The sequence below is a fragment of the Musca domestica genome, unplaced genomic scaffold (genome assembly GCF_030504385.1).
Source record: "Musca domestica strain aabys unplaced genomic scaffold, Musca_domestica.polishedcontigs.V.1.1 1, whole genome shotgun sequence".
In the NCBI taxonomy this organism is placed as follows: domain Eukaryota; kingdom Metazoa; phylum Arthropoda; class Insecta; order Diptera; family Muscidae; genus Musca; species Musca domestica.
Window position 1 is genome coordinate 79585 of NW_026712114.1, and position 144179 is coordinate 223763.

The 144179-nt window shown below is 35.9% G+C and overlaps 6 protein-coding genes across 7 annotated transcripts in view; 3 read left to right on the forward strand and 3 right to left on the reverse strand.

Annotated features, from left to right (window-relative positions):
* Positions 1-49783: 49783 nt before the first annotated feature.
* On the reverse strand, positions 49784-54943 carry LOC131806211 (opsin Rh2-like). The gene is made up of 3 exons (XM_059130204.1): positions 54620-54943; positions 50616-51106; positions 49784-50551 (listed from the first exon to the last, which is right to left on the reverse strand). The coding sequence occupies exons 1-3, from the start codon at positions 54695-54697 to the stop codon at positions 50005-50007; spliced, it is 1116 nt and encodes a 371-aa protein (XP_058986187.1). The 5' UTR covers positions 54698-54943; the 3' UTR covers positions 49784-50004.
* A 20653-nt stretch (positions 54944-75596) lies between these two features.
* LOC105261523 (uncharacterized) lies at positions 75597-78194 on the forward strand. The gene is made up of 2 exons (XM_011292349.3): positions 75597-75790; positions 77792-78194. The coding sequence occupies exons 1-2, from the start codon at positions 75752-75754 to the stop codon at positions 78140-78142; spliced, it is 390 nt and encodes a 129-aa protein (XP_011290651.2). The 5' UTR covers positions 75597-75751; the 3' UTR covers positions 78143-78194.
* A 7749-nt stretch (positions 78195-85943) lies between these two features.
* Positions 85944-91552, reverse strand: LOC131803097 (uncharacterized). Its single transcript, XM_059124114.1, has 2 exons — positions 88776-91552; positions 85944-88683 (listed from the first exon to the last, which is right to left on the reverse strand). The coding sequence occupies exons 1-2, from the start codon at positions 91550-91552 to the stop codon at positions 85944-85946; spliced, it is 5517 nt and encodes a 1838-aa protein (XP_058980097.1).
* Positions 91553-97090: 5538 nt separating this feature from the next.
* Positions 97091-97855, reverse strand: LOC131800838 (uncharacterized). Its single transcript, XM_059118632.1, has 2 exons — positions 97698-97855; positions 97091-97641 (listed from the first exon to the last, which is right to left on the reverse strand). The coding sequence occupies exons 1-2, from the start codon at positions 97746-97748 to the stop codon at positions 97267-97269; spliced, it is 426 nt and encodes a 141-aa protein (XP_058974615.1). The 5' UTR covers positions 97749-97855; the 3' UTR covers positions 97091-97266.
* Positions 97856-104186: 6331 nt separating this feature from the next.
* LOC131806283 (endophilin-A) lies at positions 104187-113456 on the forward strand. Its single transcript, XM_059130270.1, has 2 exons — positions 104187-106145; positions 112878-113456. The coding sequence occupies exon 1, from the start codon at positions 104748-104750 to the stop codon at positions 105861-105863; it is 1116 nt and encodes a 371-aa protein (XP_058986253.1). The 5' UTR covers positions 104187-104747; the 3' UTR covers positions 105864-106145; positions 112878-113456.
* A 9828-nt stretch (positions 113457-123284) lies between these two features.
* Positions 123285-144179, forward strand: part of LOC131806321 (EH domain-containing protein 3-like) — a 48064-nt gene continuing 27169 nt past the window's right edge. The window contains exon 1 of one of the 2 annotated variants that reach the window (XM_059130357.1): positions 123285-125021. In XM_059130357.1, the coding sequence (XP_058986340.1) occupies positions 123797-125021 (1225 nt within the window). In that variant the 5' untranslated portion in view covers positions 123285-123796. The remainder of the gene's footprint in view (positions 125022-144179) is intronic. The other variant, XM_059130305.1, reaches the window with a different exon arrangement.

Genomic DNA, 144179 nt, shown 5'->3' on the forward strand with positions numbered 1-144179 from the left:
AACAACAACAACAACGATGACAACAACACCAAAGAGCCATCAGAATTTAATACTGACAACTGATTTATGTCATTCATTTGATCGCCTGTAAATTGATTTCCTGTTCGGACAAAGTTAAGCCATGTGAATGTTGGATGAGGGCAAATATTTGAGGAAATTGTGTTCATAGTAATATAACATATATGTATGTGTGGAGGGTGTTATAGTTGGTCGAAAAGCTTGCCGAAAAGATAATCCGAATTAAAATCTTTAAAACAAATCTATTTTCTCCAAAAAATTGTCGATTTCGACATCTCGGTTCGCCAAGATACAAAAAAAATCGAGCGTAATTCTAAAACTGATATATTGCATCAAGCTAAGTTCAAAATGATAATTTCACATAACATACTCAAAGTTTAGCGATTTTTAAGACACACAGATTAACTCCAATGTAGCTAACCTGTATTAGTAAGGCAATGGCAACTTTTTAATTATTCAAAAAAAAAACTTACTTTTTTTTCGCAAAAACACATGACGCCCTGCCATCACTGGCATCCACATCGCTCTCTTAAGTGCAATACAAACGAAAAACTGCTGATTATTCCAACAAACCTAAGTGAAAAGTGAAGAAAAATCATTAGAGAAAAAGAAAAACAAAAATAATTGCAAATATCCAATACCGCCAGTCAACCAGCCAGCCAATACAAAAACCCTCCTACTGTCAGTCAGCCAGAGAGCCTTTCACGCAAACAAAACAACCAATTAGTTGATGAGCCATGAAAACAGGATATGCCTTTAAGTGAGTTTCCTTGTACAGACATTCGTGCAACAACGCAACAAATTATCATTTCATTGTTTCCTTCCAAGATGAGGGGGAGAGGAGAGGGGAAAGAGAGGAAGACGGAAGAAACAAAAATCATTCAAATAGATGTTTGGTATTGGAGGAAAATCAACATTGGAAGGATACCTCTCAATACACAGAGGTATCTTCTATAGACACAAGACTTGTACAGGTCTTCTATAGACACAAGTCCTTCCTCAGGTATTCTACACCCAGAAGACCTTCTACAAGTCTTCCGTATACTAAAGACCTTCAACAGGTCTTGTATGGTTAGAAGACCTCCTTCAGACCCCCTATTCTCACAAGGACTTCCACAGATTTTCCACTGACATAAGACCTTCCTCAGGCCTTCTATAGACAGAAGACCTTTTACAGGTCTTCTATATATGAAGGCATAGACCAGATGGAAAGAAGACCTTCTACTGGACTTCTATAGACAGAAAACCTTTTACAGGTCTTTTTTAGACAGAAGACTGGTCTTCTATATACGTAAGACCTTCTGCCGGTCTTCTATAGACAGAAGACCTTCTGCTGGTCTTCTATACATAGAAATCCTGCTGCAGATCTTCTACGGAGGGAAGACCTTCGGCTGATCTTCTATAGACAGAAGACCTTCAGCAGGTCCTTTATAGACAGGAAAGCTTCCACAGATGTTCTATAGACAGAAGACCTTCCACAGGTCTTCTATATACAGAAGACCTTCTGCAGGCCTTCTGTAGTCAGAAGGCCCATAAGAACTGCTCCATACATAGGAGACCTTCTTCAGGTCTTCTATAGACAGAAGACCTTCTACAGGTCGACCATAGAAAGACAACCTTCCACAGGTTTTCTATTGATCGAAGACTTCTTACAGATCTTTTCTTTAGAGATCTTTTAGATCTTCTATGGCTTTTTTATAAAACAAAGACCTTCTACAGGTCTTCTATAGACAGAAAACCCTCCATAGGTCCTCGATAAACAGCAGACCTTCAAAAGGTTTTCTATAAACAGCAGATATTTAAAAGGTCTTCTATAGATAGAAGACTTTCTGCAAGTCTTCTTCAGGTCTTCTATATACAGAAGACCTTCTACAGGTATTCCATAGAAAGACGACCTTCCACAGGTTTTCTATTGATCGAAGACTTTTTATAGATCGTTTCTTTAGTAATCTTTTAGATCTTCTATGGCTTTTCTAAAAAAGAAGGCCTTCTACAGGTCTTCTATACCCTCCATAGGTCTTCGATAAACAGCAGACCTTCAAAAGGTCTTCTATAAACAGCAGATCTTTAAAAGATCTTCTATAGGCAGCAATCTTCAACAGAAGATTCTCTACAAGTCTTCTGTAGACAGAAGACCTTCTGCCTTTCTTCTATAGAGAGAAGACCTTATGCCGATTTTCTATAGAGAGAAGACCTTATGCCGATTTTCTATAGAGAGAAGACCTTCTACAGGTCTTCCATAGAAAGACGACCTTCCACAGGTTTTCTATTGATCGAAGACTTTTTACAGATCGTTTCTTTAGAGATCTTTTAGATCTTCTATGGCTTTTCTATAAAAAGAAGACCTTCCACATGTCTATAGACAGCAGATCCTCTTTAGACAGTAGACCTTCTATGAGTACCTACAAAAAGAAGACCTTTACAGGTCTTCTATAGACAGAAACCCCTCCATAAGTCATCTATAAACAGTAGAACTTCGAAAGGCCTTCTACGGAGAGCAGACCTTCAAAAGGCCTTTTATAGACCGAAGACCTTTTACAGGTCTTAAAAAGACAGAAAACCTTCGACAGGTCTTTTATGGATAAAAAAACCTTTAACAGGTGTTCCGTACATAGAAGAAATTCCACAGGTCTCCTATATACAGAATATTTTCAAAAGACCTTTTACAGACAGAAGACTTCTACAACTCTCCTATAGACAGAAGACCTTCTACAGGTCTCCTACACACAGGAGACCTTCTACAGATTTTCTGTAACCAGAAGACCTTCCACAGGTCTTCTATACGCATCAGATCTTCAAAAGACCTTTTACAGACAGAAGACTTTCTACAGCTCTCATATAGACAGAAGATTTTCTACAACTCTCCTATAGACAGAAGACCTTCTACAGATTTTCTGTAGCCAGAAGACCTTCCACTGGTCTTCTGTAGAGAGAAAACCTTCCATAGGTTTCTTAAAGACAGAAGACTGATTTTAGCGGGAGATCTCCTGAAGAAAAAAGGCCTTATAGTCAGAAGATCTTCAGCAGATTTTCAATAGACAGAAGACTTTCAACAGGTCTTCTAGGGGTACTTTATATACCATAGCTCCTTTACAGCTTTTATTTATTCGTTTTCATACCACTGTCCATGTAACCTCTCCCAACACTCACTCCGTAGCACAATTTACTATTTCTATTCAGATCATACATCATTTGAGTGGAATACACAACAACAACAACAAAGCTTCAAAAACATCACATTTGTACAACAAAACAAATACAACGTGAATTGTAAATAAAAGAAAAGAAACAAAAAAAACAACTAGACATTCACTAAACATTGGAGAGGTCATAAAGTGAGCACAAGCTGACACGCAATGTACGCACTCTGCTCCCCAAGGTTAATGTACATATTTGCTCAACGAAATAGTAAATCGGAACGGAAAGGAAATGGAAATGGCAAAGGAAACAATTGTTTGTGAAAAGTGAAATCTGTCTTCGAGTATCGACATTGTGCCAACGAATGCGAATGCGAATGCAATTAAAATGGAATAAAAAAAACAACATTTCGTTTTTCTACGCTCTTACACACAAAAAAGAGGGAATTTAATGAGCTTTTGTCAGTCGAACGGATGCAATGCGTTTTTTCTATTGTTTCGGGTTTTACTATTCTTGTTTTGTTGGACACAGATATGGCGCCAATGCTTTATGTGAAGAATGGAAAAAATATATTATTTCAATTTGTTTCCATCATAACAAAGATGCTGCAAAACATTTGGTAAGTAAAGGAGGATTTCAAAACAAATATCAAAAAAATCATTCGGTCAATAATGAAACGATAATTTGGACCCTTTGTAGCAACGGTACCACAGGAACTGGACCGTTATATCTGTACCTGATTTAAGTCTAATTAAAGTATTTTAACGTATTTCCAAGTGGTTTGGACTAATTTATCACATCTTAATTTGGTCGAAATATTGGTAAAAATATAAATATTAGAAGTAACGAACCAATATTTCTCATTATCGCTCCTGATATCACCTTGTGCCTCGTTTGGACTTAGCTTTATATTTTCGCACTTAATTTAATATAAGTTAGTAATATAAATATAAAAAAGTTGGACACTTATTCCACTCCTTGGTGGGCATAGGTCTTCTATAGACAAAAGTCCTTCCACAGATCTTCTACACACAAAGGACCTTCTATAGGACCTCCATAGACAGATGACCTTTTACAAGTCTACTCTAGAAGGCCAATATTTTTCTCATATGCAATTCGCCAGTATGCAGGTTATGTTCGTAAATGGACCATGCAGGTCCACGTTTTCGTATAGCTGATACAGGTCTTTTATAGACAGAATACCTTTTACAAGTCTTCTTTAGACAGAAGACCTTTTACAGATCTTCTTTAGACAGAAGACCTTTTACAGGACTTCTATAGACAGATGACCTTTTAGAGGACTTCTATAGACAGAAGACCTTTTACAGGTTTCTTTAGACAGAAGACCTTTACAGGTCTTCCATATACCGGTATCTCCCAATATTCGGAATTTTCATGATTCTAGCTACATTATTCACCAAAATTTTTTCAAATTCATATTTGAAGTTCGAAATCGGTAGAACAGCCTATGTCAAAAAATTACTTACCCAGGACTACGTCTTTGTATAGCCCCCATATTACGGTTTTCATTAGCGCTGCATTTTTCTACGGATTTTTTATACCCTACACCATAGTATGGAGGGTATATTATGTTTCTCATTCCTTTCTTCTTGATCAGCTTACGACTCCATGTCGATTTAGTGGAAATCACTCTATCTTTCGAACGAAATGAAGTAGGTTTATAACATTTTACTCAAATGTAAATAATGTCTGCAGGACTTTTGATATTGAAAATGGACCATGTAGGTCCACGTTTTGGTATAGTCATCATAAAACTGTAGCTCCTGATATTCGGTATTTTGATTATTTTAGCGACATTATTCACCGAAAATGTTTCACATTTAAGATTTGAAGTTCGTAATGGATACTACAGTCTATGACAGAAAATGGTCTGTGCAGGTCTACGCCTTCGTATAGTCGCTATATAACGGCACCTCCCGATATTCGTTATTTTGATGATTTTAGCGACATTATTTACCGGAAATGTTTCAAACTTGGTATTTAAAGTTTGTAATGGATACTATAGCCTATGACAGAAAATTGTCTAAGTGGTTCCTGCCTTCGTATAGCCCCCATATAACGGCAGCTCTCGATATTCGGTATTTTAATGATTTTAGCGACATTATTCACCGAATTTTTTTTTTCAAGTTTCGCATTTGAATATTGTAATGAGTTATGACAATTTTTTTTTTTTTTGAAAATTGCCAAATTCGTTGCATATGGTGGAGAGGTCCGTTAAGATAAATTCCGAATTTAACTAGAGCCACGAATTTAACAGAGAAAATATCATAGCTATGTTAACTTAACAGAGCTACATAAAAACTGTTTTTCCTTAATATTTTTGATTTTTAATTACTTATCGTATAAAAACGCTAAAAAAATAAATTATAAAATCATAATTAAATTATATTCCAAAGATTGTAAGGCAACTTACACCCATTAACTCGTAGCACAATACTATGTGCCAAGACAAGTTTACACCAAACTGGTATCTACGGAAAGCTTATGAAGTCTACTATCCATTGGCATTAACAAAATTATAGGAAGGTCCGGTCAGTTCCGAGGTATATGGTCATTTCTGGAGGTATCCTTGGAACAGGATAACTCCATTGGTCAATATGCCTTCCAGGACAATTCTGCCGGCCCAATATGGGTACCTACGGAAAGCTTATGAAGTTTACTATCCATTGGCATTAACAAAATTATAGGAAGGTCCGGCCAGTTCCGAGGTATATGGTCATTTCTGGAGATATCCTTGGAACAGGATAACTCCATTGGCCAATATGCCTTCCAGGACAATTCTGCCGGCCCAATATGGGTACCTACGGAAAGCTTAGGGAGTCTACTATCCATTGGCATTAACAAAATTATAGTGAGGTTACTCCGAAACGTTGGCCCTTAAAAATAATTTTTGTACCCCACACCACACTGCGGTAAAGGTATTATGTCTCTGTGCATTTGTTTGTAAAATAGAGAAGGAAGCAATTTAGACCCTTTGTAGTACAGGTCGCATTTATTGCCCGTTTGATTGGCCAAAAATTATGTAACACCTCGAAATATTGGTTTCCTACATAGGAATGCATATATGGATCTTCCTATCTCGCAGAGCTGAGTCGATCCAGCTATGTATGTTCGTCTGTTCGTCCGTCTGTCCATGTTAATTTGTAATCACTATACAGGTCGCAATTATTGTCCGATCTTCACGAAATTTATAATGGAGGAGGGGCCAGAATAGATACCTATTGTTTTTGGAGATGATCGCATAATATTTAGGGGTTGAATTTGACCAAAAACTGAAAAATTTTGCAGTTGCTCTACAGGTCGCAGTTATAGACCAATCAAAGCGGAAGTTAGAATGAGGCTAGAGCTTAGTGCTGGGCAGAAGCCTTCCAATTTTGATGGTCATCGGGTAATATTTAGTGGGTGAAATAGACCATAACATTTATGTTAAATAAAAGTCAAATTTTCTATTAAACCGCGAATATTTTTAATCCCGGCGAAATCACAAATAGACGTACAGGTCATTTCTAACCATTACGTACATTCCGATAGTAAATATATCGGATATATGTAGCGAAATATATACAATGTATGTATCCTTCCTTTGTATACATACATTGTATATATGGATGTTAGCTTGAATGCTTATATCTCAAGAATGGCTGAACGGATTTTGAAAAAGTTTGTCAATTCAGAATCCCCTTTTGGCGTAAAAGTATAAAATCTAAAAAAAAATCGCATAAAAATATGCCAATAATGATGTTAATATTCATATTTTCATATTTTTTTTATCGCATGCGATTTTTTCAATTTGACATATAATATTTTGTAATATTTTTTCACCTTACAACACAGGTTGGGGTTATTATATAAGGATTGCAAATATCGTCCGATCCTCATGAAAATTTTCACAAGGGTAGGGTTGGGCTCAGAAGGGCTAGTCCTATTGTTTTAAAATATGTCCGCAATATATTTAGGGGTTGAAATGGACCAACAACTAAAAATTTTCCTGATTTTGCAGCCGTTATAAAGGTCACAAATAGAAACCAAAGGACACGAAATCTCGCATAAAGTTAAAGTTTAGGACAGCGGGCACAATGCACCGCTAATTTTGTGTAAAAAAAATACCAGCTTTACTTACAGGCGATATCCGAAATACACAAAAGGCAAACTTCTGGCTATTTTATGCTGATTTCGTTGACGAAAATAGCCAAATATCGTAGACATGCAAATCATATAGATGAGTCTAAATTTGGAGATACAGAGGGGCTTCTTGCTTTTGGAGATGATTGCAAAATATTTAGGGGTTCAAATTAACCAAAAACAAAAAAAAATTGTTTTCCGATCACACAATTGAAGCCAATCGATGCGCCTGTGAGAAGAGTTAAGGACAGGAAAGAATTCAAACGTTTTGGATGACTATTGGATTATATTTAGCTGTTAAATCGACTACAACAACTAACAGCACGACGGAGTACATAAATATTGGGCAAATGACTAGAGACATTCCAAATCCTAATTTCAAAAATTGTCTAATTTCAACAGCGAAATCTTCCAATATGGGTTTGAACATAAGGAAGCTTCTAACATACTGTAGTGTTGTATGGTATAACATACTCGGCCCCGCACGACTATAGCCTTTACTTACTAGTTTTTTTTTTTTTTTTTTTTTTTTTGTTTTTGGAAAATCGTTTTTCATATTTTCGAACTGACCCGATATTCGTATATTATCATTATTAGTCTAAGCTTTTGGAAATGTTTAATCGGACCACTTGATGTATTTCCCATTGCATCTGCTTCATATCTTTGCTAATTTTTTGAATTGCAGTTTCGTTACTTTCCAACTTTCTATACGTAGAATAATTTCGACCTTTGTGTACTCACTTTTATTCCTCCTCATACTGATGAAAATGTGTACATCCCCCCGTTATTCATTTTATTTATATTTTTATTGGTTTGAAATATTTGCGGCTAAAAGGTCCTTTTCTTGCATGTATTAGTATTGTTCTTAGCAAACCGTAGAATTCTGTTCTGCATATTGGTTGAAACAACAACAACAAAGATCTAAACAAAACTTAAAACGATAATCAAACAAAATGCACAACAAGTTTTTAAAAATGATGTATGTATGTGTGTACTCAAACCGACAGGACGAAGAAATCAAGCACAACTTTACAATTACTATCAAGGATCGCAACACTTTGCTTGAAAGCTAATAAAGTTGTTTCATCCTTCGATGCATGTTGGTTCTTCAGCAGTGGCACTGGAGAAAGTTTGAAGTGGTTTTCAAGTTATTCGCTTCAATGTTAGTGTAGTTCGAAGTGGTCTTGAGTTGGAAAGGACTGCATGATAATGGTTATCTTGCCTTTAGCTAACATTAAACCGAAATATTTTTGGCATTTGAAGTTTTTGGTTGCGGGGAAACCATCCGTCACAAACTTCCACGTATTCTCAATTTAAAAACTAATATTTCCACCATAGTATAGAGGGTATATTAAGTTTGTAATTCCGTTTGCAACACCTCGAAATATACATTTTAGACCCCACAAAGTATATATATCCTTGATCAGCATAAGATTCTATGTCGATTAATCAATATCCGTCTGTCTGTCCGTCTGTGGAAATCACTCTAGCTTCCGAACGAAATGAAGTAGGTTGATAAAATTTTACTCAAATGTGTATTATGTCTGCAAGACTTTTGGTATTGAAAATGGACCATGTAGGTCCAGGTCTTCCTATAGCCCCCATATAACGGTACCTCCCGATATTCGGTATTTAGATGATTTTAGCGACATTATTTTCCGGAATTGTTTCAAATTTTGTATTTGAAGTTCGTAATAGATACTACAGCATAAAACAGAAAATGGGCTCTGTAGATCCACGTCTTCGTATAGCCCCCACCTAACGGTACCCCGATATTGAATATTCTGATGATTTTAGAGACATTATTTACCGGAACTGTTCTAAATTTTGTATTTGAAGTTCGTAATGAATACTACAGCCTTTAACAGAAAATTGTCTGTGCAGGTTCACATGTTCGTACAGCCCCCATATAACGGTACCTCCCGATATTCAGTATTCTGATGATTTTAGCGACATTATTTTCCGGAATTGTTTCAATTTTGGTACTTGAAGTTCGTAATGGATACTACAGCCTATGCCAGAAAATTGTCTGTGCAGGTCCACGTTTTTTAACCCCCATGGTACCTCCCTATATTCGGTATTTTAATGATTTTAGCTACATTATTTACCGGAACTGTTCCAAATTTTGTATTTAAAGTTCGTAATGAATACTACAGCCTATGAAAGAAAATTGTTTGTGCAGGTTCACGGCTTCGTAAACCCCCCATATAAAGGTACCGCCCGATATTCGGTATTTTGATGATTTTGGCAACATTATTTACCGGAATTGTTTCAATTTTGGTACTTGAAGTTCGTAATGGATACTACAGCCTATGACAGAAAATTGTCTGTGCAGGTCCACGTTTTTTAACCCCCATGGTACCTCCCTATATTCGGTATTTTAATGATGATATGAAACAGATTTTTTTTTTCAAGTTTCGCATTTGAGTATTTTAATCGAATGTGGCAAAAGTTGTCTATGCAGGTCCACGTCGTCGTATGGACCCTAATATACGGCTACATTCATATTTTTACGATTTTAACAGATTTTTAAACGGATTTTATTTCTTAACGGATTTTATTGTTTAACGGATTTTATTATTTTTTTGAAAATTGTTAAATTTGTACCAAATGGTGGAGGGTATTCAAAGTTCCCTATTGGCAAAAAACATTCCAAGAAATATTCTATGTTCCTTTTTTGTTAGATTTGTTAAATTCTGTTATTCCCTAATTTTATGCTCCCCTTACTTGTCATTAATTTACTTTTTTTTGAAATTCCACAAACCAGCTAATTCCAAAAGTATTTTATTGTATTTGTTTTCCCCTGCTGTTGATACGGCTGCCAGTATTTAATTTTCAAACTAATTTTGCATTCTTCGTATTTCTTTGCCGGATCTTCGTCGCAGTCATTTCTTTTATTTATTTGTGAAATCGTTTAGAGGGGAAGACAAAAAACTTTTTAATTTAACTGGCATTAAAAATTCTTTAAATGACTTTTCACTTGTTACGCCTATTTGTATATTTAGCTCACAATCAGGAGGGGGGGTGATGGGGAGTGGTAGAGAAAACTCTTATTTGCCTCATACGTTTTCCATGCATTTACTTGCAAACTTTTTAATACACTTTCTGATCTCAAGGAAGCAAACAATGAGCTTATTTCGAAAATATGAAGTTGGAGGGAGCGATGGAACGTCTTTGGGGATTTTATTAAAATTATTTTCTCTCAATTTTTCCCCTCACAATTTACAGTTAAAAATTTCACCAAAAAAAAAGGTTAAATGAAAATGTATGAAAATAATTATTTTTGTGTAGACATAACTGTTACGAAAAGGCAATGAAAGGACAATGTAATGAATATTTGAGAACATTTACTAAAGTTTTGTAAGAAAATACACGTTTGAGTGAATATGTGAATCATTGTTTGTGGGAGCAAATATTTTGTAAAATTTACATTGCTAAAAAATATAATGTTTCTATTTAATGAAATTTGATATTTTTAATAAAACATTAGGAGAATTTTTCTGACCAAGAATGAGTTACTGATTTCTTGTAATTATAAGAATTAAAATCATGAAATTCAGGGAAAATTTGCGAATTTTCACAGTAGTAAACAGTTTCGTATTTATACCCTACACCACAAGGTGGTCAGTGTATTATGTCTTTGTGCATTTGTTTGTAACATGGAGAAGGAAGCGAGACAGACCCATAGTTACTTTTGAGTATCTCCATAGAATCACTTTCTCAGTTGATTTATGTATGTCAGTCAGTCCGTCTGTCCATGTATTCTTGTGAACAAAATGCAGGTCGCATTTATTATCCGATTGAGATGAAATTTTCCAAACAACATTTATTTGGCCCAAGGACGAACCCTATTGAAATTGAAGATAATCGGTCAAAATTTAGATATAGCTCCCAGATATATCTTCGTCCGATTTGCCTTTTATTGTGCACCAAACGTGCAATATCAGCCCGAATAGTATGGAATTTGCACATACAACCAATTAGGCCTGAAAATAAGTATGCCAAATTGGATCGAAATCGCCTCAGATATAGCTATAGCTCCCATATATATTGTTCATACGATTTGTTATTTTTGTTCTCCGCAGCCGTAATACGCACTCTGTAAGAACAATATTTGGGGAAATATATCAAATACAGCTCAGAAATATTTTTGCCAAATTTTATCGAGATCGGTTCTAATTTGGATATATCTTCCACAAATAACTTCGTCCGATTTACTTTTTATTGTGCACCAAACGTCTAATATTTGCCCAAATGGGATGAAATTTTGCACTTACGATCGAATTGAGTCTAGAAGCTAGTATGTCAAATTTGGTGAAGATCGGTTCAGATATAGCTAAAGCTCCAATATATATTGTTCATCCGATTTGTTATTTTTGTCTTCCGCAGCCGTAATATGAACTCTGTAACAAGAAAATTTGGGGAAATATATCAAATACAGCTCATAAATGCCTTTGCTAAATTTTATCGGGATCGGTTCGGATTTGGATATATCTTCATCCGATTTACCATTTATTGTGCACCAAATGTCTAATATTTGCTCAAATGGGATGAAATTTGGCACTTACGACCGAATTGGGTCCAGAAACTAGTGTGCCAAATTTAGTGAAGATCGGTTTAGATATACCTATAGCTCCCGTATATATTGTTCATCCGATTTGTTACCTACAGTCGTAATATGCACTCCGTACAACGATATTCAGGGAAATATATGAAATACAGCTCAGAAATATCTTTGCAAAATTTTATCAAGATCGATTCAGATTTGGATATAGCTCCCATATATATTTCAAATGGGCAATACAAGTCCGAATTTAAAAGATGCAAATGCTTCGGCATATTTAGTCTTTTGAACTTTAAATTATAATTGTATGATTGAATTCTCCCATAAAAACTTTTAATTGTTATGTGAAGCTCTACTAAATATGCAAAGTGGTGTAGGGTATCATAAAGTCGGCCCCGCCCGAAGTTTCTATACTGGTTTGAAAATAATTCATACTAATTCCATAATTTGTATATCCTTTTGGCCACTTGTGTCACATTTATCACTTTTATGTCACAGTGTAATCTGGCCCAATGTCGTACTTAATATGGTTCCCGCAGTGTCAAAAAATAAGATTCTAACCTTATTGATAAATATAGATGCCTCATCGAATTAGCAAATTTAATATAATTACGCTTAGTACTTCGTAAACATTTGTCAAGGGCTACCTGAATGGATGGGATATATAAAAAGTTTTTTTTTTTTTTTTAATTACCCTCATAAAAATCCTGGCACAATTTTCAAGCAAACGTAGTAGATTTTTGAGAATATGTTTAAAATTTCTTGAAAATTTTTGTAAATCTTCTCAAGAACTTTTTGACAAAATATTACTTGTGATTTTTTGAAAATGTTTATCAGCATAGTCCCTTTCCGAACTTGCCCTATTTTTTATAAAATAAGTAAAAAAGGTGGAAGTTCAGCCGGACCGAACTTTTAATACACTCCACCATATGGAACGAATTTGGCAATTTTCAAAAAAAAAAAAAATAATAAAATCCGTTAAAAATTCTGTTAAAATCATAAAAACGCCGAATGTAGCCATCATTCTATGCAACGACGTGGACCAGCATAGGCAATTTTTATTATAAGCTATTACAATATTCAAATGCGAAACTTGAAATCTGTTTATAATGGAGCTAATATCATCAAAAATCCGAATATATGGAGGAACCATGGGAATTGTAAAACGTGGACCTGCACAGACAATTTTTTATCATAGGCTGTAGTATCCATTTCGAACTTCAAATGCGAAATTTGAAACAATTCCGGTAAATAATGTCGCTAAAATCATCAGAATACTGAATATCGGGGGGTACCGTTATATGGGGGCTATACGAAGAAGCGGACCTACATGGCCCATTTTCTGTTTTATGCTGTAGTATCTATTAGGAACTGCAAATACCAAATTGGTTACAATTACGGTGAATAATGTCGCTAAAATCATCAAAATGTTGAATATCGGGAGGTAACGTTATATGGGGTCTATACCAAAACGTGGACCTACATTGCCAATTTCAATACCAAAAGTCAAAATATACATTGAGTAAAATTTTATCAATCTACTTTATTTTGTTCCGAAGCTAGAGTGATTTCCACAGACGGACAGACAGATAGAGGGACAGGCGACTTGTATGCTGATCAAGGGTATAGGGTATAAAAAATAAGAATTGACAGTTATCGAGAGCAAATAAGCATGCAGACGACCTGGAATAGATGGTCTCCGATAGATTGTCATTTCATGATTTTGGTCTTTGATGTATGCATGCATCGTATCCTTTTATAGGCATTAGACTAAAATTATATGGGGCAATACCTAAACGCAGTCCGTTACCTAAAAGTGACTATTAATAACAGTGACTAATAAAACATCCTGTAAAATTGCAAACTCTATCTGAAATAGTTTGAGACCTCTCGTGATTTCAATAGAGAAACAGACAGGTCTGTTAAGTTCGTTCGGTTCCAATTATTTACGCCCTCCACTATTTGGAAAGTAACTCATATAAACACTTACAGACAATGCCGAAATTTCAGTATTCAAGCGGTTTGCGCCACTTCTGCCATTAGGAATATATATTCCAAACATCAGACAGTCTTGCTGAAATTATCAAAATATCGAACACCGGGAGAGTAGGGGCTCTGAGGGGAGGGTAGAAATTGCTCTGCTACAGGAGAAGAACTCTTTACGAAATCGAAATACTGACTTTATGTAATTCCGTTAGAAAATGTGGCTAAAATTTTCAAAACCCCAAGTATGGGTAGGCATGGTTTTGTGAGGGCTATAGAAAAACGTAAACTTATATGGGCAATATTCTGAAACAGAAGTTCGAATTTCAAATTTTAAATTAGAAAATGTAGCTAAAATTAAAATACAAACTATCGGGAGATGAACATATATGACGCTATACGAAAGAGTAGACCTGTAGAGACCATGTTCTGTCACAGGAAATAGAACTCTTAATATTCGATTTTAAGCTGTTCGGTTAAAAGCGTTGGTTAAATTCATTAAAGTATCGAATATAAGGAGATACTTTTATGCAGGTGATATAGGAGGGGACCTATATAGACAAAATTCTGCCTCAATAGGTTGAACCGGTTATGAACTCTAAATGCCGAACTTTAATTGCAGACAAAAGGTAACTCCATGCCAAAGTTTTAGCTTCTTCTTCTTCTTATGACATTTGAACTCTAACGTTATTAAATAGATAGACGACGTGCGGACATGGCTAAAATGTCAAAATAAGAAATCAACCCAAAAAAGAGGCCGGGAAAAATTAATTTAAACAAGTAAAAACAAGTAAGCAAAGGCTATAGTCGTGCGGGGCCGACCATGTGATACCCTACAACACTATAATATGTTGGAAGCCCCCTTATGTCCAAATTCATTTTGGAAGATTTCGATATTGAAATAATGTCGGAGAGGCCTGCCTAAATGTTACCCTTATTTACGCATTCCGCCGTGTTATGTATTCGAAAAAAAATGTATATAGAAATGTATATAAAATGTAGTATAATGGTCATCCAATATGCTCGACTTCTTCCATCTTTCAGGCAAATATTTTTTTGGGCCATTTAGACCTCTGAATTTAAATCTCCATAACAGTAGGCTTTAATTCTCACCCTATCGCAATTTCGTGTCACATAGTGTTAGGGGGTGTAGAAAAACTTTCAAAATATTCAATTCAAAATTGTAAGTCAAATTGAAAAAATCGAAATGCGATAAAAAATATGACAAAAATTGAAAAATGTAAAAAAAATATTCACTTTTTTATTAGCAGATTTTTACGCGATTTTCTTTGATTTTATCCTTTTCTGGCAAGAGACCATCCCGAATTGACGAGAATTGTAAAAACAGTCCAGCGGTTCTTGCATTCCCTAGCATTCCCTTCTTTGATATATGAGATTGTATATATTTTGCTATATATGCGAGATTTTGGATATGAGCATCAATGTAACAATCAGAGATGACATTTTCGTGTATTTGTGATTTCGCCAGGATTAAAAATATTCGCGGTTTTGTGGAAAATATCGTATTTTTTATAAAAAAAAGTTATGGTCTATTTTACACTCTAAATGTGGGGGCTATACGAAAACGTGGACATATGTACATTTGGCCCGAAACCAAAGAATTGATTTCAACGAATTTCCCCATCCCTTTTTGTAACAATTTTTAGATATCACGAAATTTAATTTACACATCTAAATTTTTGTCTCATATTTTTTCCACATCCATCCTCAAAAACTGTGTCTGCTTCATTCTAACTTTCAAGTATAAATCCATTCGAAGTACATTTGTGGTTTAACAATCAATTCGAATGTGTCATATCCCCAATAAAGTCAGGCGACAATTGTACGATTTCGATTTCTTCTATCCTTTCACTTGGAGTCTTTTTGGATAGAAAGGACAATCTGGAAAACCAACCAGCTTTTACCTCCTTCTTCTTTGCCTAGTTTTATTGGTCACTTGTTATGCAGACTAAATATTGTTGCTGCTACTGTAACTACTGATTGGCAGCATTCCATACATTCTTACAAAGTTGAATGGAATATGTCCTTACATATGCATGAGTATCAAATGGATTCCTAAGGAATGGATATCCAAGGAATAACTATGGAAAATTGGGAAAAGGGCGTGGGGCTACGTCAAAAGTTAGGCATCAAGATCTATCGCCATATCTGGAGAAAAAAAATGTAATCGTATATTTTCCTAAATTTTGGTGAGGCATTGAAAATATCTAAAAAAACCTGCGGTCAATTTAAAATATAATCATTTAGCACGTTTTGATTTCTAATGCCAATGTTTTCCCAGGGGTTTCTAATGATAAATATTCCGAAAAAATTCGAAAATTGGATATTAGGTTATAACTGTTTATAAATCTGTCTCCTCAATAAGTCAGCATTGCCTTCAACTAAAGAATCCAGTATCTGTTCCTCAGTTGTTTAGCTCTTTTGTTTGTCAAGCAATCTAACATCTCATTGAACTCCCAAAATGTCATCTAACAATTCCTACTGTCATTGCACTCCTTTCATTCGCTTTACGGACAATATCTATGACAATGTAAAATGTGGGTGCAAATCCGACTACTTGCATAACATTGCCCCCCTAAATTCCTACCAACACCTACAGTTGAAATAACCAAAAAAAAAAGGGTTTATTCTGTGTTTCTTTCTTGATTCGGTTCGGTATTTCAAGAAAATTACATTTGCATATTTTTTTCAAATTTTGGTCTTTTTACGGAAATCTTTTCGAAGTTCCGTTGTTATGCACTGACTGCCTCCTAGCCGGCAGCCTGAACTTGTCTTTTATGCCATCATAAAGTGAACGAAAACTAGAAGTTAGTTTAACTTCAATCTACGAATATGCAACTGCATTAAATGTCACAAGTGAAGGAATAGGGGGAGGCAGGGGAATTGGAAAAGAGGGCCTCAAAAAAGATGATGATGCACTTATGTTTGAGTATGCACTTATAAAAATATCAAAAAAAAAATGGGGTTAAAAAGGATCTTGCGGGAACGATTTCGCTTTGGAAATAATTAAAACCCCAAAAATAAATTTTCGTCACAAGTCAAGCTTGCGGATTGTAGATTGTTAGCTTCATTGTCAACTTAAGTTGAATGTTCGGCAAACATTGACGCAAGTACTTCGGTTCACAGTTTCAACAGGAGACACGTTTTGTCGCTGTCCCGATTATAATATTCGTATCATGTTAAAAGGTAGAGTTGTGTCAATCTAGTTCGATCGAACAAACTAGTTCCATATCTAGTTACATGGAGTCTCATCGTTTGTATGAAAACTCTGCGTATGAGCGATATGAAAGGTTATGAAATATTTATTAAATCACTCATACGTTGAGGAATTGGTGTGCTGAACTCTGAACTAGTTTGACACAACTTTGTTTAGACTCTCTCTAGACGCTATTTAGATAAAAACACGAGTATTATTTTGATCGAAAATTCTAATCCTCAAGGTAGCCAACAAAGGGGTTTTTTGGTCCTTTTTTAGAAATATGACTAAAACTCCCTCTAAACAGGATCGTAGTAAGACAAAATATACTACAAAATTGTTTGTCATATAACTCAGCTATAGGTCCAAGAAATGTCAAAAGTCTAAATCTTACGCAAGCCCCAGAAATTCATAATAACCCAATAATGGAATATATCGGTCCACTCCTTCTGGTACCTCCACACTAAAGCTCGAAATTATCAAAATAAAAAATATCCACAGAAAGAGAATCAATAATCCGATTTTGATCCAACTTTGAAAATCCTAATATTTACGTCAGTTCTAAGTCAGGTGCAAACATGGATAATATCGGTCCACTCCTCGCCCACAAAGGGTCAATATTTTCAATAATTACAACTCTTACAAAATTTTATTTAAGAGTCCGATTGTCTTCAAATTTCATACATCACAATCTTTTTATAAACCCATGATCTGGTGCGATGGTGGAATATATTGGTCCACTCCTTCCTTCACAAAAGGTTGAAATTCTGAATATCCATTATGCTCATAAAACGCGAAATGAACATCCGATTCTATTTAGACTTGGCACATCTGAATATTTCTATCAACACATGATCTATTATAAAAACAGTAGAGATCGGACCATACCTTCGGGTACCTCCCCCACAAAGGGACAAAGTTTTGAATAACCGAAACGTTTATAAAATCCGAAATAAGCATCAGGTTCTTCTTATATTTCACGGATCCCATTATTTATACTAACACAAGATCTGTTGTGAAGATGGGATATATCGGTTTACTCCTTCTGGTACCTCCCTCACAAAGTATTTATTCAGGCCCGATACGAAATGGACAATATTGGCCAATTACTTCAGAACCCACTCCATAGATGGTCAACAATTTGAATAACCATAACAGAAGTCTAAACATACTTAAAAAATCGAACATTGACTGAGGGTATACGTCTGTCGGTAGAACCGATTGATATTTTTTAACTTGTTTCACTGTTAATTTAACACTTTTCCAATCCAAGTAAAGAAACTCCCTTTATCCTTCATTTTTTGGGGAAAGCGTTAAAATAAGAACTATTCTAGTTCAAATTTCTTGTCTTCGAAACATGCACTAATTTCTGTCTATTTATGAAAAACTAGAAAATGCACGCTACCTCATCGGCGCAAAGTACACCTTCAAATTTTAGATTCAAACAGTGCATAATTTGTTCAGTTGTAACACAAATTTTCAAAACAATTTCAATATCTCAACCTCAGACTTTAATATCAAACCTTAGGATTTCAAGTCTTTAATTCTTCCCATTACCAAATTTAGACGAATATCCAAAACCAGCTCCATATCTTAACCACAGACACCAACAATTTGATGTATATCCAATTTCAGCTATATTCCATCACCCAATAACAAATTTAGTACTATTTAGTACTTCTCGAACAATTATAGTACACATTTCCAGACAGTGACATCTGTATCAAATTTCAAGATTTCAACTCTATTCCTTCACCTAATACCAAATTTAATATTATTTAGAACTTTTCATACAAATATAGCACGCTTCTCCAAACCAATAAACGCAGATACCATCAGTAATCTAAATATCAAATTTCAGAGTTGTATCTTTATTCCTTCACCTAATTCCAAATATAGTACCATTGAGTTCTTTTTATTCAATTATAGTACACATTTCCGAAACCACTTCCATTTGTGGAGGCTACACATGAACAGCGACTCAAATACCAAATTTCAAACATCAAGCACTATCTATTCACCCAACACCATATATAGTACTATATTCAAAATTCCATCTACATCCGTACAACCTAACCCTGAACTGTTCCAAATTTAGTACCATTTTTAGTTGGCACAATTAATGCACATTTCCAAAACCACCTTCATATCTCAAACTTACTATCCAACCATCATTTTCATATCAAAATTCAAGTTTTTAGCTTTATCTGTTATATAATACCATATGGTACAATTTTAGAAATTTAGTATTATTTTAGAACTTACCGTAACTTTTAAGTTCGAATTTCCAAAAACCCACCTCCATATGTCAAGGCAACACATTAACATCTACCTTACTGCCAAATTTAAGATTTCATGCAATATATGTTCACCCAACACCAAATTGTACCAAATATAGTCCTATTTTGTACTTTTCGTGCACTTGAAGCACATATTTCCGAAACCACCTCTTTATCACAAAACTACCACCAAAAGGGACTCCGATACATATTTTCTAAACTCCAGCTTCATCCTTTCACCCTAAACCTGAACTGTTCAAAATTTCGTACAATTTAGTACAATTCGCACACTTTTACTTTCCAGCCATGATCCTAATACCAAGTTTCAAATTCTTAGTTCACATAACACCAAATTGTACCGTTTTAGAAGTTTATTACCATTTCAGAACTCTTCGTAATCCTCATTCCAAATTTAAATTCTAACTCTTTCGTTATCTCTATCCTTTCACCCAATACCAAATATAGTACCATTATATACTTTTCGTACAATATTCGTACTTGCAAATGCTATATTTCCATTCAATACCAAATTGTACTAAATATAGTACTATTTAGTACTTTTCCTTTACTTTTAGTACACATTTCCAAAATCACCTCTTGAGGTTCATCCGTTCACACCGAACCAAAATGTTCCAAATTTAGCATCATTTAGTACCGTCCGCACATTTAGTACATATTTACAAAACTTTTTAGTACGAATTTACAAAAAACCCAGCCCTGTCACACACCTACCAAGACTACCCTCGGTCTCTCATTCCAAATGTCAAACTCAGACTTCAATGACTTCAGATTACTAGCCCATTCCGCTTGTCCAATATAAAGTATTCAATTTTAGTAAATGTTGGTACTTTTTGTACATTTTCAGTATGAATTTAAAAAACCCAGCCCTGTCACACGTCTACGCACCAAAACTGACCCTCGGTCTCTCATTCCAAATTTCAGAATTTCGTTTCGTCTGTGCGATGATTCTCACCCAATCAAATATTCAACCACTGACTATGGAAAACCTGGTCAAGGCTTACCCAACCCCAGTCCTTTTTATACCCTCCACCATAGTATGGAGGGTATATTAAGTTTGTCATTCCGTTTGTAGCACCTCGAAATATACATTTTAGACCCCACAAACTATTTATATTCTTGGCCAGCATAAAATTCTATGTCGATTTAGCGATGTCCGTCCGTCTGTGAAAATTACTCTAGCTTTCGAACGAATTGAAGTCGATTGATAAAATTTTACTCAAATGCATATTATGTCTGCAGGACTTTTGGTATTGATAATGGACCATATAGATCCACATTTTGGTATAGCCCCTCGAGACATTCGGTACTTTGTTGATTTTAGCGACATTATACACCGGAATTCTTTCAAATTTGGTATTTTATGTTCGTAGTGGATACTACAGCCTCTAACAGAAAATTGTCTGTTCAGATACACGTCTTCGTATAGCCCCCATATAACGGTACCTCCAGATATTCGGTATTTTGATGATTTTAGCTACATTATTCAGCGATTTTTTTATACCCTACACCACATAGTGGTAAGGGTATTATGCCTTTGTGCATTTATTTGTAACATGGCGATAGACCCATGGCTACTTTTGAGGATCTCCATAGAATCACTTTCTGAGTTGATTTATGCATGTCAGTCCGTTTGTCCGTTCGTCGTCCGTCCATGTATTCTTGTGAACAAAATGCAGGTCGCAGGGCAAAATTTAGAATTTAGATATAGCTCGCATATGACCAAATTAGGTCTAAAAATAAGTATGCCAAATTTGATTGAAATCGGTTCAGATATAGCTATGGCTCCCATATATATTGTCCATTCGATTTGTTATTTTTGTCCTCCGCAGCCGTAATATGCACTCTGTACCAACAATATTTGGGGAAATACAGCTCAGAAATACATTTGCTACATTTTATCGAGATTGGTTCAGATTTGGATATAGCTCCCATCTATAACTTCGTCCGATTTTCCTTTTATTGTGCACCAAACGTCTAATATTTGTCCCAATGGGATGAAATTTGTCACTTACGCCCGAATTGATTCTAGAAGCTAGTATGTCAAATTTGGTGAAGATCGGTTCAGATATAGCTATAGCTCCCATATATACTGTTCATCCGATTTGTCATATTTGTTACCCACAGCCGTAATATGCATTCGTAACAACGATATTCAGGGAAATATATGAAATACAGCTCAGAAATATCTTTGCCAAGTTTTATCGAGATCGTTTCCGATTTGGATATAGCTCCGATATATAGCTTTATCCGATTTCAAATTAATTGTGCACCAAATAGGCAATACAATTCCGAATTTAAAAGTCCTTTGAACTTTAAATTATAATTATAACCATAGCGTGTATGATTGAATTCTCCCATAAAAACTTTGAATTGTTATGCGGAGCTCTACTAGATTAGCTAAGTGGTGTAGGGTATCATAAAATCGGCACCGCTCGACTTTAAGACATTCTTTATTGGTTAAATTTATATCCGTTTGCTTAATACATTGTCGAAATCTTTTGACCAAGGGCCCCCAAATACCCTCCCTACACCTCATCCGAAGCTCACTTAACCGAACGGTTACAAATGAACTCAAGTTTGTGGCATCAAAAATGTGTTTGTCGTTCATTTTGTATTCGGCATGTGCTTTTGCTACCAACACCCCCCATACCTATATATGGAGGTCAACACTCACACACATACATACACATACAATGTGTTGTATGCACATGCACACAAATATGCAAAAGCGGCTTTCAATTTGAAGTGTGTTGAATAAATGTTTATTTAGTATGCGTAAGCAACTGTGTGTTGCAATGCAACTGAGTGTGTGTGTGAATGCGTTTGTATGTTGTATACAACTGTGGCAAACAGAAACGGAAATGTAATTATTTGTTTGGTGTAATGCTGCGTGCAGCAAAACGAAAGGCAGATAACTAAATTTGTCCTACCCACTTCGTAGATCTGCATATCTGCCATGGAGATGAGCAAAAGCGAGAGAAAAAAGAAGAAAACTCATGGAGAAATGGAAAAGTATGACTTCCTTTGATATACTCCGTCTCTCTCTGTGTGTGTACGTGAGTATGTCTGTGTGTTTTTGTTATGCTTGCGGTTATTTAAATGTTAGTTTACATCATTGCGGAATAGTTTAAATATGCATAAGTAATTTAATTCACCTCATTAAGTGGTAACTTTTTAACCCCTCCCTCCCTTTGGGTGAACAATTTTAATCTAGCCATCTGCTGGATGGAAACTTTATTTACCAGAGCGAGATAGTGAGGGGGGAAAGGAAAGTATCACTGCAAGATGCAAGTTAAATCATTTGCAATGAATCATATCCTGTGACAGGATAGAAAGCCAAGAATACGCTCCATTACCGTTTGCCAAAGATTTTTGGTAAACATCAGCGATTCATTTTTGTTGGCTTTGGAAGAAAATTGTGACATTATGGGAAATTTAATTAGAAAATAATTTATTTGTGCGAAGAAAGGATGAGGGTGTTTTTTATGAAGGGTTTTGGTAACCAGGAACGAGGGATATGTAGACGACAAAAAATCGACTTTAAGAAAATACAGATTTTGCCTAGACCACATAAGGTATAAATACATATATTCTTGACCAGCATAAAATCATATGTCGATTTTGCGATATCTGTCGGTCTGTCTTTCCATCTGTGGAAATCACCCTAGCTCCCGAGTGAAATGAAGTCGGTTGATAAAATTTCGCTCAGATGTGTGTTAGGACCTTTTGTATTGAAAATGATTTGTGTTATACTTTTCATCAGAATGTTAAGAATTTCTGTAAGTTCCTAATGAATACTACAGTCTGTGACTATGTACAGGCCTCCTATAGCGGCACCTCCCTATATTCGGAATTTTGATGGTCTTAGCGACATCATCCAACGGAATTTTATCAAATTTTGTATTTGAAGTATTGGGTACTAAAGCCTATGATAGAAAATTAAATATGGTTCAGGTATAGACGGTAACCTCCTATATTCGGTATTTTTTTGGTTTTGAGCAGTATTTTTCAACGTCTTTTTTATACCCTCCACCATAGTATGAAGGGTATATTAAGTTTGTCATTCCGTTTGTAACACCTCGAAAAATACATTTTAGACCCCACAAAGTATATATATTCTTGGTCAGCATAAAATTCTATGTCGAGTTATCAATATCCGTCTATCCGTCTGTGGAAATCATTAGATGATTAATTGATGACTTTAGCGACATTATTTACCAGAATTGTTTCAAATTTGGTATTTGAAGTTCGTAATAGGAACTACAGTCTGTGACAGAAAAATGTCTATGCAGGTCCAGGTCTTCGTATAGGCCCCATATATCAGTACCTCCCTATATTCGGTATTTTGAAGAGTTTAGGAACAAAACCCACCGAAATTGTTTGAGATGTCGTATTTGAAGTTCGTAATGGATGCTACAGCCTGTGACAGAAAATTGTCTATGCAGGTCCAGGTCTTCCCACAGCTCCGATATAACGGTTCCTCCCGATATGCGGTATTGTTTCAAAATTAATATTTAAAGTTCGAATAGATACGACGGCTTAGGATAGAAAATGGGCCTTGAAGGTCCACGTCTTCGTATAGCCCCCATATAACGGTACCTTCTGATATTGGGTATTTTTAAGGTTTTAGAGACATTATTCACCGGAATTGTTTCAAATTTGGTATTTGAAGTTCGAAATAGATACTACAGCCTAAGACAGAAAATTATTTGTGCAGGTCCACGTCTTCGTATAGCCCCCATATAACAGTACCTCCCGACATGCGGTATTTTGATGATTTAAGAGACATTATTCACCGGAATTGTTTCAAATTTCGTATTTGAAGTTCGTAATGGATGCTACAGCCTGTGACTGAAAATTGTCTATGCAGGTCCACGTCTTCCTACAGCCCCCATATAACAGTACTTCCCGATATTCGATATTTTGATGATTATAGCGACATTATTCCCCGGAATTGTTTCAAAATGGATACTTCAGCCTAAGATAGGAAATTATCTGTGCAGGTCCACGTCTTCGTATAACCCCCATATAACGGTACCCCCGATATTCGGTATTTTGATGATTTTAGCGACATTATTCACCGGAATTGTTTCAAATTTGATATTTGAAGTTCGAAATTGATGCTACAGGCTATGACAGAAAATTGTCTGTGCAGGTCCACGTCTTCCTATAGCCCCCATATAACGGTACCTCCCGATATTCGGTATTTTGATGATTATAGCGACATTATTTACCGGAACTATTTCAAATTTTGTATTTGAAGTTCGTAATGGATGCTACAGCCTATGCCAGAAAATTGTCTGTGTAGGTCCACGCTTTATAACCCCCATGGTACCTCCGTATTTTCGGTATTTTGATGACTTTAGCTACATTATAAACAGATTTTCTTTCTTTGCATTCGAATATTGTAATAGCTTGTGCCTATGCAGGTCCACGTCGCCGTATGGATCCTAATATATGGCTACATTCGGTATTTTTAAGATTTTAAAAGAATTTTTAACGGATTTTATTTTTTTGAAAATTACCAAATTTGTACCAAATGTTGGAGGGTAGTCAAAGATCGCCCGGCCGAACTTACAGTTTTTTTTTTACTTGTTTTTATCTAACTCTGTATAATTATGTTTTTTCCAAATACGATCTAATAGAGTGTGCTTTTGTTTTTTTTTTTTTAATTCTTGTATTAAAGGGGTAACAGACGACGAACCAGATTTTTAATAATATTACCCCCTTCTTACCTCTCTTAAGATTCAATTTTGCACGTTACTTCTTATTTACTACCTTATTCCCTCAAATATTGCACTTTGTTTCCCAAGACTATACCTCCTTTGTCAATCTTCATCAACCGAGTGAGAGTGCATAACAATGCCACCAAACGACAACAGGTTGTGTGGCTGATGCAAGGGTTGTTACCAGTTTTTAATTAAATTTTTGTTGCCACAAAAACACAACAAATAAAACCAAACAAATACGACTATATATCAGAATCAGAAAAAGGTAACGACAAAAATAATTTCAAAATAATAGCGGTATTGTTTTCTTAATTAAAAAGCCTTCACATATAAATTCATCTGAAAATAGATGAATAAATTAATAATGTGCAATTTGTGTGTATAAATGTGTGTGTGTGAATGAACTACTGCCGTCTGTCTGTTCAACGAAAAGGGCTGGCTGAACACGGCAGTTCAACAGAAAACAAAATTGCATAGACACCACAATTTTTGCATATAAATACTAAACACACAAAAAACTAAACATATATGCACATAGATCTCCAGGGAAATATATGTAAGTCGATTTTTAAAATATATAAATATTTTTGTGGCGAAAAGTGGTATATCAAATGGTCATTCACATTGAAAGTAGCCTAATTGAAATCTATATTAATAAAACCCATGGGTTTTTGCAAATTCGCACTAGAACGGTAAAAAAGTACTGAAAGGTACTAAATATGATACTATTTGTATTTGAGCATAGACCAAATGCGGTTCAGTTAAATACGGCTACACTGCTTAATATCCCCCTGGAAAGATTCTAGTTTTTGAATATTTATACAATCGCGTAGCCAAGTGTTCGTTTTATACCCTACAATACTTTGTGTAAATTATGTAACACCTCGAAATATTGGTTTACCACATAGAAAAGTATATATGGATCTTCCTATCTCGCCGTCCGTCCGTCTGTCCATATTTATTTGTAATCACTCTACAGGTCGCAATTATTGCCCGCTCATCACGAAATTGAAAACAAAGGTGAGGATAGGGTCAGAATAGAACCCTATTGTTTTTGGAGATGATCGCATAATATTAAGAGATCGAAATAGACCAAAAACTGAAAAATTTCCTGATTTTGCAGTTGCTCTACGGATCGCAATTATAGACCAATCGACGCGGAAGTTACGATGTGGCTAGAGCTTAGGGTTGGGTAGAAGTTTTCCAATGTTGATGGTCATCGGGTAATATTTAGTGGGCCATAACATTTGTGTTAAATAAAAAGTCAAATTTCTCATTAAAATGCGAATATTTTTAATCCTGGCGAAATCACAAATAGGCAAACAGGTCAATTTTGACCGCTACGTAGATGCCGACAGTAAATATGTCGGATATATATAGCTAAATATATACAATGTGTATATACAAAGACAGGGGATGTTAGATAGAATGCTTATATCTCAAAAATGGCTGGGCCGATTTTGAAAAATTTTGTCAATTCAGAATGCCCCCTTGAGATTAAAGAATAAAATCTATAAAAATCGCATAAAAAATACTAATAACGATGTTAATTAAGATTTTGCAGTATTTTGCGACATATTTTTATTTTCTTTTTATTTTTTATCGCATGCGATTTTTTTCAATTTGACTTATAGTATTAAAGTATACAGGGTTGTCCATATTCGACGGACCCATGTTTTGTTATGCGACTTGTGTGCGGTGGAGCGCCGCCTTGTTGAAACCAGAACTGCCTCATACGCTTTCGACGAATAATTGGCATCACAAAACTGATCTTAATGTCGCGATAACGCTCCTGATTGATGGTAACAGCATGGCCATTTTCATTTTGGAAGAAAAACGGCCCAATGACCGTTTTCGCACTATCGCCGCACCAAACTGTGACTTTTTCGTCATGAAGAGGCACTTCTTGAATCTCCTGAGGCGTAAAAACGGCAATTTTGCTTGTTTACGGTCCCTTAGAAGGTGCACTTCTCACATTTTTTAATGTTTTAAAAGCACGTTGAGTTTTCACAATTGACTTCTTCTGTTGAATGTAAATTTCAACTATTTCAGAGCGCTCGCGTGGCTTTTATTGGTTCATGGTAAAAAATTTTCTTGGACTGACGCTTCAAACGCGGTATGTCATTAAGCGATGTGACATTTCTGTCAAAAGTTATGGCGTTACCAGAAGGGTCCGTCGAATATGGGCAACCCTGTACATTTTGTAATATTTTTTCACCTTACAACACTGGTTGGGGTTATTATATACGTATTGCAATTCTCGTCCGATCCTCACAAAAATTCTCATTAGGGTAGGATTAGGCTCAGAAGGGCTAGGCCTATTGTTTTTAAAGACGTCCGCAATATATTTAGAGGTTGAAATGGACCAATATCTAAAAATGTTCCTGATTTTGCAGCCGTTACAAAGGTCACAAATAGAAACTAAAGGACAAAACATTTTGCATGAAATTGGAGTTTAGAACAACGGGTAGTATGTACAACTACTTTTGTGTGAAAATTCTATTGAAACGCTGAAAATAACTTGCAGGCGAAATCTAAAATATACAAAAGGCTAACTTCTGGCTTTTTATACTGATTTAGTTGACGAATATAGCCAAACATCGTAGACATGCAAATCATATAGATGAATCTAAATTTGGAGATCATCGTAACATATTTAGGGGGTCAAATGAACTAAAAACAGAAAAATGTTCCCGATTATACAATTGAAACCAATCGACGCGGAATTTTGCCTGAGAAGAAGTTTAAGGAAAGGGAAGAAGTGTAGCATTTCGGATGACCATTGAGCGTAAATATTTGGCAATTTAGATTATATTTATCTCAAAAATGTATCACAACTTTAGTGTGAAATTGTTTTGCATACCTAACAACACGGAGCACATAAAAATTGGGCAAATGCCCCCCGACAACAAGCTAAGGGTAACATCTGGGAAGGGCTCTGTGACATCATTTCAATAACGAAATCTTCCAGAGCTGATTTGGACCTATGATTCCAATATATTGTAGCGTTGTAGGGTCGGCCCCGCACGGCTATAGCCTTTGCTTACTTGTTTTTTTTTTTCTTCATGGGCTACACTTTATCTTTTTGACTTAATCACTTTCAAAAATTACGGAGCCAACAACGAAAATAGACTTTCAGCTGTTGAATAGTATAATAATAATGGAAAACTGAAAGAACTCACCCATTCACTTTAAAATTGTTTTTTTTTTCAATGTTTTAGAAATTTAGTCTGTAGGCTTTAAAACTTTCTTAAATTTATTTTTTATTTAAGTTACTGATACAAAAATTTATGGTTTCACTTAAAAACTGATAGTATTGTTTTTGAATAAAAGTTTTGATTTTAGTCAATTGGAAAACCTTAGTTTCGGATATAAACTTTTGGAAAAAAATGAAGATAAAACGAATAGTAGAAAAATATAAATCATTTGAAACACATAAGATTACAAGCAATTGTGAAGGAAAAATATTGATGTGAAAAAGTGGAGAGATATCGTCCGTCTTTGCTTTATTCAACACATACCGCTATATAGGGCTATACAAAAACGTGGATCTATACATACAATATTTCGCCAACGGAGCTAGAATCTATTAGACCAACAAATACCAATTTTTTGACAAATCCATGAAAAAATGCAGCAAAAACCATCCAAATACCGAATATCGGGAGGTACCGTCATATGGGGGCTATACCAAAGCGTGAACCTATACATGCAAAGTTTCGCCACCGGAGCTAGGACCCATTATGACCTACAAATCCCAAGTTTCAGACAAATCCGTGAAAAAGTGTGACGTTATACGGGGACTATACCAAAACGTGGACCGATATATCTCACTTTCAATACCAAACATCCTAGACAAAATACAAATTATTCTGATTATGAATATATATACATTATAGGGTCTCCGACGAATATTTAGGGATGTTACAAACGGAATGACAAAGTTAGTATACCCTCCTTTCCAAGGTGGAGGTATAAAAAAAAATTATTCTGTTTTCCTCCATTAATTGATTTATATCGAAAAAAACCCGTATTAAATATCATACAAATTACCTCCAACTGTATGCAACCCCCTGCAAAATCTAGTTAATAAAAAATTTAATTCCACATAAATATGTTTAGTGTAACTAACCTACGGCCAGAGTGGAACTATTCTCCAGAATTCAATGTTGATAGAATTCATAAATGCATATGTTCGAATCAATGGATCTGCGAACTCTGCATCACATGTATATGGTATTGAATATCCATTATGCTTCCGGCCAACTTTGTTCGATGCGAAAAAAATCGCTGTATGTTTTTTGTAAATGACACTGGCGTTCTTATTTTGGCATGATCGAATTTTGTTACATTTTACAACATCAATAGTTCTATCTGCTTACCTTAAACTGGATAAAAATTTTAAAACAACAGGTAAAAAGCAGTAAGTTCGGAATACCCTCCACCATTTGGGACAAATTAAGAAAAAAATCGATTAAAATTTCTGTTAAAATCTTAAAAATACCGAATTTCAGAAAGTGCCGATATATGAGGTGTATACGATATTATGGACCTATAAAGACAATTCTCTCACAAAGAACTCCTTGTGTACAATTTTAGACAATTCCATTGAAAAATGTGGCTAAAATCATCAAAATGCCGAAAAATTCCTGTGAGGCCCTTTGACTCACTGATCATCTTCATCAGTGATATTTGTGACTAAAAATTATATATATGGGCACTCATATAAGAGTACTTCCCAATATCGGGGGGTACCGTTATATGGGGGCTATATGATATCTTGGACCGATATAGCCCATCTTCCAATCTGACTTGTTTGCAGACAAAAGACAGATCTGTGCAAAATTTTAGCTTCCTATCTTAATTCGATTTGACTGTAGCGTGATTAGAACAGACGGATGGACGGGCAGGGCTAAATCGTCTTAGAATCTTACGCTAATCAAGAATATATATACTATTTTGGGTCTAAAATCATTATTTCGATAAACAAGTAAGCAAAGACTACAGTCGAGCGGGGCCGACCATTGAATACCCTACAACACTATAATAAACGATACAGTTTATAAAGGCGAGATACTCGAAAGAATTCCACAAGATATTGTGACAAATAATAAAAGAAAACCATCAGGTTTCGTTCTCTAATTTTCGAATATAGGCAACTTAAACTAATTTGCCCATTTCCAATTTATTGGTAGATGTTGCACGTAAATGGTATTCCTAGATCTGGAACCAATATTTCCCAAAGACCTATAATCTCTCAGAAGTGGCAAAAGATTAACATTTATTATGGGTTTTTGACTGAAACGCATCTATATGAGATACAGACATTTGACAATATTCTTCAACGAAATCAGTGTTAAAAAAATAGTCAGAAGTGCGTCTTTCCTGTATTTGTGAATTCTCCAAAAAGTCACTGGAATGGACATGTTCGTATTTTGTCTACAAAAGTTGTCAAACTCCTTTACACATTGAATATTTTTGGATGGCCATCCAAAACTACTTGGCTTTTGCAATGTTCGGTAACCCCTACCGACAATTGTGCAGTTTTTTGGTTCATTTCAACCCCTAAATATATGGCGATCATCTCCAAAAAGAGTAGGCTTCTATTCTGACCCTCATCTTATCCCCATGCAAAATTTCGTAAGGATCGGGCCATAAATGCAATCTGTATATGATATCCTGATATCCTAACTACTTACTTTTGTTAGCTGTAGAAATATTACCAAATGTTTAATTCAAAATTAAAATATGCCAAAAATATGACAAAATTTAAAAAATATGAGAAAATGTTAGAAAATTAATATTTTCAACTTTAGAGAGATATTTTTATGCGATTTTTTAGACGTTTTTTCTTTTCTGCCAAGAGGCCATTCTGAAATAATGAGAACTGTTGAAATCAGTTCAGCCGTTCTCGACATATAAGAGATATTTCAAGCATATCTTCTTTGATAGACATATATATCGCACATATTTTGCTATATATCCGATTTGTTGGATGTTAACATCAATATAAAGGTCAGAAGTAACCTTGTGATGGCTTTGTGATTTCGCCTGGATTTAAAATATTCACGGTTTAATGAAAAATTTTGAATTTTTTCAACACAAAAGATATGGTCTATTTTACCCGCTAAATATTATCCAATGACCACCCAAATTGGTAGGCTTCCACCCCGCCCTAAACTCTAGCTACATGCGAAACTCCGTGTCGATTGGTCTATAATTGCGACCTGTATAGCTACTGCAAAATCCGACATTTTTTCAGTATTTGGTCCATTTCAACCCCTAAACATTTGGCGATCATCTCCAAAAGAAATAGGGTTCTATTCTGACCCTAACCCCACCTTCGTGCAAAATTTCGTAAGGATCGGACCATAATTGCGACCTGTAGCTTGATTACAAATTAACATGAACAGACGGACAGACGGACGGACATACATAGCTAGATCGACTTAGCTCGGCGAGCTAGAAAGATCCATATATACTTTCCTATGTGGGAAATCAATATTTCGTGGTGTTACATAATTTTTGGCCCAATCAAACTTATAATACCCCCAACACATAGTGTTGTAGGGTATAATTACAAACTGAATGACGAACTCCATTCTATGTATAGTGGAGGGTATAAAAATTCTACAATGGATAGCGATTTAAGAATGAAATTTTGAAAGTTGTTTTACTGAGAGTTAGCAATTTCTTGAGGACAAATTTCATTTTTCTAGTGGAATCGCCCAAGGTGCGAGAGTGAATATATTGGCTCACTCATTTTCGTACCCCCACAAAAGGTTAATATTTTAGTTAAAGAAAAATAAAGGGTAAAATCAGTGTCCGATATTCTTCACACATGGTCTCAATTCAAATCAACTGCGGAAATGGAAATAACTGACAAACAGATTAAGAATCAGACGTAACGGCTAAGCTAAAATTTTTGAAATTTTACACAGAAGTATTGATGCGAGTGATAAGGCTGGCTTTGTGGAAATTCGTACTATAAGGGACGAAAATTTTGTAAATTGTAAAATTTTGGAAAATCGAACTTTGAGGATACGAAAAGTTCTTAAATGGTATAATTTGGTATTGATATTTGAAGGGGGGTTTGGAAAATTTGGAAGAGTTTGGTTTAGTGTGAACGGATGGTAGATTTGTGGTTTGGTGGTAGATTTGTGATAAAGAGGTGGCTTTGGAAATGTGTACTAAAAGTGCGAGAAAAGTGCTAAGTAATACTATATTACAATTTGGTATTGGGTGGACAGATTAAAATCTGATATTTCGTATTAGCGTCTATGTTTATGTATGGCCTGGATATATGGATGTGGTTTCGGAAAAGTGTACTATAATTGCACGAATGGTACCAAATATGGTATTAGGAGAAGGGAGATAAAGAGATAAAGTTATGCAATTTGATATTTTGAATACTGATGGTATTAGTGTTTGAAATTTGGTGGTGGTTTTGGAAATGCGTCCTATATATTTGTACAACTCGTACTAAATCATACCAAAATTGTTATTGGGTGCAAGGATAGGACTGAAATACTCAAATTTGATATAAAGGTCTTGGTTGGTATCTAGAAATGATACATAGAGGTGGTTTTGAAAATGTGCGCTATTATTGTAAGAAATGTACTTAGTAGTACTTAATTTAGTAATGTTTGAAAATGTCGGAAACAGCATCAAATTTTAGAATAAGGTTAGATTTGTTCGAATTGATCACCTTTGGCACGAATAATGGCCTTCAAAGGGCCAATGAAATCGTCACACGCTGCCCGAATGTTGCTCTGAGACATTTTGGACCATTCCCAGCGAAGCGTTTGCTTGAGGTAATCGACACTTTGGTATTTTTTACTGCCAACCTTGCTTTCCAAAATACTCGAGACACAATAGTCCAACGGATTGGTATCCGGAGATTTTGGTGGCCATTGTGGGCTGGAAATGAAGCGAGTAACCTCATTTTGTAACCATTCTTGGGTGGCGCGTGCTGACTGCGATGGTGCTGAGTCCTGTTGGAATGTATGTACAAGGTATGCGGTTATGTATTAGTGCCCAAGGTTTTAATACATACTTCAGAATATTTTCGCGATAATATTTGGCATTTTTTCTGATGTCATGGTCGATTAAAACGAGCGGAGATCGACTGTTATGGCGGCCCACCCCATCGCCATGGCCGTCGTTTGAATTCTGGTGGCCAACCGAAGGTGCACATTTTCAGCTGACCTCTTTGGCAAGTAAACTCGATCATTTTGTTTGTTTACAAACTGCTGGACAACGAATGTTTTCTCATCGACAAAAACCAAATTCGGCAGTTTACCACTTTCGGCCAAGCGAAGCAACTCTTTAGCTCTATTGAGTCTATTTTCTTTCAATTGCGTTGTAAGTTCTTGCAATTTTTGGAAATTTAATGGCTTTACCCCGAGCTTATTTTTTAAAATTTGCCGAAAGGAATATTGCGATATGTTCGGCTCATTTTTCGGCCACTGCGACGCACACATTTGAATGCTGGAGTGAATAATATCCACTTATGGTTTTCCAACCAAATATAAAAAAATCACACTATCACGCTTGAATTCCATTACGAATAATTTTTTTCTGGAAAATTCGCACCAAAATGATGTCACTGGAACAATTTTAACAGCTATCGGACGAGTGGCTTAAAAATTACGGCAGTCTAAAGTTGGTTGCTATTTTTTCATCTCACCCTGTATTCAACACTTAAGCAATTTTCAATAAATTTAACGGAGGCTTTTGTACCTTGAGTGCCAAATAAAATTGCTAAATAGAGCATGATATAACTTCGATTAGGATTATATTAAACATATTTATTGGAGCAATAGATATACCGAACCGAGTTTCTCCAAATGAAAAAAGTCGGTAGAATAAAAATAACTGGGCTAATATTACATGAAGATGTATATCGGAGCTATATCTGAACTTATCTCGATAAAATTTGGCAGAGATATATCTATCTGATGGTCCAGTATCAAATATCATTGTTGTTGGGTACATATTGCGCATGTGATAAAACAAATTGGGAGCTATAGCTATATCTGAACCGATTTTCACCAAAATTTGAAATACTTCCTTTTAGGCTGATATCCGTCGGAAAGGCCAACATTTAGTCTATTTGGGCTGATATTAGCCACTTGGTGCACAATAAACCAGAAATCAGAAAATGATATATATGAGAGCTGTATCCTTATCTAAACCAGCCTCAATACAATTTGGCGGATTTGGCAGTATTGTTGAGCTCCACAAGTTATCTGGTACCAAATATCATTCTTGTGAAGTGCATATTACGCATGTGAGGGATTTATATGGAAGCTATGGATATACCTGAACCGAATTTGAAGTACTTGTTTCTAGGATGAATTCGGACAGATGTGATGAAACACATCCTTTTTGGACGAAATTTACACATTTGGTGCACAATAAAATTGAAATCGGACGAAGGCATATATGTGAGCTATATCTACATTTTAACCAATTTTCTCCAATAAATAGGGTTCGTCCTTGGGCCAAACAAATAATTATTGCAAAATTTCATCTCAATCGGGCAAAAAAAATACAGAGACAGACGGACGGACATACATAAATCCTAAATACACCCTGGCCATAGTGCGGTATAATAAGTAGAATTTTGAAGCACTCATGTCTCACAGATTTTAAAATGATTGAAAAGTGCTTGGATATAGGAACACACACACAAAGTTAAAAAAAAATATTTCCAGTTCTTAAAAATCACCACCACATTTTACTTTAAAACCCATCATTCCCCCACAAGATAGCACCTCCATTTAGACCATTCGAATAGCGATCCATACAAATAGAAAATTCACAACAGGACATATGTAAACACATCCTTGTGGCGGCACACGGATTTCGTTGTAAATTCTCCATGTTGTTGTCGTTTAAATATGAAAAACTGTTACATTTGTAGCTGCGGCACCCCTCCCCTGCCCCACCAAAAGACTGTAGATATTTTTTCGTTTTTACAGACAAGCAGAAAAAATGACAATCGGTGTTGTGGAAATCCATTTCCATTGCGGTTGCGAGATATCCCTGCCTAGCAGTGGCAGCAGCAGCACCAGCAATGAAATATTATCAACAACACAACATATGGATATGAAATATTAATATTCAATTTGGCTCAAAGGCAAATTCTCAAATTGATTTCATTATTGCAAAAACTATTACCAACTAACTGTTTGTTGGATGGATATATTCGATATTCGATGTAATCCGCTCTGAGAACAGGAAAGGAAAAAGAAGAAGGGTGGGGTCATGTTTTTAATTGCAGTGGTATTTAAACAACAACTAATATTTGTTAAGCATTTAATCTGAGGGGGGAAGCGTGGGGGGGGGAATTAATGACAAAAAGTTGTATGTGATAAGATATACATTCGGAATACTATGCATAGATATTGTTCCATAGCAAAGGAAAGGAAATTAAGAGATGTATGAGTGGGTTTTATAGGTATTGCCTTGTATGAAGGAAGATATAGGTAGACTAGAAGATATAGGTAAGTAGCGGGTGTATGAGAGTTTTCAATCAGTGATGCTGTACAGGGTTGCCCATATTCGACGGACCCATCTGGCAACGCCAACGCGTTTGAAGCGTCAGTCCAAGCAGATTTTTACCATGAACCAATACACGCCACGCGAGCGTTCTGAAATAGTTGAAATTTACAAGAAGTCAATTGTGAAAACTCAACGTGCTTTTAAAACATTAAAAAATGTGAGAATTGCCCTTCTAAGAACACCATTAAGCGTTTATACGAAAAATTTTCTACTGGTAAAGCTCTTTCTAATCCGAAGAGGCCATATAAAAGTCGACCAAGGCGATCGGCCGAGAATATCGCTACCGTACGAGCCAATGTTGAGAGGTCCCCAAGAACATCCCAAAAACGCCGTTCCCAGCAGTTGGGAATGGCTCGGTCCAATTTACAACGGATTATTCGCATTGATTTGCATTTGTTCCCGTACAAAATTCAATTGACGCAAAGAATGTTGCCTGCGGACAAGCCTCGTCGATTGGAATGGGCCCAAAGGTCCGTCGAATATGGGCAACCCAGTATGTGAAGGACAGGAGGTCGAACTTAGCACCAAGTGGGCATATGAAGGATATATTATTAAACCCTCAGAAATATGGCTGAAGAGGGTATGTTTAATTTGATACGGCCAAAACGTGCCTCATCGAAATAACGGTTTTAGACTCTAGGTCTATTTGGACCAAATCCATTTCAGCACATTTGGAGTCGATCTATCGATGTCCGACCGTCCGTCTGTCTGTCTGGCTGTTGTGAACGATAACTCTCGAAGGGAGTATCCGATTTGGTGAAACTTGGTACATTGTAATATTAATATCAAACATAGATCGAGTTCGGAGATAAACAATATGGGTCCACTCCTTCCGGTACCACCCCCACAAAAAGTCGAAATCTAAAAAAAAAAATGACTGCACAGAAAGAGAACATATAGTTCAATTTTGCTCTAACTTTGCGAATCCTAATATTTGCATCAGTGCTAGGTACGAAAATGGACAATATCGGTGCACTTCATCAAGTACCTCTTCCCTCAAAGGGTCAAAATTTTGAATAAAATTAAGCTTTATAAAATGTGATATAAGAATCCGGTTGTCTTCAAATTACACATCACAATATTTTTTTTTAACGCAAGGTCTGGTGTGAAGATGGAATATATCGGTGCCCTTTTTCTGGCACGTCCCCCATAAAGGGTTAAAATTCTGAATATGAATAAAGCTCATAAAACGCGAAATTAAAATCTGATTCCATTCAAACTCGGCACATATCAATATATCCATCAACACATGATCTGTTATAAAGATGATAGATATCGGACCATTCCTTCTGGTACCTCCCCCACAAAGGGTTAAAGTTTTGAATAACCAAAACCATTATAAAATTCGAAATTAGCTTCCGATTCTCTTCATGTTTCACACATCCCATTATTTTTTCTAATATAAGATCTGCTGTGAAGATGGAATATATCTATCCACTCCTTCTAGGTACCTTCCCCACAACGGATCACAATTTTGAATATCCAGACTTGGTACATCTCAATATATTCATCTATACAAGATCTGTTATAAAGATGGCGGAGATCGGACCATTTCTTCTGATACCTCCCCCACAAAGGTTCAAAGTTTTGAATAACCAAAACGATCATGAAAACCGAAATAAGCATCCAGTTCTTTTCATTTTTTACTCATCCCATTCTTTTTTCTAACATAAAATCGCTGTGAAGATGGAGCATACCGGTTTGCTTCTCTTATCTTATTATCTCCCCCACAGAGGGTCAAATTTTTGAATATTCATTAAGCTCATAAAACGCGAAATGAACATCCGATTTCATTCAGATTTGACAAATCACAATGTTTATATAAACACAAGATTTGTTACAAAGATGGTAAAGATCGGATAATTCCTTCTGGTACCTCGCCACAAGGGGTCAAAGTTTTAAATAACCAAGACGATCATGAAATCCGAAATAAGCATCAGTGGCTCTTCATATTTCACACATCCCATTATTTCTTCTAATATAAGATCTGCTGTGAAGATGGAATATATCGATCCCCTCCTTCTAGGTACCTTCTCCACAACGGATCACAATTTTGAATATCCATGAAGCTCATAAAACGCGAAATTAACATCCGATTCCATTCAGACTTGGTACATCTCAATATTTCTATCTACACAAGATCTGTTATAAAGATGGCAGAGATCGGACCATTCCTTCTGGTACCTCGCCCACAAAGGGTCAATGTTTTGAAAAACCAAAACGATTATGAAATCCGAAACACGAGACTTTTTATAAAGATGGGAGGTATCGGACAACTCCTTATAGTACCTCCCCCACAAAGAGTCAACATTTTAAATAACCAAAACGATCATAAAATCCGAAATCAGCATCCGATTCTCCTCAAATATCACACATCTCATTATTTTCCCTAGCACAAGATATAATGTAAAGTTGTAATATATCGGTCCACTCCTTCTGGTACCTCTCCCACAGAGGTCAAAATTTTGAATTTCCATGAAGCTCATAAAATGCGAATTTTATATCCGATTCCTTTCATACTTGGCACATCTCAATATTCCTATCAACACAAGATCTGGAAAACCACAAGTGGCTATCGCTAGAGCACTCCAGCATTAAAATGTGAATACATCTTTCGTGTCTCGTACCATTGCCCTAGACCGTGATACTGGTAGCCAGACGTCAAGGAAGTGGACGGAAGAAAACAGCAACATCAGCAGAAATGGTTCGAAAAGTAAATAAGCGTCTTGATCGAAACCCACGTCGCTGTGGCCGAAAAATGGCTCGAGAGCTGAACATATCGCAGTATTCCATTCGGCAAATATTGAAAAATGAGCTCAGGGTAAAGCCATTGAAATTCCAAAAAGTGCAAGAACTTACACCGCAACAGAAAGAAAATAGACTCAAAAGAGCTAAAGAGACACTTCGCTTGGCTGAAAGTGGTAATCTACTTTTCTCCGATGAGAAAACATTCGTTGTCCAGCAGTTTGTTAACGAACAAAATTACCGCGCTACAACCAGAACTCAAGCGCCGGCCATGGTGATGGTATGGGCCGCTACAACCAGAACTCAAGCGCCGGCCATGGTGATGGTATGGGCCGCCATAACAGCCGATGGTTGCTCTCCGCTTGTATTAATCGACCGTGGCATCAGAATAAATGCCGAATATCATCGCGAAAATATTCTGAAGGATGTATTAAAGCCTTGGGCACGCAAACATTTTGGCAGCAGACCTTGGACATTCCAATAGAACTCAGCACCATCGCACTCAGTACGCGCCACCCAAACATGGTTAAAAAATGAGGTTCCTCGCTTCATTTCCAGCGCACGATGGCCACCAAAATCTCCGGATAACAATCCGTTGGACTTTTGTGTCTGGAGTTTTTTGGAAAGCAAGGTTGGCACTTAAAAATACCAAAGTGTCGATCACCTCAAGCAAGCGCTTCGCCGGGAATGGGCCGAAATACCGCAGAGCACCATTCAGGTAGCGTGTGAGGGTTTCATTGGCCTTTTGAAGGCCGTAAATCGTTCCAAAGGTGAACAATTCGAACAAATCTGAACTTATTCTAAAATTTGATGTTGTTTCCGACATTTTTTTTTTTCAAAAAAAAAAAAAAATTAAAAAAATGTAAAAATTATGACGTTTGACTTTGTTGCAGTTTTTTTTTTATCTCACCCTGTATTTCGTTTTTTATTCTATTTTCGCCAAACAAAGTTAAATGCTACAGCCTCTAAATTTTATGAAATCTTTAAGGTTAGTTTACATTTCCTCTTCCCTTCAAATATTTCATTACATTTTTTTGCCGTTTTCATGAAAGCTAACCACTTAAGACTCACACACACTCACACAACTCTAGATAAGAAGCTGCTGTAATGGCACACATGTGACCGAACTATTTACTGTTGTGTTCCATCATTTTTATTTTATTGTTGTTGCTGTTTTTGTATTATTACCCTTGCATTCCGGCCCCCCCCTTTGGGAAAAAGTGCTACTAAAGTAAAAACCCACATGAGAGACAGCGAATGCCGATGACAAGGTAAAGTTTTTCCTCCTCCTCCTCATCCCAAACGACAGGAATGGGAATAAAATTGTTGGATATTTTACTTAAGTAGTTTCTGGGATAAACTTTTACATTGCTCTGGCACTCAAATTGCTTTGCTGTGGTTGTTGGCATGCCAGCTAGCCATCATAATGCTCCGTAAATTAAGAACAGTTTAAAGATAACATGAGAAACGAAAGAAACATAGAAGTGCATGTAAACAACCATTCGAAAAACCAAAAAAAATATTGAAAAAGGAATTCTTCTAAATAAAGAATATAGAAGACCTTAAAACGGCCTTCTTTTTATAGAAGAAGCTTTGTAGAAAGTCCCTTATCATTAAAAGGTCTTTCATTTATTAATACAATTTCTACAAACCTATATAAGGTCGTCTTCCTATTAAAGGTCTGCAAATGGTAAATCAATGGTATGCGAATAGTACTTAAACCATTTGGGGGAAATACCAGAAGAGGTGGGCCGATATCTATTATCTTTACACCAGATCTTTATTAATAGAAATATTGGAATGTGTGAAATTTAACAAGTTAAAAAGTAGTAAATTCGGCCGGGCCAAACTTTGAATACCCTCCACCAGTTGGAACCAATTTGGAAATTTTAAAAAAATAAAATCCTTAAAAAATTCTCTTAACTTTTAAAAATACCGAATATAGCCGTTATATTGGGGTCTATACCACGTGGACCTACATAGGCATTGTTTGCCATTAGGCATTACTATATTCAAATTCGAAACTTGAAATAAACGGTGAATAATGTAGCTAAAATCAAACAAATATCGTATATAGGGAGGTACCGTTATATCATAGATGTGCGAAGTATCCATTACGAACTTTAAACACCAAATTTAAAACAATTTCGGTGAATAATGTCGCTAAAATCATCAAAATACCGAATATAGGGAGGCACCATTATATAGGGGCTTTATGAAGACGTGGACCTACAAATCGACTTAGAATTTTACGCTGATCAAGAATATATATACTTTGCTGGGTCTGACATGAGTATTTCGAGGAGTTACAAACGGAATGATAAAGTTAATGTACCCTCCATAGTATGGTGGAGGGTATAAAAAGAATCGGATGCTTTTGTCGCATTTTATGGAAGATATAATTACTTAAAATTCTAACCCGTTGTGAAGGAGGTATCAGAATATCAGAGAGGTCCGATATATTCCAATTCACACAAGATCTTGTATTAATAGTAGTATCGGGATGTGCTGATGTTCAATAACCCTTGTGGTCAAAATTTTGACCGCTTGTGGGGGAGGTACCATAATATATCCCCCATACAATAATTATTTCCAAGTTAGAATGTATCAGTCGACAGATGTAAACCCTCAGCCAATGTTCGATTATTTAGATATATATTTTGACTTCTTTTAAAATTATGCAATTGTTTGATCCTTTATGGAGTAGGTTCCGCAGAAATGGGTATTATCCATTTCGTATCGAACCTAGATAAATATGATATAAATATTGTGACGTGCCAGTTTGGACTATATCGACTACTTCTTTCACTTTATATGAAATATATGATAGTTTCTAAAGAACGTTGAAATGTGCGTGAGGTATTAGATGTAGTCGACCGAAGTATTCCATTTTCAAACTTCGTCTAATAAAGACAAAAATATTTATATGAGCAAAATTAAAAAAAAATTGAGCATTTATATCCAATTTTATGCGAAATCATAAATTCGTCTCAGGTTTATGTTTGTGAGTTGTAAAGAACCGCTTGCTTGTTTCACAAGTTATGACAGGTAAAAGTATTGAAAATTGTGACCCATTTGGGAAAAGGTAGCATAAGGGGTTCGTTAGCAAAAACATTTAAACAGAATTGGATGCTTATTACGATTTCTTTAAGCGTTTTGTTGTTCAAAAACCGTAAACCCTTTGTGGGTGATGTACCAGAAGGAGTGGACCGATATATCCCATTTTTACACCAGACCTTGAGTTATTTAAAATATTGTGATGTGTGTAGTTTGAAGAGAATATAATGCTAACTTCGGATTTTATGATCGTTTTTGATATTCAAAACTTCGATCCTTTGTGGGGGAGGTACCAGAAGGAATCTCTACCATCTTTACAACGCATTCTGTGTTAATAGAAATATTCAGATGCGCCAAGAAGCTCATAAAATGCGAAATTAACATCCGATTCTCATCAGACTAAGTACATCTCAATATTTCCATCAACACAAGATCTCTTATAAAGATGGTAGACATCGGACCACACATAGGGTCAAAGTTTTGAATAACCAAAATGATCATAAAATCCGAAATGAACATGCGGTTCTCTTCAAATTACACACATCACAATATTTTTATGAACCCAAGGTCAGGTGAGAAGTCTGGATATATGGGATATATCCGTCCACTTCTTCTGGAACCTCCTCCACAAAGAGACAAAATTTTAAATATTCATAATAAGCGAAATTAACATCCGATTCCATTCAGACTTGGTGCATCTCAATGTTTCCATCAACACAAGACTGTTACAACTGTTGTCCATTTCGAAATTGATATAAATGTGCCAGATTTGGACTTGACTTCTTCATTCGCCTTTATATGAGATATGTAATAATTTTGGAAAAAGTAGAAATATGAGTGAGTTGCCAGATAAAGTGAACTGAAATATTGAGGTGAGCAAAATTTTAAGAAAATCTAACATTTATTTTCAAGTTTATGCGAATAGTACTTAAACCATTTGGGGGAGATACCAGAAGAGGTGGGCCGATATCTATTATCTTTACACCAGATCTTTTTAATAGAAATATTGGAATGTGTGAAATTCAACAAGTTAAAAAGCAATAAATTCGGCCGGGCCGAACTTTGAATGCCCTCTACCAGTTGGAACCAATTTGGAAATTAAAAAAAAATAAAATCCTTAAAAAATTCTGTTAACTTTTAAAAATACCGAATATTGCCATTATATTGGGGTCTATACGACGTGGACCTACATAGGCATTGTTTGCCATTAGGCATTACTTTTTTTTCATTTTTTTTACATTTTTCTGTCACAGACTGTAGTTCCCATTACGAACTCTAAATACGTAATTTGAAACAATTCCGGAGAAAAATGGCGCTAAAATCATCAAAATACGGAATTTTGGGAGGTACCGTTATACAATGTATATATACAAAGGAAGGGATGTTAGATAGAATGCTTATATCTCAAGAATGGCTGGACCGATTTTAACAAATTTTGTCAATTCAGAATGCCCTCTTGGCATAAAAAAATAAAATCTAAAAGAAAGTCATATAAAAAGATGCCAATAATGATGTTAATATAGATTTTGTTGTGTTTTGTGAAACTTTTTTATTTTTTTTTTTTTTTTATCGCGTGCGATTTTTTCACCTTACAACACAGGGTGGCGTTATTGTATACATATTGCAATTATCGTCCGATCCTCACGAAAATTTTCACAAGGGTAGGGTTCGGCTCAGAAGAGCTATGCCTATTGTTTTCAAAGATGTCCGCAATATATTTAGGGGTTGAAATGAACCGAAAACAGAAAAAATTTCCAGATCACACAATTGAAGCCAATCGATACGCCTGAGAAGACCATTGGATTATATTACGCTATAAACTGGACCACAACAACTAACAGCACGACGGAGTGCGTAAATATTGGATAAATATCCCTGGTCTAAATGCAAAGGGTAATATCTGGGCAGCGCTCTATAACCTAATTTCAAAAGCGAAATCTTCCAAAATGGATTTAGACATAAGGGTGCTTCTAACATATTGTAGTGTTGTAGGGTATCACATGGTCGACCCCGCACGACTGTAGCCTTTGCTTACTTGTTTAATTTTACCATTGAGAAAAAAATGAATATACCCCGACAAACCATGATAGATGATATCACATAATGTCGAACATTCCTGGGAGGATAAACTACATTAACATATCCCTAATTGAACCAAATGAACACGTATTCATACGAAACCAACTTCTATAATTGATATCGAAAATCATTCGATTAATTTCAGCCACCAAAAATACTTTACACATATAATTTATTTCGATTACTATCCCAAAAATTATTTTTCAGGCCTAATCTAATTTTCCACAAATGTATAGTCCGACTTACCGCTAATAGTACCAACAACAATTATTATCTATATTTTCCTCCTACATTTTCACAACAACCGTAATGAATGGCCATTGTATTAATTTGGCTAATAAAAATGGTTCCGAAACAATGTTTTTGCTGCTGTTGTTGTTATTATTGCCTTCTTTGACAAAACTTTTGACGTAAAAAAAAACAAGGAAAAACTTTAAATGATGCCAAAACATTTCGTCTCAATTTTCCTAGCATTTCAATTAACCAAATTATTTAGACCAACCATTGTCTTTGGACTCTAGCCATTTGGCCCCCATGGTGTTGAGATAGATCTCTCCTCGCTCACAAGCTCCTGTTTTGTTCATTGCGTAGGTATGCCGAGCAAAAACTTTTTCACACTTTCCCAGCCATTTCCCCTGAAATATTTCATGTCCAAAAAGAGTTCTAATTGAGCTAATTTCAACTCCCACACCCCCTGCGCCCCCCATGGAAAGAACAAAGTTCACCAAAGTTCTTCTTCTACGAGTACACACTGACGTAAGGGTAGGGGGTGTGGGTGTGGGCGGTAAGAACGAACATGTTTAATTATTGCCAAGCCATAAGAATACAATTTGAAAAGTTTAGTTATGCCGGAGTTATGAAAAAATATTGTTTTATAAATGTTCATTAAACTGTTATTATCTGGGGTAATAAAATTACAAGTTTTTTTCTCTGTTTTTTTTTTTTTGGAAGAATGATCACCGGGGGTTGATGGAAATACAATTGTGAATAACTAGCATTGTTTTTATTACACGAAACGAGATACTTGGTAGGTTAAATCAAAGTGAAGGAATGTAATGGAATATTAAGTTTTGGAAGGCTATAAAAATATCAAAGATGTGGAAAAAGTATAACTGGGAGAAAAGTGAAAATTAAGATTTCATTATTGATACAGAATGTGAATTAATGAAGCGGAAAAAATTAGTTTTTTTAGAAGAACCAAGTAAAAAAGCTGTAAGTTCGGCCGTGCCGTTTGGTACAAATTCGGCAATTTTCAAAAAAAAAAAAAAAAAATTAAATCCGTTAAAAATTCTGTTAACATCTTAGAAATACCGAATGCAGCCGTTATATTAGGGTCAATACGACGACATTGACCTGCATAGGTAATTTTTTTCATAAGCCATTTCAATATTCAAATGCGAAACTTAGAAAAAATCGGTGAATAATGTCGCTAAAATCATCAAAATACCGAATATCGGGAGGTACCGTTATAGGGGGGGCTATACGAAGACGTGAACCTGCACAGACAATTTTCTGTCTTAGGCTGTAGTATCCATTACGAACTTCAAATGCCAAATTTGAAACAATTCCGGTGAATAATGTCGCTAAAGCCATCAACATACCGAATATCGGAAGGTACCTTTATATGGGGGCTATATGAAAACGTGGACCTACGTGGCCCATTTATGAACTTAACCTGCCTACTGGCAAAATATACATGTGAGCAAATTTGAGCCTCAATTCGTTCGAAAGATGATTACAACCGACAGGCAGACAGACGGACATGGCTAAATCGTCTTAGAATTTTACGCTGATCAGGAATATGTGTACTTTGTTGGGTCTGACATGAGTATTTCGAGGAGTTACAAACGGAATGACAAAATTAAACAGCGTTAAGTTCGACAGGGCCGAACTTTTTTTAAGGAAACCCTTTTAAAAAATATTTTTTTTTTTTTTGAAAACTTTATGCACAAAAAATCATGGCTTGGGCAGGAAATCTATCCCCGAAAAATTAGTAAATTTTAATAAACATTTTCTAAAATTTTTTGGCGAAAACAAATGCAAATGGGTTAGGAAGCCTTATTTGTCCTTATAGATGAAGCTATTGACATGTGGGATTTTCATAATTTACATTTCTCAAGCCGATTTATTGAGATTGAAATCCAATAATAGTGAAATTTTAAGGAATATTCTTTCAAGAACCAATAATCGTGGATTTTTAAAGAATATTTTTTCAAGGATCTTCAGATGAATAATCGTGGATTTTTTAAGAATATGTTTTCAAAGACCCTCAGACAAATAATCTTGGTTTTTTAAAGAATATTTCTTTAAGGACTTACACACAAGGATCTTCAATTGTGGATTTTTAAAGAGTATTTTTTCAAGGACCCTCAGACCAATAATCGGTGATTCTCAAAGAATATTTTTCAAGGACAATGATCGTTGATTTTGAAGGAATATTTTTTCAAAGACTCTCAGACCAAAAAACGTGGACTTTTAAAGAATATGTTTTCAAAGACCCTCAGACCAACAATCGTGGATTTTAAAAGAATGGGTTTTCAAGGACCCTCAGACCAACAATCGTGAATTTTTAAAGAAAATGTTTTCAAGGACCCTCAGACCAAAAAACGTGGACTTTTAGAGAACATTTTTTAAGGACCTTCAGACACACAATCGAGGATTTTTAAAGATTATTTCTTCAAGGATACACAGGGCAATAATCGCAGATTTTTAAAAAATATTTTTGAAAGGACCCTCAGACCATTAATCGTGGATTGAAGATTGGTTCAGATATAAGTATAGTTCCCATATATATTGTTCATCCGATTTGTTATATTTGTTACCCACAGCCGTAATATTTTTTTTTTTATAATTGTGTCTTTATTTGCGATCTATTTACAATACAAAAATAATAAGCAAATAAGTTAACTATCATCAAAAACCATCACATTATCGGTTAAGCTCCATTAAACTTAACACACAAATACAATATTTCAAAAGAATGACTTTTTCTACTTAACTAATATACAATTTAATCATGTTAAGAATGGCAAGTCAAGGACATTAAGTCTTTTCAGTCGTTTTAATTCATTTGTGTCATCAAGAAGAGTTATGGCTAGAATATTTGAGTGACTACTAAGTCTGTTGAGGTAGTTTGTGCTATACTTCCTTATTTCGTCGCGAACAATTTCTACTTTAAGGTCCTTATGAATATTTTTGTTGCTCATATACCAGGGCGCATTTGTGATCAGTCTCAATGTTTTTGATTGATACCTCTGCAAAATCTCAATATTGGAGTTGCTTGATGTACCCCAAAGCTCAATTCCAAATGTCCAGATTGGTTTTAGCATAGTTTTATATAGCAGAAGTTTATTTTCTAATGTCATTTGTGATCTTGAGCCCAAGAGCCAAAACATCCGTTTTGTTTGTTTTTCAAGCTGTTGCCTCTTCAATTGTATATGTTTCTTCCAAGTTAACCGTCTATCAATGTTTAAGCCTAAGTATTTTACGTAATTAGATGATGGTATAACTTCACCATTTAAATATACTTCTGGGCAGTCACCCCTATTAAGGCTAAAAGTTACATGGGTTGATTTGTCAGCATTTACTTTTATGTTCCATTTCATGAGCCATTTTTCAATGAGGTTTAAATGTTCTTGAAGTATTTCTGAGGCATCAACAGAGGACTTATTTACAGCTAACACCGCTGTGTCATCTGCATATGTGGCTACTGTTATTTTGTCATCAGTGGGAAGATCATATGTAAATATCGTATATAAAATTGGCCCCAAAACACTGCCTTGGGGAACTCCAAGGTAAGAAATAATTGTATATGTTTATTTGGTGAAGATCGGTTCAGATATAGCTTTAGCTCCCATATATTGTTCATCCGATTTGTTATATTTATTACCCACAGCCGTAATATGCACTCCGTAACAACGATATTCAGGGAAATGTATCAAATACAGCTCAGAAATATATTTGCCAAATTTTATCGAGATCGGTTCAGATTTGGATGTAGCTCCCAGATATATCTTTATCTGATTTCAAATTAATTGTGCACCAAACGTCTAATATTTGGCCAAATGGAATGGAATTTGGCACATGCGATCGAATTGAGTCTAGAAGGTTGTATGCCAAATTTGGTGAAGATCGATTCAGATATAGCTATAGCTCTCATATATACTGTTCATCCGATTTGTTATATTTGTTACCCACAGCCGTAATATGCACTCCGTAACAACGATATTCAGGGAAATATATGAAAAACAGCTCAGAAATATCTTTGCAAATTTTATCGAGGGTATGGATTTTTAAGGAATATTAAGGAATATTATTTAAGGACTAATAATTGTGTAGTATATTTTTCAAGGACCCTTAGAACAATAATCGTGGATTTTTAAAGAATACTTATTCAAGGACTTACAGACCTACAATCGTGGATTTCTAAAGAGTATTTTTTCAACGACTCTCAGACCAAAAAACGTGGGTTTTTAAAGAATATGTTTTCAAAGACCCTCAGACCAATAATCTTGGATTTTTTATAAAATATTTCTTCAAGGTCTTACAGATCTTCAATTGTGGATTTTTAAAGAATATTTTTTCAAGGACCATCAGATCAATAATCGTGGATTTTTAGAGAATATTTTTCTCAAGGATCCTTAGACCATTAATCGGTGATTCTTAAAGAATATTTTTCAAGGACCCTTAGAACAATAATCGTGGATTTTTAAAGAATACTTATTCAAGGACTTACAGATCTACAATCGTGGATTTTTAAAGGGTATTTTTTCAAGGACTCTCCGACCAAAAAACGTGCACTTTTAAAGAATATGTTTTCAAAGACCCTCAGACCAATAATCTTGGATTTTTATAGAATATTTCTTCAAGGACTTACAGATCTTCAATTGTGGATTTTTAAAGAATATTTTTTCAAGGACCATCAGACCAATAATCGTGGATTTTTAGAGAATATTTTTCTCAAGGATCCTTAGACCAATAATCGATGATTCTTAAAGAATATTTTTCAAGGACCCTTAGACCAATGATCGTGGATTTTGAAGGAATATTTTTTCAGAGACCCTCAGACCAATATTTCTTCAAGGACTTACAGATCTTCAATTGTGGATTTTTAAAGAATATTTTTTCAAGGACCATCAGACCAATAATCGTGGATTTTTAGAGAATATTTTTCTCAAGGATCCTTAGACCATTAATCGGTGATTCTTAAATAATAATTTTCAAGGACCCTTAGACCAATGATCGTGGATTTTTAAAGAATATTTTTTCAAAGACCATCAGACCATTAATCGTGGATTTTTAGAGAATTTTTTTCTCAAGGATCCTCAGACCAAAAAACGTGGACTTTAAGAGAATATTTTTTGAAGGACCCTCAGACACATAATCGAGAATTTTTAAAGAGTAATTCTTGAAGGATACACAGGCCAATAATCGTATATTTTTAATTTTTTTTTTTTTGCATGGACCCTCAGACACATAATCGAGGATTTTTAAAGAGTAATTCTTCAAGGATACACAGGCCAATAATCGTATATTTTTAATTTTTTTTTGCATGGACCCTCAGACCAATAATCGTGGATTTTTAAAGAATATTTTTTCAGGAATCCTCAAGCCAACAATCGTGGATTTTCATAGATTATTTTCTCAAGGACTCACAGACTAATAATCGTGCATTTTTAAAGAATATTTTTTCAAGGACCCTTAGACCAATAATTGTGGATTTTTAAAGAATATTTTTTCAGTGATCCTCAAGCCAACAATCGTGGATTTTCATAGATTATTTTCTCAAGGACTCTCAGACTAATAATCGTGGACTTTTAAAGAAAATTTTTTCAAGGAACCTCAGACCAAATAACTTGGACTTTTAGAGAATATTTTTTGAAAGTCCCTCAGACACATAATCGAGGATTTTTAAAAAATATTTTTTAAAGGACCAATAATCGTGACTTTTTTAGAGGATATTTTTTCAATTATTAAAATCACCACCAGACACCAAACGAGACCTTAATATCAAATTTTGGGATTACAGTTCTATTCCTTCACGCAATTTAGTACCGCTAACTACTTTTTGTACAAACCACCGCCACATCTCAAGCACAGATATCATCAGTAATGTAAATATCACATTTCAGGATTTCATAATTTAATTATCGCCTTATATAAGTATGGGCGAACATAATGAATTTGTATTCGTTTCAAGGGATATACACTCACTACGATAAATAAAATAGATTTTTTTTAATTTTTCTTGTATGCCATAACATTAATTTTTATTAAAATACAATACCTTTCGTTTTATTTTTTTTTTTCGTCACTTTTTACATATTTTCTAAATTTTTTCTATTCCACGTTTTTTTTTTTTTTAATTTTTGGCCATTTTTATTGGCGTTGCATTTTTATCATTTCTCTTTATTCTTTGTTTTGTTTTGTTCGTAAGCATAGTTCATCACATTTTTGGTTTGTCTAAGCCTGGGATTCTGCCTGTGAGGTGGTCTGGGTATCACTGTCCGGTTTGGGTTCCTCTGTCGAGCCAAAAACACACATCGGACATTTCTCCTTGAGAACGAGACGATATTTGGGATGACTCAACCCATAGACAATGGGATTGTAGACAGCACTGGTTTTGGCAAATGTTGCACCCAAAATGGTTGTTGTTGGTGTTAGACCATCGATTTTAAATAGTCCATGATAACAGATAATTAAATACGGAGTCCATGCCAAAAACCATAGCGATATCGTTGTCAATGCCACTTTGGCCAATTTAGCTTCGGCACTTTTTTCACAATCTTCGGAGGAGCGTAGCGATTTTACATTCATTTTCTTGGCTTGTTCACGCATGGCCTTTTCATGGGCAGAGACTGCAGCAATGATAAACCAATAGGAGTAGCAAATCAGGAATAGGGGTGTGTAGTAGACCAGCAAGGAGTATGAGATCAAGTAGGAACGTGGATTCCAGTCTCGTGTCATGTAATCAATGCTGCAGGCTGTTAAATTCCCTTCGGGGACGTACCTGCAAACCAAAAAGAAAAATATATAATTTGCATAAAATTTTTATCTTCCTCCCGCCTACTTACGCACTCCACCCCAGCAGCGGCATGAGGGTCCAAAATGTTGCAAACATCCAAATAAAGGTTATTTTTACCAAGGCCAATTTCACCGTCATCGGCCGCCCCGAGACTCCCTTCACAATCACATTGTAACGATCCAGGGCTATCATACACATCGACCATATCGAGACACAACCAAACATCGAACCACATATGGCATAGATGTCACACCACAGCGGACCCAAAATCCATGTTTCGAAATAGAAATTAATGATCATAACCGGTGACTGGGAGAGCATCATACAAAAATCGGAAAAGGCCAAATTGAGGACAAGTAAGTTGGCTGGGGTACGCAGGGATTTGGTGCCACCGAAAATGTAGACCACCACACCATTGCCACAACATGACACAACCATAATTGCAGCGGTAAAAATGCCAAAGAGTTGACTCGTTGCCGAGGGCATGGGTGGAAAACGTCCCCAATAGGGATTCACCAAATGGGCCATGTCCGGGGTGACCTGTAATGGAATGGAAGAGGATTTTTAGCAACGATTAAAAGTTGTCATATATTAACATTGTGCTATACAAGTTTGAAAGTTTACATCGCAAACTAACCAAAGAAGAGGGGACAAGTCCCCCTTTTCCACACTTTTGGAAATTTTCGGATTGAGATTCCTTGGGATACGTTGATTTTAGGTATATAGTACCTTCGGCAATAATGCCGACGAAAACACAAGGATTAACTTTTAACCCTCATGCGAGTCAAAAAAGGAGATATTTTTGGTCCTTTTTCAAAAAAAATGGCTAAAATCTCCATTTAAACGAGATCTTAGCAAATCAAATATTCTGCAAATTATTTACTATTAAATTCAACAACAAAGTCAAACGCCATAATTTTTATATATATTTTTTTTAAATTTTATTGAGTGAAAGCAAAATATGTCGGAAATAGCATCAATGTTTAGAATAATTTTAGATTGGTTCGAATTGGTCATCTTTGGCACGAATTATGCCCTTCAAATTGCCAATGAAACCATCACACGCTGCCCGAATGCTGCTCTGCGGTATTTTGGCCCATCCCGGCGAAGCGCTTGCTTGAGGTGATCGACACATTGGTATTTTTTAGTGCCAGCCTTACTTTCCACAATACTCCCGACACAACAGTCCAACGAATTGGTATCCGGAGATTTTGTTGTGCGCTGGAAATGAAACGAGGAACCTGATTTTGTAACCATTCTTGGGTGGCGTGTGCTGAGTCCTGTTGGAGTGTCCAAGGTCTGCGGCTTCCCCCCAAAATATTTTCGCGATAATATTCGGCATTTATTCTGATGCCACGGTCGATTAATGCGAGCGGAGACCGACCATCGGCCGTTATAGCGGCCCACACCATCACCATGGACGGCGCTTGAGTTCTGGTGGCCAATCGAATGTGCACATTTTCAACTGACCTCTTTGGCAAGTAAACACGATCATTATGTTTGTTTACAAATTGCTGGACAACGAATCTTTTCTCATCGAAAATTCAAATTCGTCAAATTCGTCAGAGTTCACCACTTTCGGCCAAGCAAAGCAACTCTTTAGCTCTTTTGAGTATATTTTCTTTTTGTTACGGTGTAAGTTCTTGCACTTTTTATATCCTCCACCATAGTATGGAGGGCATATTAAGTTTGTCATTCCGTTTGTAACACCTCGAAATATACCTTTTTGACCCCACCAAGTAAATATATTCCTGATCAGCATAAAATTCTATGTCGATTTAGCAATGTCCGTCCGTCTGTCCGTCTATCCATCTGCGGAAATCCCTCTAGCCTCCAAACGAAATAAAGTAGGTTTATAAAATTTTACTCAAATGTGTATGATGTCTGCAAGACTTTTGGTATTGAAAATGGGTTATGTAGGTCCACGTCTTCGTAAAGCCCCCATATAACGGTACCTCCCTATATGCGGTATTTTGCTGATTTTAGCGACATTATTTACCGGAATTGTTTCAAATGTGGTATTTGAAGTTCGTAATAGATACTACAACTTAGGACAGAAAATGAGCCATGTAGGCCCTCGTCTTCGTATATCTTCCATTTTAGCGACATTATTTACCGGAACTATTTCAAATTTGGTATTTGAAGATCGTAATACATACTACAGACTATGCCAGAAAATGGTCTGTGCAGGTTCACTTCTTCTATATCCCCCATTTAACGGTACCCCCCGATACTCGGCATTTTAATGATTTTAGCGACAGTTTCGCATTTGAATATTTTAATAGCTTATGATAAAATTTGCCTTTGCAGGTCCACGTCGTCGTATAGACCCTAATATACGACTATATTCGGTATTTTTAATATTTAACAAATTTTCTAACGGATTTTATTTTATTTTATTTATTTATTTATTTATTTATTTTATTTGAAAATTGCCAAATTTGTACCAAATGGTGGAGGATATTCAAAGTTCGTCCCGGCCGAACTTACAGCTTTTTTACTTGTTGGAATTTCAACGGCTTTACCCCGACCTCATATTTTCAATATTTGCCGAATGGAATATTGCGATATGTTCAGCTAACGAGCCATTTTTCGGCCACTGCGACGCACGGGTTCGATCAAGTCACATCTTTACTTTTCAAACCATTTCTGCTGATGTTGCTGTTTTCTTCCGTCCACTTCCTTGACGTCGGGCTACGCTACCAGTATCACGGTAACGAGCGATGCTACGAGACACACAAGATTTATTCACATTTAAATGCTGAATTGCTCTAACGACAGCCGCTTGTGGTTTTCCAGCCAAATATAAATAAATCACACTATCACGCTTGAATTCCATCACGAATAACTATTTTCTGGAAAATTCTCACCAAAATGCTTTTGTACGCTTATAAACAATATAATAAGCTGTCATTGGAATAATTTTAGCAGCTGTCGGACGAGTGGCTTAGAAATGACAGCAGTCTGAAGTTGGTTGCAGTTTTTTCATCTCACAACTCATGCTCTTCTGCTTTTTTCCAAAGTTCTTCTTCAACAGCTTCTATATTAATGACAGCCAATGTCGTATTCCATGATTCCTAGCTTGAACTTTTCCCAAGCGGTCAATGGTAATGGCACAATAATTAACACCTTTAATTGATATTCTTGCCCTCTCCCAATCCTTTTGAGTATTATTTTCATTATCGATGCGAAGCCATCGACAAAAACTGTGAGATATTCTCATTTTAATAATGAAAATATTAATCATTTTTATACCCTCCACCTTGAAAAGGAGGGTATATTAAATTTGTCATTCAGTTTGTAACATCCCTAAATATTCGTCGTAGACTCCATCAGCATAAAATTCTAGGCCGATTTAACGATGTTCGTATGTCTGTCTGTTGAAATCACGATATAGGCCACATTATTTTAGCGTCAAAATTTAGTAGAATAATTTGTATTGTATCTAGGATGGTTGGTATTGAAAATGAGATATATCGGTCCACATTTTGGTATAATCCCCATATAAAGGTACCTCCCGATATTCGGTATTTTGATTATTTTTGCCACATTTTTTCACGGATTTGTCTGAAAATTGGCATTTAAGGGTCATTTCGTGTGGCGAAACATTGCATGTGTAGTTTCACGCTTTGGTATTTCCCCCATATAACGGTATCTCACGATATTCGGTATTTTGATGATTTTTGCCACATTTTCCCACGAATATGTCTAAAATTTGGTATTAGTGGGTCATAATTGGTTCTAATGTTTCCATTACCCTAAGGTAAAAAAAGTTCGGCCCGGCCGAACTTAATGTTTTCTTACTTGTTTCCTGCTTTGAAAACTGATGCTGCTTTGAAAGCTGATATACTTTACATAGATTTTTTCATGTATAATTTTTTATTAATTTGTTGAGTATTTAACTGCCTAACTCTCGAAAGTATGTCAAGAATCTCTTCAATTGGTCTTGGTTACAGGATATCATATAATAACCTTTTTTCCTAATTTATTATTATTATTTTTTTATTTATCACTTCAAAAAATAATAATGAAATAAAATTTCAAACTACTTACTCTATCCAATACAGAGCCATTGCCCATTTGAGCTTCAAAACGGGGTGATTTGAAGTATTCCGCCATGTCATCTCTCATGGCGCGATGGTTTGGAATACTTCCAACACCCTTTGCGTTGGGAATTGTGAGCTGTGGCTTGAGAAGGACTTCACTTCACTAAATTAATTTGCATTTAAATGATTACAATTTCCAATTACATTTCACAGCAACAACAAAAAACACACGCACACACACTCCAACAACAACAACAACTGGAATGCCAACTATTTATTCAATTTCGCTGAACTATCGAACTATGTTGTTATTCCAAAAAACTGATTTGATTTTATCAAAGGGCCTTCATGCCAACGACAGGCTTTTTATACCACAAAACGATTTTCAAGCATTTTGTGGCAAATTGTGATTGTTGTTGCTGTTCAGTTAATTCGATTAGTATTTGCATTTGATATGTGTCTGCAAACACAACAACAAAAGCAACCACAAGGAGTGGACATCAAATCCATGCAACAACTGCTGAACCAAAAAAAAATCTCATTTAATATGCTATGCACTTGGCCTGGCCGACAGCAATCCAAAAAAACAACAACAAAAGGAATGACCCAACAAAAATCAGACATAAATCCGCACGCAATCAAAATTCACTTGCATTGTGGTCGCCATTAATTACTTGGCGAGAAGTAGCAAAAATATTTGCAAGCTTGTAGTTAGCTGGCTCTTTTTCGATTCCCTTGCATAGTCTCAATTGCTATACGAGGAGAAAAACAAAATGCCACATGCTGGAATTTAGTTGGTGATACAGTGTTTATGAAGGAGATGTTGGCATGGACTACCCTGCGTAGGTCCAATATCTACCGTGCGTACAGAGTAAGATAAAAAATCTGCAACTAACGTCAAACTACTGTCATTTCTAAGCCACTCTTCCGACAGCTGTTAAAATTATTCCAGTGACAGCTCATTATATTGTTTACAAGCGTACAAGAGCATTTTGGTGAGAATTTTCCAGAATAGTGTTCTTCGTGATGGAATTCAAGCGAGATAGTGTGATTTCTTTATATTTGGCTGGAAAACCACAAGTGGCTATCGGTAGAGCACTCCAGCATTTAAATGTGAATAAATCTTTTGTGTTTCGTACCATCACTCCTTACCGTGATACTGGTAGCGTAGCCCGACGTCAAGTAAGTGGACGAAAAAAAAAACAGCAACATCAGCAGAAATGGTTCGAAAAGTAAAGAAGCGATCGAAATCCGCGTCGCAGTGGCCGGAAATTGGTTCGTGACCTTAACATATCGCAATATTCCATTAGGCAAATATTGAAAAATGAGCTCGGGGTAAAGTCATTGAAATTCCAAAATGTGTAAGAACTTACACCGCAACAGAAAGAAAATAGAGCTAAATACTTGCCTCGCTTGACCTAAGGTTGTGAACTGCCGAATTTGAGTTTCTCCAATGAAAAAACATTCGTTGTCCAGCAGTTTGTAAACAAACAAAATGACCGTGCCAAAGAGGTCAGCTGAAAATGTGCATCTTCGGTTGCCCACCACAACTCAAGCGCCGGCCATGGTAATGGTGTGGGCCGCCATAAAAGGCGATGGTCGCTCTCCGCTCGTATTAATCGACCGTGGCCTCAGAATAAATGCCGAATATTATCGCGAAAATATTCTGGAGGGTTATTAAAACCTCAGCACCATCGCACTCAGCACGCGCTAACCCAGAATGGTTACAAAATGAGATTCCTCGTTTCATTTCCAAAGCAAGATACCAAAGTGTCGATCACCTGAAGCAACCGCTTCGCCGGGAATGGTCCAAAACATCGCAGAGCAACAATTGGGCAGCGTGCGGTTTCATCGGCCGTTTGAAGGCCATAATTCGTGCCAAAGGTGACCAATTTGAACAAATCTAAACCTTTTCTAAAATTTGATACTATTTCCGTCATGCTTTGCTTTCATTCAATAAAATTACATAAAAGTGTAAAATGGCGTTTGACTTTGTTGCAGTTTTTATACCCTACACCACAAAATGGTCAGGGTATTATGTCTTTGTGCATATGTTTGTAACAGGCAAAAGGAAACGAGATAGACCCATAGTTCCTTTTGATGATCTGCATAGAATCACATTCTGAGTCGATTTATGCCAGTCCGTCCGTCCGTCCGTCCGTCTGTCTGTCCGTCTGTCCATGTATTTTTGTAAACAAAGTACAGTTCGCATTTATTGCTCTATCCAGATGAAAGTTTTCACAGATCATTTGTTTGGCCCAAGGACGAACTCTATTGAAATTAGAGATAATCGGTCAAAATTTAGATATAGCTCCCATAAATATCTTCGTCCGATTTGCCTTTTATTGTGCACTAAACCTGTAATATCAGCCCGCCTGAAAATAAGTATGCCAAATTTGGTCGGTTCAGATATAGCTATAGCTCCCATATATATTGTTTATTCGATGTATTATTTTTGTCCTCCGCAGCCGTAATATGCACTCTGTAACAACAATATTTGGGGAAATATAGCAAATACAGCTCAGAAATACATTTGCTAAATTTTATCGAGATCGGTTCAGATTTGGTTATAGCTCCCATATATAACTTCGCTCGATTTACCTTTAATTGTGCATCAAACGTCAAATATTCGTGTCTAAAAGCTAGTATGTCAAATTTGGTGAAGATCGGTTCAGATATAGCTATAGCTCCCATATATATTGTTCATCCGATTTGTTATATATGTTACCCACTATCGTAATATGCACTCCGTAACATAGATATTCAGGGAAATATATCAAATACATCTCAGAAATATCTTTGCCAAATTTTATCGAGATCGATTCAGATTTGGATATAGCTCCCACATATATATTTATCCGATTTCAAATTAATGGTGCACCAAATGGCAATACAAGTCCAAATTTAAAAGATAAAAATGCTTAGGCATGTTTAGTCATTTGAACTTTAAATTATAATAATAATCATAGCGTGTATGATTGAACTCTCCCATAAAAACTTTCAATTGTTATGTGGAGCTCTACTAAATTAGCAAAGTGGTGTAGGGTATCATAAAGTCGGTCCCGCCCGACTTTGAGACTTTCTTTACTGGTTTTTTATTTCACCCTGTATTTCCAAGCACTCTTTAGTACTTCTCTCAGGTCATCAGTGACCTTCATCCGAATTTAAGAGTACTAGCTCTACTGCTTTCTCAAGTACAAAGGGTATTATATTTAGCACATTTAAATACTTTTCGTACCGTTCTTGTACGACTTTCCAAAAATCCAGCCTTATCTGAACCCTTCGGACCAAGAGCAACTCTCACCCAAAATTTAAAGATTCTAGTTTCATCCGTTTTGTCTGGGCGTTGATGAATTAAATCAATTCAACTGAAGTCAGTCAGTCAGTCAGTCAATTACTTTACTCTTTTATTAATATAGTTACTAGAGGCTACATATCATAAACTTATATAATAAAAAAAGTTTTCAGAGCATTAGTAGCCAACCTCCGCTTGGCTGTTTGGTCAGCAATGTTGATTTTTTTTAATTTATAAAAATAAAAATTGTAATTTCCCTTTTTCTTGTCACACTGTGCCATTTTCTAAGAGCCCCAAACAATATGGCCAACAAACTTGACAGTTTGTCATGTCACACATGCAGTGTCATCATACAGCGAGTGTCTACAAAGTTGATTTCACATTTGCTGCGGGGGCTATGGGTTTAATGTCATTTTTTTTGATTGAGTTCTTATCACAAGCGCCAAGCCAATTTTAAAACAAAGGCATGTCAAGCGACCTACGCCCTGGCGTATGCTTTACAAAAATCTAAAACATGCAATTGCTCATACGTTCCAGGGGTCAAGACAATGTCGTCGTTGCTGTGCTTTTCGCTGTAACTAAGACTGATGATGAGCAGCCTAGCAATGATTTCTGTTGTTTATCGTCGCTGTAACAAATAAGTAAGAACAATTGCGTGTCGTTAAATACCAACAACATAATCAGTATTTTGTTCAACAAAAAAAGTTAATAAAAAACATTTCTCATTAACAAGTCAACCTCAAAAAAAAATGGTAAGCGGTCTTTAAATGCGGGGAAAGTAGCTTGTGATTCGTGTGTGAGCTTCAATACTCAAGTGTTGATGTGATAAATTTTGTAGACAAATTGGAAATCACGTTTTTCGTAAAAAGTTGTGAAACAAATTTAGTTTTTTTTTTATACCCTCCACCATAGTATGGAGGCTATATTAAGTTTGCCATTCCGTTTGTAACACCATATATACATTTTAGTCCCCACAAAGTATATATATTCTTAATCAGCATAAAATTCTATGTCGATTTAGCGATTTCCGCCCGTTGTCCGTCTGTGGAAATCACTCTAGCTTCCGAACGAATTGAAATAGATTGAAAAAAATTTACTCAAATGTATATTATGTCTGCAGGACTTGGTATTGGTATTGAAAATAGGCCATATACGACCACGTTTTGGTATAGCCCCCATATAGCGGTACCTCCCGATATTCGGTATTTTGATGATTTTAGCGACATTATTCACCGGAATTGTTTCAAATTTAGTATTTGAATTTTGTAATGGATACTACAGCCTATGACAGAAAATTGTAGGTGTAGGTCCACGTCTTCGTATAGCCGCCATATAACTGTACCTCCCTATATTCGGTATTTTGTTGATTTTAGCGACATTATTTACCGGAATTCTTTAAAATTTGGTATTTAATGTTCGCAGCGGATACTACGAGCTACGACTAGCTTAGCTACGTTATTCACCGATTTTTTTTTTTTTTTTTGGTAAGTTTCGCATTTGAGTATTGTAATGGTTTATGACCATCTGCAGGTCCATGTCGTCGTATAGACCCTAATGTTACAGATTAAGATTTTAACAGAATTTTTAACGGATTTCATTGTTTTTGAAAATTTCCAAATTCGTTCCATTTTTTTTTTTTTTTTTTTTGTTATTTCAATATTTTTAATCTTTGGACTTTATGAGTACTGTAAATAATAATGTTGCACAGCTCATCTTTTTCTAAGGTAAAATACCTACCAAGGTGCGATCTCATATTACGGTTACAATCAGTTTTTAATAGCATATAACTATCAATATACGTCTATATACTAATAATATGCAATCAAAGCGTATGGTTTGTAATATTTACCAAAGCCATTAAAATTCTTTAAAAGTCCAGGGTTTATTCCCACAAATGTGTTGAAAAATATTTTTAATAAGAAATTCAAATTTTGTTACGAAGTTCTTGAATAAAAGCATTTCTACAAATCTTGCCATTTGTGAGCATATAAAAATGCATTGGTTGATATTTTACAAGGAAATCTTAAAGTAATTCACTGCACTTAATTGATTAGGTCTGGAGTATTTATTGACTTAACTTCATATAACTTTCTATTAGATAGAGCAATGTTTATCAATACGAAATTGACAGCTTTCCAATATTCGCTGACTTCACCCCAGTTTTCCGATATTTCGACTTGGACGAAACGTTGAACAAAATTCTTGAAAATGTTTTAACATTCCTGGAAATCTTAAATAAATTCTTAAATCCAAATTTTTTCCGGATAATTTCATTTTTTTAAATTCTGCAGGCATGTCTAAGGAATCCTCAAAATGTTCATTGAAAAATTCGAGTTCTTTATCTGAGAAAAAATATTCATAAAAATTCATGATTTTTATTAGGTCAAAAAAAAATGAAAAATTTCTATAGAACTCCATGCTGTTTGAAGTGTCATTCAAAGAAAAATTGTAATTTCTGAGAACAATTATCTGTTGTTGGCATGCCTATATACATACAGGTTGAGATGAAAAAACTGCAACCAACATCTGACTGCTGTCATTTCTAAGTCACTCGTCCGACAGCTGTTAAAATTATTCCAGTGACAGCTCATTATACTGTTTACAAGCGTATAACAGCATTTTGGTGAGAATTTTCCCGAAAAAAAGTTCGTGATGGAATTCAGGCGTGATAGTGTTATTTCTTTATACTTGGCTGGAAAATCACAAGTGGCTATCGTTGGAGCACTCCAGCATTTAAACGTGAATAAATCTTTTGGGTCTCGTACCATCGCTCGTTACCGTGAATGTGCTAGCGTAGCCCGACGCCAAGGAAGTGGACGGAAGAAAACAGCAACATCAGCAGAAATGGTTCGAAAAGCAAAGAAGCGTCTTGATCGAAACCCGCGTCGTAGTGGCCGAAAAATGGCTCGTGAGCTTAACATATCGCAATATTTCATTCGGCAAATATTGAAAAGTGAGCTCGGGGTAAAGCCATTGAAATTCCAAAGAGTGCAAGAACTTACACCGCAACAGAAAGAAAATAGACTCAAAAGAGCTAAAGAGTTGCTTCGCTTGGCCGAAAGTGGTGAATTGCCGAAATTGGTTTTCTCCGATGAGAAAACATTCGTTGTCCAGCAGTTTGTAAACAAACAAAATTGTCGTGTTTACTAGCCAAAGAGGTCAGCTTAAAATTTGCACCTGCGGTTGGCCACCAGAACTCAAACGCCGGCGATGGTGATGGTGTGGGCCGCCATAACAGCTCTCGGCTCGTATTAATCAATCGTGGCATCACAATAAATCCGGAATATTATCGCGAAAATATTTTGAAGGGTGTATAAAGGGCACACAAACATTTTGGCCAAAGGCCTTGGACATTCCAACAAGACTCAGCACCATCGCACTCAGCACGCACTCACCCAAGAATGGTTACAAAATGAGGTTCCTCGCTTCATTTCAAACGCACTATGGCCACCAAAATCTCCGGATACCAATCCGTTGGGCTATTGTGTCTGGACTATTTTGGGAATGGGCCAAAATACCGCAGAGCAACATTCGAGCAGCGTATCATGGTTTCATTGGCCGTTTGAAGGCCATAATTCGTGCCAAAGGTGACCAATTCGAACAAATCTAATATTTTTGCTTTCATTCATTAAAATTAAAAAAAAAAATGTAAAAGTTATGGTGTTTAACTTTGTTGTAGTTTTTTTGTAGGGATGCTTACTTCAAATCAATCTTTTGCACCAAAAGCTTGAGTTGCTGGACCAATTTCTGTATTGCGGTCCTCGAAGGTACTTCACAAATTGTATCGTACTTTCTAATTGCCAAATGCCAGTGGCTGTCTTTTTCATCTCGAACACAGGTTATTAAAAAAACTCAGGTTAATTTAATTTAAGGTTAATTTAAAGCAATTAAAAAAACATTAAATTCGGTCGGGCCGAACTTTTAATATCCTTCACTGAAAACCTCGTTAAAAAATTTCAAATTTTTAGCTCTTAAGAATCGCTTAATAACAATGGAGTATTATTTTCACCCTTATGGTGCGTATTTCGAAAACCCCGCCTAACATGTCCTGTCTTTACATCATCAGTACAAAAGTTCAAGGTTTAGGCGTTTAGTCTAGGCGTTGGCGAGTCACCAGATATAAAGATCAATTTTTTTACATTTTCCATTAATCTCCGGCATTGTTTAATAACATTCCATGCATTATTAACTCTGCCTTGTCTTGTCATTTACAACCAATAAATGGAATTATGTGTTCTCGCCAATTGGTGAGATCACAACATTTTCTCTCCCTTCATTTGACAACGGAACAACCAGAGAACATGTCTCTCCCTCTATCTATGTACGTGCGTACGTATATGGGTTTGTCGGTGTGGGTGTGTGTGTGTTTGCAATGTTGTCATGGATTATGATGACAATGTCATCTGTAGCCCAAAGTGAAAGAGGAAAAAGGATGTAGCATTGCAGGCATACACACACACATACACTTACAGTTCTCTCTACAAGTGACAAGTGGAATGAATGCACTCCGGCGGGTAAGGAATGAAAAGGGGGGAATGGAAAAGCGTGGCAAACTGAGTGAGAAAATATTCATGTGACACAATTTGTTGCTTTTTCTCTTTTTTTTGCTCGTCTTGTTGCTCTGCTTCTGCCTCTTCTTCTTCTTCTTCTTTTTCTGTAAGTACATAAATGCCTTCATTATTCACTCGGATAAGATTGCAAAATTAATATTTAAATGAGCCTCAATCCAAAGGATGGACATTCATTCATTCTTTCAGTCGTGCGTGGAGTTGGATTTTTTGTCTTCTGTCGCTCGATTTCTTTCCTTCTCGTTTTTTTTTTTTATTTTTTGTTTTTATTGCATTCTGCCAGATTAATGAATTGTGTTTTCTTTAAATTTTCCTTTTTTTCACTTTGTCATTCCTTTCATTTGCGTTATTATTTTATGTTTTCATTCATTTCGTTTGTGTAAATAAATTTCGTATATTTAAATATAATTTATTCTGTCTTACAGCAAACTGATATTGTGAGAAAAAAAAACTAAAAAAAAAAAAAAAAGGAAGAGCAACAAAAAGCGAAATGAAATCATCTTCTTATGATTATCAAAGAATAAGGGAAAAATATGCTACACACACACTCACACTTGTACACAGCCATAATCAACCACATACCGTAATTAATTGCAAATGAACAGCAAGTGGATAGCAGGAGGTAAGGGGAAATGCTCATACGGATAATAAAATCAAGTTTTTTTCTTTTTCCTTGTGAAAATGCCAAATGTATTGAAAATTGCAATTTTCCGATGAATAAATGCATCATCGCTATCATCATCATCTCAAACAACATTTTATTAAAAAATTGTGATTTTCAAGCGCACTCATACATATGTATGTGTATTTCTTGGAAATGCAAAGAGAAAAGTGCAAAAATTATTATTATTAAATGAAAGAAAATTTCCACAGTAATATAAGGTAATGTGTTTGAGGCATTGAAGTTCCAAATAGGGCAGGTGGGAGTTTTTCTTTGGTGTGATTAACACCTGATAAGTAGGGTAGAACGATGAGCATACCCTACTGTTCTTGAAGATTTTTATACCCTTCACCATACATACTATGGAGGGAATATTAACTTTGTCATTCCGTTTGTCACTCCTCGAACTACTCATGTCATAATTTTTACACTTTTTTTGGAACAATGTTGGCTTGTTTTTTCGGGATACCATAGTATTTTGTTGTTGCAAAATGGTCAGACTTTATCCCTTTATTGTTGTTTTTATAAAAAAAAAACGTTTGTTTATTAGTGGAGAACAATGCTAATGTTTACCAGGCGGTACGGAAGGGAATACCTAGGTTTCGGAAGGAGCCACCAATTCTCATCAGTTCTCTTGTTTTTTGTCTGGGATATTTTCCCCAAAAAACTTTTTTTTACCCAAGTGACGAGATCGTAAGCTCAATAGAAGAATTGAATAAAACTAAAATTCTTTTGGAAAATCTTCTAAATCTTAAACCGCACTTTTAAACATTTAGATCTCTCTCCACTTGTTAATTGGTTGTCTGTTACAAAAAAACCCCTTCGTCGACCGTGCCTTGTCTATTTTTCTTTTTTAAATTTTATTGAATGAAAGCAAAAAATGTCGGAAAAAGCATCAAATTATAGAATAAGTTTAGAATTGTTTTAATTGGTCATCTTTGGCACGAATTATGACGTTCAAACGGTCAATTAAACCAACACACGCTGCCCGAATGTTGCTTTGCGTTTTTTTTTTTGCACATTCCCGGCGAAGCGCTTGCTTGCATTGGTATTTTTAGTGCCAACCTTGCTTTCCAAAATACTCCAGACACAATAGTCCAACGGATTGGTATCGGGAGATTTTGGTGGCCATAATGCGCTGGACATGAAGCGAGGAACCTCATTTTTGATGATCTGACGGCTTTAATACATTCCCCAGAATATTGTTGAGATAATATTCGGCATTTATTCGATTAATATGAGGGGAAAGCGACAATCGGCTGTTATGGCGGCCCACGCCATCACCATGGCCGGCGCTTGAGTTCTGGTGGCCAACCGAACGTGCATATTTTCAGCTGACCTCTTTGGCAAGTAAACACGATCATTTTCTTTGTTTACAAACTGCTGGACAACAAATGTTTTCTCATTGAAGAAAACCAAGTTCGGCACTTTACCACTTACGGCAACTTTTTAGCTCTTTTGAGTCTATTTTCTTTCTGTTGCGGTGTAAGTTTTTGCACTTTTTGGAATTTCAATGGCTTTTCGCCGAGCTCTTTTTTCCATATTTTCCGAATGAAATATTGCGATATGTTGATTTTTCGGCCACGACGCGGATTTCGATCAAGTTCGAAACATTTCTTGCTGTTTTCTTCCGTCCACTTCCTTGACGTCGGGCTACGCTACCTATATGACGGTAACGAGCAATGGTACGAGGCACAAAAGATTAATTCACATTTAAATGCTTGAGGGCTCTAACGATAGCCACTTGTGGTTTTCCAGCCAAATATAAAGAAATCACACTATCACGCTTGAATTCCATCACGAATAGTTTTTTTCTGGAAAATTCTCACCAAAATGCTTTTGTACGCTTGTAAACAATATAATGAGCTGTCACTGGAATAATTTTAACAGCTGTCGGACGAGTGGCTTAGAAATGACAGCAGTCTGAAGTTGGTTGCAGTTTTTTCTTCTCACCCTGTATACCCCACATGTAAGGGATTTCGATGATTTTAACGACATTACTCGCTGGAATTATTTCAAATTTTGCATTAGAGATCTTAATGGGTACTACAACCTATGACAAAAAAAATACTTTTGCAGGTCCATGACTCCGTATAGCCCTTATATAACGGTACCTCCCAATATTCTGCTGTTTTACGGTATTAAAGACATTATAGACCGCGATTGTTTCAAATTCCGTATGTAAAGTAAGTACTGGGCACTATAGCCTATGTCAAATGTTGGGTATGCAGGTCCATGTCTTCGTATAGACCCCATTTAAAGGTTTTCATTTAAACTTATTTTTCGAAGAGATTTTATTTTAGGTATTTCAGTAGAGCTTCAAAATTTGGCACAACAATTTGTATTGTGTCTGGGATGGTTGGTATTGAAAATGAGATATATCGGTCCACGTTTTCGTATCGGTATCTTCCGATATTCGGTATTTTTATGATTTTCGCCACATCTTTTTAGGGATTTGTCAAAAAAAATGGTATTTGTAGTTTTTAATGGGTTCCAGCTCCGGTGAGTCTATTTTCTTTCTGTTGCGGTGTAAGTTTTTGCACTTTTTGGAATTTCAATGGCTTTTCGCCGAGCTCTTTTTTCCATATTTTCCGAATGAAATATTGCGATATGTTGATTTTTCGGCCACGACGCGGATTTCGATCAAGTTCGAAACATTTCTTGCTGTTTTCTTCCGTCCACTTCCTTGACGTCGGGCTACGCTACCTATATGACGGTAACGAGCAATGGTACGAGGCACAAAAGATTAATTCACATTTAAATGCTTGAGGGCTCTAACGATAGCCACTTGTGGTTTTCCAGCCAAATATAAAGAAATCACACTATCACGCTTGAATTCCATCACGAATAGTTTTTTTCTGGAAAATTCTCACCAAAATGCTTTTGTACGCTTGTAAACAATATAATGAGCTGTCACTGGAATAATTTTAACAGCTGTCGGACGAGTGGCTTAGAAATGACAGCAGTCTGAAGTTGGTTGCAGTTTTTTCTTCTCACCCTGTATACCCCACATGTAAGGGATTTCGATGATTTTAACGACATTACTCGCTGGAATTATTTCAAATTTTGCATTAGAGATCTTAATGGGTACTACAACCTATGACAAAAAAAATACTTTTGCAGGTCCATGACTCCGTATAGCCCTTATATAACGGTACCTCCCAATATTCTGCTGTTTTACGGTATTAAAGACATTATAGACCGCGATTGTTTCAAATTCCGTATGTAAAGTAAGTACTGGGCACTATAGCCTATGTCAAATGTTGGGTATGCAGGTCCATGTCTTCGTATAGACCCCATTTAAAGGTTTTCATTTAAACTTATTTTTCGAAGAGATTTTATTTTAGGTATTTCAGTAGAGCTTCAAAATTTGGCACAACAATTTGTATTGTGTCTGGGATGGTTGGTATTGAAAATGAGATATATCGGTCCACGTTTTCGTATCGGTATCTTCCGATATTCGGTATTTTTATGATTTTCGCCACATCTTTTTAGGGATTTGTCAAAAAAAATGGTATTTGTAGTTTTTAATGGGTTCCAGCTCCGGTGGCGGAACATATATGTCCACGTTTTCGTATATCCCCCATACAACGGTACCTCCCGATATTCGATATTTTGATGGTTGTAGTCACGGATTTGTCAAAAATTAGCATTTGTAGTTCGTAATGGTTATAGCTTCGGTGGCGGAACATTGTATGTATAGGTGCATGTTTTCTTATAGCGCACATATAACCTTCCGTTATTCGATATTTTCATGATTTTTGCAACATTTTTCCACGGAATTGTCTTACAATTGGTATTTGTAGGTCATAATGGGTTCTAGTTTCTAGTGGCGTCTGTGGAAATCACTCTAGCTTCCGAACGAAATGAAGTAGGTTGATAAAATTTTACACAAATGTGTTTTAAGTCTGCAGGACTTTTGGTATTAAAAATGGGTCGTCGTATAGACCCTAATATACGGCTACATTCGGTATTTTTAAGATTTTAACAGAATTTTTAACGGATTTTATTTTTTTTTTTTAAATTGTTAAATTTTTACCAAATGGTGGAGGGCCGAACTTACAGCTTTTTTACTTGTTTTAACTAATATTACATCTTACTGGATATAAGAAAGCCATAGTTGAAGACATTTTCGAAAATTTTTATTTTGGTTTGAATTTCAGCACTTCAATATACTCCAAATAAATCAATTCCAAACAAAAGTGTTTATACGACCTAATAGTGAATATTCACACATATCTTCCCCCTATAATAGATGCACATATTATTTGCAAATAACTTACATTATCTATTACATGTAAATGCTAATTCGCATTACAAATGAACCAACAAATGAACATTCAAAACACTCATCCACCATTCAGCAGCGGTTTTTCTCAAAGAGAATCAATCACAGGAAAATAAATTCATTCATAATGTCACAATATTCTTTTATTCTGGCCCCCAATTATGGCTGCCATGGATTCATTCTCCGCTTCTGGGTGTCACAAAGTACAATGGAGAATTTATGCTAATCTCTTTCGCCTCCCCCTATCTCTCCTTCAGAGATATACACTAACCAAACAAGCAATCAAGCATCTAACCAAACCACTAAACGAAAATCATAAAATGTTTAGCATTAAGCTGTATAAAATTTCAATAAAAATATTTGCTGCGACACCACCCACCACCACCCACCAATGACAAATACTGGCTCATCAAAAACTATGATCTGCCATCTGCGCTGCAGTGGCAAACGGGAATGTCGTGGCTGGCAATGGCTTCATTTGACTGGCATACTTTATCAGGCCACTGAAACGAAAAGCTTTATTGGGAACAGAAGAACAATTTCATATTGCGGACATTTCCATATTCTCCACGAAAGGATAAAAAGTGTGGAGGAGGAAATATTGGAAACATACTATCCAAATATTTAAACATTAACATTCCAAAATGGTTGTGGTTCTGCTCTTGTGAATTCGGATGACATTTTAGATATTTTGAGTGGATAATGGCGAGAGTTTGGCATGTGAAAACAATTTTGGTTGCTATAGGTGGCAGCATAGGGAATGCATGCTCGGTTCAGGCAAATGTATAAAAATAATAATATGTAAACACAGGAAACATTCTTAGAGGAAAAGTTTAATTAATAATGAAAATAGTGCTAAAAAGAAAGGACACGTGAATCGGAGTTTTAAAGGTTTACATCGCAAAGTAACCTAAATAAAAATTCTGATCGAACTTTATAAATTTTAATATTGCTGTCACCAGCTTCTCCCTAAGGAGAAAGGGAGCATTCGATTTGGTTAAATTGAATCCGATAATAGAAAACACAAGTCCTCATTTTCCTCCACAAATGGTCAATATAAAAATTGTTATAAATGATTATGTGAGAAACGCGATAGTAGCATCAGTGCAACATTTACTGAACATACGACACATAAACACAGTTCTTAGTTATTTCTTCTCCTTTCTCACTCTCTTTCTCTTGCAATGCAAATTGTAGGAAAAGGGCTATAGATTAGCAATACCGTGCTCACTAACATAAATATGAAAAGAACAGGAATAAAATCTATCACACAACCGAGAGAAAGAGAGCTGTTAGTACAATATTTTTTTGCATTTACTGAACTGTATTTATGTGGGGTATAAATACAGTTCTTTGTTATTATTTTCTTCTTGCTTGCTCTCTTTCTCTTATGCTAATTGTAGGAAAATGGCTATAGATTAGCAATACCGTGCGGTGTGTTACTATAAAATTATATAAAAAGCATTGCTGATCATTACATCATTACTCGTGGAGAACGTACGATTTATAAAATAATAAGCTGTTGGTGGAAATTATTGCTCGTGGAACATTGCTCTTAATAATTGATGCATGGCGAAAAAGTTGACCACAGATTGTGCATCCGTGTTGATCAGCTTTGGAAAAGTTCAGGCGTTGCCCCCACCGGCCCAAATAATTTACCAATTTTTCACTCAACTTCCTGCATTTTAATATTTCTACCAACACATAACCCAGCGGATATGGGTTATATCAGTCAACTTTGTCGGAGAGATAATCGAGAAAGAGAAAAGTTTACATTCAATGGACCAATTTTTAAGATATTGAAATAATGTCTAAAATATTACCGAACAAATAAGGAAAATCCGATTCCGATGAAGGATATATAAATTATTGCATAATTTGAAGAGTTGATCATATCCGAACAAAAATTATTGTCATAAAGTTATGATGCTAGAAAGCATCAGCTTAGTTCCTTGCCATTACTGTGACGGCGAAAATCCTTCCAGTCATTTTTGCCTACACAAGTTAGAATATTAATGCTCCTGCCTCTAACATAGCAATCTAACATTTGCCTTCTGCTTTGAAGATTGCTCTGACAAGTGAAACGTTTCCACATTAACAGAACACCATCAATTTATCACCGCCATATCCGGCAAAAATTTGGTCAACATGTTCCTGTTATTCCCGTGGTAGAACGAAGTATAAATGGACAGAATCGGGACAGTCAGTGAAACACAGGCAAACTGTAAACATCCTTCGATGGTAATTGACTAAAATAAAATTAATCTTGGACTTATTCTGGTTTTTCGCGAAGTAGCATTGAAAATCCTGCTGGAGTACTTATTAGGTCTATCGCAGAAGTAACTGATGTAGATCCTGATTGAGTACTTATTGAGGTCTCTCGCAGGAGCAGCCTTGAATATCCTTATAGATCACGCTAGAGTTCTCATCTCGTCTTTTACAATCCTAGTAGAACTTTCCTGAGAACATATTAGGGCTCTCGTAGACAGAGTCTTGTACTTTGTGCCTCTATCCTAATAGAATTTGCTTGAGTACTTTTTATGGTTTCTTGCTATCCTAGTATAACTTTCTTGAGTATTTATAAAGGCATCTCGCAGAAGTAGCCTTGCATATCCTTGTAGATCATACCTAAGTACTTATTAAGGTCTCTCCCAGAATTAGCCTTATATATCCCTAAAAAATTCCTTGAATATTTATATAGGTCTCTTGCAAACATAGTTTCGCATATCCTGGTAAGTATATTATGGCCTCTTGCTATCCTTGAACTTGCTTGAGTACTTATTAAAGTCTCTCGCAGAAGTAGCTTTGCATATCCTTGTAGATCATGCCTGAGTACTTATGAAGGTCTCTCGCAGAATTAGCCTTTAATATGTCTGTAAAATTTCTTGGGTACTTATATAGGTCTCTTTCAACAATAGTTTCGCATGTCCTGTTAAAATTATTCCAGTGACAGCTCATTATATTGTTTACAAGCGTACAAAGGCATTTTGGTGAGAATTTTCCAGAAGCCTTGGGCTCGCTTCATTTCCAGTGCACAAAGCCCAACAAAATCTTCGGATACCAATCTGTTGGACTATTGTGCCTAGAGTATTTTTGAAAGCAAGGTTGGCACTAAAAAATGCCAAAGTGTTGATCACCTCAAGCAAGCGCTTCGCCAGGAATGGGCCAAATTACCGCAGAGCAACATTCGGACAGCGTGTGACGGTTCCATTGGCCGTTTGAAGACCATAATTCGTGCCAAAGGTGACCAATTCCAACAAATCTAAACTTATTCTAAAATTTAATGCCACTTCCGACATTTTTCGTTTTCATTCAATAAAATTTTTGCCTTGTTGTTTTTTGCCTTTGTTGCAGTTTTTTTTTTATCTCACCCTGTACATTTTTTTAAGAGTACTTATTAAGGCCTCTTATATACGCAGTTTTCCTATAGTACCACGGATTGGATCACTTGTATACGTAGTCTTGCCCTCCCTCACTCTCTGCTTGAATACTTATCAAGGCCTCTCGCATAAAAACCACCCCTTATCCAGGACCAAACCCTGCTTCCCTGTCCCGTGTACTTATCCAGGTCTCGGGTCGAATAATCATTCTCCGAATTAACACCGGGCCAAAGGCTAGTAGGGTAAGTTCCACTTAGTCTTAAATAAACCATCACGACTCCTGAGCATCAAACTCTGGTTCCCTGTCCCGTGTCTCGAGCACTTATCCTGGTCTCAAGTCGAAGAATCATTTACCGGACCATAATCGAACCGAAGGCTTGCAGGGTAAGTTCATTTAGCCTAGAATAAACGCATTATAGGTTTATGCTCACATTACTTCAACAATGAAATTTCTGTGTGAACTATAGGACCCCGGCAAGCTAACTTAGAATAAGAAGAAAATCTATCGTTACATTGCGAACTATCCGTACCTATTGGTTCCCTTACAAAGGTCTGCTAACAAATTACTCTAATGCAGCAGAAAAAATTCGCAGGTATACATACAAATCTTTATCAACATAATATCCTTTCAATTTAAGCCCCAACTTTCTTCACCCTTTCCAGGCTCTATCGAGTTCCAACATAATACCACATTTCACGGTCCATAAAGGAATTATGGCATATTTAATTTCACTTAAATTGCAATTATTTTTTACAAAACATTGCCAAATTTCATGCATCAATAACAATCTATGGAGGTTCTCCTTTCAAAGAAAAAAACAAAAAACCGAACAGCAACAACACGACAGCGACAGTAAAAGTCACTAAGCTTCAAGTGTAGCGCGACAAACGACAACATCAATGTCTAAATATAAGAGTTTAGCTACAGTTAAGTCATCATCATCATCGTCCATACTTCGATGGTAGCCCTCACCCCCGCCCGTCCTATAACAAAAAATTGCTTTGTTTGACCCTCTAAACCACTTTGTGCCTCACTCAACTCATTCGCCCACTCTCGCCGAAATTGAACAGGGAAACACTTGACACCGGACCAAAGGAATGAGGCAGCCACCAGTCAGCCAGCTAGCTGAACAACCAACCACAACTATGTACTTGAGCAGCAAATCCATCCAAATTGGCTTCACATACAAAAGTGAACACTCAGGAAGGCAGCCAGCCAGCCAGTCAGCCATGTTTTTGGAGGTCCATGAAAACGGAACGGAAACTGCATTAAATAGTTGATGGCATTTTAGTGGCTCAGCTGCCAAATACGGATTTTTCTTCGAATAGCTTAAAAATGAAAAATATGATTTGGAGACGCAAATACTCTTCCCACTCCTGTCCCACTTCTTTACTTACACACACACACACACACACACACACTTTCTCTCACACAAGGCTAATCCCATGATAGAGAAATATTGCAAATAATACTCGCAAGTATATTTGGCACATTTCACTTAACGTTCTATCAAAAATTTGTTTCATTGACACCGAACACAAAAAATATTGAAATATTCCAAGAAATTGAAATGGAATGGAAAAAAAGGAATTGAGACTTGTTCTCATTATATCGAGGAGAATGTTGAGACGATTTAACAAGAAATCGATGTCATCAAATTCAAATCGTCTTGAAGCACATACATAGATTAATTGATAGGTTATGGATTAAAAATTCAAAAGAAAATAAAAAGAGATTTGAATTATGGGAGATCAGTCTGAAAATTTCAATACACAGTGCATTACAAAAAGTAAATACAGGAAACATCCAGTAGATTATAAAAGTAGAATTAACAAGTTAAAAAGGAGTAAGTTCGGCCGGGCCGAACTTTGAATACCCTCCACCATTTGGAACGAATTTGGAAATTTTCAAATAATAAAATCCTTAAAAAATTCTGTTACAATTCTAAAAATACCGGGTGTATACGACTTGGATCTGCATAGGCATTATTCGTCATAAGCCATTGCCATATTCAAATTAGAAACTTGAAATAAACGGTTAATAATGTAGCTAAAATCATCTAAATATCGTATATAGAGAGGTACCGTTATATCGGAGCTGTGCGAAGACCTGGACCAGTATTGACAATTTTCTGTCACAGGCTGTAGCATACATTACGAACTTCAAATACAACATCTCAAACAATTTCGGTGAGTATTGTACCTAAACTCGTCAAAATACCGAATATAGGGAGGTACTGATATATGGGGCCTATACGAAGACCTGGACCTGAATAGACAATTTTCTGTCACAGACTGTAGTTCCCATTAAATACGTAACTCTAAATATGTAATTTGAAACAATTCTGGTGAAAAAGGACGCTAAAATCATCAAAATACCGAATATCGGGAGGTATCGTTATACGGGACCTATGCGAAGACGTGGACCTGCACAGACAATTTTCTGTCTTAGTCTGTAGTATCCATTACGAACTTCAAATACCAAATTTGAAATTATTCCGGTGAAAAATGTCGTTAAAATCATCAAAACACCTAATATCGGGAGGTACCGTTATATGGTGGCTATACCAAAACGTGGACCTACATGACCCATTATCAATACCAAAGTCCTGCGGACATAACATACATTTAAGCAAAAGTTTATCAAGCTACATCAATTCATTCGGAAGCTAGAGTGATTTCCACAGACGGATACATGAACAGCCGGACGGACATCGAGGTGTTATAAACGGAATGACAAACTTAATATAAAAACTGCAACAAAGTCAAACGCCATAATTTTTACATTTTTTTTTTTTTTTAATTTTATTGATTGCTTTTCTACGATTGTAAACAATATAATGAACTGTCACTGGAATAATTTTAACAGCTGTCGGATGAGTGGCTTAGAAATGACAGCAGTCTGAAATTGGTTAAAGTTGTTTCATCTCTCCCTGTAAAGTTCGAATTTCTGTAATAATCTAATAATTTGTACCAAATTTAATTCATAATAATCCCAATCTCAAATTTTAGGATTCCACTCCTGTTGTTTAGCTCAAATACAAATTGTTCTTTATTTAGTACATTTTGAGATTACTAGCTCTAGTGTTCTTGTATGAATTTCCATAATCCCCCTACCCTAACCCAACCGTTCAAGATTCTAGCTTCAGCCGTTTTTTCTGGGCGTTGATGAATCGTTAAGTCAGTTAATTATTTTACTCTTTTAAAAATATTGATTTTCAGGACTTATTGACTAAAAGTCGTGGACTGTATAAAATGCTTTTCCTGTCTTGGTGTCGGGAAAACCCTGATTCTCATTCAGTGAATATTTTTTTTATGAAATATATTTTTAAGACACACTGAATGAGAATCAGGGTTTTTAAATATATTTCAAACGCTACCTGGTCGAGAATTGTCGATTTTTAAAAATATTATTCTTGGACTTTATGGACCTGTACAGGAATAGAGAAATTTTTTCCAAAAATTCTCATAGTGGACTTGGCAGTTTGTTTTTTAGGAATACTTTGAAATTTTTTTTTTTAAAGTTCTTGGGTGGGAATTGTGATATTTTAAAACATTTCTTGGTTTAAAGTTCGGATATTCAAATATATATTTTTGAGAACTGCTTGAAAAGCATAGGTTTTTAAAAAATATTTTTCAAGAACTTCAAGGGAAATTCATGGAATTATTAAATATTTTCAAAAAACTTCCCAGTCGGGATTCGTGGACTTACAAAATATATATACATTTTTTAGACCTTCCAACCCTAGAATAATTTTTGAGGATATATATGCTAGATTTTCCTGCCCTAGAATCGTGTTTAAGAATATATTTCAGGATCTCCTGGATACAAACCTTGGATTGTTTATAATATATTTTTTAGGATTTACAGGACGAGAATCGTGGATTTATGTAAAATATTTTTTATTAAATCCTGGCGTTTTTAAAAATATGTTCCAGAATTTCCAGAATAAAAATCGCTGATTTTTGTAAAAAAAATATATATATCAGGAGAGCCTGGATATTAATCGAGAATTTTTAACAAATATAATTTTTAATATTTCTTCGCCAGGAATTGTAAACTTTTTAAATATATTTTAGGACTTCCTAGAGAGTAATTTTGTGAACTTCTTGGACACATTAATTCGAATCGACACCCTATATGTACATCAAAACCGAAAACTTTTAAGACAGAACCTTGCCGTTTTTTACATTTCCAAAACCGGCCGTTTTGCATTACATTCACTTCCCAATAATTTTGTTATATTTTTTCCCAGACCAAACTTTCCCCAGTTTGAGGTAGTACTAACAAAATTAATTCAGATAAAGTTGTCTCACTTTTAATTATTTATTACATACAAAAAAAAAAAAACAAAATATAATAACTCTATAAATTTATGAAATTTTAATATTTATACAATGTTTCGCTAGATAAGGCGACTGACTCATAATTGAATTAAATAAAACGGCGACGTAAAATCCTTCTCACCTTTTTCGCTGTTCATAAAATGTATGAGTTGACATAATGTAAACGTGAATATTAACAAAATAGCAACAACAGTAACGCCAACAAAACCCACATTTAAAGTGTCACATTTTTTCACTTCCATTAAATTGTCGACGTGGATGGCGGGCAACGGGGAAGGGAGGGAGCGTTGATGCCAAAACAAACACACAAACACGACGCAAATGCTTTGGATGTGGGACAGGTGCAGTGAAATCTTCTTGCCGATCTTCTCACCACTCACTCGCTCGCTCGCTCTATTACCATAATAAAAAACCGACTGAGCTATCTAATCTTAAGTTAATATCAAATCACAGCAAAAAAAACAGAACATCTAAAACGAATAGTTGTGAAGATTTGTAAAGACGTAACAACGAGACAGGCAATTGTTGCTGCAGCCACATTTCAACGAAGTCGGCCACTAAGTAAAGAATCAAGTGCGGAAATCGCGATAATACGGCATTATGTTGCAAATTACAATATTTTCATTGGCATTCTGTGTGGTAAGTGTTTTTCGCAAAAAAAAAGATATTGTAATTGAAAGACTAAGTTTTGATTTAACAATCGAATAAAAAAGTATCAGCCAATTGAAGATTGATATATACGATCAGCGATTGACCAAAAAATGAAGTATTATTAAAAATTATTGAAAGCAATGAATATTCTTGAAAATTACTCGATATTTTGTCTGGAAGATATTGAAATTATTTTCAACAAATCCATTATTTTGGTGTCTTGGCGATTTAAAATACCACGAGACTCTCATTTTTTTCCAGGACGTTGAAATCTTGCAAAATAAGGGACGAAGTTAAAAACTTGAAAAATCGTAGGGAATCCACATTTTTTACTATGATGTCCTTGAGAAAATGTTTCCGAAAAAGTGCAAGACATCCTTGCACATAAATTCGAAATTTTTGCTGAGAAGATCCTTGAAATTATTTTTAAGTATTTCTGGCAAAAAAAAAAAAATGAATTTTCTATAAAAAATGTAAGAGATTTTCTTGGGTTTTTGTAATGCTTTTCCGAGGACTTCTTGCCAACAAAAATGGTAGAAAATCTCTAAAATTTTTCATAGAAAATTCTTTTTTTTTTTTGCCAAAAATACTTAAAAATGATTTTCAAAAAACAACAAGTAAAAAAGGAGCTAAGTTCGGCCGGGCCGAATTTTTAATACCCTCGAAGGAACTTGAAAATTTTCAAAAAATTCCGAAAACTACCACTTAAATGAAACCCGTTGTATGGGGAGGGACTATACGAAGACGTGGACCTGCATACGAAATTTTTTGTCATAGGTTGTAGTGCTCATTACCAACTTCAAATATGAAATTCGTTACAATAACGGTGATTAATGTCGCAAAAATCTTGAAAATACGGAGTACCGGGAGGTACTGTCATATGGGGGCTATACGAAGACGTAGACCTACATACAAAATTTTTGGTTATAGACTGTAGTACCGATTACGACTTTCAAAAACGAAATTTGAAATAATTCCGGTAAATAATGTCGCTAAAATCGTCAAAATACCGAATATCGGGAAGTACGTTATATGAATGCCGAAAATATTCTGAAGGGTATATAAAAGCCTTGGGAACGCAAACATTTTGGCCGCAGACCTTGTACATTCCAACAAATTTACAAAGTTCCAAAATTAGGTTCCTCGCTTCATTTCCAGCACACAATGTCCACCAAAATCTCCGGATACCAATCCGTTGGATTATTGTGTCGGGAGTATTTTGGAAAGCAAGGTTGGCACTAAAAAATACCAAATTGTCGATCACCTCAAGCAAGCGCTTCGCCGGGAATAGGCCAAAATACGGCAGTGCAACAATCGGGCAGCGTGTGACGTTTTCATTGGCCGTTTGAAGGCCATAATTCGTGCCAAAGGTGACCGATTCGAACAAATCTAAACTTATTCTAAAATTTAATGCTATTTCCGAAATTTTTGGCTTTCATTGAATAAAATTAAAAAAAAATGTAGAAATTCTGGCGTTTGAATTTGTTGAAGTTTTTTTTATCTCACCCTGCAAATATTAGATATTGAAAAAATCCGGTATATTTTTGCTTTTCCGTAACAATCATCATAACAAATATTGCAAAGCTACCAGCACGTTCTTGACTAATAACTCATCGATTTCTGTATTCGGTTTTCTGCGGTTCGAAATTTTACCAGCTTTCGCCTTGAACGAACTTTAATTGAAACCTTCAGATCGACTGCAAGTCAAAAATTCAATTACGATTCATACATCAATATCATCCATATATTTTAATATTCTGATCGGAATCCAAACTGCCAATTGTTGCGCGGGGTTGATTGCATTTTATTATTGACTGACTGTCGAACACTCATAGCTAGATCAACTTTATCGGGGAGATATGATTTATCTTCTTAATACCCTCTCCAATATTCATAATCCTCGTTGTTAATAAATTTTAAAATAATCAAGAGATATAATAAAAATAAAAAAAATTACTTATATTTTTAATCTCTTATTTTATTTTTCAGCTTCTCACCGCTCACGTTATAAACGGCCAATCGGCAAATAATACCGCTCTACAAGATCCCGAAATTCAGGAAGCCCTACAATTCTCACAATCCATCGTAAATACGGCACAATCGTATATTCAATATGACTTACCCATCGAAGCCCGGCCGGAAGGTGAAGTTATTCTGGCACAGGTTAAACAGGGTCTGGCAAAATGTGAAGCCCTCGTCGATTCGGTACTGAATATTTGGGAATACAAGCAATGTGCCAGTATTTTACTAAGGGATGCAATGGCTGCTTTGTCATCGTTACAGGGAAAATATCGACCCTACTTGGCATCGTCGGCAAGTCGGCCATCGTTATTTTGGTGAAGGAAAGAAACACAAAAAGAATTTTTAAATTAACTAAAACTAATTATTGTTATTAAAAATAGAAAAGATTAGTCGCGATGATACATTTTAAAAATAAATATAAATAATCGGATGAATGTGGAGTGTATTTTTTTACGATAAATATATGGGGGGAAATATATTATTTTATTTCAAATAATTGACTGACTTAACGATTTATCAACGCCCAGACGAAACGACTGAAGCCAGAATCCTGGTTCAAAGGGGTCAGATAAGGCTTTTTTTCATAAGATAAGGCTTTTCAGATAAGGTTTTTGGAAATTGGCACTAGAATGGTACGAAAAGTATTAAAAGATACTAAATATGGTACCCTTTGTATTCAAGGAAGCATTAGAGCTAGAACTCTTAAATTTGAAATGAGGGTCGCTGATGGAGTATATGATAGATGTACCAAAATGTTTTTGGAAATTTGTACTATAAGTGCACGTAAAGTACTAAAATGTACTACATTTGGTACCACATTTCGTACATGTGAACGATGAAAACTTAAAATTTGGAATATGTATCTAGGTTGAGTAGTAGAGTCGATGTAGTTTTGGAAGTGTGTAAATTTAGTACAATTTAAATTTTTGTTGGGATTTGAACGGATTGTGCTGGAATCCTGAAATTTGAAAATGACATTACTGACGGAAAGTTTCACGAAAAGTACTAAATGGTAGTAAATTTGGTACAATTTCGTTTTGGGCGAACCGATTTCTATGTTTGAGGTTTGGAGGTTGTTTTGGGAAATTTGAAGTATAGGATTGTGGTATGTAGGAAGTTTTGGAAATGCGTACTTTTTTGTACTACTAAATAGTACTATATTCGATAAAATTTGGTATTGGGTGAACAGATAGTGCTAGAAATCAGAAATTTGGTATCAGAGTCGCTGTTCGTGTGGAGCCTGGACATATGGGGTGGTTTCGAAAATGTGTACTATAATTGTACGCTCGGTAATGGGAGAAGGAATAGAGCTGAAATCCTGAAATTTTATATGAATGTCACTGTTGTTGTCTTGGGTTGAGAAAAGGAGATGGTTTTGGATATGCGTACTATAATTGTACTAAATCGTACTAAATTTGGTAACAAGAAAAACATTAAAGAGCTGTAATCCTGAAATTATATATTCCTTCACCTGGAGATTGGTCACTGTTGTAGATTGGAGATATATGGAGAATGTTTTGAAAATGCGTACTATAACTATACGAAATGCTAATAAATTTGGTATTGTGTACAGGGATAGAGCTGAAATCCTGAAACTTGGTGTGGAAGCCCCTCGTGGTACATAGAGAAGGAGGTGGATTTGGCTAAATGATACTATCTTTTCCCTTGAGTAAGTGGATAAGGCCAGAATTTTGAATTTTAATATTTAGGTCACGTTGAAATACTTTTGGCCGGAAAAACTTTAAAAAAACTTAAAAAAAAGTTTTGAAGACTTTTTGGTGTAAAAGGTAAATATTTTCCTATTATTTAGGTCACGTTGAAATACTTTTGGCCGGAAAAACTTTAAAAAAACTTAAAAAAAAAGTTTTGAAGACTTTTTGGTGTAAAAGGTAAATATTTTCCTATTATTCTTTCCGAAACAGGAAAAACTTGACTAATATATATTTGGGACGATGTATGAAGTTTTGATAAAACAAGTACAAAAGCTGCAAGTCTGACCGGGCCGAACTTTAAATACCCATCACCATATGGAACGAATTTAGTAATTTTCAAAAAAAATAAAATCTGTTCAAATCATAAAAATACCGAATGTATCCGTTATATTAGGGTCTATACGACGACGTGGACCTGTCATAGTCTGTAGTACCCATTACGAACTTCAAATACCAAATTAAAAACGATTCCGGTGAATAATGTCGCTATAACCAACAAAATACCGAATATATGGGGCTATACGAAGACGTGGTCCTGCACAGACAATTTTCTGCCACAGACTGTAGTACCCATTACGAACTTCAAATACCAAATTTTAAACAATTTTGGTGAATAATGTAAATCGCCAAAATACCGCAAATATTGAGGCAGCGTGATATGGGGCCTATACCAAAACGTGGACCTACATGGTCCATTTTCAATACCAATAGTCCTGCAAATATAATATACATTTGAGTAAAATTTTATAAACCTACTTCATTTCGTTTGGAAGCTAAGGTGATTTCCACAGATGGACGGAAATCGCTAAATCGATATAGAACTTTATGCTGATCAAGAATATTTCTGAGCAAGACTGTTTTTTAAGTGTTATAAGTTTTCAAAATGTAGACCCTTTGTGAGGCTCAGAACCTGTTTTAGATTACTATTATCTGTTGTCTCTTTCTATTTTTCCCTTAAATGAATGAATCAAGAATATTTCTGAGCAAGACTGTTTTTTGAGTGTTATAAGTTTTCAAAATGTAGACCCTTTGTGAGGCTCAGAACCTGTTTTAGATTACTATTATCTGTTGTCTCTTACTATTTTTCCCTCAAAAAGGATTGATGCCATTTTGAACTTTTTCTCCTCTATTAACCTCAACAATTACAAAGTTTTTACCAACAGTTCATTTCTCATGTAAGTGTGTCTGTGTCTCTCACATGTCACCGTGATAAAGTTCACTCTCCAAAATAAAATAAAAAAACTACCGAAAAAATAAATGTTAAGTAAAAGATTATTTCCACTTTTTTTCTCTCACACCCTGCATTCATCAATTTCATAGTGTTACAGTTTGTCAAGTGAGAGATTAAATACTTGGGCGCCGTTTTCGTTTCCACATGCATCGGAGTTCTCAAGCATCCATCCACTAACTTTCAACCCGGCATTCATTCACTCAACCAACTGCGACTGGATTCGAACCAAAAATATAATTCGTTTAAAAATGCAGAGGATTTTAATGTGTCAAATGAGAGACATACAACTACAGTTGGGGAAAACTTTTCTTTCCCCATCCCCAGAACATTCGAAATGTTCACACACGAGCAATGCGCTGTAAATGGTTGAAGAACTAATAAATTATTCTTCAATTGTAACTGTAGCAATGCAGGAAAAAGGGAGCAAAAAATGAGAAATTCTTGGAAGTTGTAATTGCAATTTTTTTTCTTGGGGTTTTTCTTTGGTGAGAGGAAAGGATGCCTGCTGCACATTTGAAGCGAAATTTGTAACAATTCCAAGGTAGGTATTTATATTTGTCTGGAGGGTGACATTTTTGATATGTGTGAGCTATTATTTAATTTAATTTTAATATATATTTCATTACAATTAAAAAAGTTGTAACCAGAGTCATGACAGATAAAAGAATTGAAAATTGTGACCCTTTGTGTGTGAGGTACCAAAAGGGTTTCGCAGATATATCTCATCTTCGCAACAAATCTTGTGTTAGCAAAAATATTTGTATATATCAAAATTAAAGAGATTTGGATGCTAATTTCGCTCCTTGAGCGTTTTTCAAAATCTTGAACCCTATGTGGGGAAGGTACCAGAAGGAATAGTCCAATCTCTACCATCTTTATAGCAGATGTTGTGTTAAGGGAAATATTGCGATGTACCAATACCTGAATGGAATCGGATGTTAATTTCAAGTTTTCTGAGCTTTATGAATATTCATAATTTTGAACCTTTGTGGGGGAGGTACCAGAAGGAGTGGACCGATATATTCCATCTTCACCGATATATTCTACTGTGTTAGTAGAAATAATGAGATGTGTGAAATATGAAGAGAACCGGAAGCTTTTTTCGGATTTTATTATGGTTTTGGCTATTCAAAACTTTGACCCTTTGTGGGTGAGGTACCAGAAGGAATGATCTGATCTTTATCATCTTTATAACAGATTTTGTGTTGATAGAAATACTGAGATGTGTCAAGTCTGAATAGAATCGGATGTTAATTTCGCGTTTTATGATCTTCACGGATTTTGAAAATGTTGACGCTTTTGTGGGATAGGTACCAGAAGGAGGAGGAATATTGTGATCTATGTAATTTGGAGACAATCGGACTCTTACATTACATTTTATAAGAGTTAGATTAATTATGATGGAGTGGACCGACATTGTATTTTTTCGCACCTGACCTAGCACAAATGCAATTATTAGGATTTGCAAAGTTGGATCAAAATCGGATTATCCTTTCTCTTTCTGTGCAGTAAAATATTGTTTTATACCCTCCACCATACTATGGAGGGTGTATTAACTTTGTCATTCCGTTTGCAACTCCTCGAAATACTCATGTCAGACCCAAATATATATATATATATTCTTGATCAGCGAAATATTCTAAGTCGATTTAGCGATGTCCGTCTGTCTGTTGTAATCGCGCTATCTTTTGAATGAATTGAGATAGATGGCAAAAATTTTACACACATGTTTATTTTCCAGTAGGCAGGTTAAGTTCGTAAATGGACCATGTATGTCCACGTTTTCATATAGCCCCAATATAACGGTACCTCCTGGTATTCGGTAATTGGATGATTTTAGCGACATTATTGACCGGAATTGTTTCAAATTTGGTATTTAAAGTTTGAAATGGATACTACAACCTAAGACAGAAAATTGTTTGTGCAGGCCCACGTCTTCGTATAGCCCCCATATAACAGTGCCTCCCGATATTTGGTATTTTGATGATTTTAGCGACATTATTCACCGGAATTGTTTCAAATTTGGTATTTAGAGTTCGTTATGAGAACTACAGTTTGTGACAGAAAATTGCCTATGCAGGTCCAGGTCTTCGTATAGGACTCATATATCAATACCTCCCTATATTCGGTATTTTGACGATTTTAGGTACAATACCCACCGAAATTGTTTGAGATGTGGTATTTGAAGTTCGTAATGGATGCTACAGCCTCTGACACAAAACTGTCTATGCAGGTCAAGGTCTTCGCACAGCTCCGATATAACGGTACCTTCCTATATACGATATTTTGATGATTTTAGCTACATTATTTACCGTCTATTTCAAGTTTCGAATTTGAATATGGTAATGGCTTATGACAAACAATGCCTATGTAGGCCCACGTCGTATAGACCCCAATAAAACGGCTATATTTGGTATTTTTAAAATTTTAACAGAATGTTTTAAGGATTTTATTTTTTGAAAATTTCCAAATTCGTTCGGCCGGGCCGAACTTACTGCTTTTTAACTTGTTTTTTTTTTTTTTTTTTTTTGTTTTTTGAAAATTTCGACTTTGTGGACCGATATTGCCCATCTTCGAACTCAAATCGGATACTCCCTTCAAGAGTTATTGTGCGCACCAGCCATGCAGCTACATAGACAGACAGACGGACGGATGAACATCGCTAAACCGACTCCAAACGTCCTTAAATGGATTTGGCCCAAAGATACCTAGGGTCTAAAACCTTAATTTAATTGTATCATTTTCATTTGATAGAAAAGCATATCTAAAATTTCTTTTTTAAGTTATAAACGTTTAAAAAATACGATAGGTTCGGCTGGATCAAGCTGTTTATATCCTAAACGTATGAGTGATTTCATAGATTTCATGTGAATCATACGCAGAGTTTTTATACAAACGACCGGAGTCTATGGAACTAGTTTGGTTGATCGTACAATACCTGTCGTTCGCATGAAATCTATGCGTATGAGTGATATGACATATATGAAATCACTTATACGTTTGAGAAGTGGTATAGGAGGAAGAATCGAATTTAGAATGGAAGATAAATGAAATACTTGGATTTTCTTTCAAAAATATGATCCAAACCGTTTAATCTTTTAATTACATGGCTAAATGGACCGAATTCGCATAGATATGTATGGAATATTAGAAAATGAAATTAAAGCTGTCGTACCGATTTCGGAAGTAATATTGTTTATTAATATTAATTAAAGCAGATATACACAACACTTGAATTGTGTAACCTTGGTATGTTTACAATTTCTTGTAATCTACCAAGAAAATTTATTTTTGCTTTCTATTTATACATTTTTGAATTCATTAAAACTAGCATTTAAAGTTAACTAAGCAATAAATTACTTCAGCCAATAACCCATGCAATGTGAAACCAATCGAGGTGTTTCTTTATTTAGGCTATTGGCCTGCATAAGGCAAACAATAATTATATAGGTCAGTTATATGCTGACATAGAATAAAATAATAATAAAACAAAATTAAAAATGTGTTAGTAAAATATGTTCTTTTGAACATTCTCCCCCACGTTGAACGAGGAACGTTCAAGAAACTGTCTGGTCAATGACGTATGATGATGAGACTGACTGCCGAGGGGTAGGTGTTGGGTTCATGTTATTGTTGGAAGTTCTGTGGTGCCGAAACTTGACAATGACGTATATGGCTACTCCAATTCCAATGCAAAGAGCTAGATAGCTGATGGTATGATGGTGAATGGCCGTCGATTTCATTAATTGTGGAAGGCGTCCGATTTCAATAGTTTTTAGCTGTTGGTGTAAGGTGACGAGTTCAGCAGCATGTGTTTCATAGGTGCTGTTTAATGTTTTGTTGAGCAAGACAAGCTTACTGCTTGAGATTATGGAATCCAGTGGCTTAAGTCTCAGATATGATGTGTGCACTGTTGTTTTGTTTTCGTAGTGACCGTATATTGTAAATGTGTTGTCTTTGAAAATGCAGCCTGGCCCAATTTCTAAAGTTCCAGCTCCTTGCACCTCCAGGTGTGTCATTTTTGTACCACAAACAAAGGACAATTCTGTTAAATTGGCTAGAGTAAACATCCATTTATTCTTTTGTTCCATTTGTCTCCAAGTTTGGTGGTGCATGGTTGATTGCAAGTCGCACGCTTCTGACGATTTGTTCAATAAGAAAATCACCTCGCATAAATGTGATCGATCGCCTTTGCTAAATTTCGCTTGGTTGTCGCAAATAAAAACGTCATTTGTGGTATGTATGCAGCTGTTCATTTCTTCTGCGGTTAGCGATATGAACTCATCCCGATGGACGTTAGCTGCCAATAATGTTGATTTCAAAGCTATTGAAATAAATCGACCGGATCGTAGCATAGGTACGGGGATCATTTTGAATAAATCATACTGCTGGAGATCCACTAATGGAAGGCGAATCTCGAATATGATATGGTTCTTAATAACCCTTCCCTTACTCTTCATTAATTTGAAGAAATCCGAAACATTATCTTCGCGAACGGGTAGAGCACGAGATGGAGGAATGTGAGCCTTGATGGTTTGGAGCTCTTGTAGCAATTGATGTGGCGTAAGTAGCAACGGACTTATCCGACCATGATGAGCATCCGTTAAAACGTCGATTAAGTTATCTTCTATATGTTTCAACCTTGATGAAAGTAGCATGAGCTGTGAAGTGAGAAACATAATTGATTGTGTTGTCTTTACAACATCTTCTTCTTTCTTCACCTTATTTGCCAAAAGGTTCATCTCCACTTGCATGTTGCCGAAGTTCCTTTGGCTCGTATCTTCGTCCTTTCTAATTATGTTGATTGTTGAATCAATAATAGATGTCTGATTTTTTAGAAGATCCAACAAATGTTGCTTGTCTTCATTTGCCTTCTCAATTGTCACAGTCATTTGCTCCGCATATTCCGAATCCAAGACACCAAATAACGAGTGTGCGAGGTTCCCGACTATGTTTAGAGCTCCTCTCCTGATGCGCCTGGGGAATATGTTCAGTGTATTTGATTCCAACTGCTTTTGTACTTGAATAAGATTTTCTGAAAGTATCTCACAGCTTCTGTTCTCAACTGCTATCTTACACAACTTCTGAAGGGTTCCTATCCCGGTAGAAAAGCCATCCATATCTGCCCAAAATGGGGAAAGATCATAATAAGTGATCAGTTTCCACTCTGCTGTTACTACTTTTGTGATTCCAATTCCTTCAAATAGATGCCGGGCTTATTCTCAAACTTGTGTATGTTGAACGAATGACACAAGCATAGAGGTAAAAATAGTAAAGCCACAAGCATCATCGATACTAGCATGCTGCTTGACGTCTTCAATCGCTTTGGAGATGGCTCTTCACTCCTACTCTTGGTCTCTATAGGCGGAAGAGGTTCCTTTTCCTTTTTCCATAAAGGAGCTAATCTGGTTATAGCTCTTTTAATTTCGCCGTTTTGTGTCTTTACGTCGACTACACGAACGGCTCCATCGTTGCCCTTATATGTTCGGGTTATTCTGCCTAGCGGCCACTGCATTACAGGCATGTTATCTTCCTTAATAATGACCAATTGACCAGGTTCCACGTTTGGAGATGGTGTACTCCATTTCCTTCTTTCTTGCAGAGTATTTAAGTACTCCGTGGACCAACGTTTCCAAAACTCATGCCTAATTTGAGATACGACCTTCCATCTGCTTGTCAATGATGTTGACGATCGGTTCGCTGATGGGTCAACCTGTGCCGTTAACGGTTCTCCCACAAGAAAATGACCAGGTGTTAATGCAGCTAGATCATTTGGATCGTCAGAAATAGGAGTCAACGGTCGGGAATTCAGGATTGCTTCTATTTCAATAACAACTGTTTCCAACTCTTCGTGGGTTAATGATGCACTATTAGTGGTGCGAAGCAACAGTTGCTTGGCTGACTTCACCGCGGCTTCCCATAAGCCACCAAAATGTGGTGCTCTTGGGGGAATAAACTGGAAATCGATCCCTTCTCTTGAGCACGTCTCCGCTATTATTTCTTTGCCTTTCTCCCCAAAGACAGCCTTATTGAATTCATCGAGCTGATTTTTAGCACCTACAAAGTTAGTCGCGTTGTCTGAATATAGGGTTTGACATTTTCCTCGCCGAGAGATAAATCTCTTCAATGCTCCAATGAATGCTTCCGTTGTTAGGTCTGTAACTACTTCCAAATGTACAGCCTTTGTTGCGAAGCAGACAAAGACAGCGATGTAAACCTTGTGTGGTCTCTTGCCTCGTATTTTGTAGTGGACCCATAACGGTCCGCAATAGTCAACGCCGGAGACAATAAACGGCCTTGCTGGTGTGACTCTGCTCGGTGGGAGATTTCCCATGATTTGGTTGTATAACTTTGGCTTCGCCCGGGTGCACCTTACGCAATTTTGCACAATGTTGCGAGCCATAGCCTTCCCCTTGATTATCCAATATTTTTGTCTTGATGTTGCCAGTAATAGTTGTGAGCCACAGTGGCTATTCTCTAAATGGATCATGCTAAGAATGAGTTTCACAATTGGATCGTTGTATGGTAACAACATCGGGTGTTTTGTGTCGTATGCTAAGGTTGCCTCTTCCAACCTGCCACCGACTCTAAGTATTCCTCTGTCATCAAGAAACGGAGTTAAACTATGTATGGAGCTTGATTTGTCCAATGCTCCATGTTTCCTCAATTGCTGAATTTCTTTCGCAAAATCTGCCACCTGTACGGTCTTGACTATTAGTTGCATCGCCTGATTCAACTCCATAGGTGTCAATACATCTGTCGAACTTCCATGCTTGCGTCCCTTTATCCTTTCTGAAAATCGCAGGACATAACCGACAATACGTTGTAATCGTCTAAATGAACCCTTGTGGTTGATTCCATAGATCATATCCTGTAACCCACTCTGTGAGGCAATTGCTGATACTGTAGATTTTGTCTTGAATTCAAGATCGGATTGATTTTCTCTATTCTTTGAGAAGGGCCCCGGCCAGAGAGATTCATTTCCATGTAGATACGTGGGTCCATAAAACCACATCAGACATCCCGACAGACGATCTGGTTTCATACCTCTGGATATATAATCGGCAGGATTATCCTTCGTCCCCACATGTCGCCATTGAGTGTTTATCGATCTGCCTTGTATATTTTTTACTTTGTTGGCAACGAACGTCTTTAGAGCTGATGGTTCTGAATTGATCCAGTACAATGTAATCTCTGAGTCTGACCAATAAATAGTCCTTAGATCTTCGTAACCCAATTCGGCTTTGACCTTAGCAGTAAGTTTTGTTCCCAATTCAGCGGCACAAAGCTCTAACCGTGGCAGCGTGATCTCCTTTATTGGTGCTATTTTTGATTTTGAACAAAGAAGTCTGACTATATGCCTGCCGTCTGGCAGCATAGCTCGAAGATACACCACAGCACCATATGCCTTTTCTGACGCGTCCACGAAAGTATGTATCTCAATTTTTGTTGGTTTCTCTCCATCAAACATGTGTCTGGGTAACCTGAAATCATTTAACATCTTCAGACCTTCTCGGAACGATAGCCAATATGCTGCCCTTTCTGCTGGCAGTTCCTCGTCCCAGCCAAGTTTATTCTTCCACAGTTGCTGAATAAAGATCTTAGCTGCTGACACCACAGGACCCGCAATTCCTAAGGGGTCAAACAATCTTGCCAAATCAGATGTGACCTTCCGCTTGGTGACCTTGGTGCATTCGTTCACATCACTCTTCAAACAAAATCGGTCTGCTTGAGGAATCCATGTTAATCCCAAAACCTTGGTTGATGATTTGTCAAAATTGAGATCTACTTCTCTATCTTCTGGAGGAATTCCATGCAGCAGTTTTAAGTGGTTAGCACACCATTTTCGTAGTCTAAATCCAGCTTCCAGTAGTAACATATTAACTTGTTTCTGCATCTCAATTGCCGTTGTTAAACTGTCAGACCCGCACATGCAATCGTCAACGTAAAAATTCTTTGCAATACCATCGCCCCCAATGGATATCTTTGTATGTTCGTATCTGCTAGCCTTTTCAGACATCTTGTAGCAAGATATGGGGCACACGTCGTACCATATGTTAACGTATTCAACATGTAATGTTCGAGTTCCTTGTCTGGAGTGTTTCTCCATACGATTAGTTGATATTTGCGATCTCTTTTGTCGACTAGCACTTGTCTGTACATCTTTTCAATGTCTGTTGTAAACACAAATCTCGGCAGTCTAAACCGCAACAGCATTCCAAACAGATCTCCTTGAACCCTGGGACCTGAATGCAAAATATCATTGAGTGACCATCCAGATGATGACTTGCAAGACGCATCGAACACAACCCTCAGTTTTGTTGTGCTGCTATTTGGGCGTAGGACACAATGATGCGGGATATAGTAATGATTACCACGCACCTCTCTTGATTGTATTTTCGTCATATGTCCCAGATCCTCATACTCCTTCATAAATTTAGCATACTGCTCGTGAAGACTTGCATCCTTAGATAAGCGACGTTCCAACGCAAAGAATCTTGATGCTGCAATATTCAAGGATTCAGAAATTTTCTCAGGGCCGTCTGCAAACGGTAATCGCACCACAAACCGACCATTCTCATTCACTGTTGTATTTTGGTTGAAGTGATTTTCACACTGTTCCTCTGCTATTGTCAACTTCTGGTCTTCACAAACATCGTCTTGTTCCCAGAACATCTTTAATAAATCTTCTAAAGCATGTTCATCTTCTCCGAAAACGGCGCATGTCACAGTTTCTGATTCAGCCTGAACTCTTCCACTAGCAATCCATCCTAGTTTTGAGTTCTTCAATATAGGAAGCTCTTTGGACATTCGAAGTTCTTGTGAGAGAATCAGGTTGAAGTAGAACTCTGCTCCAAGTAGTACGTCAATCCTGGTCGTTTGATAAAAATAGGGATCTGCTAGTTTTATGTTTTCTGGAATAGGCCATGATGCGATGTCGATCTCAGTGCTTGGTTGGGGTGGCACTATATTTGGTAACACAAAGGCTTCTAGGCGTGTTCTGAATTTGCTGGTGAGTGACTTAAGCTCCACGTTGACCCTGTGGTTTGCGGTTCTTGATCTACCTCCAACACCTTCGATACAGAGAGATGTTTGAATGGGTTCGATACCCAACCTCTGCACTAGTCGTTCTGACACCAGATTAATTTGTGAACCGGAATCCAGAATCGCCTTAAACTCATAGCTTCTTCCATTATTTGCCTTGATCGCAACACGTGCGGTTGCAAGAAGTACGTATGATTGGGATCTATTCGCCGATGCTACTGTTGGCGGCTGTTGAACCGACAAATCTGCTGACTTGTTCTCTACTTGTGGCCTCGTTGAAAAATGCAAAAGTGTATTGTGTTTTTGTTGACACTTCCTGCACTTCCCACTTGTACACGTTTTTGCCTGATGGTCATCCTTGAAGCAATTTAGACACATCTTGTGTCTAGCAACCCATTTCTGTCTTTCGGGCACTGTCATTGCCAAGAACTGTTTGCAGTAATATAGGGGGTGGTCACCTTTGCACATGTGACATCTACGGATCGTGGTGGAAGCAGTCGTTGCTGACGGTTTGCTCTTCTGAATCCCATTGACAGCTTCTAATGATTCGAAACGACTCCTCAAACATTTCATGAAATGATCCATCGTTTGGAGTTCTTTCGAATCTACAATCGACTGCTCATACAACACATGAGTAGTCTTGTCCATCCTCTTTGTTAGGATGTGGATTAAGAGTGGATCCCATTCCTTTGGCCTTACTCCAAGACCCTCCAATGCCAATAACGATTCATGAAGACTATCATGAAAGTCCTTCACTGATCTGCTATCGCCAGACATGTTGGGCAGGTTTAGCATTCTCTCAAGTATAGTTGACACTTGAGCTCTCTTGTTATTGTACCTGTCTTGGAGTGTCTTCCAGGCAATGTCGTAATTCGCCTCGGTCAACTCGAGGTGCCTTATGAGTTTCTCGGCTTCCCCAGTCACGTTGGCCTTGAGATACCACATTTTTTGCACTTGTGGCAAGGCTTGCTCGTTGATCATTTTCCCAAAAATGTCAGCAAACGTCTGCCACTTCGAATAATCCCCATTAAATTGAGGGATTGTAATTTTTGGCAGATTAACTTGATTTGCCAAGTTTCCGCCTGATCTCTGCTGAGACGACGAATGATCGACCTGTGTTAGCGTCGATATTTTTTCTTTGAACTTTAACGTCTCTTCCTCTAAGAGAACGTAGGCTGATGCATCGTACCCCACCAACGTTGGGTCATCAAAGTCCTCGAACATTTTGAAGTGGATATCTTCCACGTGTGTCCACAGTTTTTCAATTGCAGCCACTGTCTGACAGGGAGCAGCTTGGCCTGAATTGCCCCTTATTAACGTTTGTATGGACTGCATTAGAGCCCTCTGACGTCTCACTAATGCAGTCACGCTGCTGGTTGCAGTAAACTGGCCTGATTGTTTTTGCACCCCCTCCCTTGTTGCGGGAAGCGGTTTCTGAGGCATTTGTTCTTTGCCCCTTTTGATGTCTGCCTCGATGTTGTCGATTGCAGCTCTGTACTCTTCACCAATGACTTGGTATTCGTTATTGGTGATATGGAGATGTGACTCTGCCGCAGGATCTGCACGAATTTTGTTTTCATTGCGATCGATCTCTGCCCAGAGTGCTTCCATTTCCTTGAGCTTTTTGCTGTAGAACTCCACCGTTCTTCTTTCCAATGGAGCCTTTTTTACGTTCGCAATTGCCTTCCTCAACTCGGCAATTGCTGCTTGTTGTTGCTCGATTACTGTAGCTAGATCCATACTGTATCCGCCTTACGGTGATTAGCTATCAGTTGATTCAGATCCTTGATGTAGGTACTGGCTTCTTCTCCAGATGTTTCTGGCTCTTAGATGGTGCTACTAGTTGTACGTAACTAGCTCCTTTCACAAATAAATATTTCAAATTCCTTACCACTGGTGGGGGGAAATTCGAAATTTATGAGTGAATCAAGTAATCCTTGTCAGGATCACGTCGGGGTCACCAAAAAATGTTTATTAATATTAATTAAAGCAGATATACACAACACTTGAATTGTGTAACCTTGGTATGTTTACAATTTCTTGTAATCTACCAAGAAAATTTATTTTTGCTTTCTATTTATACATTTTTGAATTCATTAAAACTAGCATTTAAAGTTAACTAAGCAATAAATTACTTCAGCCAATAACCCATGCAATGTGAAACCAATCGAGGTGTTTCTTTATTTAGGCTATTGGCCTGCATAAGGCAAACAATAATTATATAGGTCAGTTATATGCTGACATAGAATAAAATAATAATAAAAACAAAATTAAAAATGTGTTAGTAAAATATGTTCTTTTGAACAAATATTATGCACATTTCTGTTTTTTTCCGACTTTTCGGTCTCAATTCCGAAGAAAAGGTCTTATGAAGTTCTGCACTTTTTTCATTAATTGTAATTTTTTCCCCGACTGCATAACAATAACTACGCATTTTTTGAATCCACAATGTATAAGTACAAAAAACCTGTCAAAGAGCAAGAGCGTGAAACGCACTCCAACGCTACAGCAAGAAAAAATACTACAGACAAATTGCTCAAAAGTCGGACTACGTCGGTCAGACGCGTCGGAAAAAACTGCAGACTTTGAGCAGACGTATCAAACTTCCGACATTTGGTTCGCTGGGTTGATAGTTATTGAGTAGTTGCCAGTGAAATATATAAATTCATGTGCATAATTTTAGGCGGGTACTAATTGAAAAAATGGCTAAACTGTCTAATAAAAATCTATTGAGCAGCGATTTAGCGATGGCTGGGAAGAGAAAAAATATGGTGGGAATTGTATTTCAACAGTTAGTTAAAGTTAATAAAAAGTTACAGAAATTGCCTACAGTCAAGATAAGATATTTAAATATTGCATATGTGCCCTATTGAAGCGAAGGTACGATGATTCCCGAAACCTCGCTTTATTTATAGTTTCGTTGTAAATTGAAGTACTACTGACCTCCCAAATGCCGCATTAAGAGTTCATAGTAAACCAGTAGATAGAGCGTTTTTGTTCTTATGCGAAAATTTATAGGCTGCGCAATAAATTATGTGTGAAGTTGTATATTTTAGATCAAAAAACATTTGATACCTCCATCATCTTCAAAATTTCTAACCACATGCTGATAAGGATGATAAAAAACACTAAGTTCCACACTCTCACACAGTGTTGCTTCGAACAATTTAACGTATAAAAAATATTTTCGAGATCAATAATGCTCTATTAAAAGCTTGGCATGTGCTGGATACGTTTAGGAATTAGTCTCGCATAAATAAACGTAAAACGACTTCGGACAAAAAATTTAATTTTTCAAGTTCTCAAAAAGTTGGAATTTCACCTTACCCTAAGAACATAAATTATTTGTTATTATTTGATTATTTGTTTTTTATGCCCACCCACTAGAGTAGAAACTAATTAAGATAGGAAGTTAAAATTTTGGGCAGAGCAGATTTTTACCCGCAGGCAGGTATATGGTCCACATATAACGGTACCCCTTCTATATTCGGGATTTTGTCACATTTTCGTATGGATTTGTCTGGGATCTGATATATGAAGTTCAAAAACTTTTGTAAATAGACCTACGATTGCATATAGTATCCATATAAAATTACCCCCAGATATTCGGTATTTTCATGTTTTTTATGGAATTGTCTTTCCCGAAAATTGTCTATATAGGTCCACGTATTACCTCATCTCTATATAATGCTATTTCGAGCAATTTAGCTGACACTCTAATTTTTCAAACAGGAGTAACACGGGAGCGCTTTCACGAAAAAAAGGGTGAAGAGTCATATAAAATATAAAACACCATATGAAACTTCGAGCAATTCCGCTAGCGAGCAACTCCCGAGTAAGAAAGAGAAAATCTGGGGCTTCCTTAAAATCTAGGTCTAGGAGTCTATTAATAGAAACCCTTTAAAACTGTTGGGTGCCACATATGATAGTTTTAGTAATTAGGTATTACCCTACAACATTTTAAGTTAAGGTACATTTAGCGTCACTGATAGTCGTACTACTAGTTTCAAGTTAGTGAGGGGTACCATCATGGTACCATTTTGAATATTTTATTCCTATTTCTCAACGGAATGGTTTCAGGTTCGGCATTTTAGTTTTGTAGTGGATAATATTTTATTTATTTTGTGGATATTTTCAACTGAACTATTTGAGATTGGGTAGTTTATGATTTTTGTCATAATTCCCAAAAGATTTTTTTTTTTGGAATGACACACATAAAGTTAGTAATGAAAACTAACCCCTCAAAAAGAAAATGAAAAGTAAACTTTTTACAAAGCCACCCTACGAGGATACCTGCCTTTATAGGGATATTTCTGTATACACATATATATATATATATGTATATTTTTTTTTTTTTTTTTTTTTTTGAATTTGTTTCAAAATTTATTATATGAACATCATAATGGGTATACACTCTTCTGGCGAAAATTGTGTATATGCGTTCATGGTACTATATTCTATATTATGAGACATTTTACAAACAGTATTGAGTATGGTTTATATAAAGTCGGCCAGTAAGCCCAGCTAAAAACTAAGGAGGTTATCAAAAAGCATAACTGTGATTTGAATGCACTAAGTAAAATAGTATCAGTGGGTTTTACCGACGGATGTATACCCCCCGCCTTTAGTTATAATTCCGAAGCACTTTGCCATTATTGACCTATTGGTATTTGATATATATATTACAACGTGCCAGATTACATCCTATACGTTATATGAAATATGTGAAAATTTTTGAAAAAATGTGTAAGGTAACAGATCTAGCGGACCCAAGAATTGCATTTTCATACTTTATCTAATATAGATAAAACCAGTAAAGAAAGCCTTAAAGTCGGGCGGGGCCGACTTTATGATACCCTACTCCACTTTGATAATGTAGTAGATCTCCACATAACAATTAAAAGTTTTTATGGGAGAATTCAATCATACACGCTATGATTATAATTATAATTTAAAGTTCAAAGGACTAAATATCCCGAAGCATTTGTATATTTTAAATTCGGAATTGTATTGCCCATTTGGTGCACAATTAATTCGATATCAGATAAAGATATATATGGGAGCTATATCCAAATCTGAACCGATCTCGATAAAATTTGGCAAAGATATTTCTGAGCTGTATTTGATATATTTCCCTGAATATCGTTGTTACGGAGCGCATATTACGCTTGTGGGTAACAAATATAACAAATCGGATGAACCATATATATGGGAGCCATAGCTATATCTGAACCGATCTTCACCAAATTTGACATACTAGCTTTGACATACTAGCTTTGACATTACATTTGACATACTACTACGGTCTTATTAGACGTTTTATGCACAATAAAATGTAAAACGGACGAAGTTATATATGGGAGCTATATCCAAATCTGAACCGATCTCGATAAAATTTAGCAAATATATTTCTGAGCTGTATTTGAAAAATTTCCCCAAATATTGTTGTTACAGAGTGCACACTACGGCTGCGGAAGACAAAAATAACAAATCGGATGAACAATACATATGTGAGCTATAGCTATATCTAAACCGATTTCGATCAAATTTGGCATACTTATTTTCAGGACTAATTTGGTTGTATTACATGCTATTCGGGCTGATATTACACGTTTGGTGCTCAATAAAAGGCAAATCGGACGAAGATATATATGGGAGCTATATCTAAATTTTGACCGATTATCTCCAATTTCAATAGGGTTCGTCCTTGGGCCAAACAAATGATTTGTGCAAAATTTCATCTGCATAGGGCAATAAATGCGGACTGTACTTTGTTTACAAAAATACATGAACAGACGGACGGACAGACAGACAGACGGACGGACATGCATAAATCGACTCAGAATGTGATTCTTTGCAGATCATCAAAAGGAACTATGGGCTTATCTCGTTTCCCTTAGGCTGTTACAAACAAATGCACAAAGACATAATTCCCTGACCACCTCGTGGTGTAGGGTATAAATATTGGTATATTTGAAGAAAATTGAAGAGTGCTGGATGCTTATATCGAGCATTTTGTTTTCCAAAAATTATGAACTCTATGTGGGGGAGGTACCAGAAGAAATCCGATCTGTACCATATTTTTAACAGATCTGGTGTTGATACGTTTTATGAGCTTCAAGCATACTCAAAATGTTGACCATTTGTGGAGGTGGTATCAGAAGGAGTGGTCCGATATATCCCATTTTCACACCAGACATTGGATTAATATTGTGATGTGTGTAATTTGAGGAGAACCGGATGCTTATTTCGGATTTTATGATCGTTTCGGTTATTCAAAACTTTGACCCTTCGTTAAGGAGGTACAAGAAGGAATGTTCAGATCTCTACCATATTACTTATGAAAATATTAAGATGTGTCAAGTCTGAATGGAATCGGATGTTAAAGTCGTGTTGCATGAGTTTCATAAATATTCAAAACCTTGAGTTAATGAAAATATTGTGATCAGTGTCGAAAACTTCCAATCGAACACTTACATCACATTTTATAATAGTTATAATTATTCAAAATGTTTACCCTTTTTGTGGGAGAGGTATCTGATGGAGTGGACTGATATTGTCCATTTTCGCACCTGTCCTAGCACTAATGCAAGTATTAGGATATGTAAAGTTGGAGCAAAATCAGATTATCCCTTCTCTTTCTGTGCAGCAAAGTATTTTTTTAAATTTCGACCTTTTGTGTGGGAGTTACCAAAATGAGTGGACCAATAATACCCATCTCCGAACTCGATCTAAGTTTCACAATAATATTACGATGTGCAAAGTTTGGATCAAATCGAATACTCTCTTCGAGAGTTATCGCCATGCAGCCACAGAGACAGACAGACGGACGGACATCGCTAGATCGACTCCAAATGTTGTTTCGATGAGGCACGTTTTGCCCGTATCAAATGATATATACCTTCTGTAGCCATATGTCTGATGGTATAAAGAGCAGCAAAGTTCGCCAGGAAAATGTTAGCCTTCTATATCAATTCGTTCGAAGGATAGCGTGATTACAACAGACAGACAGACAGACGGACATCGCTAAATCGCCTTAGAATTTTACGCTGATTCAGAATATATACCCTGTATAGAGGGTATAAAAGGCCTGACACAAACTGTTAGATCGAAACTGCGAAATAGCGGGCACAAACTGAGAGAATTCATATATCCCATGTAGTTTGTGACTCAATTATTTATTCCACCTTGTAGTTTCAGTTTCATGCCACTTTAGCAATGATTCCGACCACTGTGCAGCGTCATTTCCCATCCCTCCAATGATAAGCCGTATCAAAATAAATGGTAAACATTTTTGACTGTTTTATTCTGCAATAATAAATTCTAGATACATACAGATACATATAGATATAAATATTGGTGTGTTCAAATAATTTGCAATATACGTGGCTCGTATTGGGTGTGGTGAAAATATGTTAGCAAGATGCTCCACTTCAGTTTATCTTACTTCCGCTTTAAGCACTTGGCATGGCGGCGGTAGCAGCAGCAGCTCTGGCATTGGCTTCATTTTTGATGACTTTCAATTGATTTTTATACAATTTCATTTGCAGGGCAGAGCATTGTATTTGCATCCATGGGAGGGTGGGTGTGGCAGCGCCAGTGCCGGTACCGGTGGTAGCCTCAGGGGCATTACATTTATTCAAACCCTGCTCAGCACTGGTCATAATGTCCAAAACACGTTGTCTCAAATCCTGGGGCAAATCGGGTCTAATCAATAGTTTGCCAGCCTCTTTTTGTAGAATCATGGTCTGGTAGAATTGGCCGGGTGAGACGCCAGCAAATGCTTGCTGGCCGGGGAAACCCGGATAGAAACCCATGGGTGCTTGGGCCTGGAAAATAAGAATTTAATGTTATGTTTAACAAAATTTTGAAAAATTGCTCTTACCTGAGAGTAGGCCACAGCACAGATCACGAAGACAGCCAAAAAGAATTTCATTTTGATTTAATTGTTAAAATTGAAGCAACCCGTCGTTTGGAAAATTGTGAGATTCGTTTGCAAAGTTCCTCGAGTGAATAATGCTAATACACCCCATCGCTATTGCTTTTATAGATGACGGGCCCAATCCATGAGTCCAAGCATTCATTCATGTCATCCAGCCAGCCAGCTACCGTTTTGCTCTCAAAGACAATCATAGATTGGCGGTAGGCAGATAACATACATACATAGATCTTATCTGGCGCTACCCGAGGCTGATGATTTTCTATATGTTTGTTGTGAATTTTTTTTTTTTTTTTTTGGTTTTGTTGTCGTGCTCCACTCGCCGTCCGCCTGTCAGAATCTTCTGTGTCAGAATGTAATTTTTATTATATTGTTTTTTTTAAATATCTTCTGCAGCAGTCCATATTATCTCGAAAATAACATGAACTGTTTTCTTACAGATAATTTACGATTTCCTGCATCAGCCATATATTGTGCTTTGCAATGACTAATTGAACGGAAATTTTGAATATTTATCTAAGATTTTTCTTTGAATTAGAAACTATATATAGATAAATAAATATAGAGTTATTTATTGCCCTACATTAGCTAGCAGACAGTTTGCCTTCTAGATTTGGATGATGAAATAATGATGGAGATAACGGACATAATTTTTTTTTTTGAAAATTTCAACCATTTGTGGTAGAGGTTGCAGAAGGACTGGAGCGATATTGCCTATATCCGAAATCGATCTAAGTTTGAAAATAATATTACAATGTTCCAAGTTTGGGCCAAATTGAGAGTTATCGGCCAAATCAAATGATACCCTGAGGGTATAATGATTAATGGAGATAAGGCACATAAAATCGCTACATATTTTAGAAATACATTCCAAATACCACGCGACATATATATTTGAATTTGGGCCAAATGTACGCCCCTGTATTCACTTAAAAATGGTAGGAGCTCGAATTAAAATATAGAAATTGAAGTCCAAAGAAGTTAAAAAGTATCAGACGGTTTAGCCGACAGATGTATACCCTCAGGCAATGTTCGATCAATAAAATATATTTCGACTTCTGTTATGATTATTCAAACGATTGATCCACTATGGAGTAGGTTCCAAAGAAATGTGCCAATATTATCCATTTCGTTTCAGATCTAAATAAATATGATATAAATATTTCGATGTGTCAGGTTTGGACTATAATGGTTTGGTATTGTTAATTCGTTGCAAGAAAATAAAACATTTATATCCAATTTTATGCGAAATTATATTTGATTTCCTCACTCGTATTTATGGTTTCTCATCTATAGATGGAAACACCATCCAAGTTATTCCACAGTAATCCAACGGAATGACAACCAAGTACTAATATCAACCAAGTACAATATCAAACATAAATACAAACAAACGAATGCATGTAAATTGCGAAGAGATCAGTAGTTATAAATACGAGTGAGTGAAAAGAAGATCAATCCAACGAGTGCTTATTTCATAAATGGTTACATGGCAACCACGTCCATCAGTCAAACACAAATACAAACAAATGAATACATGTAAATTGCGAAGCTATAAATACGAGTGAGTGAAAAACAAGTAAAAAAGCTGTAAGTTCGGCCGGGCCGAACTTTGAATACCCTCCACCATTTGGAACGAATTTGGCAAAAAAATCCGTTAAAACTTCTGTTAAATTCTTAAAAATATCGAATGTAGCTATTATATTAGGGTCTATACGACGACATGAACCTGCGTAGGTAACATAAGCCATTACAATATTCAAATACGAAACTTAAAAAAAATCGGTTATAATGTCGATAAAATCAAAATACCGAATATAGGAAGGTACCCTTATATGGTTGCTATGCGAAGACGTGGACCTAAACAGACGATTTTCTGTCTTAGGCTGTAGTATCCCTTACGAACATCAAATACCAAATTTGAAACAATTCCGGCGAATAAATTCGATAAAATCATCAAAATGCCGAATAGCGGGGGGTACCGTTATATGGGGGCTTTACGGATAGGTGAACCTGCACAGACAATTTTCTGTCTTAGGCTGTAGTATCCATTATGAACTTCAAATACCAAATTTGAAACAATTTCGGTGAAGAAATTCGCTAAATTCATCAAAATCCCGAATATCGGGAGGTACAGGTATATGGGAGCTATACAAAGACATGGACCTGCGCAGACAATTTTCTGTCTTAGGCTGCAGTATCCATTACGAACTTCAAATACCAAATTTGAAACATAACCAGTGAAAAATGTCGCTAAAATCATCAAAATACCGAATATCGGGAGGTACAGTTATATGGGGGCTATATGAAGACGTGGGCCTACATGACCTATTCACGAACTTAACCTGCCTACTAGAAAAATAAAAACGTGTGCAAAATTGTAGCCTTCTATCTCAATTCGTTCGAAAGCGTGATTACAACAGACATACAGACGGACAGACAGACATCGCTAAATCGGTTTAGTATTTTACGCTGATCAAGACATAGTGTTGTAGGGTATAAAAAGCAAACGCATAATTTTCACTTTTGGTATATAAATTTCGAATATAATTTTCATAAAAACTATTGCACCTAGATATATAGTTTATTCTGAGATTTATATTGAAATGTTGTGTAAAATATTTCCTCCTTTGGCATCTTTCGTCTAAAACGAAATTTTATGTTACTTTCAAGCGTCAACTCGAAAAAAGTCAAAGGAAAATTAGATCAAAAATATATGGGAATTTTTTGTTTTTGGGAACATTGATGCAAATATTTTTTTAATATACAGTCTTATCTTTGGTGAGGTGTACTTAACTTTGACCTTGAGAATTTTTTTGTCTTTGACGTCATCCTTCTAAAATTATGCATTATTGGAGACTTTTGCACAAACTCATAAAAAGTATATTTTTATACCCTCCACCATACATAGTATGGAGGGTATATTAAGTTCGTCATTCCGTTTGTAACTCATCGAAATAATAATTCTAGACCCAACAAAGTACATATTCTTGATCAGCCCATCCATATGTCCGTCTATTGCAATCACGTTACAGTCAAAACAAATTAAGATAGGAAGCTAAAATTATGCACAGATCTGAATTTTGTCTGAAGGCAAGTCAAGTTCGAAGATGGGCTATATCGGTCGACGATATCGTATAGCTCCCATATAACGGTACCCCCATATTCGGTATTTTGATGATTTTAGCCACATTTTTAAGGGAACTGTCTGAAATTCTACACATGGAGTTCCATGTGAGCACTTTACGCCCTGAAAGAGAACTCGCTATATAGGTCCGCCGGTATTCAGTATTTTGATGATTTTAGCAACACTTTTCAACGGAATTGTCTGAAATTCTACACAAGGAGCTCTTTGTGAGTACCTTATCCCCTGGAAGATAATTATCCACGACATCGTATACCCCCCTTTAAAGGGCACCCCCCATTTTCGGTGTTTTGATGATTTTAGCCACATTTTTCAACGGAGTTGTCTGTAATTCTACACAAGGAGTTCTTTGTGAGTACATTACCCCCATGCATAGATTTGTCTATATAGGTCTACAATATCGTATATCTGCCCATATATCGTCACCCTACGATATTCGGTATTTTTAAGGTTTTAACAAAATTTTTAATGGATTTTATTTATTTATTTATTTTTTTATTTTATTTTATTTATTTATTTATTTTTTTTTTTTGAAAATTTCCTAATTTGTCGCAAATGGTGAATGGTATCCAAAGTTCGGTCCGGCCGAACTTACTGCTTTTTTACTTGTTAAACCTAAAATTTGTTTCTAATACATATGAATTCCTAGCGTTTGGTTAAGGTTTAGACTTTCGACGTTTTGTGAGACCTATAGTAGAAATCTGTGACATATGTTTTTGGTTCGCTTGTTTGCTAAAAAGAGGGGGAACTTGCCACCTCCATTGGTTACGTGTCTTCTTTTTTAACTCTACTTTCATAATCTGCTGGATTTCAACTGTAATTATTTTTTGTGTCGCACAGTGTAATATAGCCACTTTTTCACCTACCAGCATCTTGGCATTTAATTCCTGTTCCTTAATTGTGGGAATAGTTTGGTTGAACAACGAAACTCATCCGCCAAAAATCCCTATCTATGCTAGGAGGCACTGTGCCCGTGATTGTGTCTTGGAAAACACTTTCCTTTACCCGAACATCAATATGTTTCGGTTGTTCTCTGAAGTGGTCCTTGCTACAAAGAGCTTTCCCATGTTATATGATGATATTGTAGCATCATCATAGACAAATAAAGGTATAGACTAAAAAGTTTTAAAATTTACCCCTTCCGGCAGATGTCACTCGAATTGGAAAACCATTTAATTATTTTTCTGCTAGTTAAGTTTTATATTTGGGTAATGTCAATGTAACGAAGTCGCTGTTTCGTCTTCATTTGGTAAATAATAATAATTCATAAAAATATTCAATATTTTGCCTTTTGAGAGAATTAAAGCACTTTTTTCAAAGATAACAGATGAAACAAAGTTTTAGTCTATACCATAGACAAATAAAGGTATAGACTAAAAAGTTTTAAATTTTTCCCTTCCGGCAGATGTCACTATTATTGATCTTGGGCCAACCAAGTCACTCAGGGCTAGTGAAGTCACTCGACTTCGAAAACAATTTATTAATTTTTCTGCTATTTAAGTTCTATATTTTTATATTTCACGACATATTTGGATAATATAAAAGTAAACAAAGTCGATGTTTCGTTTTTAATTGATAAATAATAAAGAATCATAGAAATGTTTAATATTTTGTATTTTGAGAGAATTGAGTGAGTCTACTGAACCTCTCTCACAGCATGAACGACATCTATTGAAGCACTTTTTTCAGAGATACCAGATGAGACAACTTTTTAGTCTATACCTAATTTGTCTATGTCTATACCATTATTTATTTATTTTAGGGCGAAATCTACCTGTCAATGATACTATCTATATTTACTGCCATCTAACGACGAATAGTAATATTACGGGCAAAAGATTACCATGACAACACTGTTTTCGTACAAGTGGCAACATTGAATTCCAACTGTTGAATTTATGAACACTTTCGAATCAGAAAAATACCCTTGCAAAAAAGGTATATTAAAAAGCAAACGATTAGTTTTCCAATTTATTTATTTACAAAAATATTAAATGAATTACGATTTATTTTATTTAACCCCCTTAAATAATCACATGTTTGGAGAACAATTTTTTATGAATGAACACAACGAGAATCCTTCTCTCCACCCACCCACTCTATCTGACGAAATTCCTGTACACCAAGCAACCTACATTTAAGCCCCACGACTACGTAATATTTATATATACACACAAAAAAAATTAACTTTGTACCTACATACATATATTTTTACACATAAAATGACGACATTCATGCGTAACGAGTTACGGATTTATCTCTCATTTACGATGTTGGGTCTTAAAACGTTTTTTCTTTTCTCTGCCAAAAACAACAACTGATGGACATCCCCTTCCATTCATGGCATGGCGTCAGCATGTCTGGCTCTATAGTTTTATTAAAACGAAATTCTCTTTGCTTCGATTTGTTTTTATTACTCATTATTTGAAATTTTCTTTTCGTGAACATTGCAAAAAAAAAAAAAAAACATTGGCGAAGGAAAATCATCCCCAAACAGGCGCAATACTGTAGTAGCCTTCAACTTGACATTTTATTTTTCTCAGTGCTCAAAGAGATAGAGCGAGAGAGAGATTCTAGTGTTTACCGGTTAACCACGTAGTGATTACTTCGTCGTAAAAAGCAAAGTCAATGAATTTAATGCCGGCGTCGTTATTCCAATGGCAAATACAGTTATATTTTGTTGAGAATGACCTATTTTAATTATTTCAATTATATATGAACTAATTTACTTTTACATTAATAATTTTTTTTATAATGGTAAACGTAGACGAAGAAGAAGCTATTTACATCAAGTTCTTCAAAAAAGGATTTTTGATTTCAATACCTGACATCTAGCTTAATGTAAGTGTCATACAATCAGTCGGCGAATATCAATAACACAGTTTTTACCGACCAGAGATATATAGGCGTATTTCAGAATCAGAATATTGCAACATATTCCCATACCGCTACATATCATTAAAAAATTAATAATAAAATTTCGAAAAGTTCTCCGAACTGCTTTCTTCGACAAGGAATCCTCTACTTGAATTTGTTCTTAATTATAATATAGTAATAATATAATTCAATTGTACTTAATTATTAATTATTTTTATTTTATTAATTGTTTATTAATAAATTTAAGATCGAAATCTCCTTTTCTTGGTTTAATATTTTTTTTTTATTTCCTTGATTTTTAAAATAAACCAACAATTGACCACTACACAGGCAGGCGGCTACTATAATCCAACATCAATGACGGCGTCTAATTACGCATCAATTTTGTTCAACCGGCCTTGCTCTCTTCCGAGATTCTCATCGGAGATAGAATTGCTCGAGAAAAATTAAATTGTGTAAAACGTTCGGTGAGAGTAAACCAAACTTGCGAAAAAAGTAGAACACACACAAAAAACGGGAAGAAAAAACAATTAGCAATAAACGCCTAACAATAAATTCTGAAATAATCGTCAAAAAATCTGCACAATAACTAAATTATAAGAGATAGAGTGAAAATATTCCAATTCGAATGTCAATTTAGTCCAAAAATATAAAACGCGAAAAACGAAAGAAAGGCAAAAATTAAGCTGAAGGTGATTGATTTTTCCTCACTACCCGTTATCGTTGTCGTCGTCGTCGTTGCCATTGCCGTGCGTGTGTATATATCGTTCGTTGGTTACACTTGGTGCTGCTGGTGGTATTTGGAGAAAGCAATCAAGCAGAAGCAGCAGAGGAGAAGAAGAAAATACAGGCAGCAGTCAGCCAGTCCGCTGTCGTCGTGGTAGTAATAAAACAAAAAGTCCATTAAGTCGTGTTTAAAACGACCCCTTCCCCATTGATAAGATTTTCGAGAAGACAACAACACCAGCCTAAAAATGGCCTTTGCAGGATTCAAGAAACAAATTAACAAAGCCAATCAGTATGTGACGGAAAAAATGGGTGGTGCCGAGGGCACCAAACTCGATTTGGATTTCATGGAAATGGAACGCAAAACAGACGTAACCGTCGAACTGGTCGAGGAACTGCAGGTGAAAACCAAAGAATTCCTACAACCAAATCCCACGGCCAGAGCCAAGATGGCAGCCGTCAAGGGCATCTCGAAATTGTCTGGACAGGCAAAATCGAATACGTATCCTCAGCCCGAAGGCCTTTTGGCTGATTGTATGTTGACTTATGGCAAAAAGTTAGGCGAAGACAATAGCGTTTTTGCGCAGGCGCTAGTTGAGTTTGGCGAAGCGCTGAGGCAAATGGCCGATGTGAAATATTCTCTGGATGACAATATCAAACAAAACTTCCTGGAACCACTGCATCACATGCAAATGAAGGATTTGAAAGAGGTTATGCATCATCGAAAGAAGCTGCAGGGACGGCGACTTGACTTCGATTGCAAACGTCGCCGACAGGCCAAAGACGATGAAATACGTAGTTCCGAGGAAAAGTTTGCCGAATCGTTGCACCTTGCCCAAATGGGTATGTTCAACTTGCTCGAGAATGACACCGAGCAAGTATCGCAACTGGTAACTTTCGCCGAGGCTTTGTACGAATTTCACTCTCAGTGCGCTGATATTTTGCGCGGTCTGCAGGAAACGTTGCAAGAGAAACGGGAAGAAGCCGAATCGCGTCCTAAACCGGAATTTGTGCCCAAAACTCTACTCGATTTGAACTTGGACGGAACGGGCAATGACACGGAGAGCTCGGGCACACCAGCCCACCATAGGGCGGCTGGTGCATCTCCGCTGCCATCGCCTATGCGTTCACCGGCAAAATCGATGGCCACAACACCGTCGCGACAACAGATGCAGCCCTATTGCCAGGCGTTGTACGATTTCGATCCTCAAAATCCCGGCGAGTTGGGCTTTAAAGAACATGAAATTATTACGCTTCTGAGTCGCGTCGACGAAAATTGGTTTGAGGGCTCAATCAACGGTCGCACTGGCTACTTTCCACAATCGTATGTGCAGGTGGTTGTGCCACTGCCAAATGGTAATTAAATAGCAAACACAAACAAACACACAAGGATTATGAATGATGATGATGCTACAACTAACTAATGATGATGATGATAATAATGATGTGAAAAAATGACCCAACCAACAACTGACATCCAAGCCAAACAACACCAGGAAGGAGGCTGTTTCTCTCGATAATGATTATTGCGATATTGATGATGATAATGATGCTAACAATGTTGATTATGCATATTATATAGCTTCAATGATTATGACATGCTGCAGAAGAAAATATATAGATACATATATACATATATTGGAAAAGTAAGTTTTATATAAGACCATCTTATATTGTATTATGTATTTTAGTTGAGAGGCTGGGGAAGAACTCTAAAGTAATGGATAAATTAATGAATTTTTTCAGTGTCTATGGAACAGCATATATTTAAAGAAAACAAGCAACAACAAAAAGAATTGGCAAACAATAACTAATTTATAATGAAAGCAAAAACCAAAAAAAAGCAAAAGAGAAATTAATTAAACTTAAATTATTGCAAGAAAAACATCTTTAATTACAATTAAATTTTACAATTTAAATGTTAATTATAAAACAAAAAACAATTTATGAAAAAAAAACCAACTGAAAATTCGAGATAAATTAAAAGATAACAAAAGAGATACAATTTTAACGAGAAACATTTAACATCAACATTTAGTCAAACATTTTTAAAATGATAAAAAAACAATGCTTCAATTTTTTGGAAAAAAAAAAAAAAAACTTAACGACATTTGAAAAATATAGTTTTTAGTTTTTCAATTTAGTTTTGGTTGGTATTTTTATAGTTTAAATTAAATTTTTCTTTTTTTCTTTTAAAATTATTCCTATTTTGCGGATCAGACATATTAAACGTCATAAATGACAAACCCATTTTGCAGGCCCTTTCTCTCACAAGTTCAAGTTTTCATCCACAGAAAATAGATACCTATTAAATATGAAATTCGTTCAATTCCCTTAAATGGTTTTTACAATTTATTGCTTACGCTGATTTCGACACAAACTGATCTATTTTTATTGCCATTTTTTTGTACACAAATCTTATCGCTGTGATTATCACTTGATACTTTTTATCAGCTACATGTTTACATTCCAGAAACATATTAGCGGTTATTATCAGTTTGTCCAGTAGAATAATTGCAAAAATGTGTTTGGTATATTTTACCCGAAACCCAACCATTTTCCAAATTTATGCCTAAATTTTCGGCCGTTTAGACATTTAAGAAATTAGGCAATCGAGACACTATCTTTCTTTGCCGCTAACGAAGCATACGAGATGGACTTTTGCACTGTCTGTGTCGTCACCATTTTCTTCACCTTGGGTTGCTGTTCCTCAGTTGACCGTATTTTCTTCACAGCCACTGGCTGAGAAGGGGACTTGGTCACCTTCGATGCTGCTACCTTCAGTTAGATTGGCAACTCAGCAGAAAAGATAACCTTATGTCCGCTCACTATCGCTCTGCCCTGTCCACCTGTTTTTTCACCACGTTCTCCGATGTAGCGGGTTGTTTTGATGTATCAACTGATGGGTATAGCAGACTTCGGTTTCGATGGTTTAGCAGACTTCGATTTCCTCTTCTTCCTGGCGGCCTTTTTGTAGACTTAACCTTACCCTCCCTTGCTTTGGAGGTTGATATCTGTCACCTCAGGATCCCCTTTTGAAGGCTTCTTTGTTTCAGTCTCCTTCAACACCACCTTCCTAAGATGAGCAGGGGTTTCCCGCATTCGTCGGGAGGCCTCGTACTGTTCTGCATTCGCGGATTCTGTTTAGTGTTGTTTTAGGATATGTTCTCTTGAACTTCCTAACGAACTTCATCCTGATAAACTGCAGTTCGTTATTAGTACAATTCCCTTTTCCATGGCCATCCCTTCGGATGTACTAATTTGCTTAATCCAACCCCTTTCAAATTTCGAAAATTCGACCACCTTCACAGACTGTAGCTAAAGATCGCCAGAAGTATGTTAAGTTAGTTTGGCAGGCAATTAAGTAGATGCGGAGTTTTATGCCGGGCTTTACCACACGCCGGTCAACTTTTCATCAATTTACGCCCAATGCACCATCCTGAACGTAGTTGGCCGAGAACTACCCTGGTTTCTCTAGGCAGATGACGTGCTTCAGCTGCAATGTATGGGAGGTTGTTGTGGCAACTCCTACTGCCATGTCCTTCAGATTCTTCTCAAACTGATTTTGCTTCTAAGACCTAATTGAAGAAGAACACAACCTGCATAGGTTGTTTCCATGGGGAGTGAGATGAATAGGTTTGGCTGGGCTGTGAAAGAGGTGTAACGTGTCAAGGTGGCCTGTGCCACAAATTGCGGCGGCTGCACCATTCGGATCTTAATTGTGCTTAAACTACTAGGATTTGTCGGGGCAGGTATCAAAAGAACACGGGCATGTATTTGCTGGATTCGAATCAATCCGGGGCATAGAACCGGCCGTCGCGAGATTGTGGTTTGGAGTCATTGTTGTCGGTTCGCTTACCTTAGTGGGCTGTAACCAAAGATGGATGGGGTGGATCCAAGAACTATCCAGATCCAGATAGGCTTCTTTATCTAAACTACTAGGATTTGTCGGGGCAGGTATCAAAAGAACACGGGCATGTATTTGCTGGATTCGAATCAATCCGGGGCATAGAACCGGCCGTCGCGAGATTGTGGTTGGGAGTCATTGTTGTCGGTTCGCTTACCTTAGTGGGCTGTAACCAAAGATGGATGGGGTGGATCCAAGAACTATCCAGATCTAGATAGGCTTCTTTATCTAGAGTCTCTCTGTTATAAGGTTCTCCCTCTCTACATCATGTAGGCCTTTCCTGATACGCCTGTTAAGACTTTTTGTCACCCAATTTTGATTGGTATCCAATCTATTTGTACAATCTATATGTACCCATTCAAAGCAGGATCATACTCACACATTCTTGTGTCTAGACAGAAAACGGGGTTTCTAGTCCTTTTTTTCTGATTCCGTTATAGGATATTTATTATTTATTTATTTCAATTTATTTGTGTTTTGTTTTTATATCTAGGTTTTTACGCATTTGTTTACATTTGCAATTTGTTTAAATTGTTCTTTGATATAGTTGTTATATTCCAAAGTAGTGCCTGCAATAAAATATTTCAATTATATCAAAATGCAATTTAAACCGCCCCCAGAAAAGAAAAAAAACAGCCCTTATACGAATTTTTATTAAAAATCCCTAAAAACCTCTCAAACTATTACATTATATATTTATATATTTATTATAAAAATAAGAATTATACAATTTATATGTGTCTATTCCAATGACGATTCTGTTCTTAAAATTGCCACAAATCAAAAACAGATTACAAAAATTTATTTAATTTTTAACAACAAAACAAAAAAATCTACCCAACATACCTTACCAAATGAGATACAACAAATATAAAAAATATATTATTTTTCTATAATATTTAAATGTCCTCAAGAACCTCCTCCCCCACTTTATACAATATAACTACAATTTACTCAAAAAGGGATGATGTATCTATCTTTTTTAATGTTTACTATGTGTATTTTTGACCTCATTGTGTTTACTTTATAAGCAAGCAGTTATTTTTGTACAATCGACAAACAAATCTACAAAATTTAGAAAACACATTTAGTTACACATCATTAATTTATTTATTTTTTGTTGTTGTACATACATATATTTTATATATAAGTGGGCACATCTTTGTTTATGATAAACACCTTAAAGAGTATGGACATTTTTATTTTTTTGTTTTTGCTTCGTTTGATATTTTGCCAATTTTTCAAATCAATTTTATGCTGACTAAGTGTGCATCATCAACGTCATTATTGTCACCATAAATTTGCCATATATTCTATGGCTAATTTACACAGGGCAACAAAATGGAAAGCAATTAATTTTCACGGGCAATGCAATCTGCAATTAAAATTGTATTGCTTGCACGATTGTCTAAAAACCTAGTTCAAATAAAAAGGCCTACTGTATAAGATCGGACAACAGTTTGTCAATAAACTTAGTGGCTTTGGCTCTATTGTGATTTGTCTTTCTTTAATTTTCAAATCACAATTTTGTGTTTTAACAGCAAACTTAGTAAGGTTTGTTGGTCGACCTTATATGGGCCTTGACATAAAGTGAACCCATTGCGTATAAATTATTTTTGAAATCTAATGAATGTGCTTTTGACGTGTATCGAAGAAGCTTTAAAGATTATATCCCGTAGATTTTTCATATATGTAGACTGCCCAGTTTTATATAATTTTATTCCCAAAGATTTTGTCTACTGCCAACACAGAAGACGTTAAAGTTCGTGTTTTCTCCAATACAACATCGTTTTTCTTGTTCATCTAAGTTCCGTAGCACTGTGTTCTATTTAAAATAATTGTGTCGTTATGTTTTATATATTTAACAAGTTGGGACTTACTGTATCGCCTACATTTTATAAATAAATTTTAATTGTAGCATTAAAATATATTTATAGATATTGTTTTTGGTAGATTCCTTTGCCTATATATCTATATTTATAAATATTGTTTTTGGTACATTCCTTTACCTTTATACAAAAAAGTACAACATTTTGACAAACACACCCTCAAATGCCTATGATGTTTGCTTGAGAACTGCATATTCGTTTATTTTCTCCTTTTCTCGGAGGTTGCAGTTACCCACAATAATATTTTATATTGATTATCTTCCCTGGCTGGAGGAATGATAGAGAAATTGCAAAGAATGGGAGTACCATCCTCCATATTACATCCATGAGTATAAATTGTTACAACGTTAACGGGTTGGTATCGCAAATACAGTTATTAATTGCTCGAAATTCACATGTGCTGATATGTAGTTACCATTACCTCTCTTCTTTAATATTCTCTGATATTTCAGTTAGTAGTCGTAACAAATATAGAGATGGTATTGATTGGTTCAAGTATGTGCAGCTACACGGGAGACGACAACTTCTTCACCCGGAAGAATAAAGTTTTTGGCGATAGGAGAAATAAAGAAGCGAAAATTAGAAGAAAGAGTTTATAGAATGAAATGTAGTTAACAGGGTGGTCTGCCTAGCCAGTGGAATGCTTGTAGCAAACTTGTAAATGATAATGGGATCTGTGTCGTTAGAGCAAATCGTGGGTCGCAAAGTTTTTTTTTTCGAATCATTACCGACAGGATCGTCTTTCGATCTTCACATCTATCTATCCTTCTTTGCCGCCACCGAAGCATACGAAACGACGGCCTGATATACCGTCTGTGTAGTCACAATTTGCTTTGAGTTGCTCAGTTGACCGCAGTGGGTTTAGGGGCCCTCGAGGCTGCTTCCTTCGGCGAAATTAGCATCTCGCAAACAAGACGGTCTTATGCCGGCTCACTGTAGCGTTCTTTGTAGTTGACCTGACCTTTTCCGTTATAACGTGTTTTGTTAATGCATCAACAGATATAGCTTCGACTGAGCCGGTTTTAAGGCCTGCGGTTCATTTGTCTCTTTTTCCCTTGCTTTGGAGGTTTTTGTTACTTTTGCAGCAGTTCCTACTTCTGTGTCCGTTCTGTTTCTTGTCAACCGAGTTTTGCTTCTGAAGAACGCAACCTGTATAAGTTGGGTACGTAGCGATACCGGAGCATTGTTTGTCTGGGCAGTGAAGAGATATACATTGTGTGTCATGTGGGCCTGTGCCATATGCTGTCAATCCGTATCCAATACGAATTAACGTGGCTGCACCATCCGGATCCTAATTGTGACAAACCACTCGAGCTTGTCGGGGCAGTTCTCGATGGGAGGGGAATGATCTCTGAGTATGGTATTCAATTTACTTTCCTCCATGGCATCTGGGACCGCGTCAGAGTGAATAACAATTAGTCCTGCTTGATAGTAGATCACCAGACCTATCAAGCAGGGGCTCTCTCTTATTCCTCTGTACATCTCTCTCAAGATCATGTAAGCCTTTCCTTACCTTCGGGAATCCTGCTTATCGGAAGCTCTTTCGCGTTTTTGGTGTCTGGAGAACTCAATGACAACGCCGCTCTGTCCTGCTTCTACCTCAATTCCCTATGCTTTAACAACAACAATTCCACGGTAGATTGTTGGTATTTGCGGACAAATTAGTGTGGGGCCGCAGGTCGAATTTCTTTGGGGCCAATCCCTCCTCGTCAGACAGGGACCTTCTCAGAAGTCTACGGGCATACAGACTGCAAACACTGTAACACTGGCGGAAACGTAGTCGCATAACAACCAGCATTAGGGGTCTCTTTATTTGAGGCCAGCACAGAGGTTTGACTATTTTAGAGGCGGCCAGACATAGCCTTGTCACTCTAAGAATCATTGGCACTCTGGTGTTTAAGCCGAGATTTTTGCCCGCTGACTGACCACGACTGCTTATTCAAATTTCAGGAACCCAATATATCTACTGGGCTTTCAACTATCCACGTCCTGTGTACGCATCGGATAGCAACCAGCTATGCTTCCCGAAGTCAGAAGTATAGCCATACTTGCCCGGATCGGTAGCAGATTTTTTTTGTTTTCAATGAAAATGAACAGAGGCTTAAACAACAAAGTGTTTAACCTAATTTCACAGATGTCGATTTGGCTTTTTTCACTGAATCGGTATGTGTGATCTTCCAGAATGACTGGAAAAATACAATATTTAGAATATTTTATAAATTCCGTTCACAAATCTTTTTGCCATAATTGCAAAACATAGTCTTTTGGGACCTATTGATTTATAAGAAATTTTTATTTACCGGCCAGGTCTTACCCGAAATGATCAAGTTTGATATTTAAAACATTGTCTTTTCATGGAAGGTAAACATTGGAAAATTATCTGATTGGTCTGATTGGTGAGCTTAACAAATTTAATTTAGTACAACATATGTTCCATTTAAAAACACCTTTTGTCTTCTTTTCTGATTCTTTTATACTTTGAAGTTTTTTCTCTTTTAAACATAATTTATTTATAAAATCCCCTTAATGCAAATTTTTATATTAATTTATTTTCCACTATTTTTTATTTCTTTCATTTTCAGATTCCATCATTAGGCCCACTATTGCCATACACACCACATAGAAATTAGAAACAATATTGCTTATTTAAAATATATTTTTGTTTATTATTATTAATTTTTGTTACCAATCATAAAAGTAAAACTTTTTTAATTTGTAAGACATACCTAAGATATATACAAATATACATAGCTTATTAACCATACTATCACACGTCCACCCTTACCTGGTAACTGCTTGTTTACAAGGCAAAATATTGAATGTATGAATATTTTTTATAATAGAAACAATAAATAATAATAATAAAAAAAAATACAAATTAAATCAAAATTCTATGATCCTCCACAATTCTTCTGTATTCCAAATTCTCTATTTCTCTCTACCTTTATTATATTACTATAAATGTGTGTTGTTTATTTTGTTATTTATTATTATGTATTATTATTATAATTATATTAAATTATACAATATATGAAATTTTTAAGGCTAAACAATTTAAATTAAAAGAGAAAAACAAATTAATTATTAATAATAATCTAAAATTATATACATGTATATTTATTAATAAATAAAACAGAAAAACAAAAACAAACAATAAAAAATTATATTTATTATTATGATTAAAGAAAAACAATACAAACAAAAACAACAAACTCTTTAGTGAGTTTTTTTAGGTTAACCCAAATAGACAAATGACAAAATGGTCAATAAAAAAGGCTCCTAGGTAAACATGAAAATGATTATGAAGAAGAAAAAAACAACAACAACATATAACACCTAAAACAATACCTTATTTATTATAACTTATTGAAGAAAAGTAAAAGCAAAACGAAACATATAATTAACCAATAAAATATTAACAAGACACAATACCAATGTCTAATTCCTCTTCCTCCTCCTCCTCCTGCGCCTACTATCTTCCCCCCATCTCCCTAGAAAAACAACAACAACAACAATAATAATTCTGAAAACAAAAGTAAAAACCAAACTGTCTCATGTTGGAATATTAATTATACAACATTATTATATATTATACACCTATTAAACTACTTATATAATATCTATTGAAAACCAATTAAATAAATTAACAAACAAAAACAATAATATTTATAAAATAAAAAAAACCACAACAAGAACAACAAAACCGATAACCTAATGAAAAAGAACAACAACGTTTGGACTAATGTATGGAAAAACAAAGATATTATATTAACAGAGTTTCGCTAAGAAGGTATATCCTTAATCCTTATTAAGCCTATACAACAACAATAATAAAGAAAACAATATACTCCGCATAGAATTACTAACTACAACATGAATAACAAAATGCAAAAACAAAAAGACAAGAAGTAAAAGCAAACAAACAAAGAAAAAAACCACAAAACAAAAACAAATTGTGTATGATTTATGGTATAATGGAATAACGGTATTTTTTGGGATTTAAACCACAAATGAACTCAAAACAATAATAATTGTAATTTTCAAAAAAAAAAAAAAAAAAACAAATAAAGTAATAATAAAACAAAAAAACATAAGACAACTAAACACAGTTATATTTATTAAATAATATTAAAAATAAAACAAACAATTATTATTAAAACAATAGTTTTATTGTGATGCGTTTACATTACTAGAAAAAAACATAAATATAAACATGTGTACTTATATCTCACAGTTCAATGTTAAGGGAATAAAATTCCTTATTGCAGTTAGGTGGTAAATGCGGTTTAAATCGAAAAGAGAAGATTGGATGTTTTCCATCAGAAACAATTGAAAATAGGAGTAAAAGAGATGAGTAATGAATTGAACTTGAAGAATAACATTTCAAATTTATTAGCCAAAACTATGAAGAACACTTGTTTAATGGATGAGAAGCCCAATTTATAGCAACAGTGCTTGAACTAAAACATTTTTTATATTGGTCATTTCTGTTTTCAAGGGGTTCCCCTTGTACAATACTTTTCAAGGTAGCGCATAGTAATCCACCGTATAGAAGTTTTTATGGTAGTCCCCCGAAGTTACGGAAGTGGGCGGAAGAAAACAGCAACATCAGCAGAAATGGTTCTAAAAGTTTAAAAAATCGCTCTGGGTAAAGCCATTGAAATTCCAAAAAGTTCAAGAACTTACACCGCAACCGAAAGAAAATAGACTCAAAGGAGCTAAAGAGTTGCTTCACTGGGCCGAAAGTGGTGAACTTGCCGACCGATAAGAAAACATTCGTTGTCCAGCAGTTTGTAAACAAAATGATGATCGTGTTTACTTGCCAAAGAGGTCAGCTGAAAATGTGCACCTTCGGTTAGCCACCAGAACTCAAGCGCCGGCCATGGTGATGGTGTGGGCCGCCATAAGAGCCGATGGTTGCTCTACGCTCGTATTAATCGACCGTGAGTACGTAAATATTTTTGGCGCATACCTTGGACATTCCAACAGGACTCAGCACGCGTCACCCAAAAATACTTACAAAATGAGGTTCCTCTCTTCATTTCCAGCGCACAATGGCCACCAAAATTTCCGGATACCAATTCGTTGGACTATTGCGTCTATAGTATTTTGGAAAGCAAGGTTGGCACTAAAAAATACCAAAGTGTGGATCACCTCAAGCAAGTGCTTCGCCGAGAATAGGCCAAAATACCGCAGAGCAACATTCGGGCAGCGTGTGACAATTTCATTGGCCGTTTGTGAAGGTAATAATTCGTGCCAAAGGTGGCCAATTCGAGCAAATCTAAACTTATTCTAAAATTTTGATGCTATTTCCGACATTATGGCGTTAGACTTTGTTGCAGTTTTTTTATCTCACCCTGTATATTAGAATATCGCATACTCGGGCCCGCCCGACTGTAGACTGTGCTTTCTTGTTTGTATCAAGATTTACCTTGAGAGCATTATTTACAAATACAAATGTCTAATTATTCTAATTTCCAATTCCAGCAAAGTCGGGAATGACCCTGGCATACCTGGCCGAAGTTCCGTGGATAATTTCAACATTTGCTTTCTTTATTTTCTGTGAAGATCCATCAAAGCACAGTAGGAAACGTGTTTTCATGTTTTGTTACCATACTTGTCCTAACGATGAGTTCCATCAGGTCGGATACTTTGCTCGATGATTACATTACACAAGTCCAAATCAAACTCACATCTATATACCTTGAGAAGAAATGTAGGCGTTATAGTGTCTCTCAATGACCGCATTTCCTCCCGACTTTGTCTAATAAGTCACTGTTCTAATTGGGTAGAGCTCTTTTGGGGGGAGTGATAGGACTGATATGACCTAACCAAGCAAAAAAAAAAAAATCACTTTTTTTAGAATCCAAAAATACTTTCTCTCATTCTTTTAAAGCATTCCACATACAGTCATGAAAAAGTCATTCTTATTCAACCGATTTGAATCCAAGTCATTTAATTTATTAGAGGGAGCTTTTATAAACTTTTTTGGTACTAGTCTAAAACTTACCAACAAATTCCATTTTTATAATTTTTTCAAGGGAGTCCATTTTAGAAGCACTAAAATGTTCAAAGCTCCCTGAGATCTGAATACAATTGTAAGTGGGAACGAAGGACCTGCCAAAAAAATGAAAATAGAAGGATAACGTTAATTATGGTTCCATGTTGACTTATTTTGCAATTAATAAACACATTTACAAATACAGAATACTCGGTGTGTAAAGTGGATTATAAAATTCAAATTATTTATATTTAAAAACAACAATCAAAAGTAGAGAGATTTGTTAAGGATATCTCCACTAAAATAATATATAAAAATTAACTATTTATATATTAACCCATCCTAGGTAGGGTATACTTATATTACCAAATGTGTCGTCATTTAGCACAACAATTTACCCCGAACACAGTCAAGATTGTAACAGAAGATATGGATGGACGCCTTGGATGCCTTGGCAATTTCATTGGAAAAGGTAAGCATCTAACCTAATAGTCCATATTGATTTGGTTATTGTTTTTTTTTTCTCTTTTGTTTCCTTTTATCACAGATCGATATCGTAAATGTTGTATGTAGGTGTATAAAAATGTTCCATGTCTGGAGAAAAAGAATAACATAACACAAGAAGAATATTGCATCAGATAAGTTGACCTCAATCCTTTTTTTTTCTTCTTTCCTAAAAGCTACCACTTCCAGGCTGTTTGTTGTTCTTTATTAAAAACACGTGCTCTTTGGTGTTTAAACAACCCCCTATTTCACAATGTATATATATATACATGTGTATGTGAGTATATAAGGATATACATACGCATATACGTTTAATGGTAGTGTTTTATTAAGAAATGGCTGAAGGATTAAAAATATCCTATTAATAAAGTCCATATTATTGAAAAGGAATAAAACAAGTAAAATAGTATCAGTCGGCTTTATCGACAGATGTATACCCCCAGCCTTGAGTTATGATTATTCAATCGGTAGACCCTTAAAGGGGAATGTTCCGAAGCGGTTGGCCAATATTGACCAATTCGTATCTGACCTAGGTCTAATATAAATATTGAAACGTGCCGTATTTGGACTATATCGACTATTTCCTATACTTTATATGAGATATTTGCAAATTTTTGGATAATGTGGAAATATGCGGGAGGTAACAGTTATAGCGGACCGAAGTATTTGAACTTCATACTTCATCTTATAAAGATAAAAATATTGGTTTGTGCAAAATTTGAAGGAAACCGAACATTTATATCCCGTTTTATGCGAAATCATAAATTTCGATAAACCACATATCCCTATCAGATATTTGGTTAATAGAAATATTTAGATATAGCAAGTTGTAAAGAATCGCCAACTTGTTTCGCAAGTTATGACAGATATAAATATTGGAAATTGTGACCCCTTGTGGGTGAGGTACCAGAAGGGGTTGGCAGATATTGTGTTAGCAAAAATATTTGGATGTATAAAATTTGAAGAGAGTTGGATGTTTATTTCGCTTTCTTTGAGCGTTTTGTTTTTCAAAACGTGGGGCAGGTACCAGAAGAAATTGTTCGATCTCTTCCATCTTTATAGCACACCTTGTGTTGATGGAAATATTATTATAATGTACCAAATCTGAATTGAATCGGATGTAAATTTCTCGTTTTAGGAGCTTCATAAATATTCAAAATTTTGACCCTTTGTGGCGGAGGTACTAGAAGGAGTGGGCCGATATTATCCATCCTCACAACAGACCTTGGTTTAATAAAAATGCTTTGATGATTGTAATTTGAAGAGAACCGGAATCTTATTTTGGATTTTATGATCGTTTTGGTTATTCAAACTTTGGTCCTTTGTGGGGAGGCTTTAGAAGGAATGGTCCGATTTCAACCATCTTTATAACAGCTCTAGTGTTTATGAAAATATTGAGAAGTGCCAAATCTGAATGGAATCGGATATTAATTTCGTGTTTTATGAGCATCATGAATATTCAAAATTTTGACCCTTTGTGGCGGAGGTACTAGAAGGAGTGGGCCGATATTATCCATCATCACACCAGACCTTGGTTTAATAAAAATACTTTGATGTGTGTAATTTGAAGGGAACCGAATGCTTATTTCGGATTTAATGATCGTTGTGGTTATTCCAAACTTTGACCCTTTGTGGGGCAAGTATCAGAAGGAATGGTCCGATTTCTACCATCTCTAGAACAGATTTTGTGTTGATGGGAATATTGAGATGTACCAAGACTGAATGGAATCGGATGTTCATTTCGTGTTTTATGAGCTTCATGAATATTCAAAATTTTAACCCTTTGTGGGGGAGGTACCAGAATGAGTGGATGGATATATTCCATCTTCACGTCAGACCTTGGGTTAAAAAATATATTGTGATGTGTGTAATTTGAAAACAATCGGGCACTCACATCACATTTTATAAAAGTTATAGTTATTTAAAATTTTGACCCTCTGTGGGGCAGGTACTTAATAGAGTGGATCGATATTGTCCACTTTCGTCCACCTGACCTAGCACTGATGCAAATATTAGGATTTGCAAAGATGGAGCAAAATCGGATCAACCTTTCTCCTTCTGTGCAGTAAATTATGTTCTTTTAAAATGTTGACATTTTGTGGGGAGGTACCAGAAGAAGTGGACCGATATAATATTACGATGAACCAAGTTTGGATTAAATCGGATACTCTCTTCGAGAGTTATCGTGCGCCCCAGCCAGCCAGAGAGACAGACGGACGGACATCTCTAGATCGACTCCACTATCCTGAAACGGATTTGGTTCAAAGAGACCTGGGGTCTACAACCGTTTTTTCGATAAGACACGTTTTGGCCGTATCAAATTATATCTTGATAACAAGACAAATATACCTTTTTGGAATGGGCTATCCTTGATCCTGTCACAAATGTTTTCCCTTATTTTACATACCACCTCTACATTCGATTAGTTAATAATAGATTTTTATTTCATTTGTAATTTATTGGTTTCACATTTGGAATCAATAACAAATTTTAAAACTGTTCCCCACCGCTCCAATCCCTGTTACCATTGTCATGTGTTAAATAAGCATCCCTTTTTTCTTGCTGTGGTTCTGCGTAAAAAGCTGCACATACACACAATTTGATAGTGGATGCTATGGATACTTTTAGTGGGCGTCTTCATTCATCGTTTTGCTCCATTTCACAGTTAACTGAGCGAGCTACTGTACTCTCCCTCTCTCTTCCCATTGTCCATGGTGGTATCCATGCTTAGCGTAAAGATTCCTTGTTGACATTGAAACTGAATGAAATGAACGTGGTTGTTGTACATTGGATACATACAAACAAATATAAAAGCATATACCAACATACATATGAATCCACATGTAAGGCACCAAGTACAATATGTAATTTATTTACTAACATGTATATATGTAACCATGTTTGTATATGCTGACATAATTTCAAATCATGTTGCGTTGCTTGTTTTCAGTATCTTCTTTTGTTTAGCTTCGCATCATGACAGTTTCGAAAGTAATCATGACTAATTCCTATTTGTTTTATTTCCTCTCGCTCTCCTCATGCTCTCATCATCTGCGTTAGAAAAAAAGGATGAGCAACAGTAGGTACATACATACCATCACACATAAGTATGTATTTATAGAGAGTAAGTAATACTTTACCCAAGGTATTAGTTGGAGGCCATGATGTTGGAAATCAAGACGGATACATTTTCTGTAAAGCACATGACAGAAGGCCAATGCTTATGGAAACAAAACAAAAGAGAACTAAATCCTTGGTAATGACTTAGCTGACCTATTTAAATCATGTTCCAACGCGTAATTGAGTCTTTTATATAACACATAAATATGTGTGTATGTTATTTGTATGTCAGGGGATTTAAATGGAGATAGTTTTGTAACAGTCTGAGAAGATAGCATTTGAAATGCTACATCATTTCTGAAATGAAATGAAAGTCTAAAGTCTGGTTAGTCGCCGTGGCAATGTCTCCTGGGTTCATAACAAGATATTTAATTATTAACTGTTTCAAAATCAGGAGTAATCTTTAGTGATTTGACAGAGGTAGTTCCCGTTGCGAAATTTCGCAAAATAGTTTTAATGAATTTGAAATCGTTCTTGAGGGTTTAACAAAGTGATGCACATGAACAAAATCTCCAGGATGGTAATCTTTGATCCTTAGTCATATATCCACTTTTCCAAGTGTTAGGATGCTGTTTTCGATACATCTGTGGGGGTAACCATCCCACGTCTAACAGATGAATGATGTTTTTCAGAAGATTAATAGGCAAGGCAAGAATCTCATATATGATAGTACTTTTCAGTTACATATATATCCAACACGGCTTCATATCAGCTATGCTTAATCCTTCAGAAAAATTTTATTTTTTATTATACCCTCCACCATAATATATATTTGCCATTTCGTTTGTAACACCTCGAAATATTCATTATAGACCTCACAAAGTATATATATTCTTGATCAACATAAAATTCTATGTTGATATAGCGATGTCCGTCCGTCTGTTAAATCACTCCAGCTTCCGAACTAAATGAAGAAGGTTGATACAATTTTACTTTGTTGAAAGTAGTAGGTATTGAAAATAAGCCATGTAGGTCCACGTTTTGTTATAGCCCCTATAAAATGGCACCTTCCTATTTTAGGTATTCTCGCGATTTAAACGAAATTATTCCCCGGAATTATTTCAAATTTGGTATTTTAAGTTTGTAATGGATACTACAGCATAAGGCAAAAAATTGTTTGTTCAGGTCCACATCTTCGTATAGCCCCAATATAACGGTACCTTCCGATATTCGGTATTTTGATGATTTTAACGACATTATTCACCGGAAATGTTTCAAATGTTGTACAGCCTAAGTCAGAAAATTGTCCGTGCAGGTCTACGCCTTCGTAAAGGCCTCATATAATGGCACCTCCCGATATTTGGTATTTTGATGATTTTAGCTACATTATTTACCGATTTCATTCGATTCCGATTCACCGAATGTTGTAATGGCTTATGACAAAAGTCCACGTCGTCATATAGGCCTTAATATAACGGCTACATTCGGTATTTTTAAGATTTTGACTGAATTTTTAACGAATTTTATTTTTACCCCCTGGTAAACATTGACATAGTTCTCAACTAATAAGCAAACTTTGTTTTTATAATAACAAGAATAATGAAAGTTTTGCAACAGGATTTTATATTTTTAAAAATTGCCAAATTCGTTCCAAATTGTGGAGGGTATTCAATGTTCGGCCCGGCCGAACTTACAACTTTACACCCTACAACACAATGTGTTGTTGGTGGTGGGGTTAGGGTCGGAATAGAACCTTATTGTTTTTGATGATTATCGCAAAAATTGAGGGTTTGAAATGGAAAGAAATATTTCGGGTGGCAATTAAAAATCAATCGAAACAGAATTTTGCACGAGGAGAGAGTTTTTGGATCATATTTAGCGGAAAAAATGGATCACAACTTTAATGACAGGGGCCAATGCCCCGTTCAAAACCAAAGGCAACGTTTGTATGGCATTTAAAAAAAAATTGCGATATATTGTCGTGTTGTAGGGTATCAAGTGGTCGGCCCCGCAGGATTATAGCATTTGTTTACTTCTTCTAAACTAGAGTTATTTCCAAGTCATGTCTATCCTTACCTTATCCTTACTCAGCAGCTCCGATGTAGCGATGTAACTTCTTGATGTGGCGGAATAACCATACAACTATTTTCATTATATTTCTTGGAATAGTCTATAAAATATCCCAATGGACAATAGAATTGATGTGCCACTTACCTTCGAATTTTTATGGGTTCTACTTCTGCTTGTTGCCAAGATGCCTTCTTTTTCCATATATCGAACAAACTATTCTCGACTTTCAAGAGTTCATAAAATTTAAATCTTATTATTAATAACAAATATCAGCAAACAATATTCCAAATTTAATATTTGCTTGACAGGTAAATTACTATTGTGAATGAACGGGCAAGAGCCAATATGAACAAATGTAAATTGTCGATAACAACGTGAGTATATAATCGATAATGTCGTATGTTGTTCTCACAACTGCCGGTTTATGTCGATAGTGCCATTTTCTATCAATAGCCTTGTTTCTTTGTTTGAAAAAAACCAAAAATTAAGTTATGTATTTTTATACAATCTTCTTACCTTACAACGTTTCATCATTTTATTTTTTCTTTAATTTTTTATTTTTTCTACAATATTTGTTTGTAATAACAAACATTTTTAGCATTTTCGTCATGTCAGATTGTAAAGAAAACAATTGGCCCAGCATATGGCCAAGTTATCAGGTTCTTATGACATTTAAGGTTTGTATTGTGTCAAATATATCGTTACCTAATACAATTTTTATGCATGTGTAAATTATTGTATACATGAGTAGATAATAAAGTTTATACAACGGCCAATGCTAATAGGATACCGTTGCTCGTGCTCCTCCTCTATGAACCATTTTTCTTCTATTGTTTTGGAATACAGCATAGATTTAAATAAATCTGCTAGAATGCAAAAAAAAAAAAACTACGACGACCGTTTCCCCTAATGATAGCAGGTTTTGGAATAGATATATTTTTCGCCCAGAAAATTGATAAAAAGATCAAAGTATTGGTCAATAGGAAGCTGGAAATTCTGCCAATTTTCTTTATTCGGTGAAATTTGTTATTCTTTATTTTTTTCTGACCAAAATTTAATCGCTTTTTCCAATCTATTTTTTTTGTTGAGTGAAACGTTATGCGCTTTTTTTATGTCATTGATAAAACAACAATGGATTTTTTATCCTGAATGTTTATTCGGAATGTTTATTTTATATATATTTTCCTTGATGGGAAACGTATATTTCATACCTTTCATATTTTGAAATTCATATTGTGGCCCTATACCTTGTGCCGGTGTCGATAACACCATTTACGATCAGCTGTTTCGTTTGCGTCGATATAAATGTTCACCTTCGCAACTGTCAAAATCGCAATGACGTATGACGTTTGATTGTGGTCATTTTTTCTACCAGAGTTGTACGTGTCGTCGGGGTCGGTAGTGTTCTTATTTCCAACAATTTTTAAGACCAATCAGAATTATATTTTGCTAACTAGAAAATACCATACCCATCCCATTTGGCATAACTTTTGATTTATCAAAATTTTTCGTTTTATTTTTTCTCAAAGCATCAAAATTAGTTTTGTGAAAAACTTGATGTGCGCGAGCTGATGGTGCTGTGTGTGTAGAAAAAGAGGAAAAATCAGAAAAGCATAAAAAAGAAGTGACGGAATTTTTCCAAAAATAAGTTATCGTTCGGCTTTGCCAGCCTGCCGTGAATCATAAAACAAACAACTAAACAGCACTAAAGCACTAATATCAGTGTTTAATTTTGGGGCGGTACAAAAAAGTTCAGCGCTATCAGAAAAAAAAAAATCAAGTCAACGAAAAAATTTGAAAATTCTTGAGAAGTTATTTATTGTGTGTGTTCGGAAGCAAGGAAGATAAGAAGACAGATATTGCAAAATGTTTAGTTTTTTGAAACGTGAAAAGAACAACCAAGAGGTGGTGGAGAATGTCATTGGCGAGCTGAAGAAGATCTACAAAAGCAAATTGCTGCCCCTGGAGGAGCATTACCAGTTCCATGACTTCCACTCACCCAAACTGGAGGATCCTGATTTCGATGCCAAGCCCATGATTCTGTTGGTTGGCCAATACTCAACAGGTAAAACCACTTTCATTCGTTACTTGTTGGAACGTGATTTCCCTGGTATTCGCATTGGCCCCGAACCCACCACCGACCGCTTTATTGCTGTCATGCACGACGACAAGGAGGGTGTTATCCCCGGTAATGCCTTGGTAGTTGATCCCAAAAAACAATTCCGTCCCCTGAGCAAATACGGCAATGCCTTCCTCAATCGTTTCCAATGCTCATCGGTCAATTCGCCAGTATTGCAGGCCATTTCCATTGTTGATACCCCCGGTATTTTGTCGGGTGAGAAGCAACGCATTGACCGTGGCTACGATTTCACTGGTGTCTTGGAATGGTTTGCCGAACGTGTAGATCGTATTATTCTGTTGTTCGATGCCCACAAATTGGATATTTCCGATGAATTCCGCCGTTCCATTGAGGCTCTGAAGGGTCATGACGACAAGATTCGCATTATCCTCAACAAGGCCGATATGGTTGACCACCAACAGCTGATGCGTGTCTATGGTGCTCTTATGTGGTCTTTGGGCAAGGTATTGCAAACACCTGAGGTGGCCCGTGTCTACATCGGTTCGTTCTGGGATCAACCTTTGCGTTTCGATGCCAATCGTCGCCTATTTGAAGATGAAGAGCAGGATCTCTTCCGCGACTTGCAGTCACTGCCACGCAATGCTGCCTTGCGTAAACTTAACGATTTGATTAAACGTGCCCGCCTCGCCAAGGTACATGCCTTCATTATTTCGGAGCTGCGCAAGGATATGCCATCCGTTTTCGGCAAGGATAGCAAAAAGAAAGATTTGATTAAGAATTTGGGTCAAGTCTACGATCGTATTCAACGTGAACATTCGATTTCACCTGGTGACTTCCCCGACATTAAGAAGATGCAGGAGGTTCTGCAACATCAAGACTTTACCAAATTCCATTCGTTGAAACCCCACCTTTTGGACATTGTTGATAATATGTTGGCCAAGGATATTGCCAAGCTGATCGAGATGATACCACAAGAAGAGATGACAATGGTTTCGGAGCCCATGGTTAAGGGTAAGTTTAGAAAATTGATTAATTTAAGGGAGGGACGAGTGAAGAGTGGCAATTTTAGAAAAATGTGATGATATTGTTGTTTAAAGATTTTTCATAGATTGACTTGAAATATAACGCACCTATATTGAAAGCTGTTGGTCTTATCCAGGGCTTAAATAGCTGTAGTAAATAAAAAATATCTTAAAATACAAAAATAAAACCTATCTGAGGGCATTCTTAAATTTGTCATGTCTCCAACTTTTTTGGCTTTATGAGAGGGCCAAAGAGAAGTGCCCTTCCTAATGATTTATTTTCATATTTTTAATTTTTTTAAATTTAAATTTGATTGAATCCTAGGAATATATCATGCTTATTTAATTCGAATGGGAATTTTGTTTTTAAAATTTTATTTTTTTTTCTAAATTCTATTTTTGTAATAAAAACTGATTTGTAAGATGGGCTTTTCGCTTGTCATGCACAATTAGCACCTGTGGATTGTAAGTGAAATACTTTGCACTTTGTGTTTTAAATACTTGTCATTTCAAAATGAATCATCGTTGTTCTTCACACTTGAATTCCCATATAGAATTGTCTTTTGCCATGTTTTGAAATAGTCATAAATAGAATACATCGAATAGGGTGATAAAAAAAGCTATTGGAAAAAAGTCTTAATCCACAGGTAGCACTAGATACGAACACTTCGAGAAGAAGTCAGATAAATCTTGGGTTTTATTTTCTACTCGCAATTGTCCAACGTTCCAGATATTGAATAGAGTTCATAATTGCAGTTTTGAACATTGAAAGATTTTCTTGAAAGCTTGTATTTAAAACAGAGCGGTTTCAACTATCCGATAATTGGATAGAGCAAAAATGTGTCATAAATGTATTTTATATTCTGTTTGTACTTGGTCTAAACCTTTATTGCTTTACGATATATACCTACAGGGTGAGATAAAAAACTGCAACAAAGTCAAACGCCATAATTTTTTACATTTTTTACATTTTCGGAAATAGCATCAAATTTTAGAATAAGTTTAAATTTGATCGAATTGGTCATCTTTGGCACGAATTATGGCCTTCAAACGGCTTCGATATATCCGAAAATGGTTCTAAACAGTCTTTACAAAATCGTGGGACCATGTCGATAAGTTTTGGCAAGAATTTTTTCTGTCCACTTAGAACATGAAAGGACATCAAATCTTGAAACAAACTTTTTAAAACTGAAAATGTCGAGGTATACGTATTAAGTCTTTAGGGACCAGGGCCCCATCCGAAGCGGTTATTTTTCTGTCATTGTTATACCCTACGCCACACTGCGGTACAGGGAATTGCATCTTTTTGCATTTGGAACAGGCAAAATGAAGGGAGATAGACTTATAATCCCTTTTTACGATCTTCAAAGAAACACATTTGAAGCTGCCAATGTATTTTCCGGTTCGGTCTGCTCATATATTTTGGTAAACAAAGTACAGGTCATATTTATTGTCAGGTTGCTATTTTCTATAAAACATTTGTTTGCTCCAAGTAGGAACCCTATTCAAATTTGTGAGAATCTGTCCAAATTTAAATATAGCTCTAAAATATATCTTCGTCCGATTTTAATTTGGTTGTGCGACATATGTATGATATAAGTTCAAAAAGGATGGAATTTGGCAAATACGACCAAACTCAGCCTAGAATCAAGTACTTCAAATTTAATGAAAATATGTTGAGATATAGCTATAGCTCACATACATATGTTTAATCCGTTTGGTGTTTAGGCCCCTCACATTTGCAATATGCACTCCAAAACAATGATATTCGGTATCAGATATCAGATAAAGCCCAGAAGTACCTTTGCCAAATTTTATTTAGATATACATAGCTCCCATATATATCCTTGTTCGATTTGACCTTTATTGTGCACCAAATGGTTAATATCACCCCAAATGGATTAGAAATTGGCAAATACGGCCGAACTCAGCAAGTACTTTAAATTTGGGGAAAATCGCTTGAGATATAGGTATAGCTCCCATGTATATGTTTCAACTGATTTGGTGTTTAAGTCACTCACTATCGTAATATGCACTCCAAAACAGTGATGAGTGGTATCAGACATCAGTTTTAACTCAGGAATACCTCTGCCAAATTTTAGCCAGATCGTTTCAGATTTGGATATGGCTGCGATATACATATTCACCCTATTTCACAACAGTTATGCTCCAAATAACTAATATCGGAACAAATGGAGAGGGTTTTTGTACATTCAACCGCATTTTTCCTTCCTGTGTGAAGCTTGTTTCCCATACATCAATTGCTCCAATATATATTTTTATACACTCAGTCAAATGACTAGAGAGGGTAGAAATTATTTGATATGGCCAAAACGTGCCTCATCGAATGAAAGGTTTCACACCCTAGGTCTCTTTGGACCAAATCCGTTTCAGGACATTTGGAGTCGATCTAGCGATGTTCATCTTTCTGTCGGCTGGCCGGTGCGCACGATAACTCTTGAAGGGAGTATCCGATTTGGTCCAAACTTGGTACATCATAATATTATTATCAAAACTACATCGAGTTCGGAGATGGACAATATCGAACCACTTCATCTGATATCTCCCCCACAAAATGTCAACATTTTCAAAGAAAATAATTTCCTGCACAGAAAGAGAAAAGATAATCCGATTTTGCTCCAACTTTGCAAAGCCTAATATTTACATTAGTGCAAGTTCAGGTGCGAAAATAGACAATATCGGTCCACTCCATCAAGTACCTGCCCCACAAATGTTCAAAGCTTTGAAAAATTATAACTCTTATAAAATGTGATGTAATAGCTCAATTGTCTCCAAGTTACACAGATCACAATACTTTTATTAGCCCAAGGTCTGGTGTGAAGATGGAATATATCGATTCACTCCTTTTGGTACATCTCCCACAAACAGTCAACTTTTTGAATATTCATAAAGCTCATAAAACACGAAATTTACATCCGATTCCATTCAGACTAGCCACATCTCTATATTTCCATAAACACAAGATCTGATATATCCCACAAAGGGTCAAAGTTTTGAACAACCGAAACGATCATAAAATGCGAAATAATATCTCACATAAAGTATAAGAAGTAGTCAATAAAGCCCAAATCTGGCACGTTGTAATACTTATATTTGTCTTAGGTCAGATACGAATATTGACCAACTGCTTCGGAACCTCCCCCATAAGGGGCCAACAGTTTAAATAATTATATCTCAAGGCTGAGGGTTTACAACTGTCGTCAAAACCGACTGATACTTTTTTATGCCTTACACCACAAGTTGGTCAGGGTATTAGAGATAGACCCATAGTTCCTTTTGATGATCTGCATAGAATCATATTCTGAGTCGATTTATGCATGTCCGTCCGTCCGTCTGTTCGTCCGTCTGTCCATGTATTTTTGTGAACAAAGTACAGTTCGCATTTATTACCCCATCCATATGAAATTTTGCACAAATCATTTGTTTGGTCCAAGGACGAACCCTATTGAAATTGGAGATAATCGGTTAAAATTTAGATCAAGCTCCCATATATATCTTCGTCCGATTTGCCTTTTATTGTGTATGTATGGAATTTTGCACATACAACCAAATTAGGACTGAAAATAAGTATGCCAAATTTGATCAAATTGGTTCAGATACAGCTATAGCTCCAGTATATATTGTTCATCCGATTTGTTATTTTCGTCCTCCGCAGCCGTAATATGCACTCTGTAACAAGAATATTTGGGGAAATATATCAAATACAGCTCAGAAATACCTTTGCTAAATTTTATCGAGATCGCTTCGTATTTGGATATATCTCCCATATATAACTTCGTCCGATTTACTTTTATTGTGCACCAAACATCTAATATTTGCCCAATTGGGATGAAATTTGGCACTTACGACCGAATTGAGTCTAGAAGGTAGTATGAAAAATTTGGTGAAGAGCGGTTCAGATATAGCTATAGCTCCTATATATATTCTTCATCCGATTTGTTATATTTGTTACCCACAGCCGTAATAAGCACTCCGTAACAATGATATACAGGGAAATATATGAAATACAGCTCAGAAATATCTTTGCCAAATTTTATCAAGATCGGTTCAGATTTGGCTATAGCTCCCATAAATATATAATTATAATTATAATCATAGCGTGTATGATTGAATTCTCCCATAAAAAACTTTTAATTGTTATGTGCAGCTCTACTAAATTAGCAAAGTGGTGTAGGGTATCATAAGAATTATGAAATGGAATGGGAACCTGAAACCGTCATTGTGGAAATTTTAGAAAAACATTTCAAATATTTACCTTTCTAGACAACTTTCAGTGTTTGTGTAATTAAAAATTGCTGATATTTGCTCTTTGTACTATCGCTTAAGCAATTGACCCAGTTAATGGTAAGCACAACAACAAACAAACAAAATAATCAAACACATGTTGGTACACACACTGATGTGTTTATAAAACAATTTGTAATTACAAATGAATTTGGAGTGAATTTATACCCAACTTCAATGTATGAAAATGAAAATTTACTTTGAGAAAGTAAAAGAAATTTGGGGAATATATAAAACAAAACATTCACTCTAAAGAGTTTTGAATTTGAATTGTTTAAATAGTTTTCAAATAGCTATTGTTGTACTATACAACTGATGACACAATTCCAGGTGATCTTTTGAAAATATATTGCGTTGAGGTGCATGTAAATTGACCATGAAATCGATTCTATCTCTATGGCTCTCTCTCTCCGCCTCTCTCCATCTCTCGCTCAACAACAAAAGCCCGCCATATATGTTTATTGGAAATCGATGTAGACTTTGATGATCACTTGATTGCCGTATCTGTTGTTTTTGTTGTTGTTGCTTGTTTGATGGTTCAGCACTCAATATTGTTACCTATTATCTAACCCGCTGATATCAGCGGCAATGAATGTACCCTATGAGTGTGTACCTAAATGGGAAGGTATATTGGAATTGATTAAATATTTTTCTTAATTTGGTAGGATAAAATAAATTAAAATAATATTCTTCGCAAAAAGGGTGTTGGTTGTATAAACGCCCCCCATATTTGGCCCAATTATTCTTATTTTAAATTCCTGGACATATTTTTATACCCTGCACCATGGAAATGAGTGGGATATATTAAAGTTTTCGTTCCGTTTGTAATATCTTTAAATATTTATCAAAGATTGCATAAAGTATAAATATTCATAATCAGTATAAAATGTTAACTCGATTTAAGGATAAGGTTCTTCTGATTAGTGATTGATGATTATTTTTGAGGCATCTCGGTTCACGCTCCTGAGATTTGATATTTTCATGATTTTTGCCACATTTTTTTACGGAATTGTTTCACATTTGCTATTTAAGGTTTGCAATGGGTTCTTTCTCCCGGGGGGCAGAACATTGTCTATATAGGTTTATGTATCACTATGGCCCCCATATAACGGTACATTTGTATATTTGGTATTTTGACGGTTTTAACCATCGGATTTGTTAAAAATTCGGTATTGATTCGTAATGGAGTTCTGGTGGCAGAGCATTGACTATATAAGTCCATGTTTGTTTACACACATTTTCTTTTGGATTTGTTTAAGTTTCGGCAGTTTTAGTTCGTAATAAGTTCTGAATGCGGTGGCAAATAATTTTATATTTTGGACCAAGTTTTGCTGTAGCCCCTATGTAAGGGTACCACCCGATATTCTGTATGATGATGTTGTTAGCCTCATTTCTCAACGGAATTGTACAAAATTGATTTGATTTCGGATTTGTAATGAGTTTTTTTCCTCCGTGGCAGAACATTTTTTTATCAAAGCCCCCATATAGGTGTATCTTCCGATATTTGGAATTTCGGTTTTGTTTGAAATTCAGTATTTCTAGTTTGCAATGGTTTTTACCTCCTGTAAAACATTGTCTTTATTCTTGATCAACGTAAAATTCAAAGTCGATTTAGCGAAGTCCGTCTGTCTGTCTCTATATGTGCCGGTCCGTCCGTCAGTCGGTTGTAATCCCGCTATCTTTCGAGCAAATTGAGGTAGGAGGCTGAGATTTTGCACACATGTGTATTTTGCCAGTAGGCAGGTTAAGTTCGTTAATGGGCCATGTCGGTCCACGTTTTCGGAATGGCCCAATATAACGGTACTTTCATATTTGTTTCGTATTTGAAGATCGATATGCGAACTACAATCTATGAAAAAAATAATAATGTAAGTGGGATGGGAGGCTAAGATTTTGTACACATGTGTATTTTGCCAGTAGGCAGGTTAAGTTCGTTAATGGGACATGTCGGTCCACGTTTTTGTAAAGGCTCAATATAAGGGTACTTTCCAATATTTGGTATTTTGATGATTTTAGCGACATTATTTACCGGAATTGCTTCATATTTGTTCGTATTTGAGGATCGATATGGGAACGACAATCTAAGAAAAAAAAAAATACTAATATAGATCAATTTCTTCGTATAGCCCCATATAGCGATGCTTCCCAATATTCGGTACTTCGATGATTTTAGGATATAATTTACAGGAATTGTTTCAAATTTCGTATTTGAAGTTCGTAATGGATACTATAAACTATGACCAAAAATTATCGGTGCAGGTCCACACCTACGTAAAGCCCACATATAACGGGACCTCCCTTTATTCGGTATTTTGATTATATAAGCGACATTATTCAACGGAATTGTTTTAAATTTCGTATTTGAAGTTTGTAATAGATACTATAAGCTATGACAGAAAATTATCTATGCAGGTCCACGTCTTCGTATAGCCGCCATGTAACGATACCTTCCGATATTCGGTATTTGGGTGATTTCAGCGGCATTATTTACCGGAATTGTTTCAAATTTCCTATTTAAAGTTTGGAATCGATACTACAGCCAATGACAAAAAATTACTTATGCAGGTCCTCATCTTCGTATAGCCCCCACATAAAGGTTTTCATTTAACCAGTATTTTTCGACGAAATTTTTAATTTATATGTTTTAAGTTCCATCCAAATGTTGGAGGTTATTAAAAGTTCCGTCAAATTTGATGGAAATCCATCCATGGTTGGATAATCCAAATGCAAATTATAACACTTTGTCCAATGTTATATAGAAGTCAAATTCAATTCACCTTCTACCATAATCGGCCTACCCTAATATTCATACATACGACGCATTCATACATAAGCTGAGAATCAATAGTTATTTATTTTTAGCAATTAGTACATGTGGAGTATTCTCATTGTCGATTGCTCGTCAACAGCAGCAATTCGTTCTGTTCGGGGGAGGGGAAAATTTGTATATACTCAAAATATTTGATGACGAACTTGAAATCATCGTCATTTCCCGACCGACAGTAACAAATAACCGGCATATGTTATGTGTTCGACGACGGCATGTGATAAGATATTAAATGGAATAATTTTTAACAGGTTTTCACTTCAGAGAATAAAAATGAAATGGGAAGGAGATTTTTGATTGAGATGCAAGATGATAAAATAAGTGGCAATTTTTAGAAATCATGAGATTTGAGGTGATTTTTTTAATAACGAGGAATTTGAGCCTCTTAGGGTGAGAGTACATAAAATACTTTTTTTGACTGGCTTAAGTTATCGGCTGGCTTCTTCGTAAGAGATCAAACGACTTTTAGTTTGACTTTGCTCTATTTTGGTCCATAATATACACTTTTTCGCCTTACGAATCCTTGTTCTTTTTTAGAAAAATCCAGTTGAAGACTGAAGCCCGTAAAAACGTTGTTGGTTTACTATACAGGGTGTGATAAACAAAACTGCAACAAAGTCAAACGCCATATTTTTTTTTTAAACTGATTGATTGAAAGCAAGCCAGTGAAGAATGTCTTAAAATCGGACAGGGCCGACTTTATGATATTTAGTAGAGCTTCACATAAGAAATAAAAGTTGGGTGTTTGTAAGAATTAAATCTTACCAACTATTATTATAGTAATAATTAAAAGTCCATACGAACTAATATATGGGATGAATATCCTCCTCTGAATCGATTTCTTCTAAATTTGTCGAGGCATTTGGGCCTTTTCAATTCGGGCTTGTATTATCTATTTGGCGCACAATTAACTTGAAATCGAATAGACATATATGAGAGCTATATCTACATCTGAATCGATCTCGATAAAATTTGGCAAAGGTATTTCCGAGCTGTATTTTTTATGTTTCCCAGAATATCGTTACTACGGAGTCCATATTACGGCTAAGCAGGGCAAATTCAACAAATGGGATGAACAATATGTATGGGAGCTATAGCTATATCTGAACCAATTTCCACCAAATTTGACATACTGTTTTCTAGACCCGATTTGGTCGTAAATACCAAATTCCATTCCATTTGGACCAATATTACACGTTTGGTGCACAATAAAAGGCAAATCGGACGAAGATATATATGGGAGCTATATCCAAATATTAACCGATCTCGATAAAATTTAGCAAGGGTATTTCTGAGTTATATTTCATATATTTCCCCAAATATTGTTGTTACAGAGTGTATATTACGGCTGCGGAGGACAAAAGTAATAAATCAGATGAAAAATATATATGGAAGCTATATCTATATCTCAACCGATTTCGATCAAATTTGGCATACTTATTTTCACGTCTAATCTGGTCGTACGTGCAAAATTCCATACTATTTGGGATGATATTACAAGTTTGGTGCAAATTTGACGAAAATATATATTGGGCTATACCTAAATTTTGACCGATTATCTCCAATTTGAGTAGGGTTCGTCCTTGGGTCAAACAAATTATTTGTGCAAAATTTTATCTAAATCGGGCAATAAATGCTACCTGTCCGAATGATGCTCTGCGGTATTTTGGCCCATTCCCGGCGAAACGCTTGCTTTACGTGATCGAAACTTTGGTATTTTTTAGTGCCAACCTTGCTTTCCAAAATACTCCAGACACAATAGTCCAAAGCGAGGAACCTCATTTTTAACCATTCTTGGGTGACGCATGCTGAGTGCGACGTGGAATGTCCAAGGCCTGCTGCCAAAATGTCCCCAAGATTTTAGTACACCCTCCAGAATATTTTCCCGATTCTATTCTGCATTTTTTCTGATGCCACGGTCGATTAATACGATCTGGGCAAGTCTTTAGCTCTTTTTAGTCTATTTTCTTTCTGTTCTGTTCTGCGGTATAAGTTCTAGCACTTTTTGGAATTTCAATGGCATTACCCCGAGCTCATTTTTCAATATTTGCCGAATGGAATATTGCGATATATTCAGCTCACGATCCATTTTTCGCCTACTGCGACGCGGGTTTCGATCAAGTCGCTTCTTTACTTTTCAAACCATTTCTGCTGATGTTGTTGTTTTCTTCCGTCCACTCCCTTGACGTCGGGCTACGCTACCAGTATCACGGTAACGAGCGATGGTACGAGACACAAAAGATTTATTCAAATTTAAATGCTGGAGTGCTCTAACGATAGCCACTTGTGGTTTTCCAGCCAAATATAAAGAAATCCCACTATCACGCTTTAATTCCATCACGAATAACTTTTTTTCTGGAAAATTCGCACCAAAATGCTTTTGTACGCTTGTAAACAATATAATGAGCTGTCACTGGAATAATTTTAACAGCTTTCGAACGACTGGCTTGGAAATGACAGCAGTCTGAAGTTCAGTTTTTTCATCTCACCCTGTATGAACATTCCTTTGAACATGAGATGATCTCGGGTCGACGTTGTAAATCAAAGTCTTAAGATAATTGACATTAGAAATGGATCATGTACATTCCGAGCTTCCAATGCTTCCAAAATCTAGTTTGTTGGCAAAAAAAATTGAAAATACTTCAAACAAATTTTTGTGTTTAATCACTAAACCAAAAATGAAGTGCATGACTCATCCTCTTACCACCCAAAATAACCAAAACCTACAGAAATCTTTTAAAATCAGCAGCGCAACACCATGGCCGCTTACCGCCAATGAACGTCATCGGCCAACAACAACAACAGCTTTGGAAACCTCTACACCGCTTTTTTTACACATGAAAGCATTTCATTGCATTTACCACAATTTTTTCTCTGGCAGAGAGTAAGTAAATAGAAAAACGAAAAAAAAAAATACAAAAACTTAAAAAACGAAAGGTAACAACAAAAAACAATTGTTGAACAAAAACAAAACAAACAAACCATGACTTTATAAATAAATTACATGCTACCACTACCATCACCGCCAACAACACCACCTTCACCACATTTTGGAAAAGCTACAATATGCTCATATATTTACCACCACCGCTTCAAACACCACCTCATTACTGACTGAAACAACTGAAACTCGAATCAAATTCCAGGGTTCGTTAAATATAAAATTTTAAGATTTCTTTTCATGTTCGTTGTTGTTATTATTGTTTTGAAGTAACATTTTTATTAATGTTAGTTGTTTGTCTTTCCTATGCCGGCTCACGAATTTGTCATAAAATTGTCGGTTTTTATTTTTATTTTATTTCAATTGGATTTGAAACAGTAACGCACGGCGTACGGCGTTACTGTCTTTTTTTGTGGGGTAATTAAGGCGTTATTTAGTTGAGTACATATTTTGTAATTATTTCCTATTGGCTGAGTAATTGCCACAAATTTGAAGAGACTTTTTTCGTGAATCGCAATGACGAGTGTGTACAGAAAAGGTGTTCGAGTTTATTAGGTGAATATTGAAAAAAGTTTTGAAATGAGGAAAATCTGAAATCTTCGGAATATTTAAAAACGAAATTAAAACTACGAATTTAAAACCTCAACATCTCATCTACATACACCAACAGAGAAATTTCGGAATTCCTCCAAAACCACATAAAAAATAAATAGTACTATTTAGTACTTTTCGTACAATTATAGTACATACAGGGTGAGAATAAAAAAAAACTGCAACAAAGTCAAAGTCTGGATCAGCATAAAATTCCGTTCGTCTATCCGTCTGTGGAAATCACTCTAGCTTCCGAACGAAAAGAAGTAGGTTGATAAAATTTTACTCAAATGTGTATTATGTCTGCAGGATTTTTGGTATTGAAAATGGGCCATGTAGGTCTTCGTCTTCGTATAGCACCCATATAACGGTACCTCCCGATATGCGGTATTTTGATGATTTTAGCGACATTATTTACCGGAATTGTTTCAAGGTTGCTACCTAAAGTTCGTAATAGATACTACGGCTTAAGACACAAAATAGGCCACGTAGGTCCACGTTTTCGTATAGCCCCCATATAACGGTTCCTCCCGATATGCGGTATTTTGATGATTTTAGCGACATTATTTACCGAAATTGTTTAAAATTTGATATTTGAAGTTCGTAATAGATTTATTTTTTGAAAATTGTCAAATTTTGGTGGCCATTGTGCGCTGGAAATGAAGCGAGGAACCTCATTTTGTAACCATTCTTGGGTGGCGCCTGCTGAGTGCGATGTTGCTGAGTCCTGTTGGAATGTCCAGGGTCAAAAATGTTTGCGTGCCCAAGGCTTTAACACATCCTCTAGAATATTCTGCATTTATTCTGATGCCACGGTCGATAAATACGAGCGGAGAGCGACCATCGGCTGTTATAGCGGCCCACAACATCCCCATGGACGCTTGAGTTCTGGTGGCCAACCGAAGGTGCACATCTTCAGGTGACCTCTTTGGCAAGTAAACACGATCATTATGTTTGTTTACAAATTGCTGGACAACGAATGTTTTCTCATAGAAAAAACCAAATTCGGCAGTTCACAACTTTCGGCCAAGCGAAGCAACTCTTTAGCTCTTTTGAGTCCAGATACCATCAGTAATGCAAGTATCAAATTTCAGACTTTTATCCGCATTCCTTAACCCAATACCAAATTGAGTACTATTAAGTACCTTTCGTACAAATAAAGTACACATTTCCAAAAACAAGCCTTACAAACTCCAATACAAAATTTCAAATTTCCAACTTCATTCGATCACACTAAACCAAACTGTACGATTTCCGAACAATCATAGTACACAATTCCATAATCACCTCCACATCTCAATTCCGATACTATCACCAACGTAAAGATCAATTTTAAGACTTTTTCAGTAACCCTTCACCCAATACCAAATTTAGGACCATTTAGTACTTTTTGTACAATTACAATACACATTTACGAAACCACCTTCATATGTCAAATTTACTTTCCAACCCAGATTCCCATACCAGATTTCGAGTTTAGTACCATTTTATACCTCTTCGTAACCTTAAACTTCGAATAAAGCTCCATCCGTTTACATAATACCAAATGGTACAATTTTAAAGGTTAAGAAGTTCTATTAATTCACATAACACCAAAAATGGTACCATTTTAGAAGTCTAGTACCACTTTCGAACTTATTGTTACCTGAAAGTTCGAATAAAGCTCTATACGTTCACATAAATGGTACCATTTTAGAGGTAGGGTAGCATTTTACAACTTTTCGTAACCCTAATGGTCGAATTTTCAAAAGCCCGTTGGTCCAGCACAAATTATTCGATTTTTGGTACAATTTAGTACTTTTCGTATCCTTTTAGTGCGAATTTCCAAAAACCCTGTCTTAGGGCACACCCATGCACCGAGAATGACCCTCGTGCAACATTTCAAGATTCTACCATCAGTCAGTCAGTATTTTCACTACTCATTTATATGTTTAGATTGCAGATCCTTATTATCGTACTAGTAATTGGTTTCAACATCTGCATTGAATTTAATTTCCATTTCCGTCTCTCCTAACTTCTTAACTTCGCTCCCTGTGTGAAAACGTCATAAACAATTCGTGGTTTCTTTTAACTAAATGAAAGTTTAGGTATTTTATTTATTTCTATTTTGTTTTCCATCATCGTCGTCATCATCATTAAAGTTTAGTCTCGCGTTGCAATGGATTTTCTTGGAGTTTTCATTTTAACAGCATGAACCGAGATGACGTTAGGAGTATATTATAAGGGTGATTCATTTTGATATTTATAACTTCCCTAATTACATCGTATAATAAAACAATTATCTTCCAAATTAAATTTTTTTCCAAGAATCTAGGCACTTCGAATGCCTACTCATTTGCCCTATGGTATTTTTACCTAGAAAGTAACAATTTTACCTCGAAATAGTCTCCTTCTTATCAAACCAACTCCGTTACCCTTTATTTTCTCGCACCACTTTGCCTTGTTATAATGATACCTTGATTTTTGCCCTATAAAAAAATGGAAGAAGAAAAATGTTATTCCAAAAATGCCTTTTCATGTTCGAAAGGAAAAAAGTGAATGTGGGACAAATTGCACGTTTCACCAACAGCTGCTTTTATTTCTCTGCACTTTTGTTTTCTTTTTCCTACGAAGTAAAGGTAAATGCCACCAAGTGGCCATTATTAAAACCTCGGTGTGGCATAGACGTTTATGAATACATATTTCAAATAGTATGACCTTAAACTTAGACGTTAGCCCGAATACCAGTTGTTAACCACACAATTGCATTTGTAGTAGTTGTATATTGTTTTATACGTTCTATTTATATTTGAACTGTAATTAACTAACATTCATCGATTGTTGAAAGTAAAAAAAAAAACAACATGGCATTTTATTGATTGATTTTGGTATTTTTTCTCTCAATTCAACGGCAATTATTTGGAATTGATTTTGTGATGGCGACTTTGCTTTTTCGATTTTTTAATATAAAAAAATATCCCTTTTCTGTTGAAATTGTAGTGTCAAGGGTCAAATATGAAACTTTATTCCATAACAAATTTCACTTGTATTTGCGTTTGCTAAAAATGATTAGAACTTGATGTTGAAAAGCAAGATTCGTGTGCAAATATACTTTAATTGAATAAAAATGTGCGAAGAAAAAGGATATATTAAAAATTGCACTTTTCATACATATCTGCTTTTATTTTTTTTCCAAAACTATTGAAACTTCTTTACGAATTATTATTTTTTTGTTGCTGGTCTCATTTTTTCTTCATAATTTTACAATTATAAAATTACATCTACATACGAACATTTTATTTTCACACCAACTTTTTTTATCACAATTATCCTAAAACGCCTCAATTCCGAAATTAAATCTTCCATTAATGAAATGTGTCGTTAATGCAATTACAGCAATAAAATACATCATTTGGTCTATACAATATTTATTTTTTAAGGTGATAAGCCTCACTTCGGATGTTAATAAATATACACTTTTCCGTCAACCACAATTTCGAACAAGTGAATCGAAAATAACAATTCAATATTGCATTTCGATGCTTTATATGGGGGCTATACCAAAACGTGGACTTATAGATGCAATGTTTCTCCACCGGAGCTAGAACCCATTATGACCAACAAATACCAATTTTTAGACAAATCAATGAAAAAATGCGGCAAAATCATCAAAATACCGAATATCGGGAGGTAACGTTAAATGGCGACTATAAGAAAACGTGGACCGATATATGTCATTTTCAATACCAACCATCCTAACCACAATACAATTTTTTCTGCTAAATTTTGACGCTCTACGTCAAATAATGTGGCCTGTATCGTGATTTTAACAGACAAACGGACATCGTTAAATCGACTTAGAATTTTATGTTGATTATGAATATATGTACATTATGGGGTCTACGACGAATATTTAGACATGTTACAAACGGAATGACAAAGTTAATATACCCTTCTTTCCAAGGTGGAGGGTATAAAAAAACAAACAAATATCTATGTTTATACCCTCAGTCATAAGGCTAGAGAGGGTATATATAATTTGATACGGCCAAAACGTATCTCATCGAAATAACGGATTTAGACCTCAGGTCTTTTTGGACCAAGTCCGTATCAGAACTTTTGGAGTCGATCTAGCGACGTCCGTCCGTCTGTTTGACTGCTGCGCACGATAGCTTTGGCAGGGAGTATCCGATTTGATCCAAACTAGGTACACCGTAATATTATTGTCAAATTTAGATTTAGCACCGAGATGGGCAATATCGGTCCATTCTTCTGTTACCTCCCACCCAAATTGCTGCAATTTCTAAGAAAATAATTTACTGCACAGAAAGACAAAAGATAATCCGATTTTGCTCCAACTTTGCTAATCCTAATATTTGTATCAGTTCTAGGTCAGGTGAGAAAATGGACAACATCGGCTCAGTCCATCAAGTACCCCCCCCACAAAGGATTAAAATGTTGAATAATTTTAACTCTTATAAAATGTGATGTAATAGTCCGATTGTCTTCAAATTACACACATCACAATATTACTATTAACGCAAGGTCTGGCGTGAAGGTGGAATATATCGATCCACTTCTTCTGGTACCCTCTTCGCAAAGGGTCACAATTTTTAAATATTCATGTAGTTAATGCAACACGAAATTAATATCCGATTCCATTCGGACTTGGCACATCTCAATATATCCATCAACACAAGATCTGTTATACAGATGGTAGTGATCGGAACATTCCTTCTGGTACCTCCTCCACAAAGACTCGAAGTTTTGAATAACCAAAACGAACATAAAATGCGAAATAAGCACACGGATCTCTTCAAATTACACACATCACAATATTTTTATTAACCCAAAGTCAGGGATGAAAATGGGATATATCGGTCTGGTACCACAAAGTGTCAAAATTTTGAATATCCACGAAGCTTATAAAACGACAAATTAACATCCGATTCCATTCAGACTTGGTCGTACAGGATGAGTTAAAAAAAACGGCAACAAAGTCAAACGCCATAATTTTTACATTTTTTTTAAATTTTATTGAAAGAAAGCAAAAAATGTCGGAAATAGTTAAAAATTTTAGAATAAGTTTAGATTTTTTCGAATTGGTCACCTTTGGCACGAATTATGGCCTTTAAACGGCCAATGAATGTTGCTCTGCGATATTTTGGCCCATTTCAGGCGAAGCGCTTGCTTGAGGTGATCGACACTTTGGTATTTTTTAGTGTCAATAGTCCAACGGATTTATGTACGGAGATTTTGCTGGCCATGTGGTGGCGCTGGAAACGAAGCGTGGAACCTCATTTTGTAACCATTCTTGGGTGGCGCGTGCTGATTGCGATGGTGCTGAGTCCTGTTGGAATGTCCAAGGTCTGCGGACACAATGTTTAATACACCCTCCAGAATATTTTCGCGATAATATTCGGCATATATTCTGATGCCACGGTCGATTAATACAAGCGGAGAGCAACCATCGGCTGTTATGACCGACGATGGAGTTCTGTTGGCCAATAGAAGGTGCACATTTTCAGCTGACCTCTTTGGCAAGTAAACACGATCATTTTTTTTTTTTTGTTTACAAACTGCTGGGCAACGAATGTTTTCTCATCGGAGAGAGATAAAACAAAATTCGGCAGTTCACCACTTTCGGCCAATCAACTTTTTAGCTCTTTTGAGTCTATTTTCTTTCTATTGCGGTTTAAGTTCTTGAACTTTTTGGAATTTCAATGGCTTTACCCCGAGCTCATTTTTTCAACATTTGCCAAATGGAATATTGCGATATGTTTAGCTCACTGATGTTGTTGTTTTCTTCCGTCCACTTCCTAGACGTCGGGCTACGCTACCAGTATCTCGGTAACGAGCGATTGTACGAGACACAAACGATTTATTCACATTTAAATGCTGGAGTGTTCTAACGATAGCCACTTGTGGTTTTCCTGCCAAATATAAAGAAATAACACTATCACGCTTGAATTCCATCACGAATAACTTTTTTCTGGAAAATTCTCACCAAAATGCTTTTGTACAAGCGTACAATATAATGAGCTGTCACTGGAATTGGTTGCATTTTATTCATCTCACCCTGTATATGTGGCAGATTTAAAGCATATTACATATATGTTGCATGTACCATATGTTTTTATGCATTTTAATTAAAATCAAAAAATTATAAAATTTAAGTTCCGTACTTTACTGAACTGAAATTTCAGTATACCAATTTTTGTGTCTCAGATTTTGGGAATTCTTGCGGGGTAGCACAGTCCATGAGCATCTTTGATTGTTATCACTTTGGTAGCAATTATTTTCTTCCCCTAACACTCAAACGTTGAAATACATTTGCTTTTTTAAAAATCTAAACATCTCTTATCATTTACAATTCAAATCCAGCAAACAATTGGCACACACAAAACTAACGACAAAAGGAATAAGTCACGCACTTTAGTAAAACTTTAAAAATTAAAAAAAAAAAAAACTATAATTCTGAAATTATATGCCTTGCTGTGTTTCCAACAGACAACAACTGTATCAACATCATTATAAAGTCGAAATGAAAGAAAAACTAAAATAAAAATTCTTATAAAATAACTGTGTCATTCTCTGTTTCAATAATGAAGCATCATTTTTATACAAAGTACAAAAACGGGGCCTACTTCTACTACTGCTACTCACATTTTTTTCTACTTATGAGCTGTCACAGCTTTCACATAGCTCTTATCAGTGGTGTTCTTTATCAGTATTTTAGTATTTGTTTAAGATTTCTTACGTCTTCAGCAATAAAAATAAAATAACACAAATTGTTGCCGCAAGTTAAATTAAATGAATTTATATATTTTTTTTGCTGTCTCAACCATGTTACATAATATTTCGGGAATGGCAAAAGAACAAAGTTTGAATGAAAGAAATTCGTTTATATAGCGAAAAAATATGTATTATAGGGCGTTCTTGCCCACTTGTCTCCAGCGAAAAAAGGCATAGAGTTTTTGTTTTTCTTCTTATCGCCATTAATCATAGAAAGAATGAATACATATCGGTGAGAATAATTCGAATTAGTAAACCATTTTCCTTTAGAATCAAAAAAAAAAAAAAAAAAAAACAGACCTCGGAAAATATAATTTTTTATGCGACACGGATTTACTCAAAATTGTCACCCTTTTGCATTAGAATGTGGATCACTTATTTACAGGAAAAATATACTCCCTTTGTCCATCCAATTCAACTCTAAAATTGATTCGTTTTGCTCCCTCAACGTATCGACAACTATGAAGTTAAAAACCGAATATGGCGGATAACAGAAAATAAAAACTACGATGCGAAATTCGACTCCTAAATCCGAGAACCAGAAGAAATGTTATGTATATGCGATACGTACGACTGTGAAAAGAGGTTGATGGACTGGGAAACTACAGCAAGGTTTTTAAATTACAAATTTCTCCCCTTTTCCCTGCATCAGCTAGAAGCAGTGCAGAGGTTTGCTCGTTTTCACTCAAGAGTGTTACCTGCTCGCGAGCGGGATTGCTCGAAAAGTCGGGGTTTTATGCTCCTTGTGGGAAGCTCCTTGAAAAATTAGAGTGAAAACCGAATCGCTTGAAATAGAGTGAGAGTTTGCTCTAAGAGTGGAATCGAGTAGAAACATTTTTTCATTGTTGATTTGTGTGTGGGTGTGTAACAGCTTCCGCTCGAGATTCAGCTAGTTTCACTCTTTACTCAAATTTGAGCGAGATTTTAGGAGATTCGGCTATAAGACTGAGATCTAACTAAGGACAAATGGTCGTGTTCGAATTACAACACAAAGAACCACGGAGCAGGTAAATGAAAAACTCCCGCTACTCACGAGTAACTGCCATTGACGAATTTGACCCAGAGAGAAATTTCAGTATGCACTTCAATTGGCAATTCCAAAATATATCTATTTGCAAGATATCAACATATGAGAATATAAATAACTTTTTCTAGTACGAATTTCCACAAATAAGAGTCTGAACTGTCCCTTATGCAACCTTAGTTGTTTAGTCTGCATATTGATGGGTAGCCAACTAGCTTCTATGTTTTTATACCCTCAGCCATAAGGCTAAAGAGTAGGGGGTATATATCATTTGATACGGTGCCTTATCGAAATAACGGGTTTAAACCATAGGTCTCCTTGGACCAAATCCGTTTCAGGACATTTGTAGTCGATCCAGCTATGTCCGTCCGTCCTTATGTCTGTCTGACTGGTTGGTACGCACGATAACTCTCGAAGGGTGTATCCGATTTGGCCCAAACTTGGTACGTCGTAATAAAATTGTCAAACTTAGATCAAGTTCGGAGATGGGCAATATCGATCAACTTCTTCTGGTACCTCCCCCCAAAAAAAAAGACGACATTTTCAAAGAAAATATTTTATTGCACAGAAAGAGATAGGATGATCTGATTTTGCTTCAACTTTGCAAATCCTAATATTTACATTAGTGCTGGGTTAGGTGCGAAAATGGACAATGTCGGTCCACATCAACAAGTATCTCCCCCAC

Excerpts from the sequence above, each read along its gene's own strand:
- LOC131806211 (XM_059130204.1), bottom strand. The coding sequence starts at position 54,697 with ATGAGAGATGACATGGCGGAATACTTCAAATCACCCCGTTTTGAAGCT. Across the intron at positions 51,107-54,619 it reads ATGGCTCTGTATTGGATAGA|GTCACCCCGGACATGGCCCA; the intron begins GTAAGTAGTTTG and ends ATTCCATTACAG. Across the intron at positions 50,552-50,615 it reads CCGCTGCTGGGGTGGAGTGC|GTACGTCCCCGAAGGGAATT; the intron begins GTAAGTAGGCGG and ends TTTGGTTTGCAG.
- LOC105261523 (XM_011292349.3), top strand. The coding sequence starts at position 75,752 with ATGTTGCAAATTACAATATTTTCATTGGCATTCTGTGTG. Across the intron at positions 75,791-77,791 it reads TTTCATTGGCATTCTGTGTG|CTTCTCACCGCTCACGTTAT; the intron begins GTAAGTGTTTTT and ends TTTATTTTTCAG.
- LOC131803097 (XM_059124114.1), bottom strand. The coding sequence starts at position 91,552 with ATGGATCTAGCTACAGTAATCGAGCAACAACAAGCAGCAATTGCCGAG. Across the intron at positions 88,684-88,775 it reads GCTACAAGATGTCTGAAAAG|TTTAACAACGGCAATTGAGA; the intron begins GCTAGCAGATAC and ends CGGGTCTGACAG.
- LOC131806283 (XM_059130270.1), top strand. The coding sequence starts at position 104,748 with ATGGCCTTTGCAGGATTCAAGAAACAAATTAACAAAGCCAATCAGTAT.
- LOC131800838 (XM_059118632.1), bottom strand. The coding sequence starts at position 97,748 with ATGAAATTCTTTTTGGCTGTCTTCGTGATCTGTGCTGTGGCCTACTCT. Across the intron at positions 97,642-97,697 it reads GTGCTGTGGCCTACTCTCAG|GCCCAAGCACCCATGGGTTT; the intron begins GTAAGAGCAATT and ends CTTATTTTCCAG.